The 144,179-nt window shown below is 42.0% G+C and overlaps 1 protein-coding gene across 1 annotated transcript; it reads left to right on the top strand.

Annotated features, from left to right (window-relative positions):
- The first annotated feature begins 48,105 nt into the window (after positions 1-48,105).
- klf7a (Kruppel like factor 7a) lies at positions 48,106-124,322 on the top strand. The gene is made up of 4 exons (XM_015946694.3): positions 48,106-48,431; positions 97,774-98,389; positions 109,423-109,546; positions 124,051-124,322. Exons 1-4 carry the CDS (start codon positions 48,330-48,332, stop codon positions 124,100-124,102), a joined length of 894 nt encoding a protein of 297 aa, XP_015802180.3. The 5' UTR covers positions 48,106-48,329; the 3' UTR covers positions 124,103-124,322.
- Positions 124,323-144,179: the final 19,857 nt, after the last annotated feature.

Below are 144,179 nucleotides of genomic sequence, written 5' to 3'. Positions count from 1 at the left end.
GTGGGTGACTTGCTCTTTAAAGAGCATGTCACCCCCAAATAAACTTTTTTTTTGCTGATAAACTAAATAAACGAGTGTCTAATCGTGCTGCAGACACGTGTAGTCAACAATTTGGCACTTCAGTGCATCTTAGTTAAAATTTAAATATTCTGCCTAAAACTGGCAGTGTTGTGCCGTTGTCAGGTAAAAACTCTGCACTGTATTTTAATTTAAATCTGCCACCGCTATTGGCTAAGAGGTATGCTATGATGTAAACTGGTACATTATGATGTCACAATGCTGTCGTGAGCCTGTGTGTGTGTGTATTTGTTAGCAGCTCCGCCTTCTCGGTCTGCCAGGCAACAGCGTTTGTTGCATTTTTCAGTGGAGATAGACTCTGGTAGGGGTTGACTTGGTCTTTAAAGAGGCTTTATCATGGAAAATCCACTTTTTGGAGCTTTTTACCACGTGGTATTGTTATTTCTCGTGAAAAAGAACCAAACACATTTTTGGCTGCATTCATGCATTTTCTTGTTTCAGCTTCAAATTTTGAGTTTTGCTTTGAAAATCCTGGAAAACCTTAATGGAAACCTAATCTCGTCATCAGGCACTGCTCCTCTCCTGACAGCAAGACTCTGGTCTGAAACCGGTCTCCTCTGGCCAGCTCAGGATATGTAGCTCAGGCAACTGGTGTCATGTGGTAGTCCAGTGGTTAGTGTGAAGTGCTGGCATGTAGTTTTGCACAGGTTTGCATCATGTTCTCAGTAACTTTTTTCTTCTTTTTTATAGCTACACTTGCATTTGATGTTTTTATTCCTTTATTGGTGAACTTTAAAATATAGGAACTGATCTGTTTGTGTGTGTGTGTGTGTGTGTGTGTGTGTGTGTGTGTGTGTGTGTGTGTTTTCTGCTTTCTTTGTTTATTTAGCCAGTGTGAGTCCATGTGTAGTGAGTTGAGTAAATCAACTAAAATGCTGCTTGGAAAATATCTTGGTGAAAAAAATCAATGAAACTGAAATATATAGACACGAAATCTGTTTCAGCTGGCTAAATACATGACGGGATTTGAACCGGCATTAGCACATTAAAAAAAATGGTAGAGTAGTTGTTCTAACAACTGGACTACCACAGCCATTAGAAAAGCTGTTTTGCCTAAAACGCTCTTGTAGGAACGTTTGTCAGAGCAGATGTGGGCAGAGCTTCATTGACAGTTTTATTTCCAGGTATATTTCATGCTGACAAAAGTAGTTCGTGTTTAAGATAAATAACATCTCAATAGTGCCAACGGTAATATTTTATACAGGGAGTGCAGAATTATTAGGCAAATGAGTATTTTGTCCACATCATCCTCTTCATGCATGTTGTCTTACTCCAAGCTGTATAGGCTCGAAAGCCTACTACCAAATAAGCATATTAGGTGATGTCCGTCTCTGTAATGAGAAGGGGTGTGGTCTAATGACATCAACACCCTATATTAGGTGTGCATAATTATTAGGCAACTTCCTTTCCTTTGGCAAAATGGGTCAAAAGAAGGACTTGACAGGCTCAAAAAAGTCAAAAATAGTGAGATATCTTGCAGGGGGATGCAGCAGTCTTAAAATTGCAAAGCTTCTGAAACGTGATCATCAAACAATCAAGCGTTTCATTCAAAATAGTCAGCAGGGTCGCAAGAAGCGTGTGGACAAACCAAGGCGCAAAATAACTGCCCATGAACTGAGAAAAGTCAAGCGTGCAGCTGCCAAGATGCCACTTGCTACCAGTTTGGCCAGATTTCAGAGCTGCAACATCACTGGAGTGCCCAAAAGCACAAGGTGTGCTATACTCAGAGACACGGCCAAGGTGAGAAAAGCTGAAAGACAACCACCACTGAACAAGACACACAAGCTGAAACGTCAAGACTGGGCCAAGAAATATCTCAAGACTGATTTTCTAAGGTTTTATGGACTGATGAAATGAGGGTGAGTCTTGATGGGCCAGATGGATGGGCCCGTGGCTGGATTGGTAAAGGGCAGAGAGCTCCAGTCCGACTCAGACGCCAGCAAGGTGGAGGTGGAGTACTGGTTTGGGCTGGTATCATCAAAGATGAGCTTGTGGGGCCTTTTCGGGTTGAGGATAGAGTCAAGCTCAACTCCCAGTCCTACTGCCAGTTTCTGGAAGACACCTTCTTCAAGCAGTGGTACAGGAAGAAGTCTGCATCCCTCAAGAAAAACATGATTTTCATGCAGGACAATGCTCCATCACACGCGTCCAAGTACTCCACAGCGTGGCTGAAAAGAAAGGGTATAAAAGAAGAAAAACTAACGACATGGCCTTCTTGTTTACCTGATCTGAACCCCATTGAGAACCTGTGATCCATCATCAAATGTGAGATTTACAAGGAGGGAAAACCGTACACCTCTCTGAACAGTGTCTGGGAGGCTGTGGTTGCTGCTGTACGCAATGTTGATGGTGAACAGATCAAAAACACTGACAGAATCCATGGATGGCAGGCTTTTGAGTGTCCTTGCAAAGAAAGGTGGCTATATTGGTCTCTGATTTGTTTTTGTATTGTTTTTGAATGTCAGACAGAAATGTTTGTTTGGGAATGTGGAGATGTAATATTGGTTTCACTGGTAAAAATAAATAATTGAAATGGGTATATATTTGTTTTTTGTTAATTTGCCTAATAATTATGCACAATTATGTACTAGTCACCTGCACACACAGATATCCCCCTAAAATAGCTAAAACTAAAAACTACTTTCAAAAACATTCAGCTTTGATATTAATGAGTTTTTTGGGTTAATTGAGAACATGGTTGTTGTTCAATAATAAAATTATTCCTCAAATACAACTTGCCTAATAATTCCACACTCCCTGTAATATACTATGCCTACCTTTGCTTTTAAAGGTTTAAAATAGCATGATAGGGAACCTTTTGTAACGAAATAGAGTGATGTAACTATCTAGAGTTGTATTTTAATACACTGTAAGTAGATCACTTTTTATAATCAGAATAATAGGTTGTTTTTATCATCAGGGAGTTCATTTAAACACTCTGTATTGACTTTGAGACAAGAAAAGAGAGAGAGTTGGGATCGTTTGAGAATCTTTAATTTCTTAATTATAAATTCTTAACAATCTACCAGGACTAACTCTGCGATGGATGAAAATGGATTTGGATGTTGTGTTGGTGCGTGTGTGTGTGTGTGTGTGTGGTTGGTTCAGACTCCTTAGGCTGACGTCATTGAATCTGGTAGTCTTTGTTATGACTAGATATCACGAGGCTTATAAAGTGATGACATGAGCTGCTATTTTGCCGTGTACGTACCCAGTGGGGGCCTCCCAGGTAGATCAGGAAATGCCAGGTCCAAGAACCTCGGATGTGTACTGGAGCTGTCGAAGCAGCGGTCGCAGCACGTCAAAGCCCGTCTGAAGGGTCGACCCCGGTACCAATCGGCAACGTCAGCAGGTGCTCTTATTTTGAAAGGATGTCGTCTGGTTGTTATACGACGAAAATCTCCAACTTCACAGTTCTTAGTTTAAAGAAGAAAACACATCTGGCCAGTCTGTGCTTCTCTTTGGGATGACGGTGACTAGAACTGAAGTCAAAATGGAACTGAGCTTAAAATGGCGTTGCCTTGTTTTATATCTCTGAATTGTTGATAAGTTTTAGTAAAGCGGATTGGACACTTTAAGTCAACAAGCCAGATTCTCCTGCGACAGCCGAAAGCTCTGATTGGTTGGAACAATGTGTCATACGTTTCTATGGAGATGAGGGTCAGTCTGTCTGTGCAGTAGTCCTGTTTTCATTAAACACATAAATCATGACATCTTTATTCCACAGATCATTCACTTGATTAATTATTGATCAACATCTGTTTTGAATAGCTTTAATCACAAATTAAGTACTTTGATTATTGAAAAGCTTCTTCTTCTCCTTCTGGCTCCTCTCCTGGAATGTGAACAGTCTGAGGAACACCCGACCTTGGCGTTTTGTACACGGGTGTTACTGTGTACAGGGGCAGCTGTGTGGAGCTGAAAATAATGAACTTCATAACCTTACACTTTAAAGAGCTACACATGGACTATTTTACACAAATACTGTCGAGCACTGAGCAGGAATCGTCAAAAGGACCAAGTATATCTATCAGGCTGACATCTTAAACATACGTAAGTTCAGCGTCCATGTACTTTGACCTTCGTTGAAAGTTGTATTATCTGTTTTAACCAAACGTCTTTCTGAGTTTGCACGCTCCAGTTTTGTAAACATAGGCTGACCTTTTTATAACCTCTTCCACTGAACGGTTCAGTTGCCACACCATTGAGTCACAACGTATTGACCATTATGACTACATCACTAGCTTGCTTAGCAGCTGTAAGGCAAAACAGTCAGGTCCGCAATGCTGTCAAGGTCTTTCCATAAATCGCATCGAGTTTGGAAGAAGGCATCTCAGAACTGACTTGGGGTTCTCAATCTTTGACTTGCAAAGGAAAGGAAACAAGTCTTTGCTTTGGTGATTGACGACTCACCGCCACACCGTTGGTTTCCCTGCGTTAATGTGTATTAGATGTAAACGGACCGTCACTGGTGACACTTTAAGCCTGTTTTTCTATATCACCATCAACAAGCTCAATGATTTTTTTAAATAAAATGCTACACTATTGGTAAACATAATCATGTTTTCCTGTTTTTCCTGTAGATCCTGCAGGCAGGAATGCTTGGGAATCATTGGCGTAGCTTGATACGTAATACCAGTTGCTTACATCATAGTCTTCTGAGCTATTTTTGTCTCAGTGTGATAACATCAAATATGTGTTACAGCTGTTAAAAGATCTTTTAAAATAGAGCAGTGTTGTCCCAATCAGTCATTAACAAATACAGGGATCTTGGCATGAATTATTTGGTGTCCCTAGTAGCCCTTCTTGGGATGGGCAGATGGGGGTGGTGGGGCTGAGCTGCTGAATCAATAGCCATAAGGAGTCTGGCTCCCGTTTGCTTTCAAGATCTACAGCCGAAGGACCCAGTCATCAAAAGTTAATGAGCTATTTAGATCATGCTGTTTCTTCGGCTCTCTACTGAGAAAACACTGCTGAACTGGGAAGAAAAGAGCCCTTATGCATGTGTGTGCGTGTGTGTGTTTTATATGCTTTCTGTGTCTCCTATCTACAGAGAAAGATCGGCAGCTGAAAGAGAACAAAGCTGTGGTTATCATGGCTGTGCAGTTGTTCACGCATTGTTCTGCGCAAATGCTTTACATGGGTTGCAACCCCTTTTTCTGGGCAGCATTAAGGCAACAAAGCTTCTTTTTGACTCTGAATGTAGCGTCATGGTCGAACTCGACACATTATTAGGTTCTAGATGTTCATTTGTTATGTCCAGGATATGGGGTGCTGATTGTTAAACAGTAAAACTGAAAAAAAAAGTTTAGTTTTCTATAATTTTTTTAGTAGTTATCAAAGCAAAAAAGTCGAAAATATAAACATTTCAGTCAAATTACATAAAATGTTTATTTAAATAAACCATATTTGTATAACTTAAACAAATACATATTTAAATATAAATATGAACAGCTAGATCCAAACGTTTCGACTCAAATTAAGCAAAAAGTGTTAAACAAATGTGAACAATGAAAAATACATTTTAATAAAAAAATCTAAACAATTTAAATGAAACATATATAATTATAGGATTCATCTGGAAATCAAAAATAAAATCTAAAGCTTTAAAACGTAATATATAAAAAATATCAAATCTTAATATGCTCATCTTTTACCAAATATTTACATGTCATCTGAATAAATTCATTCATATATTCAATTTTAAACTTAATTATTTGTAATCATTAATAAAGTCCAATATCTAAATATTTGCCATCAAAAGTAACTGAAGAAAATTAAATGTTAAAATCAATTCTCAGTGAATGCACAAAATACAAATATGTAGATTTAAATAGAAACATATAAAAACAGATCTTAATGAGGTAAAACCTAAATAATAAGAATCATATATAATTGAAACATGCATTTATAAAAAAAATCTCTGTGTAAAAAGTTGAATTAGCATATTTAGCATCTTATAAATGTTAAAGTTCAACAAAGTTACATCTCAGTAGACTTACATTCAAAGTTTATATAAATATTGAACTGTAAACATAAATGCGGTGGTTTAAATAACACATGAAAATTTATATTTACATTCAAATAGGAAGTAGCCTACCAAAATAAAAGTTTGGAAATGAGATCCCCTATCTGATATCTTCGGTTTTCTTTGATAGTACGATTCAACCATTGATCATTTATCAATTTTTCTGTCTGGTGTCTCCCTACTCATAGATAAATGATTCATGTTGAATAAACTCCCACAATCTTTCCATCCAAGGGATTCTGCAAAATCTACTAGCAGATCTCTTCACTTTGCTTCACCACCACATTCAAAGTTTTGTGGAACCAAATACAGCGATATATAGTAGCTGTCAGAAACCTGCACCTTTTATTCAGAGAAACCCTTGAACATATTTATTTATCAGTTAATACTTTTGAGAGTTGTCCTTTATTTTCCTCTTTTCCCATCTGCTCTGCTTCATTTCCCCTCCCTGCTTCCATGTTTTCCAGTTCCATTCCCTTCTCCTTCTACCTGGAATCAACTAACGAGTCTCGATACTGACGAGATGACGCACCACCCAGGAATCAACCCAGTTTCTCTGGCTTCTGACCACCTTGCCATGGTGTATAAATGCTGCAACGAAGAAGTTATGGCTGTCTAGATTCCCAACAACCCCAGAGGGAGAATTGTATCTTATCTCTAAGACCATGAAATATCCACATGATCAGCAGAAATGCAGAGTGCAGACATTAACCTTATTTTCAAACTTTGAAGTCTTGGGAAATAAAGCCTATCCCAACAGACTTTTAAATATGTTTAACTCAACCCACAACTCCCATCCTGCATGTCCAGTATCTTTTCTTGGGAGAGAGATGGTAGAGAAGACTTTTTGGCATGGCAGTGAACATTTCCAGACCAGCATGTCAGTCAGGCGGTATTGAAAAGGATGAATCAAATGGAGGTAAGCCCAATAGAGCATTGATTTTTGTCCAGCTTGGACCCAGTGGAGGAGGCTTTATCTGTTGTGTTCTGCTGCACATTAACCTCCAACTCACTTTGAAATACTGCTGAACCCCAGAGGAGCTAAATCTATTCAGTGTTGCCTAATTGGTCAACCTTTACGTGGTCCTGCCTCTGGTGCTGTGCTCGGCCGGTTCTCCATTTGCTAGCCATGCCTCCTAGCACTTTTGCCACAATATACTGTTCCTAGCTTAGGGATCGGGAACCAGAAACCTAGAGTGCAACGGATAGGGGTGGGGGGGGGGGGGGGGGGTGGGGGGGGTGATTCATTGATAGTCTATACAACAAAAGACCTCCAATGAAAGTTCAACTATGATCAAAAATTTGTTTTGAGGGGACACCGTAACTTGCGTTACAAGTTAAAATTAAAGCCCCATTAGTTGTCACACACACACTGGTGTTATTTGTTCTCCACATTTGATCCATCCCTGTGGGGAGTGGTGAGCTGCATACACAGATGTGCTCAGGAACTATTTGGTGGATTACCCCTTAATGCTGAGTGTCAAGCAGGGAGGCATTGGCTTCCATTTCTTAAGTCTTTGGTATGACCCGACCGTGAATTTGAACCCAAGATCTCCTTATCTCAGAGGACACTCATACCACTAGGCCACTGAGCTGGTAAACAAGTCTTCCAGCGGCGGTTCGAACCCCAATATCATTGAACTTCTCCCTATCAACCAAACCTCAAAGCCACTGATCCCCTTGCCAGACTTTATATCCTAAAATTCCCAAAATAGAAGCAAAACTTTTTTGTGGCCTATGAGTACTTTCAATTTGGAGACTTTCGCCAGCATCTTGAAAGGCTTAGACACCCCTGGAATGAGGTGCATTGGTGAGTTTCTCATGGGTACATAACAAAAACGTATTTTCCTTACGAATTTAGATCAATTTAAGAGGTGCTAAACAGGTTTCCCCTCCATTTTTTGCTCTTGATCATCATAATGTCAGAAAGTATATTTAAGTAGGACACAAGTTGCGTCAAGCAACAGGTGTTTTTCCTGACTCATTACTTAGAGAAAATTAATGTCAAACATTATAAAAACTTTTATTAACAACTTTCAAACAAACATCCAAATATTCATTTGAAATACATTTTCATTCATTGCTGCTTTGTCTAACACATTCAGAGCATCAACTAATCATCCAAAAATAAACTACTTTCATTTGAAAATACATATTTTTAGAAAAAACACTTGAGTTTTTTTTTCCAAAATAGATTGTGGGTTATACCCTTTACCCAGGTCCGCATTGATGCAGACAAGTGAAGTGCACATCAAGGGTGCCACTTCTGCACTTGAGAATTGGGACACCCTACGCACTCGCACTCCTGGCCAGGATCACGCAATTGAAGCGCAGAAGTGTGGAAGTGTGAGTATTGGGATTAGGCCTTATCCTATGAGTTTCACCTGCATAGAAAGGTGAGCAAGATAATCTGAGTCATGTCACAAGCCAACACATTCTCATACTCGTAGTGGCTGAAACTGACGAAGGGTGACCAAGTGTTTGTTTCTGATGCATTGGGAGCCAGAGCGTCACTTTCTGACGCCCGCGGTAAAACGTACATTCCACCAACATTTAACCTCTAGCGATTTAACCTTCCCCTCGCCCCCATCCTAACCTTAACCCAGTTTCTCCTTCTAAATTTCCCGTTAACCGTGTTTGAGAGGAACAATACAACAAGAAATAAAGTTTTGCATGCGCAAGTGGGTTAAGGTAAGGATGGGGGTGAGGGGAAGGTTAAATTGCAACAGGGTGAAGTTCACAATTTGCTAAATTCTCCATTTTACCACGGGCGTCAGAAAGCGACGGTCTAGCACAGAGCGCCGCTTTCTGTTGCGTAGGGGCTCCCAACGTGTAGGAAACAAACACTTGGTCACCCTTCGTCAGCTTCAGCCACTACGAGTATGCGAACGTGTTGCACAAGCCTATTGGTCAGGAAACTTAACAGGGAGGAGCTAGTCAAGGTAGAAACTCCACAGCCAGTTAGAGCATGTTACAGATCACTCTCACGAAGACAGACAAAATAGATCCACCAGCCTATTAAGGTTTGGCTCACAATAACCCACGTTAACACAATAGAGTACAGTGCATAACCAAAACATGTTCACTATTTATGTTGCCAGTGGCGACAATCTAAAATGTGAAGCTGCAAATGCATCTGGTTGTATTTGTGACCAATTAGATCACAGCTCAGACAGAGCATAATAATAAATCCAACCACACTGGTTCTAAGATTTTTGATTACATGTCTGACAAATTTTAGGCAGATTTTAAGAGAAAAGAATGAAATAAATCGAAAGGGACAGAGATATGTTGTAGACCGGATGGCGCTTAAGCTGCTTTTAGGAAGCAGGGGAATTATGGTGATGGTATCAGTTAGAGATTAGATTTATTCAGTGTTCTGAGGAGTGAGAAGGGAGAAGAATATTTGACAAGCTGCGGCCCACTGTGAATGTTCATCGGCCACTGATGAGCTCTCTCCATAGGACTGTAGCAACAGCCTCTGAATTATTGAACACAGCAGCGTCCCGAAGGTGAGACGCTTCATGGAAGTCCTCCATCTTTCTCCCTGACAAAGAGAGAAGAAGGTTTGATGAAACATGGTGGGATGCTTGCAAGTCATCCGTCACAGTACCTCTTCTCTCACACGGAGACGGGATTGGATTTCCGACCGGGGATGGAGGTCGGGGTGGGATTTGTTGTGTCGGGCAGGGGAGCAGGGATTGAGCTATGTGTCAACAAGATGGTGTGATGACAGTAGCCACAATTTTTCCAGGAGTTTTCTCAGTTTTCATGAATTAAACATTTTTTTCATGAACTCTTAAACATGTCAATGTTTTGTTTGTGCCAGTGACAAGTGTATAGATTTATCTGAGACTGACCCGATGCATTTTGGCTTCACAACATTTTACCACAAAAATCAAGTCTAAAATACATGGGAGTGGGTCTACGTCTCTGGGGACACCATATTAGACACCATCTTTCCTTCTACGGGAGCCGGTGAGGACAAAACGCATTTACTGATTTGTATTCACCATCCATGGACGTTGTTTTACACATTTATCTCTTCACTTGATGCCTGTGGCGAAAGGGAGTCTGATGTGCTTGTCTTTTTGCTGGAGATTTTTGACCCTAATGGCCATCCATTGGTAAGGTCTCACACACAAAAATACAACTTGCTTGCAATGATTTAGCTATATTCCCCCAACTTTAATTTTAACCCTAGTGTAAAGCACAGTTTGGTGACGATAAATTGGCAGTGCAGTCGGTGAGATGGAAAAAAGGTGAATTTAGGCCCCCTTTTCAGACTCGGACACCTTTGCACACGAACAAAACCAACAGTCAGCCAGCCATCTGTGAACTGAGAAAAAATGAGAACCAGATGAAAATACATTGCTTCATATGTCACACTGTATTCATACAATCAAACTACTTATTGGTGCATTGTCTGTCCAGTGTTAATCAAACTTTAAATAAACAGTTTCTAGTAGTCGCGGCTCACAGTGGAGACCAACACTGGTGCACCTGCAGCCGCTGTGCTGTTGGCTTTCCTTCAACTGGCTCATACCAACAGGAACTGGTCGACAGGTATGCTGGTATCTGTTTGGTACAATGAAACATGCATGTGATTTGCTGTCTAAAGCCCCTTTGGGTTAAATTGAATCTTTTCATTTCTGCAATATCTGAGTGATGCTTAAGCACCATAATGCAGATGTTTTGGATTGCATCAATGATTGTTGCCATTTTTGCCTTAATCTGGCCTTTTATTTTTTTATGCCTGCCATGATCGCTCTGCAGCTCTACTGCACAGCTTACTGCGGCAACAACGCTACATCACTAGAAGGTAGACGACTTTTGTCTCTATGCCACTAAAGGTTGGTTTATGCTTGACGTGTCCGCGAGGTCCGCACGGCGAAATTGCGTCATTTTAACAACCACGCCCCTCCACTGCACCTCCGCACGGCCCAAAATTTCCGCACCGCGCACCTAGGAAATTTTCTAACCACGCGGACGGTCGGACGTGGAAAAACATGGCGGACCGGCAAGAACTAGTATGGCAGAGGTTCAATACAGACATTTGTATGATTCAGCTCTCAGAGATCACCGTGATCAACATGTTGTTAATAATTCTTGGAGAGAAATAGCTCGCACTGTCGGAAAAAACGAGGACGCTGTTAAAAAATGCTGGAATGCCATGTTGTATACAGTCATTTTTACTTCTACTATGGTGTAGTGTTGGATGCATGCCGTAGAGCTCCATGCTTCCCCCTACAGTTTGGGAGAATATTGGCTCACCGCAGAGACAAGCCGCGTGAACCATAAACACTGTGAGTTGTGAAGCGCGTTCCATCCGCGAGCCACATCACCAAGCGGAAAGTGAATGCGTCAAGCATAAACCAAGCTTTAGAAGCAGTTCTTTGCTGTTTGTGGGCCCAAATCTGAAAGGTTTGGAAACCTCAACCTGTTTTCAGTGATATTAAGTAAAAAAAATAAAAGTTAGTGATGTTGGGGATGTAAAGTTCTTAACTGAGCAAAATGTCCTTTTGGTTCACTGACAGTATTTACTGCATCCAGTTTCCACAACAATTCAATTCAAAGATACTTCATTAATCCCAGAGGGAAATTAGAGAAACAAAACAATAGCATGTTTTAATCAGAACAATATTTTTTCCTAAATAGTTTTTATCTTTTTAAAATTTCTCCTTTCTTCATATTGTCCCATTTTATGAAGATGCTACTTCCTTGTCACCTTGAGCAGAGACGGCTGTCTTCCCTACATTCACATTTTCTTCTGTCTTTGCACAGTAACAAGGAGAAACTGTCGAACACACACCTCCTTACAAGTGCAAACACCTTTCCCAGCCCCCCACCCTGCCTCCACATCCCATGTGGGGAGTTGCATCAGGAGAAGGGACCTCTGTCTGTTGTCATGGTGTGAAACATCCCCGAAAGCCCCGGTGGATTTATGCAGCCCCCTCCCTCACCTCTTTCTGCCTGTACATGGGGATGTAAAGCACCCCGCCAAGCAGCCAGATGCTTTCCACAGGTGTTGTCAACAGACAGAGAAACAAACACAGACACACCTCCTCCTATACCCGCCTGCAGTGGTGTGTGTGTTCTCGGCAAAGCTCAGCAGCTGCATCAGTCACCTAGCAACCACACCTGGCATCATCATCATTCTCATCATCAGGACCCAAGGGAATTCTGGCTGCAGACAAACATGAGCTGGAAAACAGAAAAAGGAGGTTGTTTTGCAGATCGGGTCTGTGTCTTCATGTGTAAACAGTTTGAAGTAACTTACAAACGCTCTAAAACTTTTGTGTTTTTGCCTGTGTTCCCATTAGTAGTCCTCTTGTTTCGCTAACCCCTTCTCTTCTTTGATATCTGCACATTTTTCTCTCCACCTGTTGACCCGACGAACCACTGAGCCACAATTTCAGTGGAGTTGACTACACAACAGGAGGAGTATCTGCTCCTAAGTAGCATCGGCTTCACTGTTAGATCTGCTTGAAAAATCAGTGTGGGCTAACGGAAGCAGTGGGGCGCGACGAGAGTCAGATTACAATAAAAAAAGGTTACTTCTCAGAGAAAGAAAGAGGCAGGTAAAACAAATGGAGGTAAAGACGGGAATCAGCTAATGGTCAGAATGGTTCATGAGATGTTAACACATCCTCTCAGAGAACCCTGATGAGTTTGATTGATTGGAGCAGGCTTGTAACAATGTGAGCCTCTTCAGTGCACTCATACTCATTTACCTTTACTGGCTTTCAGATCCTTTTTGTCCATCGCTATCAGCACCGATCCTCAACAAGCTCTAATATGAAGCGTTTTGGAATATTACAGTGCAGCGACGCAGTCCTGATGCAACGTTCACCAGTGGTTCTCATGGACAAGAGTCGTTTGGCTTCTAGTGCAGGGGGACTCTAGATTACATCTGTCTGTGTGTGTGTGTGTGCTAAATAGATACGTACGTCCACTTTGTTTTCTTTATCACATGCTGTTGTGCACGATAGCTATCAGTGTGCACTTTTGGCTGAAAGATAATCATCACTTTGTGTGTGTGTGTGTGTTCTATATCACAGCCCAGACAGACAGGTAAACAACACTGCAAGACACTCAACACACACACACACACACACACACACACACACACACACACACACACACACACACACACACACACACACACTCAGATGCTGCCTCTCATCTTGTTGACTTCACCTAAGCCTCCAGATTGTATTTTGACAGCGCCAATCATCTTGTACCGATCCTGGCATCCTGCACCAGACATGCCGCCGCCTCCAAGATCTTATTAAACAGGGCAGCAGACAGACAAGGAAGTGGTGTAGAATAAAAATGGAGGGCTGAACAGCTTTCCTTGTCATCAGTGAGAAGAGAGAGAGAGAGAGAGAGAGAGAGAGAGAGAGAGAGAGAGAGAGAGAGAGAGAGAGAGAGAGAGAGAGAGAGAGAGAGAGAGAGAGAGAGAGAGAGAGAGAGAGAGAGAGAGAGAGAGAGAGAGAGAGATGGCTTACTAGAAAAAAATCCTGGAGAAAATGTCTGCTCCAAAGTCAACAAGCATCTTTTAACAGAATATTATTTTGGACAAATTGCCAACGTCTTTATATAAAAACTGTATAAGAAGTATAAAATTACCAGAGTAATGCTAGAGCTATGCTAGTGGCTCATTAGGATCACCATGGTAACCATACATCTGTGTGTCTCACTCTATAACAGCAAGTATAATGAGGCAGACAAGAATGCAATCTCATAAGAAGCCTCTGTCAAACTGAAGTAAAAACTTGAAGTTGTTTAAAATAATCTTCCTCGAAGCAGACCGACTATGTACGAGATTTTAACAGAGTCCGTGGTAAAAGCTCCTGGTGAGCGTTCAAAAGCAAGACGACATTGCAGAAGGAAACTGTGGCAAACCTCGAACACACCACTGAATGTCAGAGATGGCGGCGATGCAGCTGGACAGAAGTGGGTGACTTCCGTAGGAACCATAACTTCCGGTCCGGGAGCAACTGGGGCTGCTGAGGCGGCCAGCGGAGGTTCTGCTGCGGAAGTCTGTGGCTACGGTTGGGACAACTGGTCGTGGATCTGCTGCACCAGAGCCTCCAGCTGCTGGTAGCGGTTGTTGGCCACATTCAACTGATCCATCAGCAGCGGCAGAGTCTGTTCCTGCTGGAACAACCTGTGGATTAGATCGGTGAGGGTCGTGTCTGCGGGGTTAGCGGTTTGGCCGGATGATTCTGTCACAGTCTGGGGAATTCGTCTAACCCAAGACATGCAGAATCACAACCCGAACACAGAATTATATATATATATATATATATATATATATATATATATATATATATATATATATATATATATATATATATATATATATGGTATGTGCTCTGCTCTCTCCTGGCTATAATAATCAACACAGCTTCCCTGGTCTCGAGCCAAGATGGGTGAGTCCATGATTTCAAAGTGTGAAACAGAACTGTGTGTCTTTTTCTGAACCAAACATTTCCCTGTATTTGTTATCTTGGCAGCTAATGCAGGAATTAGGGGTAGAAGACATTTTAACATTCAGCCTGCATATAAAACTCTGACCCCCAGTTCACTCTGGAAGCATTAGCAGCACAACAACGGCAACAGAACGGTTTACTTGCGAACTTCAAAGCGGTCCATTTCACACCCGCAGAGTCTCGACCGCGGTGCAGCTTCCTTGCCGTGCTCTTCGCTAGACTCGCGAGATCAGAAAATCCCTCAAGACCTTCGCCATCCTAGCTTGACTCGCGAGATCACAAGATCTCTCGAGACTTCAAAGGTCACAGTGTGTTTATGCAATCCATCATTAAACCTAAAAGAAGGAAATGACATTTGCTGTTTGATGTCATGTATGATGTTGTTACTCATGTATGATGTTGTTACTCATGTATGATGTTGTTACTTTCCACTGCCAGGATTAAAGCCATTTGTCATGGTCTGGGGAATTCGTCTAACCCAAGACATTCAGAATCACAACCTGAACACAGAATGATGGAAAATAATATATATTTATTGAAAATGGGGAACTGAAGGCGCACTGGGAACTCCAGTGGGATTGAGACCAGGAGTGCAGCTTCTGGGGAGGAGAGAGCAAATACAGGTGAGTAAGGGAGGTAAGTCTTAACTAGGAAGGTGCGGAGAAAAGACTTACAGGGAGTTGAGGGGATGGACAGAAATGGGGAGCCGGGGTGTATCCAGTATCCAAGTGGGGGGATCCAGGAGAGGGATCGTGAGGTGAGCAGGAGAGTGGGTCGGTCGGGATGGATGGAGAACGTATCAGGGGCTGAGTCCAGAAATCCTATGGAGCACGAGTGAATAATCCTGAGGCGTTGCTGTTTCCTGAGACGTCCAAAAACCTGAAGGCAGGTTATCACAAAATCCAAGAATTACAAAGTTCACAAACACTAGAGAATCCAAAACCAAGTAGCACGAGGAGGGCTGGAAACTACCAAGCTGTAGCAATCATCTAGTGTCGTGGTGTGTTCTCCATCCTCCTTAAGTAGCAGGACCTACTAATTGCAAACCAGGTGCAGCTGGGAAACTCCCTCTCCTGCAACACACAACTCAAAGGAGGAAAGTTAAGAGGAGTACTCACCCCGGCTCATGACACCAACACGCCGCTGCACTTCTGGAACAATGCTGCATGTAAATAAGCCGTTGGGTCACACGTAAGCTTCATATATATGAAATAGCATCACTGCAGTACTTTTTTTTTTTTAGAAAATTACACTGACTGTGTGATTTCTTGTCCAGCCCTATGTTACAGTAACTGCAGAAATTCATGTGTCCCAGAAGCGGCTCACGGCAAAAATAGAACCCAATCCTATCTTCTGCAGCACGGCATGCTGCTTTTGGGACGCTCCTGAAAATTGCTGCGTCGCTGCTGGTTTGAACCACTCCATAGACTCTAATGGATTCTATTTGAAGCAGCGAGATTCCGCTGATGATCCGCGCCGCTGATGCCTTCAGTGCGAACCTCGGGTGAATGATGGATGGTGTTTCAAAAAGAACGAGTGTTATGCATTCCTCAGCGAACCTCCGCTTTAATTACATTCAAAACATAAGACAATGAGAGACACCGTATTTTTGACCTTGTCACTGAACTCACAACCGTACTGTAAAGCCCCGCGGTGCCAAACATAACTTCTGTTGTTGCATATATTCTGGCTAACCGCCACTTGTGCTTCGTGCCATTGTTTATCAGTGAACTTCACCTTTAAATGGTTCAACAGAGTAAACAATGGGGCTTGGTTTACTCTGATGGATCTTTGTTGGAAAGGATCATAAATGTCTAAAGCATGGTGAGGACCCTGGACATTGTCTTGGGGAACCTAACTGAGAATTACCAACTTTATTTATAACAGGCAAAAACAGGCAAAAACATGCCACCAAGGCGCTACACAGACCAAGTAAAATCATAAAACATTAGGTGCAGAAAACAAAAACATTGTATCACAAGATACAGACAAAAAACACAGTGAATGCACGGATCACTTTAAGTAAAACAATAAAACTAGTTAGAAAGATTAAAAAACAGATCATAAAAGTAGGTTTTTAGCCTTGCTTTAAAAACCGCCACATAGGTGGAGGCCCTTATGCTGAGAGGAAGCTCGTTCCAAAGCTGCCACAGCAAAGGCCCTATCACCACGCGTCTTTAGGCGTGATCTTGGGACCGAGAGGAGCGTGAGGTTCTCCGAGCGGAGTCACCATGCAGGGGTGTGCGATTGAAGCAATGACACCAAGTAAGGAGGGGCCAAACCATGTAACGTTTTAAAAACCAGCAAAAGTATCTTAAAACGAATGCTTACATCAGCGGGCAGCCAATGACGCACAGCCAGGACAGGGCTAATGTGATCAAACTTGCGCCTGCCCTCTAGAACTCTGGCAGCAGCATTCTGCACCATTTGCAACCTGGCTATTGCGCCCTTGCTCACACCGAATAAAACAGAGTCACAGTAGTCCAATCGCACCGTAATAAAAGCATAGACTACTGTCTCAAGATCATGTCGTGACAGGAAAGGTTTGATCTTTGACAGAACATAGCGGTGTCATAATCCATATTTGTTGAGATCCAATCCTGATTCAGGTTTGTTTAGGTTACAAAGAACAAAGCAAGGTTCTTACTGTGTGAAGAGGGCCAAAAGTAAGGGAAGAAAAGAAAGGTAATGTGTTGCCGAGGCTGAGGCGACGTGCGCTAGACTGACTGAGAAGATGAGATTGGAAGTTCTGGCAGCTTTGTGAATAAGGTTGCCAAGGAGCTCCTCACAATAATCTATGCATGCTGGAGGTGGGAGCGAAAGAGCTGAAGATTATTCAGACTTAGGTGAGGAAATGAAATTGGTCGGCCAGAAAAGAAGAACAGGATACTTTGTAATATTCTCGAGCAGGAAAGTGAGTTACAGACGACAGCTCCTTATCAAAAGTGACACCGTTTTACTTCTGCATCCACCTCCTTCTCTCCGAGGCCATTCTGTCTCCTCACCATCCATCCACTTCATCCCCATCTTCTCCTCCATCTAGTATTTTCCCCTCTGCTGCCTCCTCTTACCTCGCAATCTCATTCCTCCCTTTCTACCCCTTTGAAACGCCTGTTGCTGATCCATCAGGCTTGCTGCTGGAGTGTGCTCCCACTCCTTTTTCACTGTGAGTGAAGTCTCTCTCAGAGGAGGCGGCAGGAGCGAAGGTAGCCTCCACTCCACTGAGGTACCAGCCAGTTATTAATTACTCCCCGATTCCTCATCTGTCTGCAGAGGGAAGTAATTACGTGCCTGCCCGTTTCTCCCCCTCGCCAGCATCAGAAATGACGCGATAACCAGGAACCCAAATTACTCCCGCTGATGAGACAATCATTGAGTGGGAGAGAGCAGGACGAAGATTTTTCAGCCCTGCTGTGCTTCACCCAGTGGAGTAACGGTGCCTTGATTCAGTCTGGGATGTCTCCCCAACACATTTGCAGGGCATTTCCAATTTCCTCCTTGCAGAACACAAGAAGATGGGTGGAGAGAGATAGGTAGACTGAATTAAACAAGGATTCTCCCGCTGTCTCTCTGTGTTTTTTCTGTGGTCTCTACAAGAGAGTCCAATCATGAGTTGGTTCCAGCTCCAATCAGCATTTTGCAGCTGGAGAGGTGCAATGATGGAAGAGGGACATTAGCACCGGATCTTCATCTATCACAGAGGACAGAAAGAAGAAAATATAATGTGGAAAAACAATTAAGAACACTTTTATCTTCCAGCTTCTTTTCTCTTCATTCTTCTGAAAAACACCCGGGCTTCCAAACACTGGTCATGTGTTTGAGCAACTTTCTTATTTTTCCCATTATCTTAGTCTTACATATTGTTAACAATCCGTATGCCTTGGCAACACATTACCCATCTTATCAAATTTCTGAAGAACACAAGCAGTATTTATGTCCATAAAAATAAAATCCAGTCAGGTATCACATATCTGCTATGTGGGGTGCCCCAAGGCTCTGTTCCGGGCCCTCTCGTGTTTCTGGTCTGTTTCGTACAGTCCATTAAAACTGCAATATTATCTCCTACCATTTCTATCTGGATGAAATTCAGCTGAACTGCTTCATTGAGGATTTGATTTTGACTAGTGGAGTGCCTATCACAATTAATTTAACGGTAAAAAACCCAGCTTTGGGAACCGCCGAGCTTTTCCGAGGAGCTTTGTTTTTTTCTAACTGAATAGTTTTGCAAATCTGAAACTTTTGCATTAATCTTCTCCATCTGTGTGAGTTGAACTCACATGGAAATATATTTTTTGTCCTGATTGGTCATCAAAGTCCTGCGCTATGTTACCTCACATGAGAGATGTCACATTTATGTCTACCAACAAACAATTTGAGGGGCTTGAATGTGAGTTTAGCTTGCGTAAACGGAGAGATGCAATGACGAAGCATTATATTCTCACTTTTAAATCTGAGTTGGGAAAAATGTTCAAAAATAACTAAATAAATATTTGTGTTTAGCTCTTGGGAAGTCTTACCCATGAACATATTTTGGCACAATTCCTGCACCTAAGAACTCTATCGTCAAGCCGAGCTGAGACATCTCCGAATGCCTCATCTGTCTTTCCTCCAAAGACGCAGTGTAAATGGAGCAGAAGAGCCAGCAGGCTGGTAAGGCTCTCTATATTGTATTTCAGTGCTTGTCAAGTGCTTATTGATTGGCTGTGGTGGATTTAGGTGGCTACATTTCTGCAGAGAGTGTGTACATGTCAAGTGTGAAATATTTATATGTATATGTGTGTGTATGAAAAGGAAGCTGCACTGGCGGGCTGGCAAATTTTTATCTACAACTTTCTCTCTCCCATCTCCCCTGGCTAACTTCTCAGAGCCTCGTCTTCAGCCCAGAGTGATTTGGATCCTAATAGTCTTTTTACAGCCACCAGCTAATGTTGCCATGGGTAGCAGGGCCATAATGACACAATCTCATCCCATATGCGAAGGATATGGAGAGGAATTTGTCTGTTTCAACAGTGACAGGAGCAATCTGTACCTTGTGGTAGTTCCAGTGATGAGTCCGCAGGAGAGAAAAAAAAAACTCTGTGTATTCAGGATTATGGCGTAGAAGTCCATTGAAAATCTAATGGACTAGTCACATCAAATAGACTTGGTAGTAGCGTGCGTGAATGCCACAGTGCACACACGGTGAAAGAGAAGCCATTACTGGCAGGGGTTGGGCCATTACTCTCTGTCCAGTATCTCAGTATGTGAGTCCCAGGCCTAATGTCTCCAGTCCCAGAGGAGATTCAGTGCAGTTCAGTTCTTCTGAATAATTATCACTCAGCCTTGTGGTAAATGTAAAGGCAATAAAAACAGATGATTCACCATTGTGTATATTGTATTCTATGAAGGGTGCAAGGATGACCAGCAGGAAACGTAAGGTGGTAATTTCATACCTGTCCAATAAAAATATGATGCAAGTTAATTTGTTCTGCGGTTTCTCTAAAATAAAGACATGGTTCTGTTTGCCAACTGTTGGTTTGATTGTTTCAAAGAAAGATTTTTGAAAACGTCAGCTGTTTTGTGTGATTGAGGTTAATAACTTAGTGCTGTGTTTCATTGTTTATGTTTAGTGTTCTGACTCCTGATTTTCACCTGCTTCTCCTGGACATAGTTTCACTTTAGATGTAGGCCATGGCAGTTCCCCTGTTTGTGTTGTCAACCAAACCAGATTTAAAAACAGTATCACACTGAGCTGAGAAATTGCAAATTACATCTGTGAAGGAATTTCCTAAGCATTTCAAAAGAGAGCTCAGAAAATCTGCACAGTTGTTGCATGTGTCCGGAACTTCTCTCTAACCCTTCTCAGTTTTGTTTACACAATACAAAAAGTGAAAGAAAATTTAAAGCAACTGGAAGAAAGAGTTCAAGACCAATAACTCCAACAGAATCAGGCTGTGACAATGTCAGGCTTTCTAAATCTCTCCAAATCTCGGACGAGCCCCCAAACTGAGAAACAATTAATTCATTCGCTGCCAGTCGTTTCCTGATCGGTAAAGCCATTCGCTGCCAGTGTTTTTCAGCGTTTTTACAGTTATTTTAAGAGTCACAAAACGTTGCGCGATAGGATGATGTTGACGTCAAAACAACCAAAACAAAGAGGAGACTCACCTCTTACATCAGGAAGAATCTGCGCATTTCGAGCGTTATCCGTTCTTTCATAATCCGTTGTTGAATTCTGATCTGCAGAAGCTTTTCCGGTTCATGCCTCGCTTTTTTTACAGAAGTGGCCCAAAACGACCTCCAAACACATGCATGTTCTGCTTCCTGATCACGTGATGTTTGACGTACGTGGATGAAGATCGGCTTTAGAGCTGAGATGTTTATGTTTATGTATTTAGCAGACGCTTTTGTCCAAAGCGACTTACAAGTGATCATCGGCATGTTGCCCTTGAGGCTAACAACAACAATAACAACAACTTGACATCAATAATGGAGAGGAGGGACCAAAGGAGTGGATGGTAGAGGGGGGACAGGTGCAGGGAGGGTGCTAGTTTACAAGATGCTCTCTGAAGAGCAGGGTCTTCAGGAGTTTCTTGAAAATTGAAAAGGAAGCCCCTTTTCTGGTAGTGCTTGGTAGGTCATTCCTCATTTGTGGAACGATGCATGAGAAGAGTCTGGATTGTCCTGAGCGTGGTGTAGGCACTGCTAGCCGATGATCTTGTGATGACCGGAGCGGCCGGGCCGAGACGTAAGCCTTTGCAAGAGGATTCAAGTAGATGGGAGCCGTACCATCTCTGACTTTGTATGCTAGTGTTAGCAATTAGAATTTGATGCGTGCTGCTAGCGGTAGCCAGTGGAGCTCAATGAACAGAGGGGAGATGTTTGTTCTCACGGTGCGGGGGCTCGTTCCGACGCCCACACAGTAAAAAAATGCAAACGACGACTTTAGTCGTCATTGGCAGTGAAGGGTTGGATTTAAAATTACGACTTTTGTCGTAATTGGCAGTGAATGAGTTAAGACACTTGGGGTTATTATGCACAAAGAAAATTTGCACAACTGTTTATGTTTATGTTTATGTTTGTGTATTTAGCAGACCCTTTTGTCCAAAGCGACTTACAAGTGATAATCGGCATGTTGCCCTTGAGGCTAACAACAACAATAACAACAACTTGACATCAATCATGGAGAGGAGGGAACAAGGAGTGGACAGTAGAGAGGGGGGTCGGGTACAGGGAGGGTGCTAGTTTAGAAGATGCTCTCTGAAGAGCAGGGTCTTCAGGAGTTTCTTGAAAATTGAAAAGGAAGCCCCTGTTCTGGTAGTGCTTGGTAGGTCATTCCACATTTGTGGAATGATGCATGAGAAGAGTCTGGATTGTCCTGAGCGTGGTGTAGGCACTGCTAGCTGACAATCCTGTGATGACAGGAGCGGCCGGGCCGAGACGTAAGCCTTTGCAAGAGGATTCAGGTAGATGGGAGCCGTACCATCTCGGATTTTGTATGCTAGTGTTAGCTATTTGAATTTGATGCGTGCTGCTAGCGGTAGAACAGAGGGGTGACATGTGCTCTTTTTGGCTGATTGAAGACTAGGCGCGCCGCTGCATTCAGGACCATTTGAAGAGGTCTCACAGTACAGCCTGGAATACCAGTTAGAAGGGCATTGCAGTAATAGAGGCTGTTGCAGTCAGTTGCATCACATGCCTGCATGGCCTGAGAACTTGTTGCAAAAATGTCTTACAAGTGTCCCACAGACCAATTTAACCCTCTGGAGGCAGGTGTTGCAGATTTGCAACATTAAAACCTACCTACCTGGTTACTCCACATATGTATTTCATGAGCATTTTTTAACTGAGAAGTACCCCTGAAGGATTTATTTGTTTGTCCTTTTATCAAAACTTATTTTGAGCCTGAGAGGGTTAATATTTTTCCAATTAAAAATCTGCTGTTTTTTTTATTACAATTAGCGTGTCTAGCACTTTACAAAACAGTCAGATAGTAACGTTTTCTTTCATCTAATGTTTCTGAGTTAGTTTATAAAAACTTTAAAGCTACTTCAGAAGAATGAAAAAAGCTTTTTATCATATGGCTTGGAGCAGTTTAGCTGGGCGAACTCCTGGGTTCCTACAACAACTTTCAAACAAATTTTAAAACATTTAAATACATTTCTACACTCTAGATTTCCAAAGGAAAGTACCAGCAGGTATCTGAGTTAAACTTAATAGATATAAGTTTCAGCCATCAGTAATAATTATATTTAAAAACAAATTAAAATGTGTGCTTATTTTAGTGCGTGTGTGCTTTTCTTCTTTCCTTGTCCAAAGCAAATAATTGGTTAGTTTGAAGTAAATCTGACTGACTTACAAAAACCAGAAATAAATTTTTTTCATTAATATCAACTTAGTCCAAAATGGTAACTTATTCAAAGTCATTTAAATATGTACAAAAAAATCATATTTTGCCTAAAATTTGACCAAAATTTCTGAATTGCTTCGAGTTTAAGTGACGTATGTAGGAAGCCTACATTTTCAACTTTAATTCAGTTGTTTACACATTTCTAATGATAACAGTCTGAGAAACATGTCCAACTCAATGTGTTCCTCCTCAACTTTTAATTGTATTTTCTGTATATTAGGAGGAAACTGTTCACGTTCTTGTTATCAGTTGGTAACTATTAAGGTGTTGTTAAAATCCTATTAATTTTGTACATCTGGCATTTTTTAGCACAATGTTAAGGATAATGAAGACTCATTGTCCCATTTTCTTTGAAGCAAATAAACCATAACACATCTTTTGGACTAAAATAAGACTGTTTTCACATCAGTTGTAGCAAATGGATGTTTTAAAGAGCAAGTCACCCCCTACCAGATTCTTACTCAACCCCCACTTCCTGTTTGAAAAATGCAACAATGCTGTTGCCTAGCAGACCAAGAGGGCGGAGCCACTAACAAATGCACACACTCACAACATTGTGACATCATAATGTACCATCTAACATTATAGTGTACCTCATAGCCAATAGCAATGGCAGATTTAAATTCAAATGCTGTGCAGAGTTTTTACCTGACAACTAATGACGGGTACCGAATTGGGTACTTTTTAAGGTACCGACCGAATTCCACAGTACCGACTGAGCACCGATTCACTTCCTTTGAAACTGTGCCTCGTTTCGGTACCCGTCCTTCACAACGAGAACTTGCCTAGACAGCTGCGCATGCGCAAGAGCGTTATGTCGTCGGTCGCTGCGAGCCAGTTGTAAACAGAGCAGCATGGTAGAAAGAACACACGCTAAAGCTTGGGTCCACTTCACTAAATGTGATGGGTAACTGGGTGATGATGAAACCAGCGACAACGATCTAAGTGAGACATCCTCATCTTAATCTGCTCCGGTAGGTAAATAAAATGTTTAAGATAACGTTAGCTTGATTTGTTAGCTTCAGTTTCGCTAATGGTGCGTTCGCTTTCTCCTCTGAACTCCAAATTTCCAACTAGAAGAACATGAACGCGCTCTAAAGTTTGGCTTCACTTTACTAAATGCGATGGGTGATTGGGTGAAGATGAAACCAGTGACAACGATCTAAGTGTGAGGCATCATCGTTTTAATCTGCTCCAGCAGCTAAATAAACCGTTTAAGATAATGTTAGCTTGATATGTTAGCTTCTATTGCCACCATCAGCTAATGGTGCGTTCGCTTTCTCCTCGGAAATTCTAACTTCCCAGTAGGAAAAATCAAATGAAAAAGGATGGCAAAAGGAATGAAGATACACAGTAAATTTAGTTCACAGTAAAGATGTTTGCTTCAATTTAATTATCAGCTTATAAAACTACAAGGACGATGTTAAAATGCAAACAGTTGTATGTTATTTATCGTGATATTTATCAAATATGGTTATATATTGAGAAAAATATATATGGTTATACATTGAGAAAAAGATATATTTAATTATAAAAGAGAATTGAATCGTTAAACACTCAAAAGTATCTAAAATTGGTACTGTTAAGTACCGGTATCGATTCCTATGTACCGGGAATTAGTACCGAATCAATTCAAATGTCAAAGGTACCCATCCCTGCTGACAACGGCACAACACTGACAGTTTTAGGCATAAAATTTAAATTTTTACTAAGAAGAACTAAAATGCCGAATTACTGACTACATTTGTCTACAGCATGATCAGACACTCATTTATACAGTTTATCAGCAAAAAAATGTTGATTTGGAGTGACTTGTTCTTTAAAGAAATGCCACGATTTGGTTTAGGTTTGAACGCACAACAGTGCCAAGCCCTCGAGCCGCGTTGGGAGGAGAGTTATGTTCCTGGCACATGGGCTGTCTGTTCCCTCCGATTCCTCCTCCTCACCAGTCATAATCTGTGTAAGTCATCCTTGATTAACCCCTGCTGAATGACTCTAATTACAGCCAATTAGCCCGGGCAGAATGAAACGCTCTCCATGCAGATGAACACGATGGAGAGGTGGTTTGACAAATGGAGGGATAGGAACAGGGTCGAAACGGAGGTGTGAAGAGTTTGGGGACGTGTGGGATGATTGAGGGATGGAGGTGCTTGGGGCATGAGGAGAGCGCTGAGATGCGGTGGGAGGTTGCGAGAGGAATAATGAGGGGATGAAAGAGAAGAAGGGTGGCAGAATCTAAAGAAGCCACAGCAGCTTGATGACTATCCAGCTGTGCAGCGCACCAGTCAGGCAGTCATGTATAAACACTTGTAAGGGCCATGAAATGTTTCTTTATGCCGGCATGCCAACACCGCTGTCATCTGACTCATTTCTCGTCTCTGTGAATGTCAATAAACACTTTTTCAGAGTATCTGTTAAAGAAAACTTCAGTTTTGTGATTAGCTGGGATCAAATCTCAGATGAATAATAGTACCAGATGTTTTCTTAAATGGATTCTGATATGAAAAAGTTCAAAAAATGTTTCATTCAAACGTGCCTAACAGCAGCTCTACCAACTCCAATCGTAAAGCTAACCTAAAATGTCATAAAAAAGAAAAAAGCTACATTTTGTTTTGTTTAACTTACACAATGTGGGTGTTTTGTGTTTTTTATGACCCCTCTAGAGTCTGTTGTGGTGTGTTTCTTGCAAAAACGTAGCATTTGCAGAATTATCTGTTTTGAGATAGTATTTAGCTGTCTATGTAACCCAGCAGACGTGCACCGTTGTGTATTACTTGCACAGAATTAGCGTTTTATTGTTAAAATGTTTTTTTTTTCTTTTGTGATCCTTCAAAAGAGTGATGCTGAAATATTCCAGGAGAAAAAGCTGCACTATAGTTTATTGATATTTGGAGTAAATTTTCCAAATTCTTGTCACCAAGGTTGTTGGAGTTTATTTTTGGCAAAGACTTTTCACTTTATTTTCTAAGTATTTCTTTGTAATTATTGTCTCATTTGTGATTTGTGAAAAGTATAAATTTTTTAGGAATTATCACTTGAATTAATAGTTTTTATTTTGTTGTTGTATTTGTGAGCCTTCAGAAGTGCGAGGTGGTGTATTTTCTACTTTGCACTTTCTTTGTATCTTGATTGATTTTGCTACATTTTTGTCAACTGAAGAATGTGTATTTTTTTTGCAGAGGTTATTAATTTTTTTAGCTTTTTTTCTTATTTTGTAGCTGCTTTCTTTATTTAAGATTCCAGAAATGTTGTTGAAATATTTTTTCAATAAGTGTGAAAGCTGCAAAATGTGAAAAGCCTTTAATATTAAGACTCCCTGTCCGTTTACACATAACAGTTTAGAACAAAGTTTCAAACTTGCACGAGGAAAACAAAACAAAACAAATGTACTCAATGAAAAATAAGCTTTCGAAGCTGCTTTACAGAACAAGTAAACAAAAACTACAAATGGGTCACTGATGGACACATTCAAGGTGTGGTTCACTCATGTAATTAATACATTTGCAGTGGTCTAGTAGGAATGAATGCCCTCACAAGTATGGATCTGGATATTTTAACACATAACCTAGGGCTGCGGTTGGCACTAAATGCACTATAAATTATTACTGTGTGCTGTATTGTAAAATTGTTACTGTTATACATCCTCATGTGATGGGGCAGTGACATTTTGGTAGTGGATTCTTGTTCATTCTTTATTGTTTATTTTTGTGAGCAGTTTTTTCCCCCCACCTTTCACTTTCTTCTCTCCCCTTTCTCTTTCCTTTTTGTCTCTGTGTCCGTTGGGTTTTGAAACAACTGGAAATATATCTAATAAAGTTTCGGTAATGACCGAAAGAACAAGATCGCGGATACAAGCGGCCGAAATGAATTTCCTCCGTAGGGTGGCCGGGCTCAGCCTTAGAGATAGGGTGAGGAGCTCGGACATTGGACTCGGAGTAGAACCGCTGCTCCTCCAGATCAAAAGGAGCCAGTTGAGGTGGTTTGGGCATCTGGTCAGGATGCCTCCTGGACGCCTCCCTGGGGAGGTGTTTCTGGCATGTCCTGCCGGCAGGAGGCCCCCGGGTCGACCCAGGACACGTTGGAGAGGTTACATCTCCAATCTGGTCCGGGAACGCCTTGGGGTCCGGCCAGAGGAGCTGGTGGAGAAGGCCGGGGAGAGGACGGTCTGGAGCTCCCTAGTTGGGATGCTGCCCCCCCCCCCCCCCCCCCCCCCCGACCCAGATAAGCGGAGGAAGACCAGGACGAGGACGACTGTACTACTCCACCTGTGAGAGTGAAACTGTGAGGCTCGTCTTCGGCTTCCCCCTCTCCTCCCTGCTCTTTCTACTAATTCCATCTTTTCCGGGATCCACTGATTTTCCTCTTTCCTATTCATTTTCTCATTGTTGTTTTTCTTCTAATTTTAACCATATTCCAAATCATTTTTGGAAGATTTTTTTTAGTAATTTGAAGTTTTGGTTCTTGTGAAGCGCTTAGTGATTTTTATCTTGAGAAGCGCTGTATAAAAGATCATTTTCCTTTCTTTTTTACACCAATTCTGATTGCTTTACAGCCGGTCAGGCATATACATATATGGACAACGGGTTTCCATAGCCTCCAATAACACATTTTTGAGGCCAAATGGGAAGTGGCCACCACCGCCATTTTGACCGTGTCACAGGTTCCGTCAAGCCGAGACAATTCCACAAAAGGGAAGAGAGGTGGAGCTGAGGGTGGGGCTGTAAGGCTGGGATCAACTGACGACACCCGGTCGAACTAGCTACAAGCTAACCTGAAGCTAACCCAAAGCTAACGTGGAGGTGGGAGCTAAGCTAACGGAGGTAGCAATCTAGCTACAACTGGAGTTAACTGTGCACAACACCAGAGCTTCTGAGTCAGAGATACGCCGGGCTGACTGCTGGGGAGAACCAGGTGGAACACAGAGGTCTCCCGAGAGCTCTACAAGCCGGCAGCCGCAGAGCAGACAAACGCCGCTGCGATCTGAGATGCGCAGAGCTGCCGCTGGGGAGAACCAGGTGGAAAGGTTTCCATCCCAGAGCTCCACAAGCCGTCAGCCCGTGCAGCAGACAGAAGCCGCGATCAGACAGAGATGCGCCGAGCTGCGGGGAGGGGAGAACGGGTGGAAAACATCGGTCTCCCGAGAGCTCCACAAGCCGATAGTCAGAACCCAGCTCCACCAACATGTTATATTTCAACCAATTTCCTAAAGTGCAGCATTATGTTAAATGCACTGGGTTTTACCCTATTACATTTAAATTTCATGGTTAAACAGTACATGTTAAAATCTAAGCTCAGCTCAGCAGTGACCTAAAATACATAAATATAATTTTACTTACCGAAAAAAATGAAGTGGAGACTCCTTGGACGCTCTATTACTGCAATTAATACCACAGCAAGTCATTTTGTCCAACAATTGCACAAATAATATCCAAAAATGAACGCACAAACGGCACAACTAATGGTCTAAGTTGAGAGACTGAAACTGACAGAGCAGTTTCCAAGCCAGACCGAGGCTCAGACTGAGGCCTTTCCGCGGAGCTAGCTCTGTGGTCACGTGTGTCGGATCTCATTAATTATACAGAAGTTTAGGCTTTTAATACACTTAAACAGAAGAGTGAGAAAAAAATTCACCCCCCTCAGAGTTGTCATGAGTGTAAACTAGATAATTTAAACAAAAAACATGTTCTGGTACCAGGCTGTAAACATGTTTATTTCTGCTGTGAAATTGGTATTTTTAACATGGGAGTCAATGAAGATTTGCTCACTTCTGACACCAGCCCCCAGTGGATGAGGGTGGAACTGCAATTTATTTCACTTCCGCGTTTGCTTCAATTTCTGTCCCGCATTGTGGAGGCTTGGTCAGGACATGGGAAAGGAAAAAAAATAAAAGAAATGAATGCCTTGTAAGCTATACTCGGGGCGAAAATACACCCATGCACCATCTTCAGGAATTAGCAGTTACCCACATTATAGCTGAGCTTCTGACGGCAGGTTTTGGAGTCTTATTTTCGGATATCTGGACATCTTGCCTCGGACTGGTTAACAGCAATGAGACTCTGCCACTGATGTGCTACTTTGATGTTTGTGTGACGTAGATCTGTCAGGATTTTCTAATCCTAGAATTTCACCGTCTATTTTCTATCAGAAACTAAAGCAGGAGATAGGTGTATGAGACTATGTTCATGTTCAGCCTGCAAGAAACACTCAGAGTGACTGATCATTAACAGAAATAATCCTTAAAAATGGGTTTTGGTGTTCCACACCTTTAAGTAACATTTTTCTGGACGGATAAATGTAAGAAATCTCAGACTAAGTGAGGAGCTCGACTTTAATGTGAAAGAGAGCAACAACACTTCTTGGCTGGGAAAGGATCTTTGCTTGGCACAACTAGATGATGAGATGGGAGTGACTGGCAATCAAACATAGAGATTATTGTTAAAATATGTTGTGTTTCTTTTCTAGTGTGTGCAATAATTGAAAATTAAACACATGTACCTGGTAAGTTCTGGGTTTAAGGTGAGGAAACCTCCAGTATACACTTATCAGAGCATGGCTGGAGGGGAAAAGAAAAGTTCATCCCAAAATAGCTCACGCTTTAACAACAAACATCCAGAGTGTTGTGTTTGTTGTGTAAATTTTCTTCGTGTCCTTTCCCCTCCATCTATATCCATTGAGTCTAGCAGCCAGGGAGGGTATCCATACCTGTGAAATACCCACGCCAACATCCCCTGGCCCTATCCCTGCTATCAACCAGCAGCAGGGTTGGAGAGGCCAGACTGAAGAGCCCACTCAGCCTGTCCGGTGATTGCCTCAGTCTATCATCAGCCAGAAGATTTCTATTATTGCAGATGGATGATTGGTCTGGCTAGCTGCCGGCCTGGCAAAGCAAGCTCATTTTAGAGCAGTTTGAAGTGCAAGCTCCGCTGCACCGAGGCAAGCAGTGAGGAGGAAAGGAGGCGAGGGTGGCGGGGCTTGGAGGGGGGGCATAGAATTGAAATAAAAAGGGGGGTGGGGGGTGTATTTGGTGATTTGGTGTTGAAATAATGGAGCAGAAATGCTCATAATGACGAGGGACGCAGACGCCCCAGAGCATTATGCGTATTGAGGACGAGGTTGTTAGTGTGGACTGCCTCTATTTCCGACAACAATTTAGACGCTAATGGGGAGTGCTTTTCTGCTAAATAAATAGATGCCTCGTGCTTGGAACGAGGAGTGTGCTTACTGTTTGTGTGGCATTGCTAAATCGGTACGAAGCCCCCGTGATGAGTTCTTTACGCCAGTGTGTGAGTCATTAACAGGTTTGATGAAAGAGGCTTTATTCTACAAAGTTTGTGAGACTGAAGAGTTTGTTTGTTAACATGTTGCATCAAACAAAAGGCTCAGTATCGCTCCAACGGACGCCTGAGGGCAGCAGTCCAAGTTCAACCTTAGCGTCATGTGACTATCACAGGGCTGCGCCCGCCTCGTTGTTCCACCACGGATCGAATGACCACAACACATCTGGGCCGTGACTACTTAAAGCGTTTTGGAGCTTTGCTTCACCGCCTGCCCCCGGGTCAGCTCACCGGTGTTGTCGGAGGCTCCAAACTGCACGGCCCGGAAAGATGAACTTTAAGGAATTGACCGTATGTGACTGCATGGCCTCTGCACCTGGGAGATTGGAGGAGTACTGGGGAAATGCAGCCCTACATGTTTTCTTTATTTTATTGATCTCTGCATCCAGAGTTTAGGATAACAGGGCGTTCTGATGTAGAAAAAAACATTTAGTGAACTATTTTCACTCTTAATTTAGGTTAATTTATCATTTACTGCAAGCCAACTCCAGCCCAGCTCATCTCCGCCCCCCCCCCCCCCCATCTCTCTGATTTTATTTTGTTTCATCTGTTTACGGTGCAAAGAGGCTTTGAACCTCAGCGCGTCCCCGACTCTGCGGCTGCCGCTGTCACCGGCTAATGTCACCGGTAATGATGTGAGGCTGGTTTCCCTTGAAACGGCGTCACAGAGCCCGGGACTCAATCATTTCATTTAAGCAAAACAAAGTGCGATAGCGACAACTGTGAACCAGCCGAGGGAGAGGAGCGACACGCTCGTCTGCAAAGTCACTCCCGCTCGCACCTTTGAAGTCGTGACATACCTCTGGAAAATGCAGCGAGACGCCGCCGATTTGCAGGATGAAAGGAGCGAGACGGCTCCTCGTCAACTTTTGACCTCTATATGTGAGGGATCATTTGGGGGGGGGGTTGGGCCAGCTGCTGCTCCAGACGCGGCTGCCGTGTTTGATAAACGCAGCCGAGTTTCTCTTTACTGAAGTGAACTGCACAGCAAATGGAAAGTCAGTTAAAGTGCTCTCAAATGCACTGAATCGCATTAGAAAGAGAAATATATTTACTGGGAGATGAGTCAATCCCAGGAAAGATTTGGATGCTGTGTCCTGAAGGTTTGCAAGACATTTAAAGGTGGACCTGAACTCGGGAGGTCTGAACTAATTCTGGGTTTGGTGACGGTGCTGCTTTGGGGCGCAGTTGGTAGTACTTGATGCCTCACAATCAGTAGGTTTAATATTAACTCTGATTTATCTTATTTGGTCTTTACGGAAAGTAACAGTCACAAAATGAAGCAACTTTTTTTGTGGTTTGACTTTTTTTTCCATTTATTTAAAGGTGTTGGTCTCTGAGAAAACATTTTAAAAATCATACTTCTAATAATGATTTTAAAAAAATAGACGTGAAATTCTAGGATTTGAAAATCCTGACAGATCGACTACGTCACACTGTCACTTAACATTCATGGACTCACCCATCTTGACTCGCGACGGGGAAGGCTGCTGTTGTTTTAGTGTCCAGCACAGAATGTCTCAGCTAGCAGAAGCTAACCATTAGCATCAGCAACTCCACCACACAGCAGAACTCCTCCAGGCATGTGTTATTTCTGGAGATAAAACATCAACATTGCAGAGCAAACAGAGTAGTCATGTTGCTGTTAACCAATCAGAGGGAAGATGTCCAAATATCAGGAAATAAGACTCCAAATCCAGCCATGTTTTGCCGCTCTCTCCTTCAGCTGACTTGTCTATGTTGATATTTGCTCCTGTGCCCCCCCCCCCCCCCCCCCCCCCCCCAGAGAACAACTTACAATGCATTTATTCCTAACTGAGACCTGCAATCGTATTGATTGAATGAGGTTTCTTTGAATATTTTGGTGCATTTTTTATTTAAATTTTACGCAAATTGTCAAAGAGAAAAAAATTCAAATCTGCCTCTTTGTTCTTTATTTTCCTTGATTTTTCCTTCTCTGTTTTGTGAATGTTTTCCGTTTGGAATTTCCCTGCAGATTTCAGTTCATGGAAGCACCAAATGGCAGGATTTACTGCCGAGGGAAGGTTTTGACATTTAGAAATACTTCAGATTGGAGTCTGTGGAAAATGTCTGTCTTATTTGAGACCTTTAAATAGTTTATTCTGCATCAGTAGAATGGGGTGCACTTCCAGGTAAAGTAACACGGGTTTCAGAGAGAATTCGTCTTTTCACCTGCAGCATCTTTGTAAAACTTTAGGCCATGCAGTACACGTGTGAAAACATGTCAACATTTGCATGCTTTGTCTTGCGTAATACTAACATTTTACATTTCTGATCCCTGCACGGCTTTAAGATGAAGACTAAAAGAGAAATCTTTTGTTTAAAATCCAAACAAGTTTGGATCAGCTGAGGTTAAATCTGGAGGTTTTTGCAGCCAGAGGGAAAAAAATAGCTGTTTCATCTGCATTTATGGTTTATTTGAAAGAAAAACAAGTCTTTTCTGTGTGTTGTTCATGTTTTTTGCGTTTGGCTTTGCTACGTTACAAACGGGCCCAAAACCATAAGTAAAGATCCAAAGCAGCACATTAAGATAATAAGCACCATCACGTGGGCATCAAACCATCCCCTGCTGGTAAATCATCACACCTGCCAGCCTCTGCATAACATTTAGCATTTTCCTAGATTCCCCAGGAGGATTGTTTTTCCAACACAGCACCCCCCCCCCCCCCAACCCCACCCCCGCCCCACAATTCATTGAATTCAGCTCCAAACCTGTGAATCTAGTGTTCGCTAAGCCCTAACACCGATCGCTGATGCGGTGGGCGTGCTGTCAATATTGGCCCATTCACTGTGAGCGAGCAAATCTCCCCCTGACACGGCCAGCCATGCGAGTAATGGCTAGGATTAAGATAGGAAAGTACACACATGAATATCCAAAACGCAGAAAGGCGCGGGTGGATCGGAGGCAGCGGCCCAGGGAAATTACTTAGGCCTCAGATGTGCAGCGTGAATAGAAAACAAGATTGACTGGAAGCTCGGACATGAAAGGACTCACTGACTGTCAGCGACTCTGATGACAAGTGACACTTCTGTATTTGGAGGCATCCTGAATCCATCTAAGTCATTTACCCCGTTGTATGAGCTCACGTGAAAGGGAAAAAAAAAGGATTCAAACGTCTTCTTTTCTGTAAACAAGGCCGGCTGCTTCATCACAACCACAGTTGCCATAGCTCCCAACAAGGTTTAATTCAGTTTGTTTGACTCTACCTGGAAACGTTACACATGGTGTTTGGTTCGTAACCCTGACCCATCGTACCAGTTTTTTAATGCTAGGCCAGGCAAGGCAGCTCTAATTGCAATGTACATTTCAAACTCAGAAGCAATTCGAAGTGCTTTACTGGTGCAAAATCAGCAAGAGCATACAACATCAAAACCAACAAGAAAACAAAACTGCTGATTTTAAAATCCAAATGAAATACACAAATAAAATTAGATGTAAGAATCAGATAAAAAGGCAAAGTAAACGGGTGAGCAGTCACAGTGCAGACGGTGATTTAAAAGTTCGTAGCGTTGGGGCACGTTTGAGGTCACGAGGAAGCTGATTTGATAATGCTGTCCAGCTGCTCCAGATTGCAAAAATGACTAAGAAACATCAGAATGAGCGAGCGGCCATCGTGCATATTGAATCATTACACTTAGCTAGAGGTTGGTGGCACCTCTTTGGGATCAAATTTAAATTAAACTGCTGTAAGCTGGAGCTGCAAGGTACAAGGGCGTAACGCAGCGGCCCCAAAACGCACCTACTTCCTGCGTCGTGTTTTTAGTGCAACTTACTATGCTGTTCCCTCAAGAAACTGCACTGGTGTAAGCCTAGTAGCCACGCGTTCAAATTTATGGAAGCAGGTGTCTTTTTGGGTAACTGAGTCATATCTTTGCCCTTTGCAGTGGATTAGCCGTTTTAAAAATTGGTGTTAAGTTAGAATAATTTTTGTGTTTGTGCTGGCCATCTTGAATTGGGTTGACTCCTCATGTTAATCCGATAAAGATGCTTTCTAAGTGATTATTTTGCTGTCAATAAAACATGCCCAGTGTTTCTTGGGACATCTGTCTGACAGTCAGACAGGATTTAAGTAAGTATGTAAGTAAAAGTTTATTTATATAGCGCCTTTCACAGATATAAATCACAAAGCGCTGTACAACATGATAAAGATCAGGGCAAATACCTCCAACCAATAAAAACATCAGAAAAACAATAGCAGTGATAAAATTGAAAATAAAATAATGAGTATAAACAAAGTGAAGGTCTGAACCCGAACAAAGACATCTTTTTGAACATTTAGGGAGGGAACGCCTGGATGAAAAGGTGAGTTTTTAGATGATTTTTAAAGACCTCTACAGTGTTAAACAAACAATCTCAAAGTTTCATAGCCTAGAAATCTTGACAAATCATAGAAGTGGCAAACGATTTTGCTCAGCAGGTCGGTCTAGCCACGTGCCAGGTTTACCATTTGTTTCTTGCCAATCACAGTGCTTTATGTTTGCTGGGTGACTAATCACCAGAGCTGTTGTGGAGGAAGACTTCGAAGATGGCGTCTCAGGAACGGTGCTCATTTGAAACAGCTTTGGCATCACCATTGGACAAATTGGACTTTAGCCGTTGCCAGTTAGAAGAAGAAAAAGAAGAAGAAACTTTTATTGTCGTACCAGTTCACATTTACATGCTTGTAATACGAAATTTGAACTCAGGCACCGGTATAAAGCCATAGGAAAAGAGCAAAAAGCACTAAGGATAAAAACAAGTACCGAGCTTGGCTTGTACAGCATTCCATAGATAACTAAATATGATAAATGTGAGTGTGCAAGTGAAATTAGTCCACTCTAAAGGTGCTCTCAGTACCGATGTGTGTATGTGTATGTGGGGGGTGCTCTACCGAGCATGGCCAGAGTTTAACAGTCTGACAGCTTCAGGGAAGAAGCTATTTCTGAACCTGGTGGTCCTGCTCCAGATGCTCCTCAACCTCCTGCCTAAGGGGAGGGGTTGGAAGAGTCCATATGCAGGGTGTGTGGAGTCCTTCATGATGTTGAGGGCCCTACCCCTACAACGTGTTGTGTAGAAGTCTGTGATTTCGGGGAGGCCGCTCCCCACAAGCCTCTGGGCAGCCCTAACCACTCTCTGCAGAGCTTTCGTCTCAGTGACAGTGCAGCTACCGTGCCACACAGTGATGCAAGCGCACATGACACTCTCCACTGCACCATGGTAAAAGCGCCTCAGGACTGAGCTCCCAAGTCCAGCTCGCCACAGCTTCCTGAGGAAGTAGAGACGCTGGTGAGCTTTCCTGACGAGCCAGGAAGTGTTGGTGCTCATGTGAGGTCCTCAGTGATATGCACACCCAGGTACCTATAGCAGGAGACTGCTTCCACAGCTACTCCTCCAGTGTACGGGGGGAGGGGGGGGCACCAGTTCCTTTTGAAGTCCACCACCATCTCCTTGGTTTTCTTCACATTGATGCAGAGATTATTTTCTCTGCACCACTGCACCAGATGTTCCACCTCCTCTCTATACTCTGACTCATCGTTAGCGATGCATCCTACTACTGTTGTGTCATCCGCAAACTTCACGATAGGGCAGCTGGGATGTCTCGCCGAGCAGTCATATGTCAGCAGAGTGAACAGGAGGGGGCTCAGCACACAACCTTGGGGTGTGCCTGGTGTGGGCCTGTGCTGAGGGTGATGGAAGAGGAGATGGTGTTGTGGATCCTGACAGTCTGGGGTCTGTCAGTCAAAAAGTCCAGCACCCAGTTCCCCATTATGGGGCTCAGTCCAAGAGTGGAGAGTTTCTGTACCAGAGTCCGTGGGATGATGGTGTTGAAGGCAGAGGAAAAATCCGAGAAAAGCAGACGGACGTATGAGTTCCTGCTCTCTAAGTGAGAGAGAGCTGTGTGGACCACTGATGAGATGGCATCATCAGTCGACCAGTTTTTCTTGTAACCGTACTGGTGAGGGTCCACAGTGACGTCGATGGAGTCTTTGATGTGAGCCATAACCAACCTCTCAAAGCACTTCATGACTACAGGGGTTAGAGCTATGGGTCTGTAGTTATTGAGAAAACGGACGTGTTTGCTGCTTTTATTTCTCTGACGGTGTATGGCTCCCCTGTTGACTGATTCTTTTCACCAACGGACGAATGAGCCATGTTGTTCATTGCTCTCATTGGTCCTAGTGTCCAACCATTAGCAGAGATGGTTTGAAAGACAACCATAGATTCTGCCCCATGACTGTTGCTTCAGTTGGTTGTGGCCAGACTATTTACATTGATAGGACAGCTTAGCAGGCTAAATATTTTAAGCACTCAGACTATGTGTTGGTGAGGACCCATACCAAGCATGACAACAAATCTCAACTCATTATTTGCAAAATCAACTGACTTGGAGCGAAATTAGCTTTTTAAGGACAGCTGGCTTGTGTGGCCATCTTGAATTAAGGGTTGACACCAAAAGTGAATCAGTATCATTTTGTGGAAATTTCAGTAAAATCCTTTCTGTGGTTTGTCAGAAATGTAGCTTTTCTCAAACGAATGCTCACCAAAAAGTGGGTACAGCTAGATTTCAGCAGATCCATTTTCTTGTCCGACTTTATCATTTTCCATGTCACAAGCTATAAAATGTGCATGAATTTTATCTCTAATTGGATGCATGACACAGGCATTGTCCTTTGGCATAAAGTGACGAGCTCCTACAAAACGTTTCTTTCAGCAGCCGTCAAAAAAGGCCAAAGCAAGAGAAGCTAAACTGAGCGGGCCAGCGAATCATCACCCACATATCCAGCAGACGCCGCAGTGACAGTACCTAACGGGGCTGGAGGAAAGCATCTCCAGGGAAACCGGCCGGAACGTTGTCCTGCTCGTTTTTACTTGTCGACTTCTTCCTTGCTGATTTCAGGAGTGAAGATGCATCATCACCTAATTGGCGCTTAGCAGCTGCCCCTCATAACCTTCTCACTGGCTCGCTTTTCTCCTGGCATAGGAAGCAGCAGCAGCACTGCATCAACATCACCCAGAGGGCGCTTTTGCCTTCCCCCTCTCCTCCCCTCCCCCACTTTTCCTCGCAGCTATCTGGTACTGGAAGGAGTTTGCGCCCCAGACTGCCTCCAGCGCTCATTATCGCTCTTGTGTGTTGGCCAGTCGCTCCGAAATCCACCCCTCTTCCTCTCCCCAACAACTCATCACCCTATTCCACCCCCCCCCCCCCCCCACGTTTCAGGAGTAACACAAGGAAGATGTCAGGATATTGAGCTTGTTCCGCAAGCAGGCTCTAAGCCAAGGGAGACAGCGCATACGCCAGACATATGGTCGCGTTTTCTAAATCTTATCTTCATTTAATCAGCCCCATCAATCAAGAGCAAATTTCCTTTTTCTGTGGAGGGATTGCTGGGAAAAAGGGGACAGACGTTCTGTGTGGTTGGATTTCCTTAAAGGACAAAAGGTTATCATAATATTATGCTTGGGCAATTTGAGTGAGGAAAACGCACCAGATTTGTGTAAAATGTTCAAACTCATCAGGGCACGTGGATGTCATATTACACCAAATGAGGGAAAATGAAGGAAGGCGAAGACACTCAAGGTCCCTCGGTTGCAGGAGACTAATGGCTGCTGAGGCCAGCTGGAGAGTGTGATGCTGCAAACATCAGGCGCTGTTCTCCATGCAAATGAAGTTGCCCTCCCCGAAAAAGAAAGGAAAAATTGGTGGAAACAAGCAGAAATGGGAAGATGCTAGAAATGCCAGTCGTTAAAATAAGTGGACGTTTTTGTCCGTGTTTGTAGTCATTCCAGCAGATGCTGAATAATTCCAGGAAAGTCACAGGAAAGTGAACTTTACGACACGATGGCGTTATGAAGTTTGAACCTCAGCAATGTCAGCTAGCCATATTAGCATTCCCACATGGGGGAGAGGGCTGTGAGTGGGAATAGAAATGGGCTGGTTCAGTGAGCAGGGGGAGAAAAGGTCCCATTCGTCTTGTCCTGTTTAAATACACTGGTTAACTCCTGCCAACAGGGAAGCCATTCAGCAAAAGGCCAAGGGCATCTGTCATGTGTTCAGCACGTTGATATCGTCCTCTCTTCCACCGTCGTTTCCCACTCTGTTAATCTGCGCTCCTCGCCGTCGCTCTCCTGCCTTTCCCTGCTGTTTCCTCCTCAGAGTGGCTCTCCTCCTCTTTCTGATGAAAGGACTGAATATGCAGGGAGCTGACATGATTAGCAGCCTCATATCCCCATGATGGATGGCGCCTGCTCCATTATTAATATAGTAAAAGCACCAACTGCCAGGTAAGAGCAATGTCAGCATCCACAATATAACGCAGCGCGCCCACAGATAATGGTGGGCACATTTTTTTCAATCTACGAATCGAGACGAGGAAGGGGAGTTGGTGTTAACACGAGAGTAGGCCACCGCAAAAACAAATGAAAGACCTGGAATCTCTTTGAAGGAGCGCTGTTTTGTTACGTAACCAAGTCTGGAAAGTAATTTCCCCACAGTGTCACTTGAAGTCACAAGAACTCACTCAGATTGAAAGCACAGTCTGTGTTTCTAAACGACACTGTGCTGCAAACACACCAAATGTTACATCAGTCTCTGCTAAAGAGAAGAAGAAGAAGAAGAAGAAGAAGAAGAAGAAGACATCATTTCTACAGCGCCTCTCAAGATAAAAATCACGAGGCGCTTCACAAAAACAAGAAAATGTAAAAATGTAAAAAGGAATTTAGAAAATGGTTAAAAATATATTTAAAATGAGCAAAAAATAGACAATTGTGATTAAAAAATGTTAGGAAAGAGAGAGAGTGAGTAGAAAAGAGGGAAATCAGTGGATCCTTAGGAAGGTGGAATAGGTGGGGAGAGCAGAATAAAGAGTGGTGAAGAAGGTCATACAAAAGCCAGCTTGAACAAGTGAGTCTTCAGCTGCTTTTTAAAGGAGACCACTGAGTCCACTGATCTCAGGCTCAGGGGAGAGAGTTCCAGAGTCTGGGGGCCACAGCAGCAGATGATCTGTCACCTTTGGCCTTTAGCCTGGTGCTGCACAACCAGTAGACGTTGATCACTGGACCTCAGGGACCAAGTGACCAAGTTAAAGTCAGTCATGTTTTTCTAAGGCCCAGTTTTGGACCCGATCGCCCCCTTCCAACAATCTTACAGCAGATATCCAGAGTTGTTTTCCTTTGATGGTACCATCTAAAGCAGGAGTAGCCAACTCCCTTCCCTCAGGGCTAGTATCCAGCATAATTTAGATGTTTCCCTGCTCCAACACAGCCCTGCAGAAGCCCGTTAATCACCTGTTGATTCAATTCAGGTGATGAAGCAGAAAAACAACTAAAACATGCTGGATACCGGTCCTCGGGGAAGGAAGTTGCACACCCCTGGTTGGGAAAACAAGGGCTCTAAAGATAATCTTGGCAGATATTCCTACCATGTGTAGTGTGTTAAGAGAGCTCTCGATCAGATCATAAATGCGGGCTTTCGAATGTGTTGAATTGTCTTGGTTCGATTTTAATATACAAACGAGCATGCTGCCTGTTTAATATTAAATGTAAGCAAGGTGACAAATGCACACCGCACACTCTTCCCTCGCCACATTTGTTTAGTCCAAAAATCTCACGAGATTTCTTGTTTGACCAAGGAATGCTTGTGTATGAAATCTGTTTGTGTTTAGCTTTGGCCATGTTGTTGCACACAGTACAATGTAGGACCTAAACTAATATGTCTGAGTTTTTTCACCACACATGGGGTCTTTCATGTTTGGAAATCAGCCGGCACCTTAAAGGAGACGCGTTATGATTTTTTTTCTTGAATTATAACAGTTCAATGATTTAAAGATAACATAAATCAAGTTCTTTGCACAAAATGCCTCATATGAAGCAAAACCAGAATGAGCCTTTTCAGGGCTCTGTAAAGCCGTTTTCACAAAACAATGCCGTCAATTTGCCACATCAGGGAGCTTTAGGTCATTTATAAGTGGTAATGTTGCGCCATTGTGTCCTACAAAACATTACACGAAGGCGGTATGAAGGGGGTAGGGGGCCGATCTCTGTGCTGCCTCAAACTTCAGTTTATCTTGGACATAACTTGCTTTTTACTGCAATCAAAGCCGTTCTCACTGGGTTATTTTAACTAGCTGCTCCTGAAGGTGTCTGTCCTCCACAGACTCCTTGCAGTCTCTGGTGATTTGACCCCAGCTCTAATGGAGAAAAGCTCCAGGAGCGCTGCATCGCTCCAAATGATCATCTCAGCTGATTGTGTTTACAAAGGCAAAACGTAGTTACGTTACTGCCGTTTCTATTTTCATTTTCAGTATAGTCGCCGGCTGGAGCTCGGCAGTAACTCCACGTGACCATGACATCTCCTTCTGTTGCGCCAAGGCGCAATCTCCGTTCATGGGACAGACAGTTACCGCAATATTACTACAGAGCGAGATAGACAGAATGCCACAACATCACCGTGCCAGCATTAGATGTTTATGACGCACACTGTTGCGTTAACATTACGCTGATTAGCTGGCACAATGTGTCTGGTAAAAAGGGCTTCATAAAAACAAGCTGGATTTAGCCAGGTCCGCTCAATGCCCACTCAGGCTGCTTTGAGCTGAGAAGCTCTGATATCTGGTAGGGGCTTGAAGTAGAGCTGCTGCTCCTCCAGAGAAGCTTTCCCTTACATGTGAGAGGTGGTTTGATTCTTTCTTCATTTGTGACTTCTCAAATGGACACTTTAAAACGACTTATTTTAGCCACATTACTCCTAAAACCAAACACTGAGAGGAAAGTGTAACCCTGAACTCGCGTTAAGTCGTCTAAGTTGTCCAACAGATTAGACCAGTTTCCGGCTTCGACAGGATTACACAGAGGTGTGACCAAGTCACCGCTTTGCAAGTTGCAAGTCTTTGCCGTCAAGTCTCAAGTCAAATCCAGGTGAAAGACAACCAAGTCCAAGTCAAGTCCAAAGCCAATGATGTGGAAGTCCAAGTCAAGTCCAAGTCCTTAACTTTGAATTTTCAAGTCATAATCAAGTCATCTGTACAACTTCAATTAAATGACGATGATAATAAATAAATTCCAGAAATAAAGCTTCTTAAAGCTTCATTTATTTGCTCAAACAAGCAGAAAGTGCTGCTGCATTTAGCCGTACAAGATCAAACCCAGAACCAAGCACGATTCATGATTTTTGTCCATGTCGAGCCACTTTTGTGCTAAACATTCAAATATGCTGTTATGATTCACCCCTTTTTGTGTTTGTTTAACCCTGTTCTCTGTTATTTTGTTCAGGTCAGCTGCAGCTCCTCTCAGGAGCCCTCCCCTTCCCTGTGAACCTCCTGGAGTGCTGCAGCTGAACCACATCACCATGATTGCCCTCACCCTATTTCAGGCCACTGCTGCCAGTCCTCAGCGTGGAGTTGTCTTACCTAGTTGTCTGTTTATGGAACGATTTTGGTTTCGGTCTTTGGTTCCCACAGTCAGTGGAGGAAGTTTTGTTATTAAAACACTTTTTGAACTCGGGTTAATGACTGTTATTCCTGCAACTGGGTTACTGCTGCCCCCCCCCCCCCCCCCCCCCGCGACATATGCTCAAGTCAACAGATGCAAGTCAGTTCAAGTCGCGAGTCATTGGCGTTCAAATCCGAGTCAAGTCGTAAGCCTTTATAGATTTTATCAAGTCAAGTCGGAAGTCATGAAAATAATGACTCGAGTCTGACTCAAGTCCAAGTCATGTGACTCGAGTCCACACCTCTGGGATTACAATAAGTGATTAAGGTGAATGCATAATGAAATGGCTCGACACAGGAGTTGGGCAAAAATAGTAATTATTGAGAAAAAATAGAACAAGACATACAACATAAACGTCATTAACAAGTCGGCAATTAAATAAAAAATCCCAGTCCTATTGAGCTCAATGGATTTGTGTGTGGCGGCCATTAGTCAGTGTCAAAATGTGCTAAATTCTATTCTGTTTCGGTTCTTGAGTGGTTCCAGTGGTTACCACTTGAGGGTTTCTGATGGTGCCAATGAGGTTCTTCCAGCAAAGGCTCACTCCAGTTCTGGACACATGCTCACCATCTCTGTTAGGAGAGAATCCTGTCATCTGATCTGGTTTTAAAATCAGCAAGATAAAAAAAAAAATCTAGCCAAGATGAGATATCACCGTGAGCACACCGACAGAACCAGGCACACTGCCTCTTTAGTTTGTGCTCCAATCAACAAGTTGATCAGTATATGTCAGAATGGTCCATCTACAGCCTATCTCATTGGCTTACAAAGTTAAAAAGATCCCACTTCCTCTTGTCCAAACACAATGCATTTCAAAATAAAAGCATGCAAGGACTTTATGCAGATAAAGCACATAAACTGAATATTTCTCTACTGGGTTACAAAATGGATGGACAGAATTTTTTCCCCCACATTTGGAGTGTTTATGGAGGCAGTAGAGACCCCCATGGAAGCACAAACAAGTGCCAAATGAGAGTTTTTTACAATCTGTCATCTTTACCTAATCATTAAAATTTGTATGTGTCAACTCAAGCCTTTAAAAATAAATTATCTATTTGTAAATGTTATTATTTACTATTATTTGTTCATCATTATCTAAAACCTTGAACATTTATATGTAAATGACTTACTAATGACTTGCTAAACACTCATAAATGTTTAAAAACAAAACAATAATATAGTGGTACTGAGAGGGGTGATATATTTTGGCTGAGCGGTATTGCTGTAGTGTGATGTCGCCGACCCAGATCAGATCCAGAAACTACAGCGGCAGAAAACCAGCATCAGCATTGCATTCTCTCCATAAAACTAACCCAACGACCATCAAAGTCTGAGGAGTCACGTCGTTTGTTGATGTGGTTTTTTAGCGGCAGTGATGGCGGCATGGTGAAAAACTACCCTGAATTGTATGTTGTGCCCCCAGTGCCAGGAAACTACACACTGCCACTCGAATGTGAAGATCAGGCTGAAAATGAATCACCTTTGTGACCACGGTAGGCCTCTTGAATCAGACTGGCATTCAATGATTACAGCTTCCTGAAAATGTCATTAAAATCCACTAAACAACAATGTTTTCCTATGACAAATGATTGGATAGCTAATCTGTCAAGATGATGGAGTTGTATTGTGTGTTTTCCACAATGAGTTGACCAGGGTGGCTATTTTATTATGGTAGATAATGACCATCAGATATTTTGTTAACAGACACGGATAACTAAAACAGCTTATGGGCTCGACACACGGGAGGCGACTTCGCCTCTCCTCCATTCATTTTCAATCAGACATGCGCGACAAAGCGATAATCGCGGGTCTCCCTCCTACCAAGCGAAACGCGAAAAAGTGCGTGTGAAATTTTGCGCTCGTGCACGTGTCGTGCACAGGCGACCCAGCGACACGATCCCAGAAAGTTGAAATATTTTCAACTTTTCATCGCCATCGCTCGGACGAGGACCAATCAACGGAGGTTTCATTCACTGACCAGTGAGCGGACAGGATGCTCCGTACATCTCCGAGCAAACATGAAGGAGGCCGTGGCATTGGTCCCTCATTCTCCGTTTCTTTCTCTGGTTTGTAATGTGGGATGAACCCATTCTCATTTTTTTTATGTAGTAAAATCAGAAGTAAGACTTCTCATAACTCTAGCAGCACCTTGTGAAACATCATATCTACCAATTTTTTTATCTCTGAACCGCTTAAATAACCTTAATTCCCTCCAATCTCACACAGCCAAACAAAACAACAGAAGATTAGATTTCGCCATGGAATAGAACTCGTCGACGGCTTTGCCGCTGCCGCGGGTCGCCTCCCGTGTGTCAGGTAATAAAAGCAACAGTGACGAATTTCGCGCTGATCGCGGTCGTTTGTCGCCTCCCGTGTGTCGAGCCCATAAGAGTTGACCTAAAGACAAATTTTGAGAAGAAACTTGCTTGTTTCTCAGCATTTAGGGATTAAATCTGAAGAATCCTTGTCTACTACCAGGCCAGGTTTCAGCTCAACATCTGTAGAATTATTTGACTTTGAAATATTTTTGTGTCTGTCAATGTTGACAAGAAATGGAAGCCATCTTGAATCAGGTTGACATAATTTTTTTTGGCTTTTTCACATTAGCATTGTGTCCCTAAAATAGTAAAATAGTAATTTCTTATTTATGTTTGACATTTAAAGGTGGAATATGGAAAACATGCACCAAAGCGACATCTAGTGTGTGAAGATTGTAGTTGCATCAATAGAACAAGGTTTCCAGGTTCGCAGACTTTTTTTGTTTGGGTCCATCTATTAAGGCTTCACCTAAACTCACCCTGGTTGTAGATCTTTTGTGGTCGCTCCTCTTCTGAGAAGGATAACGACATCTTCTGGGCTCAGAGCAGCATCTTGACTTGCCAAGTTCGCCATCTCTGTGCCGAGCAGACTGCTTGGCAACGCGCAACTGTGCCCTCTATTGGCTGGTAGAGGTAAACACAAACCCAGTGTTGAATTATAATTTAAAGAAAATAAAGCTATTAACAGAAATGCTGTACCTTCATTCTAAACACCTCCAAACGCCACATGGAGGTACTATTTTTAAATATATAGCTTTTTATTAAAGAGCAAGTCACCCCCTACCAGAGTCTAACTCCACTTCCACTTCATGTTTGAAAAATGCAACAAATGCTGTTGCCTGGCAGACCGAGAGGGCGGAGCCGCTAACAAATACACACACACACAGGCTCACGACAGCATTGTGACACCATAATGTACCAGTTTACATCATAGCATACCTCTTAGCCAATAGCGGTGGCAGATTTAAATTAGAATACAGTGCAGAGTTTTTTCCTGACAACGGCACAACACTGGCAGTTTTAGGCAGAATATTTAAATTTTAACTAAGATGCACTGAAGTGCCAAATTATTGACGACACGTGTCTGCAGCACGATTAGACACTCGTTTATTTAGTTTATCAGCAAAAAAAAGTTTATTTGGGGGTGACTTGCTCTTTAAATTATTGTACCAGGTAAAAAAAAAATTATTCATCCCTCCCCCACCACGGCAACACCAAGGCTGGAAACAATGAGTCACATTCAGAGTCAGAATTCCTCATTTTATTGGAACAAATGGCCAAGTCACTTCACTGAGATTTGATTCCAGGGTTCGGTTGTCATGGGTACATTTTAAAAGCAGTAATGACCACTTAGATTTCCCTGGAAATGTGTTTTTTAGGGTTTAGACCCAGACGTTGTCACAGTGTTTTATTTGTATCACCTTATTGCAACTTGGGATGCGCTACACAGACATTAAAAGGCTTGTAGAGCAGGAGCAGAATTGGAAATGAACCTAGGAAACATCCAAGCAACTAGCCACTAGGGGGTGTTTAGAGCCGTTTACCTTTGAACGTTAGTCACCTGTTTTTGGTGACATGTTGGGTGATAGAAGTCTACCACTCACACTTTGCGTTTTCTCCTGATTACAGCTTGAAAACTTGGTTTAGTTTCAAATTCAAAATACAGAAAGCATTTCTCAAACCCCAGTTATTGACCTCAAATTGTTTTGGTGAATTAAATATAAGCAAACCTCAATTAATGTAGACAAATTTTCTTTTTTTTTGTTGTGTTTTATTTGTTTCAGACATTCAGTGAGCACTTTAATATGCTTTGATGCCTTGTAAACACATTTCATTCCTGATTAAGAGCAGCCCTTTCAGACGGGATCGTTTTGAGCGTATATGATACAGTTTTGCGCGGAACTAAAATGGTTTTTGTCTTCTTCTCTTCCCCCTCCTGTAATTTGAGGAAGCACATGAACAATGCATAAAAAAAAAACAAGAATTATGTGTTAAATATTTTAAACTTCAGTCAACCGTGCAGAGATCGCCGTCACAGGACTAGGCTGCCGTTTTTCCTGCAAAGCACAAACTGCTGCTATTGATGCTTTCATTTAACAAAATTGCCCAATTCAGAACTTGATTCTTGGTTTAAATGAGGAGGATGTGATCAGCCGGAGACGAAGGCTGTCTGAGAGGAGAGAAAGATGGGAGAATGTAAAAGAGAGGGGAATAAAAACTGAAAATGAGGAGCGAGAAGCAGAGCGACAGAGTGAGTTGTGTCAAATGGATACATGTCAGAAGGAGCTTCATCGGCTGTCTGAGCTGAGCGCGTCCCTCCCAAAATGCCATCTGTAAATCGCTGAGGCCTTCAGCCAGCCTCCCTCAGCGCTCAAATGAGATTATAGACCTCTGCAACACTCCCAGTCTGTGTGGAACAGCGTTCTTCTGAGCCGAGTGTGGAAGGGCACTATTTGGTGGCTTAGAAAGAGAACGACGTTACTCACACCGCCGAACGTGGAAGATTGGTGTATTTATGTTTCACTCATCCTTAATCTAGACCTAGATGTTGCAGCATAAAGGCACATTTACAGGATATGTCTTTTAAAGATCCTGAATGAGAGGTGATGAACCTAGGTTGCCACTGAGACTAACAACAACATCAAAGTATTTTTGCTAAACAATTATGTTTAGAAACTTGTTGTATTAGGTTGTATCTAAAACAACTGTAGGTGTAGCGTCACTATATTATTGTAATCAAAACACATATAAGCCCACCCCAGTGCTATCTGGTCCAGTGCCTGTAGAAACACCAGCCTAAAGCAAAAGGTCCATGTTCTTCCTGACTGACTCCCTAAAACAAACAAAATGTCAATTATTGGCCTGCAAATAAACATTGCAAAGACACTAATAATATACAATAACCAATGAATAAATTTGAACAAATTTGGAATAATTTATAAGTAAAGACTAAACACTTCTAACATCAAGCTATGCCATTTTTTGTATATTTATAGCTGTAATATGTGCAAATCTTTCAAAATCAACCCATTAAAGCAGCTGAAATGTGCCTCGCTGCGAGTGAGGGAATGAGACCCTTTACAGCTTAGACGTGTGGAAAAATATCAGCATTTTAAACAAGTCAGACAAATCCCTTTAGTGTCACGTGTTGGGGTTAGCCTGCTCTGCTACGTACCTTTATTATATCATGTCGCCCACATAAAATAAAATTACAGCGAAGTCGCGTTATGACGGGATGACTTTATTGTTGTAGTAAAATAAGTTTCACATTCCTGCAACATGTTGTTATAACGTGTATTTATCACATTTGTAAGATATTATCACTATGATAAAATGATTCAAACATACCATTGTCAAGTTATGTGACATCATGTGACATTGCTCTTATTGTATTATATTTTTTTGTAGGTTTCTATGTAGTGAATAAAGTCCCATGTGTTATTATTAGGCTAATATTGATTAGCTGTAGCAGTTGTAGATGCTTGTCTGATATCTACTCTCTGAAACTTTCATCCAAATCCATCCATCCCATCCGGGCTCCCTCTGATACTTTAAATGAAAAACTTTCTTCCTTGCTGTTGAATCCCCCATGGTGCACTTCTTTATTTGTGGAACAACACATCCGCTTATTACTGTTTTCATCTCCTGGTTGTGAGATGTTTACTCCATGACTTCTCCTCTCAAACTGGCCTCTGAGTCCTTCTCCCAAATCTAATATAGCCATCCATAAATAGCTCACCTATTGAGCCCATTTTTGGGTTGAGCGACGGCCCACCGGAGCCAATCAGGTTCGTGGAATTCTCTAAAGCCCGCTTCTGCACGCGCCGTCGGCGATCTAATAACCCTTCCTCCGCCCATTCGCCATAAATGGACAAGCAAAGGGAGTTGATTGACAAATAAAAACCCGCCCCTTCGTTTTAACAAGCTCCGCCCCTCGCTCAGCTCCCCTATCAGTGGTTATTTTGGCAACGCGGATACGCATGGAGTCTCCATCACCTGCACTCTCCTTTTACGCACCAAGTCCGGTTATGCGCGCAGGTACACGGACCCTAATTGCCTCATTTCCTGCCGCAGCCGCACCATTAATCACCTACTAAGGACTAATATGAAAGAAGTGGATTTAGAGGTCTGACAGAGAAGAGAAGGGAGGCACGTTTCCTGTGGATCACTCTTGTTTTCCAGCACCGAGCGTCAGCATGGATGTCTTGGCAAACCACGGTATCTTTCAGGAACTTCAGCTCGTCCACGACACCGGCTACTTCTCCGCCATGCCGTCGCTGGAGGAAAACTGGCAGCAGGTAACTTTATTGTTATTATGGTTAAGAACAATCGCTCATATTCACACGGGCAACTTCCTGAAATGCGAGCGACCAGCGATGCGTAATAATAAAGCTGTCAAACGGAGGAGATCCAGATCTCATAATGGAGACCGAATTGATCGTGAATAATACATTAGTATCCCTCAGATTACTGTTGAGCACATTAGTCCCCTCTCTTATTCATAATAAATACCCGACATGTAGGCTTTTTATGAAAATTTAGTCACCAGCGTGTTTGCATCTATGTTTTCCCTGCTCACAAGCGCTCTTCAAACATTTCGCTTCGGTCTTTTTGGATTCAGAGAAGTATGAGGCGCAGATTTACGCGAGCACATGGTGATGGATGGATTTGGAGACGCACTGGCTCTTTAAATTCACATAATCACGCTTAAAACGCACCCATTTTATTCTAGTGTCTATTTTAATGAGAATAACAGACACCTCAAGGCACAAAAGGGTGTTTATTTTCAAATTAACGCACTTTTGCGCCGATCAAACTGATTTTGCGGCTTTTCCTCACCTGTCAATCCCTCTTCTCCCCTTCTCACTTTCATTTTTGTACGTTTTAAGAATTTTCTGTTGAATTTGCTGGAATAAAACAACGAGAAAAAAGAAAATAAGGGGGGGGGGGGGGGGGGAGATCAATGCATGGAAATTTGATGCCGTTATTGTTCGTGTAACAGTGGCTTCAGTTTTTTTCCCACTTCAGTGCTCCACATGAGGGGGAAGAGGAGGGTGGAGGAGGGGTGAGACGGAGAGAAACCGGTGCGTGACCGCGGATCTCTCCATCGTGGCCGAGCAGCCTAATTGGCATCCTACTGTTAGCCACCGACGCATCTTTTCATAGCAAGTCTCAAACTCCCTGGCTCGACTGTCAGGGATGGTTTTTAATTTTAAATTGCGCTGGTGTACCATATGCAGTCTGTTTCTCACCCACAGCCTGCATATCAAAATCAATACCTAATGCAAATGTAAAAGGGAGACAGCTGCGTGTGTAGGCCGGGATAGCCTTGAAGACGGGAAATGTCAGGTTTCTCTGCTGGTTTGAGGCACATTTTTCACACAAAGGATTTTAGACAAAACTGGTGATTTTAAAGGGATGGGCAACTCTAACTTAAAGATTTTAACCATCAAAATGTTCAATACAGTTGCCAAAATCAAACAGTAGTCAGTTAGATGGGTATAGACTGATACTGTCGGTGAGTAAAATGTCTTAATAATTCACCCGAAGGACATTCACCTTTTGTGGTCAACTGGATGTAAGATGGCCACCTTAGTTTTGGCTAGAACACAGTTAATGATGTAACCAGGTATAAGACGTGCGCTTTGTAAATCCAGGTTGCTTTTATTTCACTTTTCTGGTTGTAATACTTGTTTGTGTCAAAGAGTGGCGCTATTCCCAGGTTTAGAGGTAGAGATTTCCAGAAGAAGAAGACAAAGCCTTGTTCCAGCCATAGGCCCAATCCCAATACTTGCACTGGGCCCTAAGGTCTTCTGTGAAGTGCACTTGGAGGAAGTGCTCAGTAAGGCTTCGAGTGCGTGGTACAAACGTGTGCCAATAATTGCCAAAGTGGGACAGGGAGCATTGCGTCATCGACTGCAACGCACGCCAGGATGCTGGTTGCCGTGAGACTTTTTACATTATTTGAAATAAATTTACATTCATTGCTGCTTCATCTAAGACATTCAGAGCATCAACTAATCATCCTAAAAACTACTTTCATTTGAACATACATGTTTTGAAAAAAGGCACTAGAGCCTTTTCTCTCCCAGCAATGGATTGTGGGTAATATCCTTCTTCCAAGTCCGCATCGATGTGGTCTTGGCTGAAGTGTGTATCAATGGTGCAATAGGAGGGTGTTCAACATCTGCACTTGAGAATTAGGACATGCTATGCACTCGCGGTTGTGGAAGTGCGAGTTTTGGGATTGGGTCATATCATGCGTTCCAGTTGTCCTCGGAATTTCTGAGCAGGAAATGACGTAACGGGCTCGGTTTGCGTTCCAGCTTACAACTCAGAAAAAAATGGATGCCACAAGTGTTGTTGAGTACTAAACCAAAATAAATATATAACCAAGTAGTCTCCACATCTAAATAATAGGCACACACGCACTTCGACATTTGCCACATTCAGCCAGAAAAACATTACAAATCAAATGTTAAAATATAAATGCCAGGAAAAGTAAAAACCATAAACTACGGTCAATGTTAACATTTTCAACAGTGTAACTATTGATAACAATAATAAACAACTTACCGGTGCTGTTAAATAGCAAAAAGAAAGAAAACAAAACATAAAAATGAGAAAACAATAAAGACAATAACTACTTCCTGGTAGCACTAGGCACAGCCATCTTTACATTTGGGATCTCGGGGTCCTCTGAAACCTACGAGCTCATAACTCAGAATTCCGAGTTCATTGCATAATTTCCGGCTAACTTATGTCGGAAAAACAAGTTCCAAGGACAACTGGAACGCACGATTAGACATGAGTATGCCCCATTGGGTGTTGGAGAGCATAACAGCATCGTTGCCATATTGGTTGGGTCCCTCACTCTCCAAACCCAACTGGCGTCAACGCAGAGTGTGCAACAATGATAAATGACCCGCACTTGTATAGCACTTCTCAGAGTAAGGATTCCAAAGCACTTTACACTACAGTGTATCATTCTTCCATTCACACACACATTCATACACTGGTGGTGATGAGCTACAGTGTAGCTTATCATTGTTTAAAAAAAACAACATTCCCCCATTTGATCCCCAGTGAATCTTGGCATAGGGAATTCCACAAAGGATACACCACAACAGTCTTTCAAATTTGGAGAAAAGAAGGTCACATTTGTGGACAGCAGTGGGGGGAGCCACCAAATTTAGCCTTGCACTTTCTTGTGATGTAATTTTTAGTGTGTACCTTCAAGGTGCATTATGAAGAAATAAAGTAAAAACGACATGACCACTTGTTTTACCATCTATTTTCTATCAGAAACTAATGCAGGAAATTGGAGTAGGAGACTATTTTCACATACATTCACCATGTTAAACTTTGAGCAACTGATCGTTTTCAAAAATAATAATTAAAAAATCGTTTCTTAGTGAACCTGCTCTTAAAAAGAAATTCTACTTTATCCTACCATATTGTATCAACTCACATTGTATTTCCTGCCTGAATCAGTCTGATCTATTAGCGTTTTTACATTTAATTTAATAAATATACTCTTTGTTGTGACTTCAAAGTAACGCATTCGCAATTAGCTCACTAATGTTGGCATTTATACTAAAACAACGCACCGGATTATCCCCACACAGGGTGCAATGACGAGCTAAAGAAAAAGAGTGGTACACCTTTTCATACATCCTCACTCACAGCTTCTATTAAAAGCTTTGTCTTTTCTATCCGCATTGCATGAAGATTTTTCCAGGATTCCTGATCTAAAATAGGACTCGACTTAAAAATAAACAGACCATTGAAATCAGCGTAAATGACTGTTTAAGCATCAGTTTTGACCCATTTTTGTGTGGTAGATTCTAGAAAAACCTATCCTGACCTTCCAAGTAGGTCCTATGGAATAACTGAATTTAAAGAAAATAGACTAAAAGTAAGCAGAAACAGTCAAGTCCTGCAGCTTTGTCTTTGAACACTGTTCTGAAGTCATGAAACCATCAAAATCTTTTTGCTCTTGTCAAATATTGTTGCTCCAGGCTATTTTTCTCACACACACACACACACACACACCAAAATGATACCACCTGTAGTGATGAAACAGCGGTCTTTGGCACCTTAAGATAAAACTCGAATTGTGTTAATAAAGCACTATTTCTAGTTTGGAGCCTTTTTCTTAAAAGGATTCAGTCTTTGTGGCCTGCTGCGAGTCACAGAAGTAAATATCTTGAAGTAGATTTTCTTCCTGAAAACCAACCCTTTGGATAAAAAGATCACACTGCTTCCTTGTGAGCATGAGGATTATGATTTGCCCCACACCATGAAATCCTCTCTCCCCGTGCAGTTCAGCTATGTTCTTGGCAAAGCGGTCATTGTGCTCATTGTGGTGGGATGAAGATGGCACAAGCCCTACTGAATGCAGGAATTATGAGTTGCAGCTCGCCTTAAAAGCTTTGTTTCCTGCGGAGGACCTCGTGTCTTCAGCGGCCCCCTCTGTATTCCGGGCACAATTTAGAAACTGATGCTTTTATGGCTTTGATGGGAAGATAGGAGGCCGTTGTAGTGGGCTCCTAAATGGGTCCCTGAGACGCGAAGGCAAGAATGATGACTGTGTCCCCAGTTGGTGTCTGTGAGGCATGATTCAGCCCGTTATAGGGGGATGGGGAGGGGAGAAGCAGCAAAGTGTTTTGGAGGTCTGCAGATGGTACATTTGAGGCTGCTATTTGTTCCATTATTGAAGCTAATAGTGCCAAACTGAACTGTGCTGTCTGGCTTCCAAATCCCCGTACAGTTGGATGTTCAGATTTGGTTTGGAACAAACAGCAGGACTGAGCTGGATTTGGAACCAGCAGAGCGGGGCGAGATTCACTCTTTATGTGTGGAATCCAGTTTCCCTTGCAACACTGAGTGTGTGCGCGTGTGTGTGTGTTGCTTTGCGTCTTCGGACTAAGAAGTGGCTTGTCATCTTGGCTGCAATTTCCTCTGCTTGTTATTCTCTTTTGTAAACTGACATTTGCTCAGACCAAGGCTCAGTTTTCACTAGGCTGCAACTGTTGATGTCTTCTTGAAGACAAGGCAATCACCTTGAACTGGTACCTGACACATTTATGACTAGGTTTTTTAATTGGCCAGGTGAGGCATGTTCGGGACAGTGTCCTTGTCTGGTCGCCAACCTTTCTCAGTGTGGTTTTGGACTTTGTATGTAGCTAGGATTGGGACAATATTACAAGTAACCTGTACCAAATTTTGTAACTTATAACACCCCATCTTTGGGAAGGAAGCTAGCATTGGGACAAAATGTTAAATGATAAATGACCCGCACTTGTATAGCGCCTCTCAGAGTAAGGACTCCAAAGCGCTTTACACTACAGTGTATCATTCATCCATTCACACACACATTCACACACTGATGGTGATGAGCTATGATGTAGCCACAGCTGCCCTGGGGAGCACTGACAGAGGCGAGACTGCCGAGCACAGGCGCCACCGGTTCCTCCGACCACCACCAGCAGGCAAGGTGGGTTAAGTGTCTTGACCAAGGACATGACAGCAGAATTCTCTGTTCGGAGCCGGGATTGAACCTGCAACCTTCCGATTACTGGACAACCCACTCAACCTGTTGAGCTACTGCTGCCCCCAATGACTTGAGTTTGTAACTGTAGACTGAGAAGTGTGTTTTGAGAGTTGCGACTGAAACTTGTACATAGATATTTTTCTGAAAGTTACAAAATGAATGTTTGATGTTACGTACCAAAAGTTACGTGATACAAAACAAAAGTTACGTGTTGCAAAATGAGAATTATGTGTTACAAAAAACAATAGGTGTTATAAAATGAAAGTTACAGTTACAAAACTTGGTACAAGTTACTTGTAGTTTTGTCCCAATCTTAGCTCCATAACTTTGAGTCACTGAAACCGTAATCGAAAGGGGTTCTGGTCATCCATGTAAACCGTGACTGTTGATTTCAGATAAAAACTGTCCTGAAATTTGTTTAGAACAAGTGGCTCATGTAAAGAAAAAGAACATTTGTGGACTTTTTGTTCTTTGTTGCTGCACATTCAAAACACATTTCAACAAAGGCACAATACCGTGTCATTTTTTTATTGAATTGTATTGAACTGCATCATCTTCTGGGGTGGGAGAGGGTCTTGCCTTGGGCTCCCAAGTGAAATGACTCTGCCTGTGACTCATGTAGAGAAATGGAGAAACCTTGCAAATGTTTCAAGACATTTAGGAGACTTTCTCCTGAAATGCATTCGCAGTTTTGTTGCCAGCTTAGTAAAGTTAGCCTTAAACCTTAAGCTTCATGCTGTTTGTGAAAAATGAATGAGTTCATTCTGAACGGTTGGACTCAGACATGTAAAACAAACACACTTAGCTAGGATATGATGAACTTTTCAGCTGCTGTTAGATTCCACCGATGACGTGCCCTTTTTCGCAGCTCTTGACCCCGATGGGCAGGATGTAACAGAATACCACCAGTAGTGGTCTATCCTTGACCTCAGGACACACTCCATACCCCTTGACACATATATCACCCTGCAGGGGTTCAACACACACACACACAAACACACACACACACACACACACACACACACACACACACACACACACACACACACACACACACACACACACACACACACACACACACACACACGCGCCGGTACACTCTCGATGCTTACCCAAGCGAAATGTCTGTATGTGGCTGCTTGGTGCATTAAGAGCTTCAGTGTTTCTAAATGTGGAAAAGAGCAACGGTGCACTCTGTCCCAACCTTCATATGCAAGCAGCAGATGCGTCCACTTCCCTCCAGTTCATGTCGGCGACTCGATAACACGTATGTCTCTCAGGTGGTGGTGGCAACAGCGTCGGCTCTGTCTGGGGGGTTGGTGGAAGTTGCAGAGCATGCACATTCTCTCCACCGCAGGGTTTTGCATTTCACAGTACGGTGGGCTGCTGGAACACCCCCACACTTCTTCACCCCCCTCCAGGCACGACAAGCAGACATGCAGAGAGCAAGTGTGAGGAAGACGAGCTGCAAGAAAAGGCAGGGATGCAGATAGATGGAGTCATTTAGCATTTTGACTGAGGCCTTTAAGGGAGAAGTAGCTCCACGTTGGAGCTATTAAATCTGTGGTCAGTGCCAAGAAAACGCATCAGCGTTGAGAACCCTTTCCCATCCTCCGGAGACATCATGAAGGGGATTAAGGGAAGGGAACGACAATAGATAATGCAGCAGAACTGTGAATATCCATATGCATGTATACACAGCCTGTACATGTTTGAGTTTGTGCACGCTGGTGCGTGAGTGTCTCAGCTTGTTATGTAATCCTCAGTAGGCCACAGCTGCTTTCCCACACACAGGAGGCATGCTGGGGAGCAAAGCCAACTGGCCCCCTCTTTCCTGTTTTCATCCTTCGTTTGCTTTTCCATCCATTCTTTCTGTCTCCAAGCTTTGTCTTATAGAATTAGCGCCGTATGGATTTTTGATTGCTGCAGGGCAACTGTCTAAACCTTGGGCTTGTTTATTCACCCGACACTGTGCAATAAACTCATCATTGTGGAGATGGATGAGGAATGCTGTCAACAAACTGAAAAAATTGTGAGAGATTTTACAAAAATGTCTCGAAATGGTTGCAAGTTTTCTCAGTTTGCTTTCTGTTGGATCGCAAGAATATTGAATGAGCAAGTTTTGGGAAGTCGTCTGGACCTCATCTCAGATTCAGTTTATGACAGAAAGTGTAGGAAAAGCAAGATAACTTTTAAAACATTGGCAAGGTGTTAGTTGAATCCCTAAACATTGCTGTCAAGTTCACAACATGACAGCTATACATAAAACCCCTCGTAAGTGTACGTACTGATTCATTGCATTCAATTCAATTCAAATTCAAAACTACTTTATTAATCCCAGAGGGAAATTTAATTGTTTCAGTACAGACAATTCCAAGATCAGACATACATAGACACATGACAAGAATTGGTGACTGTGGTCATTTGCAACACGAGTCGCGCTACCGTTATAGATCAAGAGGGTTTATATGAGGATAGAGTCAGGGGGAGGGAAAAAAGGCACTTCAGAGTTACCCCCGAAAGAGAGGACAGCTTTGCTATGCAAAAAAACACCTCAGACAAATATGCACACAGACTTCAGATGATACACAACAAAAGTGTCCACTAGGTGGGGAGGTAGGGTTGGGACTCTCCTCACTTCAGAGTGTGCAACCGCTAGAGCAGCGCTCATCACCTCCGTTTGGGCAGGGGAGGGAGATAATGGGTTAGAGAGCACATTGACTCCTAGAGACGGTTCCACGGCCTTCACCGGTCACAGTCCCACCCAGGCTGGGATAGGGAGAAAGAGTTTCCATAGCAACAGCAGCATTCCACATTTCTTCTGAGGGGAGTTTTCACTTCAGCCTTACAGGCTTCAAGGGCACCAGATTCTGATAACAAGAATTGTTTTGGGTACAGGTATAGATAATTTCCTCTCTGCCTTAGAGTTCTGTCAGTCTTCAACCCCTCCAGGTCCAATAATGGCATTATCAAACTATTCCAATCCATGCTGATCTGTCAACTTTCTCCTTGATCGACTCAACCTTCTGTGCCAGAGCCTGAATCTCAGCCAAAGTTCAAAGCCTGCGAATCATCTCGACAATTATCGGAGTCTGTGAGTTTACAGCACGATGCATTCCATCCCTGAGCTCCGGGATTAAGCCAATATTCCTCAAAAGCTCGTTAATTTTCCGGTATGCCAGGTAACCGCTCAAGCCAAACAGCAGAAATCCCAACACCAAGACGACAGATATCCAGACATCTTCAGAATCCTCTACGGACAGTTGAGACAGGCAGATCAAGTTCCACTGTTTCCAGGAGTCCATGATATACCCAGCTGGCTCTGTCCCAGAGGGGCATCCAGGAGCCCCTTCTCCCGTTATCATCGTTGAAAAAAACAATTTCAATCGCATTGAGAGACCAACTGACCAGATCCATGTTTAATAATTTCCAGTTTCCAGAAAAAATGCAGAGATGCGCAGTGCACAGGCAGACAGGACAAAAAAGCCTTGGGAAGAGCAGGGAGGGAGAGGAGAAAAATGCGTCTGTACTCTCCAAGAGCCGGAAGAAGCAGTTCCAAATGAATTTCTTTTTTTCAAATCTACTCACAATTTTGTGTCTCCAACTGGTTGTTGCCCAGTGAGGGGGCTACCAAAGTGTCTTAAAGCATTAGAGTCCTTCCCTCCCATGTTTCTGACATTTCAACAAATCTAAATAGTGGCATAGTGGTCACAGTTGTCTGGAACCCAATCACTGAGAGGGCAATGTGATACAATTTTTGTGATTGATTGAAGATCAAACAAAAATTGCTGCTATATACAAGTATGTCCTATTCTCCACTTGACCCAGTCTTATATAAAACTTAACGCATAAGTGTTGCACGTAAAAGTTCAACTTTGGGAACTATTGACAACCTAAATTATGAGTAAAATTAATGTAATCTGTGGACCCGTTAAGACACTTTGTGACTAAAAGAAAAGGACATTTGCAGCAATGTGAGGATGATGTCACAATACTTGTTCAGTATTTTTGTACCAAAAGAGTTGAAGTATCCACCTACTAGTTAATTTCAGATAAAATCTGTATGTATTTTGGTGACTAAAACTGTAACTAAAATCAGAATGAAGTGGAAAGTTGATGAAGTGTCACTTTTTATTTTCAGTTTCAACAAAGTGTTATATGTATCCAACTCCTAGTGAAAATTTCTGTGTTTTCTCAGAATTTCTCAAAAGTTACCAGTCGTGGCAGTCCACTGAAATACTAGCTCTGTCAAAACACTTCCAGGTAAAAAAAATCCAGGGTTCATGTGGAAACTTGGAAGTACTTGAAATGTCCTATTATTCTGAAATAAAGTGCTTGTAACTATCCAAACATGTAAAGTGCTGAGGAATCTTGAGACCTCACATGAGCCCTTTTTACAAAAAAATGTGCCGGCAAATCAGCGCAATATTACCACTACACTGTCTTATAAATGCGCCATGCCGGAATGGCGATGTGCAAATTTTGCGCCATTCGTTCCACCTCGCTTGGTAGTCATATTGCGACAATTGTCTGTCTGACCACTTATAGATTACCTGACGCTAGGGTTGTCACGGTATGAAAATTTAACCTCACGGTTATTGTGACCAAAATTATCACGGTTTTCGGTATTATCGCGGTATTTTTTAAACGGTGTTGCATATGTTCAGAAAGCATTGATAGTCCTGTTCTACACAAACTGAAATAGTTTTGAAAAGGTTTAACAGTGTTTATTAAACCTAAAATAACACAAAGCCTTAGCAAAAGTGCAACTTTTCACAAGTAAAGGAACAAATAGCTTCTTTTTCTGGAACATGTTACAGTAGTCAGTGCAGGTTTAAATTATACAAATCCAAACATTCAAAACATAAACAATATGTAAACAAATCAAAGAAACACCACTTGTTTTCTCTTTTACTTGTTTTCTTCATTATCAAAATGAAAATCTAAAACTCCAGTCCACACTTGACTTGAGCACTGTACAAGTCAACCTTAAAAAATATGTATTTAAAATAAATAGCCACTTTAAACAAATTACTAAAATAACTACTACACTATGTAATCAAATCCAAATGTTCAAGTATAAATGGCAATGAATAAGTAAACAAATCAATGACAAGGAACTAATTGTATATTTCTCTTCATCATCAACAAATAAGATGCTTCATCCAGCAACAGGGTGTCCGTGACACGGTTTAAATGCTGGCAGAGGACGCTGCGGCTGCAGTATATAGTGACTCGTTGCATTCTCTCTCAACCAAAAGTCCTCACGTCATGCATTTAAGCTAAAATGCTAATGTTAACTTACCTTGCACTGGCTGTAGAGACGTGGGTGATGGTCACACAGATGTGCCATTAGATTCGAAGTGTTGCTGCCTTTTGCAGACACTTGTTTCCTGCACGTTCTGCAAACGGGATAGCAGTCTTCTATTAACTGTCCCTCAGCATTTTTCAGAAATCCCAAATATGCCCATACTTCCGATTGAGTCTTCTTTGAGGGCTGATGGATGTCCTGGGCGCTGCCGTCTCCTCCTTCGGCCATTATTTCAGCTTCAAAGTTTTGGTGCCGTTGCAAACTAAAAAGTGCGTGTGCGCGCCGCGGGAACTTCAGCTGAAGCGACGGTGGCTGGTAAGGGTCACCGCGCCAAAACCGCGGCCACGGTAAACCCACCGAGATAATATAGTTTTTTAAAAACTGGACGGTTATTTTTATTGTCAACTTTTTTACCGGGGTTTACCGCTATACCGGTTACCGTGACAACCCTACCTGACGCTCCGTTATGCCACTTCAGTGTAGCGACAAATTGACGGCATTGTTTTTGTGAAAACCTGCCATAGAAAGTCCTTGAGTTAGATTTGGGTAAAGGTGTAAAAACCTGGGAGTTGTTGTTTGTGAAGCAAAGCAATAAATTGAGAACCAGTATGTTTCAGATTTTGGGATTACCTGGAAGTGTTTCCATTCTGTAAACCTCTCGAATAGACGTGTATCACCTTTAAAGTCAGATATGATTTGAGTTCATGGGTGTTCTGTTGAGATTAGGGTACTTTTTTCTAATAAGAACAAAACGTCAAGTTTGAGTGTCTGTGTATGTTGTGTAATGAGATGTTCGAGTGACCCCCTGACACAGTAACATCCATTCAGCCATAAGAGCGTTTACTGAGCTCCGCCACCTCTGTCTCATCACTCAGCCAGCTGAGAGGCGATTGCCAGTGATAGGTGCCGGCTACTGCTTTATGGGCGCTGATGAAAAGGTGGAAAGCGCTGATGAAAGGGAGGAAGTATTCATTTGTCTGATGATTTGGTGACAGAAACGGGAGGCAGAGGGAGAACATGCGATGGGGTGGGGGGAACGGGAAACAAGCACATCTTTATGTATGGCTTCCGAAATGCTCTGCCACCTCAGGTTTGATTAACAGTGAGAAGAGGAGCCAGTCATTTTTTCCACCCCACTCCGGCACACATGGCTTGGCAATGACTTTCACATCATTTGAGGCGAAATCGGGAAGCCGTTACAGCACCTTACAGTGAGCCGACATGCTTCGTTGCTGCCATCCGGCTCGGCAACCGCAGGGAGACCAGTAAAGGGAAGAGAACTCCCAGACACTTGTTTAATGCTTTGAAATCATCCCTTTTTATTTAAATTTATTTACTGTGTTTCAGTTTTTTTGCCCTCTGACAAAATCTGATTGGAAAAAGCCACAATTGTTTGATTTGCCCTACGGTAACTTCTACGCAGAATGTGTCTCAAAGAAAACAACAAAAATTTCCAATTTTGCCGTGTGATCAAGTCTACAAACTTCATTCTCTCAGATTTACAAACTACCAAGAAATCGTTCGTGTGTGTATCTGATTTAACTGAACACAATCCAAAACTAAAGTGTGAGAACACTTTTCCAAACTCTCTGGATCTTAATTCTATTACAGGTTGTACATCCGTCATTTCTAACATATGGCTTTGTCTTTAGAGCAAAAGGGATTGATTCTGGTATTCAGTTGAATCAGATGACTCCACCTTAGTCATGGGCATTCATCAGTTGAGGTAGGAAGGGATTGAAATGCAATGCCTGACATAGTGCTGTTGTTAAAATAAGTATTTTAAGACTAATTTACTGAACAAAGGGTTGAATCAGATGTACCAATAGAACAAAAGCCTCCTTTGCATTGGACATTAAAGCGTTGCTGTGAAATGCTCTTCGCGGCAATTAGCCATCGTTATACAGGACAGGAAAGTTTCCTTGGGACAGCAGTAGCTCAGGAGGTAGAACGAGTAGTCCAGTAATTGGAAGGTTGCAGGTTTGAGCCCAGCTGCCACCAGGTAATGCTGCTGTTGTGTCCTTGGGCAAGACACTTAGCTCGCCTTGCCTGGTGGTGGTTGGAAGGACTTGTGGCATCGGCGCTCAGCAGCCCTCACTTCTGTCAGTGCACTATAGCTGTGGTTACATCAGGGCTAATCCCCCGTATAGCTAAGATTGGGACGAAACTACAAGTAACTTGTACCAAGTTTTGTAACTGTAACTTTTATTTTGTAACACATGACGTTTTTGTAACACATAATTCTCATTTTGTAACACATAACTTTTGTTTTGTAACACGTAACTTGTGTTGTAACACGCTACTTTTGGTGCATAACATCAAACATTCATTTTATAACTTGCAGAAAAAAATCTTTCAATCACAACTTTCAAAACACACTTCTCAGTCTACAGTTACAAACTCAAGTCTACTTGTACAAAATGTTTGGTCCCAATTCTAGCTTCCTTCCCAAAGAACCAATGAGAGGCTTCGTCTTATTAGCCAATCATATGTCTTGGATATGAAAACCTGCTCTAATAAAAAATGTAGGTTCTTTATTTACAACAGTTTCATTTCTCTAAAATGTATTATGTAAGCAAGGAATCCAAGACACAAGATAGGCTGATCAGACAAAGTCTGTCATTGGTTCTTTGAGAAGGGAAGCTAGAATTTGGACAAAATATTTTGTAACACATAGATTTAAGTTTTGTAACTGTAGACACAGATGTGTGTTTTGAGAGTTAGGATTCAAAACCTTCTGCAAGATACAAAATGAAAGTTTCATGTCAAGTACTGCAATTTACATCACAAAACGACAGTTACATGTTGCAAAACGAAAGTTACATGTTACAAAATGAGAATTACACGCTACCACATGAAAGTTAGTTACAAAACGTGTTATAAGTTACAAAATTTGGTACAAGTTACTTGTAATATTGTCCCAATCCATACCTCTCACCAGCGTGTGAATGCATGAATGACTGATTGTGGTGTGAAGCGCCAAGAAAGACTATTTATCAATCACATCTGAAGCAAAGTGTAATGTTTTGGACAAATTTTTTATGCGCTACTCTTCCAAAACACATCAAACTCAGTAGTTTAGATTGGACCAAACAGAAAGTTAAACACAACAGCAGTGTAAAATATTGTGAAACTTTCAAAATAATAGTCATGTGTAGATAAACTTACGCCATTTTCTGTTAAAAACTCCGTAGCCGATGTAAACAGAACAGTAAATAAACCACAGCCTTTTTTAGATTCATGCAGCTTGCTTGTTATTGTGTGGACTTGTGAACCTATGTGTGGTGTTGCAGTTCTTCGTGATTTTTTGACTTAGAAATCAAATTAGCAGGAACAGCAGCGTAGAACGTTTCTGCTCCCGTTTCGCGTTGCAATCGCTTCCATTTGGAAGGGAGCTTGCGGGTAACAAACCTCCATTTCATTACATGCCCCTTTCACGTCCAGTAGAAAGGAGGCTTAAGTTTGGTCAAGTGGATGGTTTTTACCAGTTTACTGGTAATTTAGTTGGTGAAAAGGGATCAGTTTGGATTTTCTCATAAGATCCAATCAGAAAACCTGTTCTTAACTATATTTTCACAGAAAGCAACCAAGAAAGATGCTTGCATTCAACTCTTCAAGACATTTGTAATGTGATAAACATAGTTCTTTCAAAATGTCTAGATGTATTGTGAGATAATTCTTGGGATTTATCACCTTCCCCATCAAAGTAAAGGGGCAGGTGTAAAATGTAATATTTGCGTGAAATGCTGTCAAATTGAAAGTAGAGCATTTTAGATAGCAGCAGTACAGTTTAATAGTTGGACGTAAACTATATTTAGCCAAACCAAAGCCCTTCAGGTAAAATTATTTAAGCTTTTACATGTGTCAAATTGCCTTAAGGTAATTTTTCTGTGATGTAATTCCATTGTTTGCAAAGCTTATTTCAAATGATATGCAAAGCATCTGCCATGAGTCATTTGATTGAAAAATCCCTTAACTCTGTAAGTAAAAAAATTCTCTTTGACTTTTCGGTTTATCCTCAGTTTGATTAATTAACCAGATGGTTTGCATCGATTGGTTTTAACACTGACCACAAACACACACACTGCACAGGCATTTTACAGCATTAATTGGCTCTGACATCCAGAGCGTTACATCCCATCTTCCTGCCTACCTGTTGCTAGGCAGCCTTTGCTAGCTGGAAGATTTTACTTTGTTTAGCTGTCAGTCTGGGGGCCTAATCCCAGCCCAAGGGAGCCCTAACTACCCAGAAACCAGAGATCCAGCCATGTGGACCATCTCTATGCGACGACTGAGCTGAAGGAAGAGGTGGACCGAGGAGAGGGACAAGGGCAATTTGCCCTGAGTAAACACTGCTGCTTGTTGTTGTCATTCGAAGCAAGTCATCAATCATGGGCTATAAGCTCTTAGCGGTGACAGCCGCAAGGACACGGTGCTCTCTGAAATAGGTTGGAAACATTAAAAATGCCAAGCCTGCTTTGCTATTGCAGTATTTTTCGCGGACTTTTAAAAAGATCAGGCTGAAGTGGCCATAAAACCTGGCTTTCTGATTTACTACGTAAGCCACTGGGAGTTTGCATGTGGTCACGTGTGTGCACGTTTTGCATGCCTTCCTCAGGACTCAGCTGTTGTGGTCCAACATGCAAAGCCAGTTTGTTTCCACCTGCTGTGGCTCACTGCCCTAAAAGCCGTCCGACTGGTTGGATGTTTACATCCGACATACTTCATCTCCCCATCTCCCCATTGCATGTGTGTTAAATTTTTATGTTGCATTCTTTTCCTGATGAGATGAAGGGCAGAGCTGGTTTACATTATTTATCTCGTTTATGAGCTCCAAACCAGGGGCTGAGGACACAGATGTGTCGCCAGAAATAGACAAATACTGCCTTAAATTGTCAGCATCTGGCCTTAAACTCGCTAGAAGAAGTCCCAAATTACCCTAAAGACACAGATATCTTGAGCGGACAGGGTACATCATGTAATTTCAAGTTCTCGCAGGCTTGGACTTTTTGAAAAAGACTACTTGTGTCTTCCCAACTTGACAGGTTGTGCTTGAACTGAGAATAGCCCAAATGTCAAAGCCTCCAAGTGCAGGTTTTCACAGTGAAATATGTTGCTTTAATGTATGCTTGGAAAAAAAAGGCTGTCAAAGCAGACAGGCAGAAAGGGTGAGAAGATTTTGCACCTTGCTTTACTCTTCAAATGGCCTGGGAAGTGCCCTTGTGTGATTTAATGAGACCTGTGGGAAGAGCTATTCATCAGCATGACAGCGTATCTCTGTTTCCCATTGTTCTGTGCTGGTATGTGAGGAGAGCAGCGAGTGTTTTAGCCTTAATGATGGGCTAGAAAGCCTTTGATTAGATGAATCTCCTGGTGCTAATTAAGATTTAGACAACCAAAATACATCTGTGTTTATTCTCCGTTTGCCTGGAAGCGCTCTCCGGTGTGTGGAAGCAGTTACAAGATGGTCAGTTTGATGTTTTGGCCAAAACTTGTCAGTTGGGCCGTGACCCGTGATCGACATAAACACACTGCCTACAGCAAAGGGGAAGTTGTCTGCTTTAGAAATGTCTGCAACATTGGTTTGATTTGTTCTTGTAAGGGTCATTTTCATCTACAACGGTGTCCTTCTAGCTTCAGATTACGATTCTGTAACGTGTGAAACAAGATTTGTTACCTGTTTTCCCGCTACGTTTCGTTTGCGGCTGCCAACTTCCTCAGGCAGTCTGAGCCTGAGGAAGTTTGCAGCCCCAAACGAAACGTAGCGGGAAAACCGGTAACAAAACTGTTCTGTGTTTTAAAAAGAACTACAGCATGGAATTAGAAATACGACACAGCAAGAACACACCTAAGATGTGTGAAACAAGAGCTTAGTGGAAATTATCCATTGGTAATGACGATTTGCTTTAGGTTGATTCAGGTCAAATCAAGATGTGACATCCATCAGAGCATCTGCAGGAGAAAATACGTCTAAATTTGGAGTTTGAACCAAGGCATGCACGTTTACCAACATTTTTTTAGCCAGCTATTGACGCTCCTTAACAGCTAATGGACGTTTAGTGGTAAACCAACGACCCCCCCCCCCCCCCCCCCGGCACACACAAACATTTGTCCCGCTGTAAAAAAGACGCTTTTCCATGTACTCTTTTTAATATAATTCTGACGCACAACTAATGTCCCACACTCGTTATATTTATGAACAAGAAGTAAAGGGAGAGTGGTATGAGAGCTGGAGTGTCCATCAGACTCAGAACTTGTTGATGTGCGGATCAGTAAGTTTGGTTTGACTCAGCAATCTGCTCCTCGTGGCATCACCCGACCCCGTCGCTGCTACCACTGTAACACTTTTAAAACCGGAGGAAAACACGGATGTGTCACCAGGCAAGTGCTCCTTTTAGACAGAAATTGTTCAACTGGTACCAGCACAGACATCAATATAAGATGTCTGTGGTTACCGGTAGCTTGTCGCCTGTCACGTTTGCTGATTGGTTCCTTTTTCCATTCTCCCATCTTTTCCATTTTCTGATTGGATTTTCGTTACTTTTTTTTTTTCGATTTTTATTTGTCTACCAGTATTCTTTGTAATTGAGTTTTTATAAAATTATATTTTTAGTTTTTGTTTCTTTTTAGTTCTCAAAAAATGATTTGTCATGAAGAAAAATGAAAATATTTTGTCAACGAAAATAAAACAGACAATAATTGACTTTAAGCTGAAATAGGAGGTATTTAAGCCTCCAGATTAATCAAATTTGTAGTGTAAGGGTATTTTTTTAGTCTGGCCATTGGCATAACGTGGGAGAAAAGTCAGTGTGATCAGGAGAATGTGGATGAAACAGGTTATTTGCATTTGCTTGCAATGCAACAACTAATGCAGATTTGTAACCATTTTTTTATTCACTTACTTTTGTAATCAGAGTAAACTTAACTTGAACAGAACTGTTAAAATGCTAAAAGCTATTTTAAAGAATCCAGAGTTTTGACAATGAAATTAAGAGAATTCAATAAGAGCCAAATTCAGGAAATTTACCTAAACAAAGCTTTCATAACATCTCACTGTCATTAAAAAAGGCTTGAAACTAGTTACCTCTATAGGCTAATCACTTGTAGATATTCATCCCACTTGAATGATTTTCTGAATGTTTCAATATTACTTGACTTGACTGGTTTTGGGATATTATGCAAACAAGCACACAGTTTTGACTTTTGCAATCTGGTGAAAAATATGTCAAAGTTGACCGATTTTTTGTAAGAAACAAAATATTTAGCAGTTGTTTGATTACGTGGCAATGCTTATGTATTAATCAAAGTGACAATGTGTCGTTTTTTTTCCATTAATCTCTGGAAATATCCAAATATGCCCAGTTGTTGAAAAATATTGGCAGCTTCATAACATATTACCATAAAAATCAGTTCTAAAATAAATGGGAGCAGGTCTAAGTCTCTGGGCGACGCCATATTGGATGCCTTGTTACCTTCTACGGAAGCCCGTGAGGACAAAATGCATTTATTGATTGGTAACAAATGATTACATAACTTTCACCACTCATAAACGTTGTTTTACACATTTACCTCTTCACTCATTGTCAGTGATGAAAGAGAATCTGACGTTCTTGTTATTGTGCTAGAGGTTGTGCTTCCAGGGATTTTTGACCCTAATGACCATCTGTTGGTAAGGTCTTACTTGAACACCAAAATACTGCTTGATTGCAATCATTTAGGTAAGTACTGCCCCCTGTCGCCAAGGAAAATACACACTGTCACTTTAAAACAAACTTTCCACGTGGGAGTTGGTACGAGAAATGTCAGCAACTACCAGCTTGTACGTTGAAACATTAAAACATCCCTTGCTGCAGATGTTTTTTTTCCCCCATCTGCCTTTAAACAAACCCAGTGTTGTCACATTAATGATTCACTCTCCGATTCCCTCTCGAGTCTTTTCAGGAATAAGAATTTGATAAGTTATGCTAACAAGAATGAAGGGATCCCGGCCCTCCGTTCAGCCTTCCCCTCCTTAACATCACCCCCCTCTAGACTGGCTCAACAACTCCTCCTGCTCTCCAGTTTACTGCCATGTGTTATCCAGTCTATTGCCCCAGATATGATTTCATTGTAAAATGACGCCAATTAGTAAAGCCAGTCGCCACTGGCTCTGGTCTGGCTTCTACGTTCCGGCGGGGAAAGTTATTTGGGTCGGCAGCTATTTTCAGCCTGTGATGTTGCCAGGAATACTTCAGGGAGAAGCTAGTGTTTTATAAGAGAGCACATCAATAATTTTCATTGGTGCATGTATGTGTGTGCGTATGAGGGAGAATGACAGAGTTTATTGGGTTTATGTGTGTGTTTACCACGGTGGAAAAGTGTTTTTTTATGTGTGAAGAAGGGCAAGCTTAGTGCATAAATGCATGGAAGTGATGGCAAGTAGCTCACACTTAACTTTAGAGGAATGTTTTTGACATTTTATAGTATCTTACAGCAAAATTCCTAAATATACTGTTTTGTACGTTGCATCATTTCCTGCATGACCTCTTTTCCATAGTCTTAACGGGATTTTCACTTGGGCTGTGCAATTGTTAAAATTTTTGTTTTGATTCTGGCTCTGAATGATTGCAAAAAATTATGTAATTGAATAAAATTGTAAATGAATTGGTTACTTGCTCTTATTTAGTTGGACCTCATTAATGTGCTTAACTAGCATGTGTCTAATGGTTTGTTCCACTAAAAACACACCTTCACCCTGCTTCCAGGGTGGTGGTCCCCCCTATCTAGCCACACTCCTGAAAAGACACTCCCCATCACGCGCTCTGCGCTCCTCTGACCAAGGCCTGCTCGCTGTCCCTCGGTCTAGGTGTCGTACCCGTGGGGACCGGGCTTTCTCAGTCCTAGCACAGTTACTCTGGAACCTGTTGCCACCCTCAGTTAGGCTGTCCCCTTCTCTGCCAGTCTTTAAGAATCACCTAAAAACACACCTCCTCCGCTTGGCGTTTCCAGAACATGTTTGATTTTGGCCCTCTTTTATGTTGAATCCATTCCACAGTTTTCATTGGTACACTCAATCCATCCACTCAATCCAAATGTGTTTCACACATTTGTCCTTTACCAGAATGTTTCATCTATCTTATAATTTCAATTTTGTATTTTGTAATTTGTATTTTGTAATTTGAATTTCTTTTATTGTTGATTTTTTCAATATATTTACTTACAACTGTACCATGTTCAGCGCTTTGGGCTTCCTGACAGGGTTGCGGAAGGTGCTTTATAAATAAAGCTTTGATTGATTGATTGATTGATTGCTTATATTAACTGATGTCTGTGGTTTTCTTAGGATGTGAACTCTGGATAGCGTTTCCCTACTCAACCATGCTAAACAGTCTACCTAAGTTGGCCTAAATTAACTCTGTGTGTTTTATTTTTACATAACTGAGCAGCTCTAGTTCATGGTTGTTTTGGTAAAAATGTTTGGTAACACTTTACAATAAAGGTCCCTGTCTTAAACTGATGCTGTGTATTTTCCCTGGCGATAGGGGGCAGTGTATACCTAAATCATTGCAATTTTTGCATTCAAGTAAGACCTTACCCACAAATGGCCATTAGGGTCAAAAATCCCTGGGAGCACAACCTCCAGACAAATAACAAGCACATCAGACTCCCTTTCATCAGCGGCAATGAGTGAAGAGGTAAATGTTGTAAAACAACAACTTTTATGAATGGTGAAAGTTTTGTTACCGTTTGTTATCAATCAGTAAATGCGTTTTGTCCTCACGGGCTCCCTTAGAAGGAAACATGGTGTCTAATACGGTGTTGCCCAGAGACTCAGCCCCGCTTCCATGTTTTTTTGACCCGATATTTATGCTTAAATTTTATGAACATGCCAACATTTTTCAACAACTGGTCATCATTTAAATTATTTTCAGCAACATTTCCAGAGATTAAAGGTGGAATATGAAACATTTTAATAAAGAGCTATGTTTTAAATAAATAATACTTCCACGTGGCGTTTAGAGGTGTACAGATTTTATGTACAGTTTCTCCTTTAAAAGCTATATTTAAAACAAATAAATAGTCAAAAAGAATTTGGACGGGCATAGCACTGGGTTTAGGTTTACATCTACCAGCCAACAGGGGGCACTGTTGCAGTAAAATGTCTGCTTGGCAAGGCGAGGCTGGGACTGTGTTAAATGGCAGACTTGACAAGTCCAGCAGCTGATTCTGAGCCTAGAAGATGTTCTAACGGTAAATACTGTTGTTAAATAAATCTATTTGTAGAAATTAATCCTTACCCTGTACGATTTGTCACTGGACATGGTGCTGGCTGCTCACTTCATGTATCAGCAGTGAACCAACCCCCGATGGCTGGAAAATGCGTTCTGTTGTTGCACTATCACCTCTAAACACGAGCTATTGCTGTAGTGTTCGTTATGCAACCCTTAATGATTAAAAACTACACATCTTTTCTTTAACTTTAGTGTGTTAAACAAAAGGTCCCTTTATCAACGATACCATTGTTAACTATTAAGCGTTAGGACAAAGGGCCAGGAGGGGTGTCTGCTTAGTAATGCATTACAAAATATTGTTAAGCAGTTGTAAATACTTCATTTAATAGTTTATTAACGCTTAACAATCTACCAAGTAATGGTAATAAAGGGAGCCTTATTGTAAAGTGTTATCAAGTGTTTAGATCTTCCTGCTGGATTTGACCGCAGGATACATAAAAAAAATATGTAAAGCTGTTGGTAGAAAAAAAAAACTTTATATAATATTGGCCTTAAAATTTAAGTGATCAGAGCTGTTTAAACACTCAAAAATGGTAGAAAAATCCCTTTTAGGATCATGACTTCCTATTCATTCAGCACACATTAATATGCCACCTTCAGCTTCAAATCCTACGGCGGTTTTGATGTGAGGTTGTAACCTTTGCCCTTTCATCACCCACGTTTTTAAACGGAAAGGCTCAACGTTTGGGACACTAGTCAAAGCACACACACACACACACACACACACACACACACACACACACACACACACACACACACACACACACACACACACACACACACACACACACCCAAAGGCCAAAGTCAATGAGTTCCTAACACCTTCCTTAGTGTGTCTAACCACCCTCCTCCTCTCTGCCGAGCTACCGTACGTTGTCAGGATGAAATTGGGGTGAAAAGTCTTCGCACTCGCGCTGAAAAAGCCAGACGCTCTGCACTGAGAGGTGAATGGGTTCAGCCTGCCGTGCCGCCTCCGCCTCTCTTCTTACAACCTAAACTCACACAGCGTCTCTCTCTTTCTCTGCGCTATCTCTTGGGTGGGAGCCCACAGTGGTGTGGTGGCCGTCTGGAAACGTCTTTCAGTATTTTAAGCAGCTTGAGCTAATCTTTGTCACTCAGGTCTGATTTGAAAGCGTTCCTGTGGGATAAAAGGAAAACGACAGCACCCCACCTCCTCTTTGCACGGATTTGGATGCACGTAAAGTTGCGTAACGGAACAGAATCCTTGCAAACGCCAACATCTACATTTAATCAAGTCTTGCAAGACTGTGCACTGACCTGCTTTCATTGTGCATGCCTGTTTCCTCATCATCCACCTTGCTACGTTCTTAGCTTACCCTGAGACTTGCTGGAGTGGAAGCAGCTCTGTGGCAGACACACGGTCACACAATGATGTGGCTCAAAACAAAGCTGACTTGTGTCGCTGAGCCACAAAGAAGCAATGAACTGAATTATTAGCCGGAGTTGCACTTGGCGGTTTGTGGAAGGGATTTGGGTATCGAGCAGCCGCTCCTGATGGGCTCCTTAGGAGGAGGAAGTGGAGAATTTTCCGCTTCGCTGTTTCTTTTATCTGTCCCCGCTACTTTTTGCTGCCCACCACCCTTTTGTTTCCCCGTGCCATTTCCAGCCAAGGCCCCCATTCTCTTGCCCCCTTCATTGTGTGCGGTAATGAAGATTAGCCAGCCTGCCACACACAATGGGGTCCCCACATCCGGAGTGCAGACTCCCCAAATCCTGCCACAAGCTGCTAACCCTGATGTAAAACCACTGATGCTGCCGACCCCCTCTATCCACGAACCTCATTTTCATGGTCTGGTTCATTCAAACGGATGTGCAAGCACACCAACATAACCAATACGAAAGCAAAAAAGCTGAAATGGCCCCTGATAAGATTAGGATGGTTTTGACAGCTGAGAGGGAGCGCTTGGCGACTCCGGTAAACAGCAGCTCACCCAAATCCAGTTAAAGAGAGACAGAGTTCCCCTCCCCAGTTAGTGCAACATGGCTCCAGTCATCTGGATTAACCCCCACTATTCCAAATCCACCCATCCATCCTCCATGACCTGCTCTTCTTCCCTTTCCTATCTCATCCTCCTCTCCATCGTTCTCGAGATGCGCCTCGTCTTCTCTTGATCCAATTTCACCCTCACCTCTCCTAACCTCGACTTAATACCAGAACAAAGACATTTTCCACACTTTGTCACAAGCTATTTAGATAGAGCCGGAGAGGTCTTTATATGCAGTGCACTTGTTGTATCTCGAGACTAAGACCTCGTAATAAGGTCTAGATCTCTCTCAAGGTCAGCAGAGCTTCGCTGGTTCAATCTGTTTACTTGTCCAGCTTCTTTAGGCGTTGAGAAGAAACATGTCCAGGGCTGGATTACACGAATAGGGCAGAAGCTGCTGAGTGTACCACAGAAATAATGTAGGAAATGTGGTAAACAGCAAGGAAATATTTTAAATGTAAAAAATATTCATGTGGTAAGAATAGTGTGCTTTGATGTTTGTTGTTGGAACGTAACATTGTACAGTGTCACCAAAATTTGCAAAAAACTGCAAGAACTTTCTGGATGGTTAACAATAAGCATGCTTCCATTGGTCGGAACTTCAGGTAAAATTCTGGGACACACCCTAAAAAATTATTCAGGGGCTTAGTAAATATCATTATAATTCTGAGTTAGATGACCTTGATTAAATCTTTGAAAATCACAAAAGTGTTATCTTGAGTTGGAAAAGAATGTTTAAATTTCCAACACCAGTTTTTCAGTTGAACTGAGCTTTTTTGTTCAAGTTTATTTAAAATAAATAATTCTGTATTTGAAACACAGGGTGCATTATTTAAATCTACTCAATATATCTCATATAAAGTACTCAAAATAACTGAGACACTGGTATTCATACTTATCATTGTCTTGAACTTTAATTATTAATGGTTCAAAATCAATATAATTTTGTCTCCCAATACTAACATAAAACTTTGAGTAAGACTAATGACCTTTGGCATGTACCGCGCGCGAGGAGCATGGCCTCATGGGAGATTTTCTGCACGTTGAACGAGACAGACACACATCCACTGTAGACTTGGTAACGTTTTCAGGTAAGTGACCAATTCTTACATTAGCTGTCTTTATCCACACCATTCTTTTATAACATGTTCTGAAGAAAGCGTTTGTCATGGTGGCTCACTTTTCGCAGCGTGTCTGTGCACGTTAATTTAAGTTTTTAACCCATCTTCCAGTCAAGGCGGCTGGAAACCGCGCCCTTTTATCCTTTTACGTTCTGAGTCGCTATCTGCGTTCCGGGTAGTTTTACCGGAATGTCCCGGTACCAGCGACCTGACCGTTTAATCGGGGGCATTTTAGGAACCACGTGAAAGCAGGTGTGCTCAGACATTTCTAGAAAATGGCCCTGTTGAGTCGCGGTGCGGGAGCTGCGGAAGTCACGCGGTCTGACTCAGGTTGTTCAGGAGAAGATGAACAGACATCATCAATGGCTTTGGTAACTAAGAAGACCTGCCCGCGGAACAGTTTATAGCAGCAACCATGCTGCTTAGCTTTCTTGTTCTATGTGGGGTCTTTCAAAGCATATAAGACGCTGCTTCCAGCTTTGTCCCGAACAGAGCCAGCTTTTGAGAGAACGCTGAGAGGACCGCGGGTCAGCAGATTACCTCATCCAGGGCCGGTCCTAAGTACTATGGGGCCTTAAGTAAATTTAGACTCGGGGCCCTACTTCCTTTCAGATCCCAGAAAGTAATGAAAAAAAAAGCTTTGGTCCTTTGGGTCAAGCCAAAAGTACCATAATTTCCAGTATAGTTACTCCCAATTTACATCAATACATGTTTATTTCAATCCAAGCTAAAATTTCTTATAAGAGACTGATGTTATGGCAGATTCTCAGTGACATGTTTTGTAATGATCACGTTTTGATTTGTATATTTTCAGCCCCATCTTCACCACCAGGAGAAAAAAATCTGCATCAACTACAAAGTAAAGCAGGTAATTTTACTCAGAGGACTTGATGTGTTAAATTTTGGAATGATATGATATTGTTTTATACAAGCTGAGTAGTGGATGTTGATACCATCTAAATATTTATACTGGTTTTGTGGTGGGTTATTTTAGTCATACAAATGCCAAATCTAAATTTTGAGAATTTTTCAGTTCGGTAAATATATTGATGAGTTCATGGTCTGTCATCTAGTGTCACCATACTATCTTTTTATTTATACAGTGTGGTGATGTGATTCAGATTATTTCAATATGGTTAAGTATTGTACTTTGTTCCATGTTGACTTATTTGTAAGTTGTATCCTCCACCTGAATTGGTAGTGAGTATTGGTTATTCAATCAGTTAATCATACAAAAACTGTAAATATGGTTATACACCATTCTGTCATCTTCATACTGTGAGACATATTTTCTCACAATTTTTTAGGTCACAGGTGATGAGATGGCAGTGTAAACTCTGCAAACATGAGGAGTCATCAAAAGTGTCACTACTCAAACATTATCAAGTGAAACATGGTACATTTGGTCATGGCTATTCCATACCCTGTCTTCATTTGAATTGTCCTTGCTCTTTTAAGACATGGGGTGCCTTACGCTCATGACATGATAGTATCAGCCAACAGCTGAGTGTCAGCAACATCAAGGACAGATGGCCGGCGTTGTTTGACGTCTCCCAAGTAAGTGAACATTTAAAGATATATCCACTTGTAAATAAAATTTGGTCTGTTCCATCCCCCATCATAAGATAAGTGAGGAAAAGCATGTTGCTACCATCCTAGTGATTTTGATGGTCTTGCAGCAGCCAGGTTGCTTTAATTTGTCATAAGACTGTAGAATCGCTAGGAATCTGAATCAAAATGAGGAATCTGAATCAAAACCAGAATGGTTCTAATTGAAACCATTCCCAAGCCTAGGGAACAATAAATGCTAGTAATTTCCGTACACTTAACTTGTTTTAGGCTAAGCTAATGTAACCTGACTGAAGAATGACTGGGCTGATTGCAAAGTGCCTTTGTCTCACTTATCTAACTCTGGAGCACATAAAGATAGACTAGATTTTACTGAAGAGTGAAGAGTAATTTAATATTTTTAAACGTTGGTTACGTATTGTAACCCCAGATTCTATGAGTATAGGCGCAGCCCTTTAAGTGGGTATTCCCCTTGTGCGCGCAGCACTTTAGTAATTTAGTCCACGCCCACCTGCTGTGTGGGCCTCACCCTGGTCTAGTATAAGTTACGGTGAGACCAGGAAATCGGCTCTACTGTTTTTCTTCAGCCAGCCAGAAGATGTCCAGGGAGACCATCCGTCTGTGACCATCCTGCCAGACCGGCTACTTCATGTCGTATGACCGACATGCCTCTGCGTGGGCTGCCTCGGTCCTCACCATGTGGATCTTGCCCTCACACCTTAATCCTATTGCCGCTCCTGTTAGCTCCTCCCGCCAGAGGAAAAGCAGCGGAGGTCAGTCTTTTTCAAGGCTGATGCTGAGGAGGCGTTCCCGCTAAGAGAGAGGTACTCGCTGGAAGAAGCCATCGAATTCTTCAATGGTGGGCCGGAATTGGATGATTCCACCCACCGTGAGGAAAACGGCAGTGGTGGCAGCTCCACTGCCTCCCAGCTGGGCAGCCTGGCGACAGAAGGGAGGCGAATGAGCGGACGCTTATCCACCCCTGGCCTTCACATGTCAGCGAGGACGCCGCTCCCAGTTGTTGGTGCGCTGCTCCTGGATCTGCCTGGCATCATCCAGGAAGAAGCTGGTGAGAAGGGACTTCCCGTCCCTCAGCCTGCTCCACCTCCATCGGATGATCTGGCGGGAAGGTATGGCTCCGCTCACTCTCGTTGCCCAGATCCCATCTGGCCTCAGTTCCCAGCGGTGATGACCTACCTCTCTGAGGCAGAAGCAGAGCCAGCGAAGATTAGAGTGCCGGTCTCTACCTAGGGCTTCACAGACCAGAGTTTTCCGCCTGTTCCCCCTCTACAGCCGAGCCTCTCTTCAGTTTTTGGCACCAAATGGACCAAGGTCGCTGGACAGCGACCGTCCAATCCCGCCAAACTTGACCAGCTGATAGCAAGGTTCACTGATCGCGCACATCAATGCACTGTTCAGTCAGCTGCAGGGACTAACAACACTGCCTTGCTAGCGTTTGTCATCTCCAGGAAGGTGGAGAAAGCAGAGCTGCCAGAGGAACTGAAAGGCTTTCTCTGTAAAGCCGCTGACGCGATTATGAATAGGTGCGCCACTTCAGCGGTGTGTTCCTCTCGCATCGCTACCTGGCAGACGATGGTCCAGAGGGCAACCTGGCTCCGCCTCTTCCCTCCAAGATTATACAATCTCACAGGGAAATAGTGCAAGCAATTCATAACATAAAATTTAGAAGCTTGGTGGAAGATAATACTTTATGTTAAGGCTTTAGTCTGCATACTGAACAACTCCACTTATATGGATTTATGTCTGGATGAGTAAATTAATCTTTTGCATGTTAGAAAATAAGGTCCAGGTTGCAAAAAATGGTAGTTCCACTTAAAGATTTTTTTTTTATTGAATCATAATTTTGGCCTTCAGATTTTGTGTCCTTTGTTTTTTGTCCTCCCATCCAGGTCAGTGCAGAGTTTCATAGGATCACAACCCTGAACCTTGAACCAAAGTTCATGTCATCGTTGGACTTGTATTCATCCAAACTCTTGTCCTTGTTTCAAGCCAAAAAAAGGTGCTGCTGGACAACGCCACAGGGCACAGTTAAACCTTCTGCTTCAGGTAAGGAAGATTGCATTTTCTAACCACGAAAACGTTCCAACACAGCAATGAAGAGGCCCTCCACTAAAAACGGCTTTTCTTAGGTTTCTGTTCAATATTTTAGCTCCACATGTGTTCTGACCTTGATGGTGGGTGTGAAAACAGGCCAACAACAGAAAAAAATAGTTATGTTTAAGCTAGAAATGGTAAGTCATGTTTTAAATGTGCAAATTTTGCCTCAGTTGAGACTTCCTGTTTTACAGAGTGGAAATTCCATCGAGAAAAAACGAGAAGTCATCATCAGATGTCTCGTTGACCATCTGGGAGAGGATCCAAGTGCCTTAATCAAAACCTTTGAGGTTGGTGCAATAAATCTGTTTTAGGAATATTAGTAGTTTTAGCTTGTGAGATCAGAAAAGTTTTAAGATAATGTTCTAATGAAAAAAAAACACTTCAAAGCATACCGAAGAATAGCATTTGCTCAAAGATTTTGGAGCACAGTGCCCACATATTTTGAGTACCAGTGATGTCATACAAATGAAACTTTTTGTTTCAATGTTTGGAGATATGTGAGCTTAAAACAGTTGTTTCTCTTTTTAAAGGACAGTGCTGATGCTGTCTTTGTTGAAGAGGCTTTGGCTGAGGAGGTGATGAAGATTTACCTGCTGCAGAATCAAGACAGGTCAGGCGAACCTACTGATGTGGGTATTGTTATTGAAGGCGTTACTGTTCTGGCCAAACTTGGGAATCTGAGCAAAGCCTGTTGCTATCTTTTGGGACTGTGCTATGCTCTGGATCTGAAATATCCCAAGAATCTCAAATGCACATTTGTAGCATTTCAAAAAGTGTTCATGGAGCTGGATACAGGAAACCTTTCTGTCAAGGTTCAAAGACTGAAAAATGATCTCTGTTCATTGTAGACAAAATTTCACAGGGCTGTTCTTAAAGTGTTAGACTTGTTAAGTGACATGTAATGCCCATCAAAAGGTTCAGTTGTGGCATTACATAGTGTTGATGTTCATAAATAATGTTTGTACCATAAACTGTGTTTTGTATTATCTTTCCAGATTCACATTAAGGTGTAAATGGGAGAGTATCTTCTGTATGTTTTTTTTTTTTGTTTTTTTTAGCGCAATCCTTTTTGAAACCTTTTAATTTAAACTATGGGTGTTTTTTGGTCACTCTTTAGTTATAATCTTCCCAATGTTTTGGAATCAAAATAAGATGTTCAAAAACTGTCACAGTGCAAATGTTTTTTTTTTCAGGATTTATATTTTTTTGGGATCTTAATTTTATTTTTGTCATTTGACCTTTTCTGAAAAGGTAAAGCACTGCATTCACTTGAGTCACTTTTATTCTTTGTATGGCAGGTACATTTTTGTTGTTGTTAGCATCAATATGCCAGTTTTACAGAGTTTTATCAAGCATGCCAATTTGGATGCAATTTTATTATATAAGACTGTTGTGACTGAAATTTTATCCAAGTTTTATCCACTGAATGTAGAACAGATTTCAGCTCACTGTGTTCAGAGAAGGAATCTGCTAAATGTGTGATTCACAAAAAAGCTGGTTAAAATAAATCATTGTGAACAATGTTGAACTGACGTGGTTCTTTTTTCCTGTGTGTGTGTGTGTGTGTGTGTGTGTGTATATATATATATATATATATATATATATATATATAAAACGCTTAATTCTAATTAACGTTGTTGCTTAAGTTAACTTTAAAATATTAAGTAAATTGAACCATTATTTAAAAACAAGTAATTGTAATGGTGTAGGTTATATGTGCCAAGCATTTCAGCATTTCCTAATTAATATTTTATGTAGTTTGAACTTTTGGTTACTGTTGTTTTAACGTACATTTTCAATTGTATTTACTCAATTTTGAATGTTACTGTAACATCTTTAATTGTTCATAACAACTTATTCCATTTTAGTTGGATTTAATCTATTAATAAGGTGTATTTAAGAGATGTGATTGTTTTTGCATTTACTTATTATTTTTGAGTGTAAAAGTGTTGCACCAAAATATTTAAGTAATTATCAGTTTTAGTTCTTAGAGTGCAGGGAAAGTGACCAGGAGATGCGATCTCCCGGTCCTCTCAGCTCCATACACATTCTGCCCTTTCAGGACTTTGCACAGACAGCAGCATATCGCGACTGCTTCGGCAGTGAGCGATGTCACTGATCAGCGCCAAAATGATCCACGTTAAAATTTGTAACATTAAAAGTTTTATTCTGTCGAAGTGTATCATAACTGAATCCATTCAGAGGACGAGAGCAGCAGCGTGATGTGATTCCGCCACATTTCCTGGTGTTGGGAGTTAGGTTTTAAGCGTAATCTGTGCTTATTTTTTGTCTCTATTTCTGCTTCAGAAGCAACTCTATTTTTACTATTTTATTTTAACGCCTGTTGATTTGGATGATGTCTGCTGATGTCATTTCCTACTGAGTTACAACCAATCACCGTTTTAACCAAAGGTTCCACTCAGCTACTCCACCGGACCATTCTGAATACCCAGCCCTGTTCAAGAACTCTGTCAGTTCCTGAAAATGGCCCATTCGGCCGGCCCGGGGAAGTGGAGAGACGCACATTCCGGGAAGTTCCGATGTAGTTGAATTACACCGCTAAAATGAACCACACAGTGGAAACATGCCTACTGGGAACCAGGGGAGAAAGCCCCACCCCTTTTTTGGAACTCCATATCTAAGGTAGAATTTAGAAGAGAATTTAGTAGAATTTCGAATTTATGTCTGTACATGACCGTGCTAATTTTTTGATATCTTGATGGTTACCATGGTGACCCAAATGAGCCACAGGCAGCAGCTTTAACATTCATTTTCTTCTATATGCTCTTAATTCTCTCAGCTTAAATCACTAAATTCACTGCAGCGCACCAGACTAAAGACCAAAGGTGACAGATCATCTGCTGCTGTGGCCCCCAGACTCTGGACCTCTCTCCCTGAGATCAGTGGACTCAGTGATCTCCTTTAAACTCACCAGTTCAGGCTTTGGTGTGACCTTCATCATCACCCTTTCTGTATTCTGCTCTTTCTTCTTAATCCACCTTTCCTTGCAATCCACTGATTTCCCTCTTTCCTATTCATTTTCTCTCTCCCTTTCCTTACATTATTATTTTTATCGCAATTTTTATATTTTTTCTCTTATTTTAAACATATTTGTAATCATTTAAAAAAATATTTTTTATACTTTAATTTTTAAATGTTTTGTGAAGCGCTTCGTGATTTTTATCTTGAGCGGTGCTACATAAAAGATCATTTTGTGTCTTTTCTTTTTTTCTAAAGTAATGTGGTAGGCCTACAATGAAAGCATTGAGATTTGGCAGGTCATTCAAAAACTGCTCCAAAGCCAATTTTTATAGTCTCATAAAATCTTGCCTTATGTTTAGAGCAGGGGTCACCAGCTGAGAGCTACTTCACGACTATTAAGCCACATTAGGGCTCTCGGGCTGACACAATACTGACCTTTGAACTAGAATAGAGCAGAGTTAAGTTAATCATAATGCATAATAAAAATATTTAATGTTTGTAGTAATGCATTAGTGATTATAAACGATGTTGGCATTAGTTTTTTATGTTGTTTTAGGCTTGTTCTAGTTGGAGAAAAGGCCTGTGGGCACCTCGTATGGTTCCTGGGGGCACCATGTTGGTGAACCCTGGTTTAGACAATACAGTTACATTTAATGCCATCTTGTGGTGAGAGTGTTTTAATGTACTGCAATTAGATTCACGACCATAAAATGCTGCTAGTAAAAGCCACTTACCATTTTGCACACAGGAGGAAAGCGAGTCACAAATGGCGGCTGTTCTAGTGTTATATTACTGGTGTTGACACCTTGTTGGTCTTCTTCATTATGCTGTTGACCAAAGGAACTCACAGGTCAGCAGACACAAGTGAGAAGATGTTCTTTCAGCCCACTCTTCCTTAGTGTTTATCTCATAGAGGCATTTTTCCTGCTAATTCACTCAGAATAAATAACTCTGTTGTTTTCTCACATGCACCCTCAACCGGAATATTTCTGTTAAGTTTCTGCGCCGTATTGCTGTGTGAAAAAGCTGCTTGAATTATTAAGTTTTTTAATGGTCAATTAGCTGAGTGCTTGTTGGTCTTTGATCATCACGGCTCTCCTAAAACATACACACTCAGTAGAAAAAAACAAAGCTCAAAGTGGGGAAAAAGCTACATCCAAAAATGGTTACTACAGCAAACAATGCCATTAAGTTAATGCTGGATGAAACCAGATTTCTGTTGGATTTATAAAATAGGTTTTAGTTAAACCCCCTAATGTATTTATTAGACGTAGAACTGGTCAGACTTCATGGCCAACCCGATTCATGATGGCCTCCACATCTAAATTAATTCAGCAACCAGTTTTTTCTAATAGTCTTTTAAAGTAAAGTGCAGGGGTTAGCTCAGACTAATCCAAAACACTTATGCTTAGTGCTGATCATAAGACATGTTTGTTTCTAACTTTGAGACTATAAATCAACCATTTGGCATTGACATCAACTTGATTCAAGATGGCAGCCACAGCCAACTTAAACCAATGCAACCATTAGCATAACCACAGACATAGACTGGCGCTACCTGTTGGAGCTAGCCTAGCAGATCACCGCCATCTTGGATGGGTCTCGATTCCCTCCCTAGTGCATTTATTTTTTACCAAAAAAGTAGCTCTAACTAAACTAACTAAAAAACACATTTTATTATGCTTTGTCACAAAATCTGACATATTGAAATCTAAATATATTTAAATAAATAAAAATAAATGATAAAATCCTAACATGGAGGCTAGAAAAGTCAACAGTAATCCCAAGTGAATAGTCTGCAATTATGCGCTGGTTATTGCTACTGTGGGCCGCACAAAAAATAGACGTAGATGCTCACCCTGCATTGACTCCAGTTGGGTTTGGAGAGTGAACAACCCACCCAATATGGCGAAAATGCTGTTCCGCTCTCCATCGCCCACTGGGGCGTCTACGTATTCATGTCTATGGCTATAACTCAATCAGTTTTACAAATATTGAGCTGAGACATGGTGTGTTGGTTGCTGAATCACTCATAAAACAAACTTTGAGTTCAGATTGCATGATATTTTTGTAACACTACATGGTATCCCTCAGAAGGATATTATGAAGGTTTTAACAAAACAACAATCGCTTGTTGAGATATAAATATTACAATGAATTTTGTGGAAATTTATTTTCAGCACAAAACAGTTAAATTATTTGTATATTGATTTTACAATGACCACTAAAAACGCCATTAAAGAGCTTTATTATTCAATAACATTGGCAAACTGTTCCTAATGTAAAATCAATTTTGAACCAAACAGAGCCGAGAGAATATTGTTCCTATGTTTTACATTATGGATAGCCTTTATACACAATAAGTGTTCCAACCATATCCTGGTTCACTGCCCTGTTTTCTTTGTCACATTCACATTGTGTCAGTGTTGTTATGCTAAGGGAAGACAGACTGGAGGTCCCCGTAGTGTCAGGTTGACGTGTGCCTTTCTGTGGTGTCTGCTCAGAGAAAGCTACGGGAAATCTCTCCCTGCTCCATTAAGCAGAGGTCACAAGGTTTTCTGCACACTGTGCTCCATCATTGTGGTTTTCCTGGCAGAAGAGAAGGTGCTTTAAAGATCACACACACACACACACACACACACACACACACACACACACACACACACACACACACACACACACACACACACACACACACACACACACACACACACACACACAAACACGTGTGTAAACCTCCTGTAACAGGGATGACTGCAGGAAGCTAACAGAATACACTTAAAATTAAAAACAAATAAGTCAGGCAGGTTCAAGCTCCTATTAGGACGTTCCTCCTAACTCAGATTGACTGTGTATAAAGGAGGTGACAGGTTTACAACCAAATGTGCATTATTCTCCTAAACTCCGTCAGCAAATTGTGATTTAACAACTGGCAGTGTCTGTTATCAGCCTGAAGCCCGCTCTGTGTAAAAGTGCCTCAAGGTGCTGTGTTCCAGGCTTTGACGGAGGAGCTGATTATTACTGCGAGGCTAATGTCGCCTGATAAGGCTGTGTGTGTAATTAAGCTGTTTCCGTAGTCCGTTATCTGGAGCTAGGTGGCTGCCTGGAGAGATGGGGCTGTTAGTGAAAGAGCAGGAGAGCTCCTGTCTGTGGCATTTCCACTCTCACATCATTTTTCCCACTGTAGTTTTCCTTCTCTAATCTTGTCTTGAAAGTTTTCTCTAAAACCTGAAATGTAACTCCTAACACATCTTTGTTTAAAGCAATGCAGCCTCTAGGTTTGAGCCAGAGAAGGGCAATACTGCATCTATAACCATGTTTCCTCACCAGTGGTACCTTATTTGGCCTAGCAGCCCTCAGCAGCCTGCTGTAGCTAGCGCTAAAAACGAGCTAACACTAACATGAGCCAACTAATACCTAAATAAACAACAAAGTAAAATGATCCACACTGCTGGACAAAAAATATTACTTATAAATCCAGTAGCAACAAAGCCAGGTCACTATCAGTGATTTTGTAGCCGCCTTTAGCTCCCTCAAACTAACGTAGCCAATGTTTGCTCAGGTTTTAGCTCTTGGTGTTTTCTCCACACTACTCTCTTACTTTTACTTCCTGGTCCCACCATGATGCCTACAGAAAAAGCAAACTTATTATTTTCCTTCTTCTTATGCTTTTTATTGATGATCAGTGAACTGAGAGCACCCCCTAGAACACCTACCTGCTCCACAAAACTATCAACTGCAGTTTTTGGTCAGCAGACAACTGCAGAGTGGTGTCAAATATGAAACTGGTCGAGTTTCGAAATCAACAATCACTGAGATCAATGCTAAAGCTCTAGCTTAAAGTTTAAAAATCTATTCAATGCTACTTTAAGATGGATGGTAAGTCTCAATTGAGTTTTAGACCAAAGAACTTCAGTAAAAAAGAAAGTAAAGTAAATTTAAATCCTCAGGTGATTCTCCAACTTCTATATTGCAGTTTCTGTTAAATATTTTGAATGAGAGTTAGAAAGACAGGAAGATTCAATTTTCCTATAAAATGAGACATTGTGCAAGCACAAATGTTTCAAAGGAGAATGCGTTGATGCATATCAGTACTCACTAGAATATTGCTGTTGTCAGAAATGGTACAGGAAGTACAGTTTGTCAGAAGTGGAATGGTCTATTAGAGGAAAGTGTAATTTTACCTAGGGCCTTTAAAGAATCGTGCATAACCTATGCAATTAAAAATCTGTTCTAGCAAGCGGACACATCCCTAAATCTTATATTTCTGCAACATATATGACATAGTTGCAGAAGAACCAGATGTATTAATGTACCGTGGCAACTGAAACCACAAGAAATGTATGCATCCTCGTGTAATGTTCTAGCCACGCCCCCTTCTGTATAACATAATGGAACATTTTGCCGTCTAAAATATAAAAATACACATTCTATTTTCTGACTGTAGTTTGTTGCTCTGGGATGATCAGTGGTCCCCATCTGGCCACCCCTTTGAAAACTTTCTGGAGGCACCCGTGTTTCAAAGCCTGTTTTCACCCATCTGTCTTGTCCTGGCACATGAATTGTTTCTCCCCATTAGCTTCTGTCTCTTTGTGACCCTTCTCCCCCTTTTCTTTTCCTTTGCATTGCATCTTGGAAGCCCCATTAGGAGCTTCAAAATCCCTCCTGGTCAAACTCTGCATCCCCTGCTGCTTGCTGGGTTGAGAATAACTGAGTGAGGCGAGGGCGCTCTGGTTTTCAGATCAAGAAAATGATGCATCTTCTCTGAGGTTTCCCCTCCTCGTAGCCCTGCAGGGCAGGTTCCCCCTCTTCAGCGAGGATACACCGTTGATGCCATGCTGCTCTCCAAGGAGTTGGAAATCTGGGGTTCTGGGAAGGAGCAAAGACCCTAAAGGGGAGATTAGACACAAGCCCTTTTTTTCGTGAGTGTGGAGATTTAGTGTGTAGATGTAGCAGCGGGGGTGCTGTCTAAGTATTGCACGGTGAAGCTATAGATTACCGTCTCTGTCAGCTGCGACGACCACTGCTGATGAGCTCCTGCTTGGTATCATTTTGTATCGATTAGGGCGCCGTGATGCAAACACACACACACAAACACACAAAAGCGGTTGCCTGAGATGGCCTGTGCCTCGGGCTACTGGTCATTTAGCTGTCACCTCAAAGTGATGGCTCGGCCCGGCACAGCAGATCAATGGGAGACACAGACCCAATAGCGTGTAGCGGCGGGATAAAACTCACAAACACACACATGCTGTGTAGAAAAAGGAATCAAAGCTAAACTTTTACTTCAATAAAAGTGTCAACCGAGTGTGCTGAATTACAAGCAGCGATAACACAGACGACTATAAACAAAGTCGGTAAAGCAAAATAACTTGTCGTAAAAAAAATGAAACCAGAGAGAAACAAGACGCTTTGGTTCATCGCAGGAGAGAATATTGATGTCAGGGCTGATATGATTGTTAGCTACCTGTAGGGTGAAACTGTGATTAATTTCTCAAAGGGAATTTAATCAGTAGCTGATATAACGCATTAACACCCTGTGAACAGAAGTCATCTCGTTTTGTGTGACCAGCGGCTTAAAAAAACACAAAGCAAGCAGGAAATGGACAGGCACCAGAATGTGTCACGACAAAATAACAAATGAGCTGAAAAGCATCCATGGTATAAGCTGTTTTTGTTTATTAGGATGCAAACTGTGGAAATAGAAACATCAAGTAATAAAGGTGCCTTACTGCTGACAAACGAGATGGGTTTCGTCTAATTTATGGAAAATAATGAAAATCAGAAAGCATAAAATTGAAGACAATTTAATTCAACTAATGACAAATGTACATACACACGGAACAGTGTTCAGGTACAACAACGTTTGGTGCTTTTGGCGTAGACCAGGGACACCCGAAGTGTGGTGCAAGCTGCCTCTGGGGGTGTGCGAGGTGAAAAATGTAATGGTAATAATTACACAAATGCAAAATGCTTTAGAGCCATATTTGTCCGTTTATTTTATTTTATTTTTTTCAGCCTCAGGGTTGACCCTAACTTGAATGTAATGATTATATGATCCAAGGAAAGTTCCTTATGTGGAGCAGATGGCTGGAATACATGGAATAGTCTTATCGATTAGGATGCACCTTTTCTGCCAGCATCACATCTACTACTCCGATTTTATGACTTTTATTTTTTACGTTCCCACTATGTCTGTCACCATCAGTAATGTTTTTTTACCATCCTTTCCACACCCACATTGTCCCAAACACAGTGAAACAACCTTCAGATCCAGAGGTGTGGACTCGAGACACATGACTTGGACTCGAGTTATTATTTTAATAACTTCTGACTTGACTTGATAAAATCTATTAAGACTTACAACTTGACTCAGACTTGAACGCCAATGACTTGCAGCTTGACTCGACTTCCATCTGTTGACTTGATGATGACTTGAGCATATTTGATATTTTAGCACAAAAGTGGCACGACATGGACACAAATCATAAATCATTCTTGGTTCTGGGTGGGATCTTTTACGGCTAAATGCAGCAGCAGTTTGTTTATAATCCATTTCAGCTGCACTTCCTGTTTGTTTGAGCAAATAAACGAAGCTTTAAGAAGCTTTAATTCTGGAATTTGTTTATTATCATCATAATTAAATAGAAGTTGGACAGATGACTCAATTATGACTTGAAAATTCAAAGTTAAGGACTTGGACTTGACTTGGACTTGGTTGTCTTTGACTTGGACTTGACTCGAGACTTGACTGGAAAGACTTGTGACTTACTTAAGCGCCTCGTGATTTTTATCTTGAGAGGCGCTATAGAAATGATATTTTCTTCTTCTACTTGTGACTTGCAAAGCAGTGACTTGTTCACACCTCGGTTCAGATCATGTGCGCAGCTGCAGAGTCACTTTCTTTCTCACTGCATGAGTGAATATTTTCATCAGAGGGTGAAAAGTGCTCTTCAGAATCAGAGTCAGCCATAACCAGTCAAAGAGCTTCGTCAACAACGACCAGATCTGTCAGCATTGTACGTATGTTCTCTAAATTTTGTCTTCTGTGTGCTCCGCTCGTCTCCTCCTCTCCTGTACAAGGAGCCTCCTGGTGGGAGGCGGTTTTCAAACTGTATAAACTCCGAAAATTTCAATAGAAACACATCAATAAGTGTTGCTCAGATACATGGTACTCATCTCCACTATCATCTGGTGTAAAGTAATAACTTCATGATGGATTATATTTACAGCTGTTGCTCGTTAAAGTGACGCTTGGTGCAGTTCTGCAACTTTTAAATGTTTTTTTTTTACTTCTTCTTCATCTACTACACATCATATGTGCGTGCCTAGCTTGTGGCCTCTACTTCATTCATTTTTGCAAATATGCTCAGTTGTCTAAAATCAGGGAAACTGTCAGGTGGGACATCGAAAGTCAAAGTTAGTAACAAAGGAGGAGAGGAACCAAGAGAGAGTAATGATTCAGAGGCAACAGAGGATGTGATCGTGATTATTTTATCAGATGTGCTTTTTGTTCATTTGAGCGTGATCAAACATGTCGCCTTGAATATTAATACATTTCAACTGCCTTTCAATGCTAACAAAAATGCTTCTGGCATTTATTTAAGGTGTGGGGGATGGGGGGGTCAACACGGTCGGGACATTAAAGGGGGTTCTTTAGTTCACTCTGTGTTTGTCTCTGTTATCAAAAAATTTATTTTTTTACACAGTTTTAGTGTGTAAAAGTAAAAGTGTTTTTACTGAAACGGTGTTAAAAAAGAACAAAAAAATTGATCTAGAAGGGGGTGCATGACTACATAGGTTCAGGAACAGCTGGGCTAGACAGTTCTGTTATGAGTCAAACAACCAGTTTACTTACGTTCTTGGTGTAATTAAAGCAAAGGTTCACTGGGAAAAAAATCATACTTGTTCCTTTTTAAATACAGTAGGCCACTCTGAGCTTCTAATGCAGAAAAAGCCAGATCCTTCAACGCAACATGTAAATATTAGCAATCATAAACTCAGCCTTGGCAAGCAACTATGTTGATTTTTGTTGCCAGGAGAGAGCAATGCACGTCTCAGCTAGTAGAAGCTAACCGCTAGCATTAGCAACTCCACAACACGATGGATCTTCTTCTGGCTTGTGTTATTTGTGGATGTAAAATGTTGCAGAGCGTACATAGGCAGTGGAAGAGTCGTGCAGTTGTTAGCCAATCAGACGTGATATCCTAATATCATGCATATTACTGAGTAATAGTTAAAATCCAGACGTTTCTGCCTTATCTCCTCAGGCTAACTACTACTTCCTGAAACAGGAGCCGCAGAGCTTTTATTCCCCCGAAAATGAATCGCTATTCATTTGTTAATACAAGATACTGCAGCAGATTTATATATACATTTATAAAAAAAACATGAGAGCTTAAATTTTTAAGACATAAAAATTTATTCACAAACTTTTTTTAAACAGTTTGTTGGCTAATATTGTTACTACAATATCTCACTGTCTATTAAATGATAGTTTGTGTAACTTTATGAGAAGAAAACAATAAAAGGATTTGTCATCAATAACTTTCTTGATGTACAACAATGGGATTTTGCCACCAAGACAATAATAAGAACAATTAAGCCTCATGAAGACATGTTGAAAGATAAAAAATATATATGTGTCGTGCAAATATTTAGCTCAGTTTAGCTCGGCTTTGACATAAAATTGAGGTGCTTTTTGTCCAAACCTCTACTGTTAAATGTCTCATAAGAAACACGGTAAATAGTGATCATTTTCATCAATTGGACCTCTCTAATTCATCATAGGGCCTCCTACGTTGCTTTTCTTAATCTACAGACTCGTCCACTATATGAAATAAAGTGAAGATAGTTTTGCTTGAGAAAACAACCTCATAAATCTAATGATATTTCAGTGCTGATGCAAAATAATCTTCCCAAAGACAGAAGTGAACTATGGTGTACTGTAAAAACAAACAAATAATACATCTATTTAATGCAAAACGATGCAATCCCCATAAAGAAGGAGCTGCTGGAAATCATAGGTCATTTCCTTAAAGAGGTGACAGCCTCCCACCCTCCCTGCCTCCTTGCTTTAAACAATAGTGATGCATCACCTCCTCCAGCTCTGGGGCCCCATATAGTCCTGCCCTTTTCAACCACACTAGCATGAGTGCTGAATATTATTCATAGCACCTTGTCTCCATCACAGCATCTGTAAAAACCAAACACGATCATCCTAAAATTAATGAGCCGTATCCACCCCATTACATTTATCTGTTTAGTGGTGTTTTGGGCCTTCCTTTAGGGCATATGCATGCTCCTCTGCTCATATTTATAACCCAGGCTTTTTATTAGCCACGTATTGGGGCGCTAACAGTTGGGAGGCAGCATGCGCTTTCATGGTGTTGGCAGGCGGTCCGGCGCGGGCCAAATGTGAAGGGAGGAGATGGGGAAAAGGAGATCAGCTGCCAGGGTGAGAGCCTTTTACAAGAAGGGAGGAGAGGATGGGATGCCTGAAGTAAGAAAACTGAAGGAGTGGATGTGAGTGATTTTCTGATGAATGGAAAATTGTTGCACCTAATTATTTTTAAGTCTCACTATCTGCGTTCTGAATGTTTGGTTTTAGTGTAAAATGTGTTTGCATATGTTCAGAAGTTGTAACATTTTCTGTTTACAATTTAAAGACTTTGGATCAAACAGTCCTTTAATGATGTAATAATGAGATCATCTATTTCCTTTCTAGAAACTGAACTTGTTTATTTACGGGTGGAATAAGACTGCACAATTCATCAAATATTTATCGGTAGGGCGATATCAGTCAGTGCAAAATCAATAATGAAAAAAATTAAATTAAATCCTAGGCCAAATAGAAGGTCATCCTTCATATCCGGTCAGTCCTGATAGCTGGTAACTTGGTGTCTTGTGTGGGTGACAGGTTGGAAGAGCAAAAGATGTATAGAAGAAGCCGAGCCAAAAGGTGAAACTCTAAATTTGCTGGTCCGTCTACGTTCCAACCCTCCCATGTTGTCATGAGATTCGGATTGTAATCAACGTGACAAGCAGCTAGATGAGCTTCCTCTGTGGGGTGTCCAAGTTTAACCTTAGAAATACGACAAGCAGTGGAACCACTGCTCCTTCTCATTGGTAGAAGTCAGTTGAGATGGTTTGCTTTTTGCTTCTTCTGGAGGTCTTCCAGCCAAATCCCAGTGGGCGGAGACCCTGAGACAGATTGTATATCCTTTCTGGTCTAGGAAGGACTTGGGATATAGAGAGTCATTAGGGAGAGGGATGTATGGGACACTTTGGATTAGAGGTGGGGAAATTGATATTTTGGCTAAACATCTGTAAAACTGAATGACTTTTAATTAGGGATGAGCGAGTACACCACTATCTGTATCTGTACTCGGAGTGGGCGTGGCCTAACCCGAAAATGGGTGTAGTTTAACCGGAAGTGGGTGTGATTTAACTGGAAGTGGGTGTGGTTTACATCAATGCATAATTTTAAGTCTGAAATTGATATGGATTGATCAGAAGTTGCTATGTGTATTGTTTATTTGAAAACTATTTCAAAGATACTTTATTAATCCTAGAGGGAAATTAGAGTTTCAGTACACACAATTCAGAGATCAGACATACATGGGCAAGTCACATGACAAGAATTGGTGACTGTGGTCATTCGCAAACCTGAGTCGCGCTACCTTAATAGAGATCAGAGGGTAACATGAGGAATTGATTTGGGAGGAGGAAAAAAAGGCACTTCACAGCCACACACACACACATGCATACATGTAACTACATGCACGCACACATACAAGTAATACACACTCCCCCTATCTGCACTGAGAATTAAGAAGAAGCACAGAGAGAGGCATACGATCTTCCACTCCTTCCAGGAATCCAGCATATACCCCGCCGGGTGTGTCCACTGCGGGAATGTGGGAGCCCCCTGCTCAGTTCTCATTGTTGAAAAAATCTTATCAATCGCGTTGAATGACCAGTTTATAAAATCCATATTTAAAAATGGGGTTTTTCAGAAGAAATGCAGAGAAGCGCTCTGTGGGCAGACAGGACAAAGAGCCTTGGGAAAAAATATAAGGGAGCAAAAAGAGAAGCGTCTGTACCCTGCGAGTGCCAGGAAGAAAGAACAGAGCAGCCTCAGAACTGAGATTAAATATTTTTGATCACAATAGTAAAGGAACTATTACAGAACAAGTTTTTCAATAAAATCAGAATAGACAGACAGACAGACAGACAGACAGACAGACAGAGAGAGAGAGAGAGAGAGAGAGAGAGAGAGAGAGAGAGAGAGAGAGAGAGAGAGAGAGAGAGAGAGAGAGAGAGAGAGAGAGAGAGAGAGAGAGAGAGAGAGAGAGAGAGAGAGAGAGAGAGAGAGAGAGAGAGAGAGAGAGAGAGAGAGAGAACCGGAGCGGAGGCAGTGACCGATGCAGCACGAGCCGTTTTCAGCTCTGTCTTTTCAAATGCACCACGTGACGTACGTTACAAAAAAGTATCTTTAAATATTCAACCGAATAAGAGACGAGCTGAAGAAAACTTAGGGAGTACTGAAGAAACGTGAGCAACAGTGAAGCAAGCACAGAGAGATCTGTTACTGTGTGTGTGTGTGTGTGTGTGTGTGTGTGTGTGTGTGTGTGTGTGTGTGTGTTGGTGTGTGTGTGTGTGCGCGTGTGTGCGTGGATAGGCCAGACGGAGCTCCCGGCTGCAGTTTTGTGTGTAGGGAGGGGCGGGCGCTCTATGTGACTGGCCAATCACAGAGCGTGAAGACAGTCAGCTACCCAATGAGGATTTTCCTTCAGCACGATTACAGATATTTACGTATTTTACTCGTTTCATGCTCGTATTCTACAACAATGCTTTATCCGTACCGGATACTCATCTGAAACGAGTATCTGGCTCATCCCTAGTTTTAACCATTTACACATTGGCTAATGTTGCTAGTCCATGGCAGCCATCTTAAAGTAGGCAAAGAGTTGGATCCAGTGTTCATAAGCTATTGTGCTAGAAAAGTGGGAGTGCAACTCTCACCCCATTTTCCACCGGGAGTGAAAGCATTGAAAAAAGCTGCGAAGCGTACTATACAGTTAGCCGCCATTATAGTGGATGGTTTTCTTTCCATCTGCAGCAAATTTTAACATTTTGGACATGTCCCAGAAGCGAACAGGTGCTATAAAATATGTTTCAAGTATATTTTTTACGCACTACACTTCAAAGTCTGCAGTTTAGATCGAGCCAGACAGGAAGTCAAACACAAAAGCAGTGCGTGTTTCTCAATGCCAAGGAACCTTGCCTTGATGTCTTGGTCCCGCCCCTGTTGCCTAGCAGATATGTCATCAGGAACCGCCAAGGCGTGTTCCTATGTTCATGTTCTACCGAGGCATCGGTTCTCTGTTTGTTAGCTGTTTAGCTAGCTGAGCAAGGATACACGGGAGGTGTCTTGTAGCCTAGCCTTGATCCAAAATTCCCCAGAATACACAGCAGTGTTTTCAAAAGGATGGCGGATCAAAAGCTGGCAGCTACTTCGGGGACAATTTTCTGTTTAAAAGTAAGTCGACTAATTTAAAATATTTTTTTTTAGATCCAAAGCAGTTATCTATGTTTGGTTAGTTGCTTAGTAGGTGTGGCTTTGGTGGCTAGCAGGTAGTAACTCGCCTACATATTTAATTTAACCAGTATAAACACAATTTAAAAAGTTAAATGCTCATTATAAATTTATATTGAAAACTATATGCATAAAATATAACGTTCCTTCCTGTGTCACGTGATGTAAGTCTGTTCCATCCAGCTAAATACTAAGTACATAATTTCCTGTTAAAACCCGTATAGCCAAGGTAAACAGAGCAGAAAGTAAGCCACGGACATTCTTAGATACATGCAGCTGTCTTTCTCCTTGCTTGTTTGAAGTCACGCGTGGTGTTACAAATCTCCTGTTATTTGTTGACTTCACGGGATCAGCGTTGTTGAATGCTTTTGCTCCTGTTTTGCGTCAGAATGGCTCCTGGCTGGAAGGGAGCTGGCGGGTAAAACACCTCTGTTACACGCCACTTTCAGTAGGTTTCACAAGACCATCAATCCATTTCAGCTTTCTTCTAATGAACCTTTTACTTTACTTTTTCTTTTATTGACCAGAGAAATGGCTGATGATGGACAAATGGGATTCGTGCAGCCAAGCGTTCCTTAATTTATCTTGATTGGCACTAATCTGAGATATTTTTACAATCATAAAGGACAAACAGTAAAATTAATGAGGACTACATTTCATTTAGCTGCTTTAGGTTCCTGGAAAGGCGAGAGTCGTAGTCTACAGCTGCACTAACGTGGAAATTACAAAAGTTATTCATAACACAAGTGTGCTACTTTTCTGATATGTCAAGCCACAACAGTTTATCAAGCTAATAGGGTTTCTTCTTGATCTTAACCCAATTTTCTGTAAGTGGAATTCATGTGATTGGTCACAATGACAGAAGTCTCATTCAGCAATTTGATTGGGCTGTAAAAAGGAAGCAGAGGACGATGAGTCATTCGAAACAACTTAAACCAGAGTGCTCAATCACACCGTTACACACTTGTTCATAGTCACAGATCCTTGTGATCTTTGGCTCTATTTTTATTTCTAGTAAATGAAACCTATATGAACTTTAATATAATAAGCTGAGTTTAGATCACTTTAAGTTCTTCATTCTTTGCTGTTTATTTTTACATCAAACCAACAGAATGTAAAAACTGCATAAATATAGCCCAACACATCACACATTAGAGAAATAGACGGTGAATGCAAATTTAATAACTTTATTCCTTCATTTTTTTTGTTGCAGAAAGTACTCCCCCTTAAAGGTTTTAATTATTAGATATTTTTAATGATATATTAATTTATTACATAAAAAATGACTTGTTTTTTTAGTGCATTTAACCTTTCGCACAAACAGGTTGCCAACAAGATGCTTCAGAGGCATCATTAATGGGGCGTAGGAATTAATTAATGTAAAACAGCTAATTAAGAGAGCTGCTTTAGCAACAGAACGTCATGTTTTGTGTCGAGGTGTCGTAACTTACCCAAGCCCATGTAAACAGCACAAGGAAATAAATGTCATTTTGCATAATTTGGAAATTACAGCAACCCTTAAAAACAGCGTTTTTAAAGAATTTTGTCGTGCATGACTCTTACCTCAAATCACTGGAAAAACTGACAGCATCAGTGGAACAGAACGGCAGCGGGACGGTTTACTAACCCCAACCCTAACCCTAACCCTTTGCAGCGCGTCAATCCACACCGGGGAAGTCTGAACCATGGAGCGGCTTCTCCGTCGTCCTCCTCACTAGACTTGCACAAACACCCTCTAGACTGAAAAGGTTGAGGTTTGTTAATGCCATTCGCCATTAGACCAAAAAGAAGGAATCACGTTTGAAATCTCTGTTTCATGTCATATATGATGTTGTTCCTCTTCACTGCCAGGGTTAAAGCCATGAAAAACACACTGTAGCGCTCGAAAGATGCTGAAAGTAAACAAGCCATTACGTCACTTGTATTGACGTAATCCGCATAGATAATAAATCACATCTCTGTAATAGTCTTTTATTTTGAAAATTACCAGACTGAAACCGTGTGTAATTTCCTGTCTAGCCCTATGTTGATTGTGGAAATCGACGTTTCCAAAAAGCAAAAACATCGAATCCCATATTTTGTGGCACGGTGCAATGAGCCGCTTGTGGGATGCGCTTTAACCCTCTCAGGCTCAAAATAAGTTTTGATAAAAGGACGAACAGCTAAGTCCTTCAGGGGTACTTCTTCCAGCTTCGTCGCCTTACCCGACTAAGGCCCATTCTCAAGAGGCCACAGAATCTGTTATCCATGCATTTATCACTTCCAGACTTGACTTTTCCAACTCAGTTCTAATTGATGTAAATGTATCCGTCCTAAATCGTCTGCAGAAAGTCCAGAATGCTGCAGCCAGATTTCTTTCCAATGCAAATAGACGCTGTCACATCACTCCCATTCTGGCTGATCTACACTGGATTGCTGTGCAATTTTGAATGCAACACAAAGCTCTAACTTTTACCTACAAAGCCCTGAATGGTCTAGCCCCCTTATACTTGTCAGAACTGCTCCCCCCCCACCCCCCCCCCCCCCCACCCCCCCCCCCGGTCACTAAGGTCTGCTGACCATCTACTACTCAAAGTCCCTACAATGAAACATAAAGCTCTGGAACGCGCTCCCTCTGGTGGTACGCCAGGCTTCTTCACTGGCACAGTTTAAATCCAGCCTGAAGACGCTTTTTTTTTTTTATTTAGCTTTTGGTCAATGATCGGTCTTTTATGCTGTGACTCTTCTGTTTTTAGTGACTTCTCTTTTTATTAACTTCTCTTTTTATTGGCTGTTTTAACTTTTGTTTTGATTTTAGGTGTTTCTATTTTATGACAGTTTTAATCTGTGTTTAATGTGTGTGTATGTGAATTTGAATGGCTTTATAGGTTTAACTCTGTGCAGTGCTTTGGTCAGCTGACATGCTGTTTTTAAATGCTCTATATAAATAAAATTGAATTGGATTGGATACTTCTGAGTAAAAAAAAATGCTTATAAAATACATATGTGGAGTAATCAGGTAGGTAGGTTTTAACGTTGCCAATCTTTAACGCCTGCCTTCAGAGGGTTAAAATGTTTCGTGCCTTTATTTATGGACTTATTTAATTCATATTGCACACAGTGAGTTTACAGTTGTCTTTCACAATCAATGTGGTGCCAAACACACACACACACACATATATATAGACCTTAATAATCAGCTTTAGATATCAGCCATCGGAAATAAAATTCTTTAAAAATCAATATCGGCATCGGCCTAAAAAAAAAGAACATATCAGTCGGCCTCTACTCTGTTCAAAGGTCTTTCCAGTGATTGATTCAGTATAAATGAATCTTAGACGCTCATTGGTTGGTGGTCTCCTATTATTTTTATCAATCTGACTTCACTGTGATTGTAGAAACAAGCCATAGTCATCACAATCATGAATAAATTGTCGTGCTGGTAAAGGAGACTTTAATTTGTATTCTTAGATACAAACTCACGAGAGTGCCAACACAGTTACATACATTTAACTACTTTTTTTTTCATTTTAAATATGTCCAATCTTCATAAAACAGCCTTTATTGTCCTTTGTTGTTTACCGTCTGGGTTAACTCGAAACATTTAAGAGAACAAAGACCTTTTTAGGAAAGTTGTATCACCCTGTCTGCCAATATTTTGCCATAAATCATCAGGTGATTATTTTTTGTCACAATGGAAGGTACATTCTTTCTGCCAGAGGAGGTGGGGCTGCTGGAACAGCCACAGGATCGTCTCAGCTTATCTTGGCTGGCGTGAAGGACTCATCCCAAAAGCCCTTTAGGAAATGGACCTTGGCTTTGTGCGGAGCCAGGCGGCGGTGGCTTTCCAGATCGGCATCTGTCCAAATGGACTTAAGCCGTGCACATTCCTTTATCGTGGCTCGATGTGCTGTGTGTTTTGCCCGTAATTTCTTGTCCACACACAAGTTGCCCACTTGGTGCCATGAGAGCGGCGAGAAGACGTGCTTATGCATGTGCGTAGGTGTTTGCACAAACCATATACAAGAGCTGCATAACTGCACATGCAATGGCATAATTACTTGAAAAATGATGTGCATATGCAGTCAAACTTGCATAATTAGGACCACTACACACCAAGCTCACAGGAAGTGCTGATAAGCTGCATGACCTTCTCTTCAATAATGTTAATGTCACCACCTAGGGGAGGAGGGGGAAGCAAGGAAGAAAAGGGGAAGAGGCATGATGAAGTAATGGGGGCATAGACAGAGGAATACAAACAAAAGAAAAGATAATCTTGTCATTCCTGCCACCTCACCTGGATCCTCTTTTATTTTCATTGTCTCTAATTCTGTATGCACGCTAACCTGTAGGTATGGTACATACGTAGTCCATCGCACTCTGTGTCACACCGCACCACGGGTTGCAACCTAACATTTGGCGTGCATAAACTCTTTTCCTGTGTGCGGGGCCCGTGGCGTGCCCGCTGACAGGATCCTGTTATGCCAAATGTCACACTTCCAAAAAGATTCCCCCCCCTACGGTGAAAATGAAGTCAAGACCTTCCCTCACTCTCTGCTCTCCTGCTTAGCCTTGTCCTTCCTTCCATCATTCATCTTCCACCGCCTCCCGTCTCCTCCATCGCCACTTTCTTTCACTTATCCATTTCTATCCTCTTTTCTGCTCCCTTGAAGTACCTCACACACACTCACACACACACACCTTGGTTTGCAGTCCTCAGCATTTTGCTGAATAAAGTCTCCTTCGACAGGCTGGTTTTAGAAGATAGTTAGTCCTCACCTGGGAGGAAAGGAACAGAAGAAAAGGCTGAATATAGGAAATTGATCTGCGTTGAAGCAGAATGGCAAAACAAAGACTGAGGAGAGGCCAGCTGAGAGGTTCAAAGATGTCGCAGATAATGCTGCAAAGAAATGTGTGTTTTCCAACGCTGTAACAGTCTTATCACATCGCCACACTTTCAATACCTATTTGTGCTTTGAAAGTAGGAAAAAGGAAAGAAAAGTTTCTTTCATTTTATTGTCTAAAGCCAACAAAGAGGTAGTAAAGACTTTAAAGGTACCGCTGTGCATGAAAGAAGTATATGACAGAAAAAGAAACGGACGTGCGGTGGAAGGAAAAGATGTGGTACATTATCTCCGCTTCTCAATGCAGAGACAGTCCCGGGCAGCTTTTTAATTTGATTTCATCACAAACAACCCACTCCACATCCCTTTTTGTTCCTCGAAAGAAATTGCTTAGAGGAGAAAATGTGCTCCCTTAGCAACAGACGCCTTCCTATTTTTAGAAGGTGCAAACAAGGAAAGAGGGGTGTTGCGAGATTGTAAACGTCTCTGATGTGTTCAGTCTGTGAAACCTTATTCCTGATAATGGAACCAGCTACTCGTCTGTCAGTGCCTATTTACACACAAATGAAGCGGTGAGTTGCACGCACCCGGTGGAGCTGCTAGCCTCCATCTGAGCTGTCAAAATGGGTTAGTGGCTACAAGCGAAACACAACGATCCTTGGGATCAAACCGGCACTGTCCATTCAGACATAATAGCTTCATCCTTGGACACGGAGCGTCTCTTACCCGCGCCAGCTCCTTCGCTGCTCAGAATCTCGCCAGCTTGTTGTAAAGTAATAGACTTCTCAGGATGCCAGTTCACACAAATCGGGGATGCAGCCTTTTATTTGCTCTCGGCAGGGAGAGGTGTTTGGAGTAATAGGGATGAAGCAGACCATAACTACAGCTGAATAAATCTTCCTATCTCAGCTCACTGGATGCAGGCGCACACATGGTTTGCCGAGGCTCCGTAAAACGTTGCTTGATAGGAGTTCTGCTCAGTTTTCTTCTCGTGCCTTACTTTGGTTCCGCGCTGCAGTGGTCGCAATCAATCAGGGTTTAATCGGCCGTCTTGGTGACTATCTATGCGTGTTTGAAAGTGACAGTCGTGCAGGGTGCCAACCAAGTGAGAGGATGGCACTGAGGAGGTTTTTCTCCCTGCAGCTTGTAAAGAAATATCAGACAATCTGAAGGCTGCTGAAATTGTTAAGTGGGATGTGAGAGCGCGGCATTTTAAGTGCAGGAGTCTAAACGTGTGAACTTGCCTGAAGTGAGTCTAAATTAAGTGTTTTTTCTCCCGCAGACCTGCCTGGAATTGGAACGTTACCTGCAGACGGAGCCCAAGCGTCTTTCAGAACTCTTTGATCAAGATCTTGATGGTCTCCTTACTCCAGCCTACCTTAAAGAGGATGGCGAGGAAGAGCTAACTGATACCCTTATCCTCAGCCTACCCAACCTCCCCGAACCCCCAAGCCCACCTCCAGTGGTCCTCTGCCCCATGCGGCAGAACTCAGCTCTCTCAAGGGACCTAAAGCCTAAAGGACAGAAGCTAGAAATGGTAGAGGGAATAGAAGGGGTCCACCAGGCTCAGCTGAGCGCTGTCACCTCCCTGACTCCCCCATCTTCGCCAGAGCTGGGCCGACACCTCGTCAAACCCAACCAGACACTGACAGCTTCTCCTGACGGGACGCTCATGTTGAAGCTGGTGGCCAGAAAAGTGGGACTCAGTGCGGCTCGGTTGGTGGCAGGGAACACACTTCCCGTCCAAGTGAAGGACGAAGATGAGGGGGCAGCATGTGTGATTGGGGTTGGAGATCTACCAGAAAACAAGAAGAGGATCCATCGTTGTCAGTTCAATGGCTGCAGAAAGGTGTACACCAAGAGTTCCCATCTAAAGGCCCACCAGAGGACGCATACAGGTAAGAACACGAGTTTTTATCCAAGGAGGTGAAGTTAACTTAGTTGATGAATCAGTTCTTCAGTCATCAGAGCAACCCTTTTCATCCACAACTGTTTTCTCGGCACATTCTCATCCTACCGTACATTTTATATGAAGAAGAATTTCTTGGTTTTATATTCTTGGGTATTTCGGCCCCTCCACACACCTGGTCCCAGTTCTTAATTGCTGTAGTTGTTTCAATGTTCTTTTCCTTATATTCTCTACTTCTCTTTCAGACTCTTGTTATGGTCCTCACCTTTATTTACACTCTTCCGGTACACCATCTTTCCATTTTCTATTACACATTCTTGTCTTTGAAGAATGTTTAAAGTTACCACTGAAGTATTGTATCAAACCTCCTCAAGCTAGACGGTAGTGCCTGTTAACGAGAGAGCTTTTAAAAGATCCAAAATTAAAATCTGACAGGTTTTTTCTTCTCCTACCATTGCCAGGACATGTATTACGTATTTATGTTCTACTTCATACAATTTCAACCCATCATTAGCTTCTGTGTTTGCCTATTCTGCTTTCTCCGATCTGTACCAGTGTCAGTAATTATTTCTGCTTTTTGGATAGTTTTCTCAGTAAGGTGGTACTGAAGTGTATCTATTTAATTTCCAAGGCCTGAAAAAATATAAAAATGTATCTTTTTGTATTTATTTGGAGCAGTAAGGGTTAGAATATAATTCAAAGTAATGATGTTTAACTTTTTTTCAAACATCCCCATATTTTAGTCCTATATATGCAGGTTCTTTTTTGCCATCATTTAAATTATCTTTCCAGAGTTTTCCCCTTTCAAAAATTATGTATGATTAGTCAGAAATCCTTAAAAGTGATAATCTTATCATATTCTGTGATACTTTGAGATTTATCAGCTTGTAAAAGTTTGTTATTAGCATGACTACACACTAGACATCAGCACGTTGCACGTCACCACATAATCTCCTCTCCTCTAGCGTAGCCGCCACCCACCACATGGCCACATTTACGGTGGGTTTTTCCTCCTGAAGGAAGGATTTTAAGTTCTCTGAACTTACTGCCATTTTCCTTCAGTTTTCTCCTTGTCTGGTTCGATGATGTCACTTTCGTGATGAGCATTTGTAGTCCTGGACTTATTTTCACACAAAACCTAAAATAACGTTTCCCCCTGTTTGAAAATAAGCACGTTCTTGGTAGCAAAGTGCGTATTTAAAATTCACGGATATCATATGTGAAATCCATGGCACACAACAATCGAAGTTAGAAAATAATGTTTTTTTCACCATTGACTTGCATTCATTTATTCCGGGGACCCATGATGCGGAAGTAGATGGGCGTGACTTAGGCTCCCTGTAAGATGTAAAATGAGAAAAACTCCGGGATGCGATACTAATCTACACCAAATCCACACAAGGAGTTAGTTAAGCCTCAACATATATTTATTATTTCCCCAACAGATTGACTTTAATTGAAAATTCTCACTCATTTTCTGGGCAGCTTGATGCTCAGTAGGGTCACAGTGAGCTAACTCCAGCAGTTTTTGAGCAGGAGCCGGTAGACACCCTAGTCAGGTCTCCAGTCCGTCATAGGGACACACAGAGAAAACAGAACACTGACACACTTACTCCTAGCATGATTTAATCTCCAGTCAACCTGACATGCATGTTTTTGATCTGTAGGAAACCAGAGCAATTAAAGAAAAGCTGCATATGCATTGGGAGAACATGCTAATTCTGCACAGAAAGGCTGCAGCTAGGATTTGAACCAGAGACCTTCTTGCTGCAAAGCAACAGTGCTACCAACTGCCCTTTAACAGGAATATATAGAAACAGTTCTTCAAGTAATATTTTGACTTTTCGCTTTCATAATGGGTGTAAGACTTACTTTTGGCAGGGTTAGGGTTAATTTTTGTTTTAAAGTCAGCATAACAGCCCAATTAAAATGAATTTCAGATTTAAAAATAGAAATGACAATTAAAGGGTGAGCCGCTACAGTGCAGAAGGTGCAGAAACATTCATTCAAAGGCTGATGAATATGTACAAGTTTTTAATTTTGATTTAAAAGTTACTAGAGTTGGGGCCATTTGAAGTCACGAGGATGCTGATTCCATCTGTGAGCAGCATAGCAGCTAAAAGCAGCTTGAACCTGTTTGGTTCTAACCCGGGTTCTACCAGCTGACTGTTTCCCGAAGGATCTCAGAGCCCTGTTAGGCATATATACAGGGAAGAGATCAAACATGTATTCTGGCCTCATGCCATTGAGTGATTTCTAAACTAGTAGTAGCACTTTGGAAAATAGTTTGTTGTGTATTTTAAAATATATTTATTCTGCATGTGTTGTGCATCAAAATGTATCAGTTTTAACATTATAGCTATATGTGTGTGTAAGTTCACTTTATCCAAACACTGTTTTATCACCACCCTCTGCTCAAATTCCCAGGTTGCCAAAGCCTACTGTAACCTGCTAATTGTAATATTGTAATCAGATAATTGAGATATCAACTTCTTGGAATATGTGCATAGTGGAAAAAATCAGTTTTATCAGTTGATAGTGACAAGCCAGGGCAGGTCTTCCTTGTCAAGGTTCCCTCAAAGCAGTAGGGGAGGGAGGGGATTCGGGAGCTATAACTCTCCCGCTCCTCCATCTCAATCCCAAACCACTCAGACCTCTATCAGGAAGCTGTCCTCCATCTGAGTAACTGCACAGTGATGGATGGATTGACCTGGATAGGCCGCCATTTCCCCGCTTTATTCCAGGCACCTGTCCTCTATCCGTTCTTTAAGTCCGGGCCACCGTTTCTCATTCTGAAGTTGTCTGGTTCGGAAGGAGTTGGCAATGGGATTGCATTTAAGCGCGAGAGCAGAGTATAACAGTTTGAGGGACAACTATCAGTGAACTCCGCTCTATAACAACAGAAAAAAAACTGTGGTTGCTGTTGATAATTAGCAAGTTTGTGGCCAGACACCTTCGGTTTCCACTTTTAGCTGCAAAGGTGAGAAACAATGTTTTTCAAACTGTTAGAAATAATTGTGCTTGACTGTTCTGCACTGTAGCCACATCTAAGAACAGCTGCTAGGGGTATAATGAGATGATTATTGACATGCGATAGGTGGTTCTCTTAACCAGAAAGATGCAGCTACACACGTCCATCACGCTAAATAAAGTTACTGCAACACAAATTAGATTTCTTTGCTCCCTGCCGTCTAAACATATCAGCCGTTCTCAGTTTAGAGATCACCAAGGCAGAACCACGGAGACACTACATCTGTGCACTTCTATTCTTAAGGGTGTGAACTAAAAAAAAAAATTCAACTTGTCAACCTCTGCATGTTGAGGATAATAGAAACATGCTGTATGTGTGATCACACCCTCAGCAGCAGCTTGACTGCAACAAAGGGCTCAGACATGCCATCATCGATTCCCCCCGGCATGGCACGTCTACAGCTTCTGTGATTAAACTCCGTGCCAACTGGGCCAGGCTCTGGGAAACTGGTGCCACTGGTGCTATCCAATCATGAATCCATGCAAGCAAAACGTTGGACAGGAAGTCTAAATTAAACCAAGCTGATCTCAAGACAAATAATATCTTCACAGAGCAGGTTTTTGATGCTATAAATGACATTGTGGAGATGCTGAGTTGAACCAAACTCAAATGATTTGATTGAATTCAAATAGCTAAGCCAAACCAGATCACAAATAAAACAGCTTCCTGCTGGAATCTTTTGCTAGTAAAACTGGCAATGAAAACGTCTGCTCACAGTGCACATAGCTTTTAGGTTGCAAATAAATAGACTTCTAACATTTGGTCAAACGTTGAAATTATTACTTTATGTAGTTGCATACAATATTGCCAGACTTTCTGCAATATCTTCAGAGTTGTTCTCTCAGCTGAGTTAAATTGTTTCTTGGAATCTGTAAAGACAGTTGTGGTGGCCATCTTGAATTTGGTTGACTCCAAAAGTTCACCAGTTGCAGACATACATCTGATAGTTCCTTTCTGCAAGTTTAATTTAAAAAACAGTTTCAAGAAATATTTTACAAACACAGAGGCACAGGCAAAAACATTATGGTAAGCGTATTCTATGTGGTGGGGCAATAAAAAAGCCTAACCCACATGTAAACCAATGATTTGTGCTCTAGAGCCTTTTTTTCTTTAATTATAAAGACAAGGGTAAGAAAGGATGCCTTAAGTGTGGCTTGTGGGCCATTTGCGGACCTTGTAGTGATTTATTTATTTTTTTGTTATTCTACAAATCCAGATTGATGGTAGCAGTAGCAAAAGACTTTGTTCTGCAGGTCGGTCTGGCCACTCTCGAAGCCTCAGCAGGTCCACCATTGGCCTTAGGAGTTTTGTGTCGTGTCAGTCACAGCGCTCTATCAGTTTGGTGGGCCAATCACAGTGCTTTATCGGTTTGATGGGCCAATCAAAATGCTCTATTGGTATGACTTTGATTTTTAGTCAAGCACAAACAGACGTACATAACCTTCAGTCTTCATTGGGGATTTTTTTGTCCATTTGACGCCATTTTAGCATTGTTTGTTTAAATGATATGAAATTTTGTTGTAAAACCTCTCTCTTGACAAATTTTGAAATTCAATTTGGGGATTTTGAAAAAAGATCAAGGGAACACTATGAAAAAATTAATAAAATCACTGCCCTTTTGTGACCTTTGAGGACCAAAACATCTGCCTGTTAAAGTGGCTATAAAATGTATACATTCATACTTTTTGGGGCTTTGTTTTTCACAGATCTGGTAAACAACTTCAGCCTGCTGAATCCTTTAAATATTCAACTAATTTTGAGGATTTTAACCCTTCAAATTGCAGTTTGATTACCCAATGTCATTGCTGCAATTTTACCAAAAATAAAAAATAAAAAAAATCAACAAAGAGTTATTTTCTAAAAAAGAACCTTTACTGCCTTGGGTGTTTATTACAATTCAGTCTTGGTGATGTCATTAAATATATAAAAATAAAAATAAAAAATTATGTCAGTTTTATTTATTTATTATTTTTTTGTACCAACAGATTTAAAATGTACCATCCTCTTAAGACAATTCAGGACAAAAAAAGGTACCATTGACTTCTATTTAAACCAACGTTTTTGATCCTGTAACATTTGAAAAAAAAATTCATACATTGATTCATACAATATTAGGGTTTCATTTTGGAGAACAGTAGTGAAATTTGTGATTTTTACAGTTCACCACCAAAATCAGTCATTTCTAATTAGTGGCCCAGGCGAGAAACTCTACACATTTCTTCAGATCTTCTGCTGTTTGTATTGAAGTCAAAAGGTCAACTTGGCCTCTGATAAGCAAATAAAACACAGTTTCACTATTTTACTGAACTTCAAAATGTAGAAAAAAAACTATTTTATGTTTATGCACCTGGCTTGAGGCAAAATAATTTTTTTGAAAACACCTCTGTTTTTTATATATTTATTTTATTTATAAACTACAGTAATGACACTGAGTAATCAAACTGGATTTTAAGGGTTAAAATTTTCAAAAAGACAGACATTTGTATAGGTTTTGAGCAGGGCTGAATTTGTTTAACAGATCTATGGAAAAAAAGCAAAAACAATATGAATGTATACATTTTTAAAGCCACTTTACGAGCAGATGTTGTCCCCTTCAAGGTCACAAGAGGGCAGTAAATTAAAGTGCTGAGGGCTAAGTCCTTTATTTAGCAAAAGGATGTATTTGCGACTTTTTCGACGATGTAAGGTGGACTTACCTGTTGACTGGCGTCTTGCAGAGACGACCATTGATTCCGCCCGACGACTGAACTCTGTTCATGGGTCAAGACCAGACTACCGTATTGGATGGCTTACCAGGCAAACTTTTTTGGCCCTTAGCTGCATTTTACAAATGGTAAAAATGTTGCCTGCCATGCTGTTGAGACTTTTAAAAAAGTGTTCATGTCTAATTTTGCAAACATATTGCAATATGCACACTCTCCGGATCTTCTCCTTCTCCGTCTGACGTGTTGTCCTATCTCCCATTGTTAAGTGTTAATTGGACTCACCAGCCCCATTTTATCCTACCCACCTGATTCCTGATCACTCTCGTGTATTTAAACCCTCCGTATGTGCTTGTCTTTGTCGGATCCTCATCTTGTCTTCCTGCTGTATCATCATATCTGTCATTATACATATTAAACAGTTCTTTTGCCTGCCAGTCTGCCCCCTGTTCCTGCTCACCAGTGTTTGGGTCCTATTGCAACCATCACCATTCATGACGCATATTGTGATTTTGCACATACTGCAATGGCGACAAATATCTAATATAACATGTAAACCTTCCTTTCCTCGTATTTGCATTAATGGTAATTAATTTTCTTTTCACACAACTTCATAACCTTTAACTCGGTTTATTTGGGATTAGTTTGTCTGAGCCTGGTTCTGGTAGGACATATATAAGTGTATTTCCACATGTGGAAAATAATTCAGTATTAGCTTTATTAACAACTTGGGGGTGATAAAATAAAGTAGTTTGTTTTGCTGGTCAACATACGGAATATTTTCTCTACATCTTAATATTGTTATTGATAGTCTTTATGTAAAATTAAATCTGTTCCCATTTAACTCATTCACTGCCAGCCATTTCCTGATCAGAAAAGCCCTTTGATGCCAGCGTTTTTCAGCATTTTTACAGTTTTTTTAAAAGTCACAGAACATTGCACGCTAGGATGATGTCGACGCCAAAACTACCAAAACAAAGAGCAGACTCACCTCTTACAACAGGAAGAATCCGTTCTTTCATAATCCGTTGTTGAATTGTGATCGGCAGAAGCTTTTCCGGTTCGCGCCTCACCTTTTTTTTACAGCAGCGGCCCAAAACGATCTCCTAACACGTGGATTTTCTGCTTCCTGATCATGTGACGTGTGACGTACGCGAATGAAGATCAGCTTTAGAGCTGAGATGTTTGTTTTCACGGTGCGGGGGCTCGTTCCGACGCCCACACAGTCTTTAGTCGTCAATGGCAGTGAATGAGTTAAATGTATATGTTCATTTTTATGCCAAACATAAGCAGGCCAATATGTTTTTGATTGACAGGTATCTTACCAGTGGGTTTTATCTAGTTTACTCGGCATCTGACTAATTGCACACTCCCAGTCAATCAAGATGTTTTAATGGTTGTCCTATAAAAGTGCACAAAGCACCTCCCGTCTTGATCTTTTTGGAACTTTAACATAAAATCATCAAAAAGATAAAAATAAAAAAAAGTAAAGGTCTATTTTTACAAACTAACAAGATGGAATGTTAAAGGGAGGAAAATGATGACTCAAGATGACAAATAAAGATGAGAGAGCCAAAGAAAGTGCAGACAAAGTGGAGAGTAAAACAAGGATGAAGACAGGAATGGTGGTGGGGTTACAGTGGAGCGATCCTCTTCAGAAAGACACAACAGTGCCATGGGCTTCCTCATTCACAGAGCCATTATCCTGACAAGTTTAAAGATGTCATTACTCAAATCCTCTTTTTCTTAGTTGTTATTTCCATAAATTACTAAACGGAGAAAAGGCTACGATTTAATCTGGAATTAGACGAGGGCTGAGTTGAAATGACAGTGCCCTGTAGAGCTTTGGGTGAATAGGCTTATGGTAGATAAGGAATGGTACAATTAGATTTTGGGAATGGTGGAATAACAAAAAGGACTTGGGTGTTTCTGCCGGCTGTCTCTCTGCCATTATTTTATTCGTCTTTCCCTCCTCCTTTTCCTTCAATCACTCCTTTCTGTGAAATGCTGCCAGTCTGCATTTAACTCCTTTTAGTTGCTGTTTTACTGGTTTGCAAACATTTTCTCAGACTCTGATCAGTTTGCAGAGTGGCAGACAGGGTATACACTTGCCTGTTTTACATCAGTTTCTAACAGATCCCTCCATCTCTTCCAACACACGAACCAGTTTTTTCCTGTCCTTTTGCTCATCTCCGAGTCTGGAGCGCCAGCCCTGTACTGCCCATAAAGAGGCTCTCCGAAAGCCTCCGTAATGACCTCAGAGACCCGGAAGCCCTGCCTCAGCTCCGGCTAATGGAGGGAATGTAATTAACTTCCAGCACTGGCACCTGAGAGGCTGGAAAACTAGCATGCATGAGTCTGTGCACGAGAACATTCGGAAGTAACAGATTACACATAATGGGATTACGGTGACTCTGGAAACACCCGTTTATCAGATTACACATGAGAAATATGCTTTGGAAGGGTAGGAGTTTAGTTTTTCCTGCATTCAGTGAAAGCAGATGTTTGAATTTCAATTGTTTGACAAATCTGATCACACTAAAAGTGAATAATCTAATAAGGTTTCTAAACTACACTTTTTATGTTACTTGTCCAGGTGCAGTAATAGCGGCCTAATCGGATTGTGTTCCGGGTTAATCCGGCTGCTTTTGGGTCGTCATTCCAAGTGTATGCAGCTGTGATTTTAAAGTAGCCTTTCCGGCCCAGAGAGCGTGAAAAGTGTGTGTTTGTGAAGCAAGTGTGTACCTGCTCTGCTCGCCTGTTTGCACGAGGGCATCTTGAGGGAGTGCAGAGCGGAGGAGGATGGGGGGTTGCTAGGCAACGTGAGCAGTGTATCGTTGGAGGAGTCGGTAGCTGAGTGCTTATGTACTGCTGCAGGCTCTGGTCTCTCAGTACCCACCCTCCACCTCTCCACCACTATCACCACCATCGGAACCAGATCTCTCCTCACTCCCTCTCACCCTGTACAGCTCCCTGGTTGCTAGGCAACAACCTCCGCTCTCTGCCAACGTGCTCAGTAATTGGCTGGTGGCATGGCGGCGTACCATTGCCAGATCCAGCCAGCTGCACTGACGACTGCCTTCTCATGTTGCCCCCCCCCCCCCCCCCCCCCACACACACACACACACACACAGCTCCATCCACACACATACATGGAGATACAACCCTCCCCCTTGCCGCCATTGCTAGGCATCCCTGCCTTCTGGGAATTTGATTGGCCAGAGCCGGATGCCCCAAACCAGCTGCTTGTGATGTTTCAAGGATGTATGATGCAGTACCAGACTAATTTCTGGATCCAAACCAAGAAAAAAGAAAGTACAGTTTTTTTCTCTCTCTCTTAGTTGCCTTTACACGAGTTCACCTTACACTTTCATCACTTTCTATTCATCCCTTCATCAGTGGTGGAATCTTGTGTGCCCCCATATTTCACACCTCACTAACATCTCTGAGTCCTGATAATGAAGTTCTCCACAACATGGCTCCTTGCTGTTGGAAAGGCCCCTAACTGAACATATGTCGTGAGATGTGTGTTACCTTCCCGAGTGGTCATAGATAAATGTAGCTTTAAATCTGCATGTTTTTAAAATCATTCAGAGGTGTTTTGGTGTAAAAACTCATTGTGTTCATTGACATCAAATTCATATGCAAACATATATATCACCATCATCAGCAAATTGCCGCCCTCCTATTGCACTTGAGGATCAGATACTACAGGAATTTAATAATTCTGCAAACTATTTGTCCAGATGTTGTTCTTCGTCTTTAAGGGTAGCAGGAGCAGTGGCCCTTGTGGAGGCTTAGTCACCGCTACGAATATCAACCAACAAGGCAGTCCGCCATACTCGACGATGAAAGTACCACTATTTGCTCGAGTCAAATAAAAGCCCAAGTCTAAATAGCACAATTTTGATGCCAAAGCATCTCCAACAGAGTGCTGTGATTCGCCCCTCAAACCAATAGAGCGCTGTGATTGGACCGCTACGAATGTCAGTCAAAGAGGCAGTCTGCCATTACACAATGGAAGAACTGCATAAAACATAAAAAAATATAAAATATACAGTTTTTCTGAATAAATGCGCATTGATCGGTCATTACAAGACTGGCTGGAGCTGTGACGTTCCAATGAAGCGTTGCTAGACCATCAATTTTGGTTTAGCAAATGACTGTCTAGATTCTAGGCTAGCAAAATGTAGCAGACTGGGGCAGTTTTAAGGTAGTATTGTTATTTTTAAGTTAATAACTTTGTATCCAACCATAGATTTGTTAAATGCCAAGGATGGATTTTAACATATTAAATGAACTATTACGTTATTACTCCTTTTAATTAAAAGACGTTTGAAATTACAGTGGTTTAAGATGCCACTAATATTTTTATGGGTTCACTAGGAGTTCTGTAATCTGCTGCTGCTGCAAATATCAGCACGCTGGTGGTGAATGTTGCACACACTGGTGAAATGTTTTAGATTTGATCTGTTTGAAGACAGCAGCAATACCGTTAGCTGTCCCGCTAGACCATTTCGCAAATTTTTATCTAGAAACACACTTGAGAAAAGTCAAACTATCCCTTTAATCCTCCCTGTCCTCACAAAGGGGTCGATCCATCGATTGTGTCTGGCTTATAATCAGATTCAATGAATTACGCCAGCGTTAGTGTTGAAAGCGCTCCAGCAAAGCTGGTCAGTGTGTGTTCAGCCGTGAGCACCAATCCAGATGGGATGTGACTGATGCAGGTGACTTCTTTGGGGCTGGACTCAGCTGGCACATTGTGGCTTCCTTGCCATTATGTGACTGGCCTAATTATCACCACCCTCCTCTTCCTCCGTTTCTACTAGCCTATCTGCAGCCCCCCTCCACCCTAATCCACTCCTGCAACACTTCTCTCTCCACTTTCCTTCATCTCACCACCTCTTGTCAGACTCTTATCCACCGTGGCTCTAATCCCCCTCCTTCTCCTTCACCTCCTCCACCCATCCACCCCACCTCGCTCCACTTTTCTCAACCCTTCAGTTCTCTTCTGCATGTTCAGCACTACTGAAGACCAGTGGGAGTGTCTCCATTCCAGTTAAACATTTCATTGCTCTCTTTTTCAGTCCCCAAAAGAAGAGACGTAAAAGGCACCCCAAAATTAATCGTAAAAAACCTGGATTTTCTCCCAGATTTTTATTTAACGCCAAAGCTCTGGATGTTTGAAGTTGAAGGTTTGCAAAGCAGACAGAAAAGGTGATTAAAGTGGTGTTCATGGGAGTTTTATTTATTTATTATTATTTTTTTTTTGTTTTTGTGATCCAGGTGAGAAGCCATACAAATGCTCATGGGAGGGCTGCGAGTGGCGATTTGCCAGGAGCGACGAGCTGACGAGGCACTACCGCAAACACACTGGTGCCAAGCCTTTTAAGTGCAACCACTGTGACAGGTCTGTCAAAACACAACTCTCCTCCTTTCCCCGCTGTCTCATATGTTTTCTTCTTCCATTTTCACATTGTTATTTGAGGTAGTGCGTTGTAGTTTTTTGTGTTCTGTACACTGTTTCGGTGTTGTGAAAAAACTCCAAAGATGCTAGAAACTCGCTCCAACATGTTTTGGTGCTGACCCAGTTTTAAGTGTGCTGGCAGGATTACTAATGCTGGTTACTTTGGAAGTTGGTCCTAAAAGTGAGAATCCAAGCGGGTGCTCATTCCACCCACACTAGGCCTGGTGCAGCATTTTAATAGTGACACTCCTAACACTGATGATCCATGGGCCTTGAATCATAGGTTGTTTTCTGGGCAAGGGAGAAAAAATTAGGACTGTTAGGTCAGAAAATGCCAGAGGTATGACTAAGTCACTGCTTTCCAAGTTACAAGTAAGTCCCAAGTCTTTCCAGTCAAGTCTCAAGTCAAGGCCAAGTCGAGTCCAAAGTCAATGATGTGGAAGTCCAAGTTAAGTCCAAGTCCTTAACGTTGAATTTTCAAGTCATAATCAAGTCATCTGTCCAACTTAAATTTAATGACTGTGATAATAAATAAATTCCAGAATAAAAGCTTCTTAAAGCTTAATTTATTTGCTCAAACAAGCAAAAAGTGCAACTGATTTTAAACAAAGTGCTGCTGCATTTAGCAGAACAAGATCAAACCCAGAACCAAGAATGATTTATGATTTTTGTCCATGTCGTGCCACTTTTGTGCTAAAATATCAAATGTGCTCAAGTCATCATCAAGTCAACAGATGCAAGTCAATTCAAATCCCAAGTCATTGGCGTTCAAGTCAGAGTCAAGTCGTAAGTCTTTATAGATTTTATCAAGTCGAGTCCAAGTCATGTGACTCGAGTCCACACCTGTGGATCATTTTTGTGTATCTAAACAGACTAGACAGATGAAAATAAACAAGCACACACACACACACACACACACACACACACACACACACACACACACACACACACACACACACACACACACACACACACACACACACACACACACACACACAACAAGAGTGTGTGTGGGGGGGGGGCATTTGGAAAACAGTAGGCTTGTGCAGAAGCGCTCATTGAAAATTCTCGCCTGATGTGAACAGAGGAGGAGTGGAGAGCACAGGAATTTTGTGAGCAATCCGCTTCGATCCACTTCGCGGCACTTTGCATCTGGTGTGTTCCGGTGTAACTTCTACTTCCTGAAACAGTGCTGCCAGAGGTGTTTTTTTACAGCATTCATTCCTACTAGAGACCATAGTAAATGTATTGAAAGAATAAGTGTATGCCGACTTTAAAGCATTAGCATAATTTCTACTTTAGCATTAGTTCTGACTGAACACACCTTACGTTTTATTATTACTTTTGGTTTTGTTGGTGTTATGGCTTTTAAACCTTCTGGGCCACCGTAGGGAAATTAGGGATGCACCAATACCAATTTTTTCCAAACCGATACGATTCCGACACTTGGATCTGAATACTCGCAAATACCGATATCGATACTTCTAACTAGTGATGCACTGACAGGAAAATTTTGGACCGATACAGATATCCAATATTAAGATCACTGTTATGGCCAATAACCGATATATGCTGATACCGATATACTGACATTAATGCTTCTAAAATCAGCAGATTTTGTATAGAATAAAAATTATTGAAACTGAATTTAGGGTATTATGTAAACACAACACACACATTTGCGGTTCTGAGATGATTACATTCACTGTTCTCATGACTAAAATTACACATCACCCCCCTCACCCTCTGAAACAGGCAAACAAATGGAGACGAGATGGAAAAATTATCGGTTGTTATCATCGGTCTGGTTTAATTTATCGAACCGATACCGATATGTGAAAAAAATGACTAACATTGGCCGATACTGTTATTGATGCTGATATATCGTCCATCCCTACTTCTAACACACAAAAAAATGCAATTAATTGGAAACTGTTCTTATTTTCTTCTCTGCTTTCAACATGAAAAGACTGTGAGGTAGATAAAAAATAAAATATATTAATAGAAATGATCACAAAACTAAAATATTAACTGAAGGTCCTGGAGAGACTCCTGTTGGTCCACCTGAATAAGCAAACTAGGCCATATCAGGACCCGCTGCAGTTTGCTTATCGCCATGGAGTTGGAGTTGAAGATGCCATCATACATGACGGGTGTATGATCGTAAAACCTTGCTTGGGATTCGCCAAGCAGCTGAAGGCTTATCGTTCTCTGGAGGTTTTGGGCAGAATAGATCGCCACTACTGGCTGGTTCTTTGGGCTACGTGGGCTGCGTGACAAACTTACCTAGATGGAGGAGGCGCCGGAGATGGGGGAAGCGTGCCGGACGCTGGATGAAGCTGGGATTGGCACGACGTGGCACGTCGGATGCTGTGTGTGGAGTTGTTGGCTCCGAGGGGGACAGTGGGACGCCGGAGCACCAGTTGGATCCGGTGCCATTGAATCTGGCGGCTTCCGGATTGGTGTCGGTGGTGTGCGGTGGCGGGATGATCCGATTGCGGCGCCCTGCACTACAGCGGCGAGCTTGTGGGACAGGAGTTCACCGACAAAATCTACGTGAGGTGATATGTGAATCAGCAGAGCCCTCGCCAGTGGATCCTGAAGGCTTGAGTATAACAGCATCTTCTTCCGTCATCAGGTTTTCTCTGTCGAATGCCAGATCTATTATGAATAAGACTTTTATTCTGAACGATTTTATTGAAAGAAATGGTCTGGACGTTCTGTGTGTTACTGAATCCTGGGTCCATAAGGATGAAACTGCTGCTTTTGTGGAACTTCTCCCGGAGGATTTTACATATTTTAGTGTTCCGAGGTTCCGGGCTTGGTGGAGGATTGGCAATGACATTTAAGTCATCAATTATGTGTAGGCAGGTATATCCATCCTCTGTGCCTACAAGCTTTGAACTCTGCCTCTGTTAGCTGGGATGCTCTCAGAAGCTACTGGTTGCTCTCCTACAGTATATCGCCCACCGAGACAAAACTATGATTTTATAGATGATTTTACTGAATTGCTTGGCGAGCTGATTCCTAAGTGTTATCAAGTGTTACTTCTTGGGGACTTTAACATACATGTGTGCTGTCAGGATAAACCTTTGGTGAAAGATTTTTTAAATCTTGCTGACTCTTTTAATTTGGTTCAGTTAGTGGACCAATCCACACACATTCGTGGCCATATTCTAGAATTGGTGCTGTCACTGGGTGTAGGAGTCTCAAACCTGCAGGTCCAAGAGGCCTATTTTTCAGATCACAGACCAGTATTGTTTGATGTGGCCTGGAATCACAAACGTGTGCAACAATATGCTCCGATGAAGCGCTGTCGGCTGTTAAAAGACTCTACAGCTGCTGAGTTTGCCGCAGTGTTCTCTATGGGGGGTGCGGAGCAAGACTACAGAGCTTGGACCACAGAAGAGCTTGTTATACACTTTGACTCAGCATGAACCATGGCGCTTGATGTGGTAGCCCCAGTACGGGTAAAGAAACCTAAAGCTAAAAAAGAACCATGGTTAACTGAGAGTACTCGAGCACTGAAAAGGATCTGCAGGAAGGCTGAGCGGAGGTTGAAAAAGGATGGGCTCCAGAGCTCGCTTGACCTAATAAGAGGACTTTGGATTGGCTATCAGAAGGCTGTGAAAGATGCAAGGAGAAAGTACTTTACCAACATAATCTCCTTAAACTCTCAGAATGCTGGGATACTTTTTAAGACAGTGGACTCTATTTTAAATGTCAATGAGCCCCTTGAGATTAAGTACACCACTGAGTCATGTAACAATTTTTTGGACTTCTTTGTGGACAAGGTAAGGGTGACAAGGGCCTCTATTCCACCACTTAAGCATGCCCCCTCTGCAGATCTATGTGTTCCAAAGGCACTGGAGGGTTTTCAACCATTAACTCTCACAGAGCTTGAGGATCTGGTCATGAGACTTAAGCCAACAGAGGCGGTAACTGATGTTCTCCCAGCAAGGCTACTGACAGAAGTTTTTTCTGTAGTGGGTGATCACGTACTGCAAATTGTAAATAGCAGCTTGATATCTGGGGAAGTCCCAACTCCCCTAAAGCAGGTGGTGGTATGACCTCTGCTTAAGAAATCAGGATTGGACCCAACAATCTTGTCCAATTACAGACCTGTATCTACACTCCCTTTCATCTCAAAGCTCATAGAGAGGGCTGTGTTTATCCAACTGTTGTCTTTTCTACAGGAGTGGAAAACTGGAGAAGTATTTCAATCTGGGTTTAAATCCTTTCATAGCACTGAATCTGCACTGCTGAAGGTCCTTGATGACATTTTATTGGCTAATGATTCCGGTGATGCTGTGGTTCTTGTGCTCTTGGACTTGACATCAGCCTTTGATACCGTTGATCATAGCATCCTAATAAACCGGCTGGAGCGATCTGTGGGCATTACGGGCCACACACTAAAGTGGATACGATTTTATTTGACTGGAAGGATTTTTTGTGTGAGGTTGGGGGACTGTTCCTCTGATCTGGCTGGGCTGCCTTGGGGAGTCCCCCAGGGATCGATTTTGGCCCCACTACTTTTCTCCTTATATCTCCTACCCCTGGGTGAACTATTCCGTAAACATGACGTGTCATTCCATCTATATGCTGACGATTGCCAAGTCATTTTTCCAATTAGGCGTGGTGGTTTATGCACCATTCAACCTCTGTTGGACTGCCTGGAGGACATCAAGCTATGGTTGGCTCAGAACTTCTTGTGTTTTAACGAACACAAGACTGAAGTAATTCTGTTTATGCCACCAAAGACCCTAGGAGGTGCCCAAGGACTTGATTTTTCCACTCTGGCACCGCATCAGAAAGTGGTGGCCACTAACCTAGGGATAAAACTGGACGCAGAGCTCAGATTTGATGCTCAAGTGAACGGAATCATGGGATCTTGCATTTTTCATCTACGCCGCATAGCGAAAATTAAGCCTTTTCTTTCACATAGTCATTTGGAAACTGTGATCTATGCCTTTGTTACCTTGAGGCTGGATTATTGCAACTTGCTATATGCGGGGCTTAGGCAAGCTCCAATAGCACGCCTCCAGGCGGTTCAGAACTCGGCTGCTCGGTTGTTGACATCTACCAGGAGGTCTGAACATATTACGCCAGTCCTACGTGCCTTGCATTGGCTCCCTTTCTTTTATCGCATCAGGTTTAAGGGCATCCTGTTTGTGTTTAAGACGTTAAACTCTGGGGCACCTACATATCTGTCTGATATCATCCACCAACATGTCCCGGTGCGTTCCCTTAGGTCAGCTGACCAGAGACTACTAACTGTGCCCAGGTACAGCCTGAAGTCTCGTGGGAGTCGTGCCTTTTCAGTACTTGGACCAAGTCTCTGGAATGAGTTGCCAGCTGATGTAAAGCAGGCCAAATAATTGGAAACCTTTAAAACCAGACTAAAAACACATCTGTTCTAGCTGGCGTTTGGACATTGAAGTTGGGGAAAGTAGGCCGGATGGATTGCGAACTTGCACTCAGTATTTCCTATTGTATTTTAAATGGATTTCTTATTATATTTGACTTGGATTTCTTAGTGTATTTCTAATGGATTTCTTATTGTATTTTAAATGGTTATATGTCTGTCCTATTGTGGGGCTTTTTATTGTTGTACAGCGCTTTGTTTGTCCATTTGGACCATGTGAAAGTGCTTTATAAATTGATTTGATTTGATTTGATACAGCTGCTTCAACCAATCTACTGTCATCTGGGCAAAGCAGGCAGCACTGTCAGTGTCATGTTCTTTGATTTCTCCAGTGCATTTAACACAATTCAGCCTGATGTACTTTGCCAGAAACTCCAGAAGACACAGGAGGGGGCCTCAACTATCGCCTGGATTAAAGACTACCTGACAAACAGACCGCAGTTTGTGAGGCTGAAGAACTGCACATCAAACCAGGTGATCAGTAACATTGGAGCACCACAGGGGGCTGTACTCTCACCATTCCTTTTCACCCTGTACACCTCAGACTTCCAGTAAGAATCAGAGACCTGTCATCTACAGAAATACTCAGATGACTCTGCAGTTGTCGGGTGTATCAGAGATGGACAGGAAGCTGAGTACAGAGAGCTGGTGGAGCACTTTGTGGCATGGTGAGGAAACAATCATCTGACCTTGAACGTGAACAAAACAAAGGAGATGATTTTAGACTTCAGAAGAAACAGGGTGGAGTCAAACTGCACTCATGGGAAAAGAAGTGGAGGTGGTTGAGGAATACAAATACCTTGGAGTTCTTCTGGACAACAGACTGGACTGGAGAAAGAACAGCGAAGCCGTTTACAAGAAGGGACACAACAGACTGCACTTCTTGAGGACGTTTAGGTCCTTCAATGTCTGTAGCAAGATGCTGCAGATCTTCTACAAGTCTGTTGTTGAGAGTGTAATCTCTTCAGCCATCGTCTGTTGGGGTAGCAGCATCAGAAGCAGGGACCTGAAAAGGCTCAACAGCCTAATAAAAAAGGCTGGTTCTGTTCTCGGGACGACTGTGGAACCACTGGAGGAGATAATCCAAAGAAGGATTCTCCAGAGAATCAAGAAAATGATGGACTACCCTGAGCATTCTCTTCATAAGACTGTCCGACAACGGAAGAGTGTCTTCAGTCAGAGGCTTCTTCAATTTCTCTGCAACACTGACCGCTACTGGAGATCCTTCCTGCCAACAGCCATTGTAATATACAACAACTCTTTGATGACCTCATTATTATTATTATTCTGAGCTACTACAGCAATCAATTTCCCTCTGGGATTAATAAAAATTTTTTGAATTGAATTGAATTGAACAGAAATGACAAGTTACAGTGAAGCCACTTTCAGGCAACTGTACTGGTATCGGTGAATTTTTACTGAGTAGTATCAGTGCATCCACAGCTGAAATGTCACGTTTCCACTAGCTGGTCTCATTCTGAATTTTCAAGTGTTTTCCTGGATGCTTTGGGATTAGTTTCTTGCCAATTAATGAATTTACAATTCCCAATATTTAATTTTTTTCTTTTACAATTTATATTTTTAATGAGAGAAATTAGACATTTTAGGTCAATTTAGTGCTTTCCAGCATCCTAGAATGATGACCACATTGTTTTCATGAATTCCACTCATCCCAAGCTGTGTTTACTTCATAAGACAGTGTAATGGTTTTGAATATGTAATTGTATTTACATTGGTATCAAAGAGACCCAATTATTGATACTAAGCTCTGTTGAGCGTTAATTTTCTGATCTTCAGGGATGGAATCATCAAGTATTTGGGAACCATTACTCACTATAAAATTATTGGCTCAACTCCTGACACAAAAATCTCTACTCCTGTTTTAATTTACACTCTTCTGTCTGTGATGTGGCACCTCTGAGATCTCTGAGCAATATCGAGCTAAACGCTGTGCAGCACGACAGCATGCGACAGAAGGTCATTTTAAAGGTGATGCGCAACTAAATCGATATGGTTTCGTAAAATATCAGATTTTATGTTTGTATTTCTGAGGCAGACACTAAAACAATACAAAATGAAGACTGCAGTAGAAAGAGACTCAGGTTTAGAAATTATAACACAAACAAATTCCTCCTAAAAGCTTTATTTAATGTTTTCTACATGTAAAGTTATTTCAGTAATTGTTTGTATTGGTTCAATGGAATTGGTAATTCTTCAAAATGAATTCATCCCACTTTAAAAAAATGAAATATTTAATATTACTTTTCACCATTTGAAAAGATTTTACTTGTTGGATTATTCAGTTTTTTTTAATTATCTGTTAAATGTTTTTATAACATAACATTTTTATTTACTTTTCAGTTAGACTTCCAAACAGACTCAATTCTTACTTACTGGCAAGTTAAACTAAATCACCTTCAGGTATTCCCTTCAGCGTGTCCTGGGTCGTCCTCCTGGTTGGACGTGCCTGGAAAACCTCACCAGGGAGGCGTCCAGGAGGCATCCTGACCAGATGCCCGAGCCACCTCACCCTATCTCTAAGGGGGAGTCCAGACAACCTGCGGTGCAAACTCATTTTGGCCACTGTATCCGTGATCTCGTTCTTTCGGTCACTACCCAAAGCTCATGACCACAGGTGAAGGTAGGAACGTAGATCGACCAGTAAATCAAGAGCTTCACCTTCCGACTCAGCTCTCTCTTCACCACGACAGACCGGTACAACACCTGCATCACTGCAGATGCAGCACCAATCCGTCTATCAATCTCACACTCCAGTTTTCCCTCACTCGTGAACAAGACCCCGAGATACTTTAACTCCTCCACTTGGGGCAGGACCTCATCCCTGACCCGGAGAAGGCATTCTACCCTTTTCCGAATCAAGACCATGGTCTCAGATTTAGAGGAGCTGATTCTCTTCAGCATAAGTTAATCTCAAAGGCAGTTTAAAGACATGCCTTTATCTGTAATGTGTCCAACAAGTAGCAAGACTCAGTATGTGTACATATCTTACTATAATTTTTAAAGCAGTAAAATCTAAGGCAGAGTCTTTGGAAACTGATGGATTACAGATGATGATGATGATGATTATGATGTGTTTGCTTTCATGAGGAAGGCCCAGAAAGTATTTTAAATGGTCTACCTCGATTTAGCACGGCCATTTTAATGTCTGATTGGACATTTATGTTAGTGTTCATTCCATCCATAAAAGCATTTTTACTACCTACAATGAATCCTATCAGATCGACTGGTGGAACTCAGCGGGACATGACAGGAGAAGATTTACAGGAAGTCAGCAGGTTGATTAGGCAGACTGGCTGGTCTCAGCAAGAGACTGGATGGTCAGATAAGCTCCGGACAAGTCCTGGTAAAACCTGGAACGTTGACTGAGTAGAGAGTCGGAAGCCCGGTGTGGGGCATGCTGGGTAGTGCGGTTCTGGTTAGGGTTAGGTGTGATGTGGGGCCCATGGAGTCAGGGTCGTTTTGTTAATTTAAAAATTTTAGTTTCATTAAAATTCCTGACAAGAAATAACTCGTAATTCTAAATGTATTTTATTTGTTTTTATTTTCACTTTAAATTGCACAAATTTTTAATTAAAATATTTTTGAAGCCTACTTCTTTTAGTCAGATTTGATCTTTCATTTTTGTCTAATGCACAATTCATATGCAACGGTTTTAAGTTATTCATGTAACTGCAAATTAACAAAGATGTCCTCAATTTGTCAAAATGGCAAAAACGATTTACTGTAAATGTGCTTTAAAGTGCAATGACAGTGTGGAAATGGAATACAATGGAACGAGTTATTGAATGCGTGACCTCTTGAATCATGCATGGCTCCATTATAAAAAGGACAAAAAGAAACCTCTTTTCACCGGTGGTATCAGGCCTTAATGTCGACGTGTGTTAATGAACAACCGGTTTCATCAGGTCTCAGCTGGGCGGACTGTAAATACAGTATCCCTCCCCCCTCTGGGTTCCCATCTCCCTCTGCTGCCAGACCCCCCCCCCCCCCCCCCCCCCCCTGGGCAGATCCCCTAACCCTAATTCAGACTCACCTCTGTCATGTGTCAGAGCCCCTCCAGCCCTGACACAAGCACCCCCGCTGAGATGAAGGAAGAGGGGGAGTCAGAAAAGTCGGGGTGAAAGATTGAGGATAGGGAGGAGGAGACGGTGTGCCAGCTGGTGTAGTGCCCCCGAGTCGTGACTCATACATTGCCATCTGTCTCACTTAGCACACACACACACGCACACACACACACACACTGTGTGTCGGTGAAAGTCTCAGCAGTTCATTCATCTTGCATGTATGTTTTTGTGTGTTTGACACTCACACATATAGGTGTGACAGTAAGACAGACGACTGGCGGCTCGTCTGGTCTCAGACGCTATCAACTGTTAGAGGATACAAAAGATACTTGAAACTCATCAAATTTAATTAAGTGAAGATTTTATTCAGTCATGTCACTTTTTTTTTCACTTCAAGTCGGTATCATTTCATAGCTGCTGACTTCCTTTTGCTTTGGCTACTTTGCCTTTCCAGTTCTCTGAACTATGTAAATACAGACAATTACAAATGTATACAAAACCAATCCTGGGCAGTTGGTCATATATCACACTACCTACACAGATGCTGATGATTAATTACAGACACTTATTTAGCCCCAGTAATAAAACTGTTACATAAAAGTCTTTTTCAGTTTGCTTTTCCAGATTATTGCTGCATCCTTTCATTGAGCATGCTGTATGTATCTTAAAGCCGCTATAGCAAATCTGGAAAACAAATGAGGGTAAAACATGTTTTTCATGCCTCTTAACAACGTTCTAAGATAGTATAGATATAAATATGTTGTGGAGATTTGCATTTGTCTAACCCTAACCCAAAAACAACCATCTGGTTGTCGGTCTCACCAATTGGCCACACCTCTGCACTTCCCTGGGTCCTCCATTTATTACGTCCTCGTGTATTTTGCAACAGAACACATCAATATTACCAGAGAAGGAGAACCAGCCAGCTGCTACCACTTCAACTTTAGGACAAACTACCAGAGGAGCTAAAGGACGACCCACTCATTACCAGTGACTATATCTGGCCACGGTCCTTTGATGGCTCAGTCATGGGAGGTTGGGGGTGGAGTTTCTATGGCTGTCTTTCAAACTGTCTCCACGTGCTATTGGATAAAAGGCTAGGCTATCCAGAGTTATCTCTAAAGTTATGCTGCTATAGGCTTAGACTGCTGGAGGATACACTGACCACTTTTCACACTCTACTACTTTCTTCTACAATCTGCTCTTTAACTATTATTTCTTGCTATTTCAGCTGTTAACTTTATTTTTTCTTTAAGTGTTTTTCTCCCAAGAAGAAGCTAAAATGGTGTTCTGCTGAAGTGTGGTGGTCTCATGGAGGGGGCCATCGTCTAGCACACTGCTGCTAACCACTTAAACATTCTCCCTCTCCTGATAATAACTTTTTGTTTTCCTTGACGTTGGATGTGCTACTGCTAGTTTACCCGTTTAATTATAGATCCACTAGAATAAATACATTAAAGTTTATCTCTCGCCAAATAGAATATTTACTAAGAAATCACAATGTAACCATAGACACATTGCTTGGTGTGTGTGTGTGTGTGTGTGTGTGTGTGTGTGTGTGTGTGTGTGTGTGTGTGTGTGTGTGTGTGTGTGTGTGTGTGTGTGTGTGTGTGTGTGTGTGTGTGTGTGTGTGTGTGTGTGTGTGTGTGTGTGTGTGTGTGTGTGTGTGTGTGTGTGTGTGTGTGTGTGTCTGCTCTGTCTTCTCGATCCCCAGTGAGTCATGGTGGATGGCTGCTTATACTGAGCCAGGATTCTCTGGAGGTTTCTTCCTGTTAAAAGGGAGTTTTCCTGTCCACTGTCGCTATATGCTTGCTTAGTATGAGGATTGCTGTAAAGACTCTTGACACTAGTCAGTGAGTTGATGCAACCTGCTGGGTTCCTTATATAGGAAACATTATTTCTGATTGGCTTAATGAACTGACCAGAATTGGAATGTTTATTATGTGAAGTGCCTTGAGACGACTCTTGTCATTAATTGGTGCTATATAAATAAAATTGAATTGAACTGAACTGAATTGAATTGAATTGAATAACAAACATCGTGACGTACTCACTGCTACAAATGTCCGTCAACGAGGCAGTCCACCATCCTCAGTCCGATAAGACGCAAGTACATCCTGTTTCTTAATTAACTAAAGTACCTCTATCTGCTCTTGACTCAAAGAAAAGCTCAAGACTAAATAGTCCAAAACCATCACCATCTTTGTTTTTTCAGTAACATCCTTCCCAACAACGAGAGCTGTGATTGGCCTACCAAACCAATAGAGCGCTGTGATTGTACCGCTACTAATGTCAGTCAACAGGGCAGTCCGCTATTGCACCGTGGAAAAAGCAGGAAAGGAGACGAAAATGTCTTTAAAAAGCACCGTGCTTGGCCAGCCGCAATAGTGGCCATGCTATGGAGGTTCCAACGGCGCATTGCTAGACCGACATGCAAAGAAAAATAATTTTGATTCAGCAAATGACGGTCTAGATTTTAGACTGGTCTCTGGCAATGTAGGTTTTTGGTTCCGGCAGAAGCGTATCAGGGAAGATACCCAAGGGAGGGGTGTGTGTCCGGTGAGCGTGTTTGGTTCAAAACATAGCTTGTTTGGTGATTTGCTATAGCAGCTTTAATTCATGTTTCAGGGCTATGTATTGGGCCAACTTTTAGAACAAAAAGCCAACATACCTATAATAGGATTAACAATGCATAGGCAGAAGGCTTCCAAAATTGCACGTTTTGCCCTGGTTTGTAGGGAGAGTAATTCAAGAGTGATACATGCTGAGTGCATGAGTGTGAATTGGTGATCATTTTGTACATTTTGTATCAGACTAACAAAAAATATCAATCAAGTGTGGATACAATTTTGCAACATGATGAAAGACAGTATTTCATTGTACGGAGACGGCGATAAATTGCACCTGCATTTACAAAAGAGTTTCCAAAATGTCTCAAAATATTCTTGCAGGAGTCACAAATTTGTCTCCAAATGGAGTTGTGACTTGTCTGGAACCTGTCTCAATTTTGTTTCTTATTGCCAGAAAATGCAAGAATCGCAGGCTCAGGCATTTCACTGGAAACACAAGCTTTTGAGAAAATATGTAGCTTTTTTCTCAGAATGACACTGAATTCATTGGTAGACTAACTTTTACATTTGTTGAAACTGCAAATAAATGAATACATTCCCAAGAAAGTCACAAAATGACCTAATTTTGCCTAACGTTGTTCACACTTTATCCTAACTTTATTCATAATTTTGTTACACCTGGCTCGTGGCCAGAATGGAAAATAGCAGAGGTGTGACCAAGTCACTGCTTTGCAAGTCACAAGTAAATCACAAGTATTTCCAGTCAAGTCTCAAGTCAAGTCCAAGTCAAAGACTACCAAATCCAAGTCGAGTCTAAAGTCAATGATGTGGAAGTCCAGGTCAAGTCCATGTTCTTAACTTAGAATTTTCAAGTCATAATCAATTCATCTGTCCAGCTTCAATTTGATGACAATGATAATAAATAAATTCCAGAATAAAAGCTTCTTAAAGCTTTGTTTATTTGCTCAAACAAACAGGAAGTGCAATTGAAACTGATTCTAAACAAAGTGCTGCTGCATGTAGCCGTACAAGATCAAACCCAGAACCAAGAATGATTTATGATTTTTGTCCATGTCGTGCCACTTTTGTGCTAAAATATCAAATGTGCTCAACTCATCATCAAGTCAACAGATGCAAGTCGAGTCAAGTCACATGTCATTGGCGTTCAAGTCCGAGTCAAGTCGTAAATCTTAATAGATTTTATCAAGTCAAGTCAGAAGTCATTAAAATAATGATTTGAGTCTGACTCGAGTCCAAGCCATGTGACTCGAGTCCACACCTCTGGAAAATAGTCACACACAACAGAAGCTCTGACAGCGGGCAAGTGACATTTGCGTCTGAGTTTCCAGAACATCTTAAAGTATTTGTGACCATTCTCGATATTCTTGGATGAGTCTCAGGGTCTCGTTCTCAAAGCGAAAGAAATGTCAGATAGCTTTAATTGAGTTTGGCAACCAAATTTCAAATAAAATGTAAGTAAATTGAAAACACTCTGTTCCGATTTCTTTTACGTTGACTTCATACATGACCGTAGCAAAAGTGTCAGACTTTTCCAGTGCAATTATAATCTAAAGGATTTATATGGTAAATGTAATTTGTAGGTATTTGTAGGGCAAACATTATTCTGTATTTTGGCTGATTTTATTTAATGAACTGCAGTCTTGCTTCAGAAAATAGCAGTCAAAAGCAAAAAATTACTCATTATCCATCTTATTATGCTCCCATTCTCAAAGATTTTGTGCACACTAATTACCAGAATGTGCACGCCCTGATTATCTCTTAGAAAGCAACATGTTATATTTTGGAAAAAGCATCTCCCAGGAGTGTTAGCTTTTTATTCTGCAAGCTCGCAGCAGCCCTGTTGGGAAAAAAAAGGTTCGATAATGGCTGCACCTGTATGTGCAGAAAGTCTTTATGAACTTTTAACAAACGCTTTTGCAAACCACTCACACTGTAAAATTCACGAAAGCCCTTTTGTTGTGATTTTTTTCCCATTACAGCAACGCCCCAGAATTTCAACAAGGCTGATTTTACATGAGTGGCTTTGATTTCCCTAATTTAGCCGCCGTTTAACGGCACATCTTCACCACCACCCCCCCCCCCACACACACACACACACACACACACACACTGTTTCAACAGATCCGTCTGCAGGCTCTCTAGTTATTCACGGCACAGCTGAAGTCATTAGGAGTTCTGCTGAAAATGCTGATTATGAATTAGTTACACATATACTAATTACATGTGCATTAGTGGCTCAGCACTCACTAGCTAACAGCAACATTTGGCTCAATCGACAAAACAAACTCCTTCCTCTTGCATGGAGCTAACAAGCTGTTCTCTGTTTCTCTCTGTGCTTGGCTGCAGGTGTTTCTCGCGGTCGGATCACTTGGCGCTGCACATGAAGAGGCACATCTGAGGAATCCGAGAGGGGTCAGCGGGAGAGGAAGAGAGGGGAAGTAGACGGTGGTGGAGTGGAAAAAGGAGATGAAGCTTCGACTTGAGAAAACTTGGAGAGAGACAGTTTGATGGAATTGGGGAAACACAGCCAGTTTGGGTTGGGGACAGGGAATGCACACAGACAGAAACAAACAGGTTCATACCTCCACAGTGACAGTCGTGGATGACGTATGCTCCGTCACGCCCAGTTCGTATGGGCAGGGGTGTAATACCTGCTCATCATCGGCAGCTCTTTTCTTTTATCATATCTCTTCGATGTTGTTCCCAACGCCAAACTGGACCAGTTGTACAGTCAGTTTGTGTACAAAAAACAAATGTTTCCTCTTCTTGAGACGATCGCCAACAGTAGACCACTTTTTATTTTTTGCTCCTCCAACCCTGCCTTTCCAAATCACCCAAGGGTTTATTATCCAACACGCTGGACGAACGATAATTTGACAGCTTGTCATTCGACCTGTGTCACATCTGCCAATTGGATCCACTTATAAATCCTTCTGTTTTGATGGCATTGGCGCATTAGCTTGAATCGAGTGTTAGATTGGATTTCTCAAAGACTTGTAGATGCGTTGCACTGATGTTCTATGAAGATTGAGGTCATCCAGAGGGCTGGCTTACTTTGTGATCATCACTGACTGAGACAAACTAATCTACTCTGGGAGCTGAGAGTCCGCAGAGACGCAAGCCAGCTTTTAAAGAGTGTTTTTATTCCTCTCTGGGATCTTAGCTGCTCTGGGTTGTCGGGAAAAGGTTGCACAATTGACTCTTTCCAACTTTGGTTTATTTGTTTTGTAAAAAAAGTATGTCTGACTGTCTCAAGGCGCTTTGGGACTCGTGAAATGGACAACCACACGCACAAGCTGAAGCAGCGAGTTGACGGTAATAGCACATTGAACAAGAACTCTATGTATTTAAAGGTTCTATTGTTTCTAAGAAGATTCTCCTATTTGTTAGAAGGAAAAAAATAAGACGACTTTGAAGAACTCCCCAGAAATGGATGCAGCCAAAAAAAATAGTCATAATGTCTGCTTGTCTGAAATGATCTCTTTGGTCTTTTAAAGAGTGATTGGCACCAAACTAGCAGCCGGACTGAGGAATTTCCTCCCGCAGCACACATTCCTGCAGAATTCTTCCGATTAAGAAGCTCTCCAGTGCGAGTTCAGAAAAAGGAAAGCATTCTAAAGCTCAACGAATCTGGCTCTATGCACAACCACAAACCCTTCTGGAGACTCCCTGACCAGCATGTATGTCGGACTTCTGGAAGGTCTCACATGAAGACACGTTCAATCAGTTGTCAGAGTAATCAATGTGAATGTATCTGTTGAAAGCCTGAACATTTCTGCTACACCCGTTAAACCGCTTGAAAATGGTTGGCAAGATCATCCTAGTCCCCGTTTGTGTTCCTCGTTCTCACATCAAAAGAAAACAAAGACCCGACTTGGAACAATTGGCTGGTCACAGCTGGTAGCTTTTGACATTTTACTGACACTCTTGCAACCAGCTTGGGTGCAGCTTTCCAGTGGGTGGCTAAAATGGGTTAGGGGAGGATGGTTCTGCTCAGTCAGCAACGATAACTGCCCCATCAGCTTATGTAACTGCAGCAGAGTGAAACCCACACACACACACACACTCACACACACACACACAAAGGGAGGCATATATTCACTCCACTAAAACTGGAATTAACTTTTATCTTGTGTGACCCGATTTCTGTCAGTTGGAAGAAAGAAAAAAGAGTTCTTAGACATCTTAAATTTAGGTGAAAGAAGCAGCTTGGACACGGGTCAGCTGCGATCATTTGGAGAAACTAAGATTGACATTTCGGCATTTTTGAAGTACTTTGAGCTAAAGTCTTCTAAGGGGATCACTGAAATAAAGCCAGGTTTTCACTGGGTTGCAACAGCCGGAGAACAACATTCACAAGGGAGATTCAAAACAATCACGAGAAACCATTTTGAATGGACTCCAAGTGAAAATTTCCATATTTTCACTCAATTTTATGTTTCCTCTCTAGTCACCAGTCAGAACAGTAATGAATATAACAGTGTACAAGCTGAAGTTACCAGACCGTGGCCAGGGAAACTAGGTTCCATAAAATCCCAAATCAAATACCATAAAATAAATCAGAACGAGTAAATATTTTTAAAGGATGTTGGGACAGGATCCAGTATGCAATATGAACATAAGCAGCAAACTAAAAGTTGTTTAAAGACCTACTTAAGTGTGGCTTATAGGCCTGTTTACTTTATCTTGCCTTTTCATTCATTCCAAATAAAGCAAGACTCATTTAAAGCTTGGTTCCATTGAGGGGGTTGGGGGCGGGTCATCGTTGGCCGGTGTGGATTGGCATGGGTCTGCAATTCTAGGAGAGCGTTTAACCCTCTCAGGCTCAAAATTAGTTTTGATAAAAGGACGAACAACTACGTCCTAGTTGAAAAATGCTCATGAAATACGAATGTGGAGTAACCAGGTAGGTAGGTTTTAACTGTTGCAAATCTGCAACGCCTGCCTCCGGAGGGTTAAATCACAGTTTGGACTCTCAATTGGCAGGCAAAGTAACATTTAAATGTGTATCGTCGTGTCCAACCGGTGCTTTTAATCTTAATCTTTTAAATACTTCGGTTTCTTTAAAAACATTAAAATTCCTTATTGATCCATCTGAATGTTATCGCCAACATTGGTGAGGATTGTTTGGAGCTATGAAGCTGACCAAACCTTGCTGGCATTTTCTTACATCCGTGTACAACTAATGATAATACAAACAAGTGAACTCCGGGGTTTGTTTTGCCTGTCGCAAGTAGTGACGTACTTCTGTCCAGCAGCATCGCCCTAGCCGTACCGCCCCCATTGTCCTATGAAGGAGCCCTTGAATGTCCCATAAATGGCGCGGTCCAGGTCAGTTGTTTGGACCGGTTTTACAATCAGGACAAAACAGCGATCCGCCCCATCCCGCAGTGGAACTAGTGCAAGCAATTGACCTCAAGGAAAAATACCAATAAATAATGAAGACTTTTAGGAAAAGTCATTCTGACTCCTTGAATTTGTTTATGTTTATGCATTTAGCAGACACTTTTGTCCAAAGCGACTTACAAGTGATAATCGGCATGTTGCCCTTGAGGCTAACAACAACAATAACAACAACAAAGAATTTCCAGTCAGTCGTAGGTGGCAGTGAGGTAGCATGATGAATCATGGAGAGGAGGGAACAAGGAGTGGACAGTAGAGAGGGGGACGGGTGCAGGGAGGGTGCTAGTTTAGAAGATGCTCTCTGAAGAGCAGGGTCTTCAGGAGTTTCTTGAAAATTGAAAAGGAAGCCCCTGTTCTGGTAGTGCTTGGTAGGTCCTTCCACATTTGTGGAACGATGCATGAGAAGAGTCTGGATTGTCCTGAGCGTGGTGTTTGCACTGCTAGCCGACGATCCTGTGATGACCGGAGCAGCCGAGACGTAAGCCTTTGCAAGAGGATTCAGGTAGATGGGAGCCGTACCATCTCGGACTTTGTATGCTAGTGTTAGCAATTTGAATTTGATGCGTGCTGCTAGCGGTAGTCTCAAAAATCTGTCGGAAAAGAAGATGACCAGTTATAGGAAAAACCCTACCCTTGACCCAACTTTTCCGAAATCTAAAATGTTTAAGATTTGGAAAAATACTTTTCACTCAACGTTGATTTTCCTGAATTAGGCTCACAAATCTCCATGAGATGCAATTGGCTAGTTTTAGGGAAAAGCATCTGTAAGTACGTTTCCCTCAACCAATAGCTTAAGAATTAGGAAAACCTTCGTTACATTTAGGGTTGATGCAAGCCAATTACATTGAAATGCAAACAGTTTTTTATTCTTATTTCTTGTTTTCAAAACCATAAAATTGACAACATCTTTCTCAGGAAACTTGGCTTATTGAACATGTAAGCAAACAAAGATCAATTTAGAAAGACGGATACATCAAAGTACTGTTCTATTTCAGTGAGTCTAACAGTTCTCATGAGAAATTCAGACTGAAGTTGCTCGTGTTATATTGGCTACGCTGAAATATGGTTGATATAAAGGTTTACTGTTCTGACTCTACAGAGAAGATTAATAATAAAAAAAAACACTGCAATTTCACCATTTGGGGTTTAAACCTACCCATCACTGATGGCAGCTCTTTGTGTGTGTGTGTGTTTCAGTATTTCCACTGAACACTCCTTTTGTTGAATGAATCTGCTGCACATATGTGTGTATATGTGAGTTGGGAACTTTTTTTTAAACTCATGTTCCCTATCAATCAAGAACAGGTGGGGATTTTGGAACAAACCCCTAAATGTGTTGTTGTTCATGTTCGTTTACTCAACTTGAAAGAGCTTAGCCGTGGAAATTTCCTCCCAATTACAAGGCGATTTGAAATTCATTCTGGCTCCTCTTGTGAGCTGACATAAACGAGTTGCTCTCTTTCTGCCAGGAGCTGGAAAACTGGAAATTTCAAATGTGAATGTGTCTTCTTGGAAAGGTTTCTGAGGGCGTGGTTTAAGTTCTGTGTCAACCTAATGAACGATTGTCCATTCTGCTGTGCCTGTGTGTGTTTTCTTCGTCTGTTTGTATTTGCACTCTAAATTTTTGGGGAGAAAAAAGAAAATCACTTGCATTTCTGATGTTTCCTGTTTGCTTGTACATTACACTCCATGATCCTCAGTGATAGTGCACTGATCACAAAGTCTGTAAAGTAGCCTTTTTTATAGCACATGCACACATTCAGACACTCAAAGGATGTTTCAACCATGTTGAAGTGTCTTTCTGTATAAAACCTTTAATATTTACCACCTTCTAGATAGCTTCCTAGATCGCCTTCTTAAAAAACTTCACAGCGATTCATGCAATGTTTTATAATACTTTACACAAGGGTCAGTTTTTTGTTGCACCAGTATTTATATGGAACTGTGTCGCATAAATATCACCATCATCTGCAAATCGGAGCATTTCTGAAGATTCTTGGGTTTAAATCTGCAACGATTTTTTTAAAATAAATCAGCCAGAATAATTATGTAATGTAAATAATTTTCAAAGATATTTATTTTATTATTTATTTATTTCTATTTTTATTATTGTTTATGAGTATTTATACATTTCCTTTGAAATAGCTAAAAGAATTAATGCATAAAGTCAAACCAATTATGATATTTAGGTAGAACAGACATTTGACAGGAAGCAGCGTCTCAGAAAGCTAACCACAAACCACAGAATGAGGTTAAAAATGAATGAGCATTTGAAGCCTGTTGTTACCATCTGTTAAAGGTGTGGAATGTCAAAAACTATTTTTAATACACAGATCTACATCACATTGTCACTTAACATTCATGGACTCACCCATCTTGACTCACGACGGGGAAGGCTGCTTTTTTTTTACCGTCCAGGAATCAGTGGAGAACGTCCCAACTAGTAGAAGCTAATAGTTGGCATTAGCAATACCACCACATGACAAAAACTCCTCTAGGCATTCGTGGTTTGTGGAGATAAAACATTCATGTCGCAAGTCAATGGTCGAGTTGTGTTGCTGTTATGCAATCCGAGGCAAGATATCCAAATATCTGGGAATAAGACTCCGAATTCTGTGGTCTGCTGCCACTTTCTGCTGCAGCAGTCTTGTCTGTTCTGATCCTTATGCTTCTGGGTTTTTTTTTTTGTCCTGAGTACGGCATGCGAGGCATCAATTCCTACCAGAGACCTCCGCAAATGTGTTGATTATACACGTTTTGCACACATTTAATCTTAGTTATAAACCATAGACTGGTTTAAATTCCTGGGGCTTATAGTAGGACATCATGAACTAAATCATTGTTTTTAAACCATATTCAAAAATACTTTTTAAATACTCTCCAGATTAACCCAGCTGCCATCTTAAATTATAATTACAGAATATTGGAATACATAATGTGAAATTCCTTCTGGATTATCTGGATTTACCATGGGACTTCACATATACAGTGTAAACGTGTTTTAAAAAGGCCCCAAAACACTTCAATTTTGAGCATTTTTCCAAACAGAGGAAGTTCAGGAAGCTATCTGCATTGGGTCGGATGGTAATTATTTACAACTTTTATGCATTAACACAGTTCAAAATGGCCACAAAAACATGTCCAAATAAACACTAAAACCATTAAAGTACATGCAGGCAGATTCATGCAATTCACACACTCACAAACTGCTCTCTTCTTGTGTGTGTTCACCATCCCCCCCACCCCCACCCCCCCCGCCACCATGTGAGCATTAAAGACTGCAGCTTTTGCTTTTTGAGAGGGTGGGTGGGGGGCTATATGCATTACTATGTGTCACACCACCTCTGTTTCCACCAGGTCTGAATTTTAAATCAAGCGCACCTCCCCTTTTCTACCAGCTTTCTCTCATTGCTTCTTCCCTACCCCCTTCTTCCTTTTATTTTCTCATATATAATCCCTTTCAACTTTTCTCCTCTGTCTGTCTGGCTCCCCCTCTTCTCCCCCTCCGCCCCCCACCACCATCTCTCCTCTGTCTTCTTTTTCCCGCTGTTCTGATTTTCTCTCACTGTACAAAGTGTTTGAGATATATCATTTGTATATTATGATGTATGGGTACGATAATGTTCTTTATTATGGAATAATGAGAGATTTATTTTTGTTACTGGTTTGTTTCATAATTCCTTTTTTAAATTGGTATTGTAATATCTCTATGCAAGGAACTGTTCAGTGAATCGTTTTTATTTAAGAATGTAATTATGTGTAATAAATGGTAGAAGCAGTTTTGGCATGGAGTATTCCTGCTTCTTGGCTGGTCTGTCGGTAACAATATGCATCTAATCTCGCCATCTGCAGGATGGAAACATTTTTATGATTTCTTCTCTACCCCCCGACCACGGCGCCATTCAAATTGTTAACAATGCTTATTTCCCTCACTGACCAGAACGTTTATGCGGACAGACTTAGAGTTAAATATGCAAACTGGCGCGTCAAAAGCAGACAGGGAAATTTAATTTATACCTGCTGGAAGAATAAATGGAGCACCAGCTTTATCTTTAATTCTGATCAAACAGGAAGTAAAGCCAGATACTCTCACTTTGCCTCGATACACATGTCTGACGACTCCCTCGGAGGGAGATACAGCGTGTTAATTACATCTGTTACCAAGCAAGGTGATGACTTATCCACTATTCCTGCCATTTGACCATGACTAACTGATAAAAGGGTAATCGAATAACTAATGGCTAATTAGGGAGTAATTACTCCCTGGTAAATGGCCCTATGCAGTGTATTAATTCTCCTCGGGTCTGGCAGTGAGAAACTCCCATAAGGTTTTTTTTTTTTTTCATTTAATGCTCTCTAATTGAAATGGGCACCCTCATCAAGAAGCTTACATATCTGTCGAACTTAATGTTCTTTTATCTGTAATTACAAGCAGAGTGAGTATTATCCACCTAACTACACCTCCTATGTTCAACGCAGAGGCACATTATAATATTAGAAGTGACAAGGTCATTTTTTAGCAAAGGTCGGAAACCCAGCAAATATTTTTCAGGCAACATTCCCATCAAATCTGACGGAAATGAGCTGAAATCACAGCCAAATGGTTGTTAATGTGTCCTGGCAGGAAAAGGGATCACAGTCGTATCCGTGTGTATGAAAGATTGACTCACAAAGTCTGTATAGTAGATTTTAAATGAACACTAAGTAGTTTTACCTCGCCCTGGGCTGCCACCTTACCGTGGTGGAGGGGTTTGAGTGTCTCAGTGATCCTAGGAGCTAAGTTGTCTGAGGCTTTCTGCCTCTGGTAGGGTCACCCATGGCAAACAGGTCCTAGTTGAGGCATCAGACAAAGAGCAGCCCGAAGACCTCTTATGATGAATTATATAAAAGGAAACCGTTTTCCCTCGTCCGGACATGGGTCACCAGTAGAGATGGGTACCGAATTCGGTACTTTTTAAGGTACCGACCGAATTCCATAGTACCGACTGAGCACCGATTCACGTCATTCGAAACTGTGCCTCGTTTTGGTACCCGTTCTTCATGACGAGAACTTGCCTAGACAGCTGCTCATGCGCAAGAGCGTAATGTCATCGGTCCCTGCGAGCAAGTTGTAAACAGAGCAGCATGGTAGAAAGAAAGCACGCTAAAGCTTGGGTCCACTTCACTAAATGTGATGGGTAACTGGGTGATGATGAAACCAGCGACAACGATCTAAGTGAGACATCCTCATCTTAATCTGCTCCGGTAGGTAAATAAAATGTTTAAGATAACGTTAGCTTGATTTGTTAGCTTCCGTTCCGCTAATGGTGAGTTCGCTTTCTCCTCGGAACTCCGAATTTCCGACTAGAAGAACATGAACGCGCTCTAAAGTTTGGCTTCACTTTACTGAATGCGACGGGTGATTGGGTGAAGATGAAACCAGCGACATCGATCTAAGTGTGAGGCATCATCGTTTTAATCTGCTCCAGCAGCAAAATAAACTGTTTAAGATAACGTTAGCTTGATAAATTAGCTTCCATTGCCACCATTGTTATCAGCTAATGGTGCGTTCGCCTTCTTTTCGGAAATTCTAACTTCCCAGTAGGAAAAATCAAAGAAAAGGGACGGCAAAAGGAATGAAGATGTCATTTTCTGCGTCAGCCCCTTCCTTTTTTGTGCCTCCTGGTGTCCTCCATCCCTCTCTAGATTCCCTCTTGTGTCCCTTTGTTCCCCAGCTCCTCTTGTGCTCCACTCCAGGTTCCCCCCTTGTGCTCTCTTAGCGCCCTCATGTGTCCTTGTCTGCATCACTGTTATGTGTCTTATGTTGTAGCCCTTTGGCGCCCTCATGTGTCCTTTTTCTGCGTGTCAGTTTAGTGTCTTATGTTATCTTTTCTACTCTTTCCTCACAGGTCAGCTCCAGCCTCGTTGTCCCCAGCTCAGTGTGTGTGGGTGTATGTGCTATGTCCTCCTCCAGCTAGTTTGTGTGAGTCCTTCCCTCTGTCTTAAGGTAATTGTTTTTTAGTTTTGTGTTTAGGCATTTGCCCTCCTCTGTTTCTGTTTTCCCCATTGAGCTGATTAGTGTCACCTGCCTTCCCTCCAGCCCTCACTCCACACACCTGCTTCCTGTTTCCTTAATTTGTCTCCCAGTCTATTTAAGCCCGGTATTGTCTCTGTCTTGTGTCGGTCCATTAACGTTTGTTTGTTGTTCTTGTCAGTCTTGTTCCTGTTCCTAGCATCTAGTGTTTCCAGTGTCTCTAGTCCTCTAGTGTTTTTATTTACTCAGTTTAGATTATTGGATTTTTGGTTTTTGGCTCCCTGCCTTTGGATTACTCCTAAATAAAGGATTTATTTTCATCATCTACCTCCTGCCTGGTTCATCTGGTTCTCTGCATTTTGGGTCCTAAACATCCTCCTACACCAAATCATGACAGAAGATACACAGTAAATTTAGTTCACAGTAAAGATGTTTGCTTCAGTTTATTTATCAGCTTATAAAACTACAAGGACGATGTTAAAATAAAACAGTTGTATGTTATTTATCGTAATATTTATCAAATATGGTTATATATTGAGGAAAAAATATATTTTGTTATAAAAGAGAATTAACATATTAAACACTCAAAAGTATCTTAAATTGGGACCGTTAAGTAACGGTATTGATTCCTAGGTACCGGGAATTAGTACCGAATCCATTCAAATGTCAAAGGTACCCATCCCTGGACACCAGGGGCCCCCTCTGGAGACAGGCCTGGGGGTGGGCACGTTGGCGACAAGCCCCAACAATGCGAGTGAAAAATTGAAGCAAACCCAGAAATGAAATAAATTGCAGTTCCACCCTCATCCGCTGGGGCTGGTGTCAGAAGCGAGCAAATCCTCATTGACTCCCATGTTAAAAATACCAATTTCACAGCAGAAATAAACATGTTTACAGCCTGGTACCAGAACATGTTTTTTGTTTAAATTATCTAGTTTACACTCATGACAACTCTGAGGGGGGTGAATTTTTTTTCTCACTCTTCTGTTTAAGTGTATTAAAAGCCTAAAATTCTGTATAATTAATGAGCATCAGACCCACGTGACCACAGAGCTAGCTCCGTGGAAAGGCCTCAGCAGAGCCTCTGTCTGGCCTGGAAACTGTTCCGGGATTTTGAGTCTCTGTGTTTGTGTATTCTTGTTTGGATATTATTTGTGCAATTGTTGGACAAAATGACTTGCTGTGGCATTAATTGCACTAATAGAGCGTCCAAGGAGTCTCCACTTCATTTTTTTTCAGTAAGTAAAATTATATTTATGTATTTTAGGTCACTGCCGAGCTGAGCTTAGATTTTAACATGTACTGTTTAACCATGACATTTAAATTTAATAGGGTAAAACCCAGTGCATTTAACATAATGCTGCACTTTAGAAAATGGGTTGAAAAATAACATGTTGTTGGACCTCTGTTTTCCACCCGCTTCTCCCCTCCCCGCAGCTTGGCGCATCTCTGTCTGATTGCGGCTTCTGTCTGCTGCGCGGGCTGCCGGCTTGTGGAGCTCTGGATGGAAATCGATGTTTTCCACCCGGTTCACCCCTCCCCACAGTTCTGCGCATCTCAGATTGCAGCGGCGCTTGCCTGCTGTGTAGCTGCCAGCTTGCGGAGCTCTCGGGAGACCTCTGTGTTCCACCCGGTTTTACCCAGCGGTCAGCCCGGCGTATCTCTGACTCAGAAGCTCTGGTGTTGTGCACAGTTAACTCCGGTTGTAGCTAGGTTGCTACCTCCGTTAGCTTAGCTCCCACCTCCACGTTAGCTTTGGGTTAGCTTCAGGTTAGCTTGTAGCTAGTTCGACCGGGTATCGTCAGTTGATCCTAGCCTTACAGCCCCACCCTCAGCTCCACCTCTCTTCCCATTTGTGGAATTGTCTGGGCTTGACAGAACCTGTGACACGGTCAAAATGGCGGTGGTGGCCACCTCCCATTTATCTTCAAATATGTGTTGTTGGAGTCTATGGAAACCCATTGTCCAATATTTATATGTCGATGGTTGGCGAGCGCCTGGTGGCCGGGCTTTCACCCATGGAGCCTGGCCGTGCACAGCCCGACGAAGAAACTTGGGTCCCCCTTCCCATGGGCTCACCACTCATGGGAGGGGCCAAAGGGGTCGGGTGCAGTGTGTGACGGGTGGTAGTCGAGGGTGGGGACCTTGGCGGTCTGATCCTCGGCTACAGAAGCTGGCTCTTGGCACATGGAATGTCACCTCTGGCGGGGAAGGAGCCTGAGTTGGTGTGTGAGGTTGAGAGGTTCTGACTAGATGGCTCTGGCTCCTCTCGCCTCTGGCTCTGGAACCAGTTTCCTTGAGAGGGGTTGGACTTTCTACCACTCTGGAGTTGCTCCCACTGAGAGGCGCCGAGCAGGGCTGGGCATACTAGTTGCGCCCCATCTTGGTGCCTGTACGTTGGGGTTTACCCCAGTGAATGAGAGGGTAGTCTCCCTCCGCCTACATCTCAGCTGGGATGAGAATCAGCTCCTCTAAATCTGAGACCATGGTCTTGATTCGCAAAAGAGTAGAATGCCTTCTTCAGGTCAGGGATGATGTCCTGCCCCAAGTGGTGGAGTTTAAGTGTCTCGGGGTCTTGTTCACCAGTGAGGGAAAACTGGAGCGTTAGATCGATAGGCGGATTGGTGTTGCATCTGCAGTGATGCGGGCGTTGTACTGGTCTGTTGTGGTGACGAGAGAGATGAATCAGAAGTTGAAGCTCTCAATTTACCGGTCGATCTACGTTCCTACCCTCACCTGTGGTCATGAGCTTTGCGTAGTGACCGAAAGAACGAGATCTTCTCCTGGTTGGACGTGCACGGAAAACCTCCCTAGGGAGGCGTCCAGGAGGCATCCTAATCAGATGCCTGAGTCACCTCAACTGGCTCCTCTTGATGTGGAGGAGCAGCGAATCTACTCCTAGCCCCTCCCAGATGACAGAGCTTCTCACCCTATCTCTAAGGGAGGGCCCAGCCACCCTGTGGAGAAAACTCATTTCGGCCGCTTGTATCAGTGATCTCGTTCTTTCCGTCACAACCCAAAGCTCATGACCATAGGTGAGGGTAGGAACGTAGATCGACCGGTAAATCGAGAGCTTCGCCTTCTGGCTCAGCTTTCTCTTCACCACGACAGACCGGTACACACCCGCATCACTGCAGGTGCAGCACCAATCCACCTGTCGATCTCACGCTCCAGTTTTCCCCCACGGGGGGACCATGCGTTCTCGGTGTTGGCACCTGCACTTTGGAACCAGTTGCCTTTGGTGGTGCATCAGTCACCCTCATTGGGGGTTTTTAAGACTCGCTTTAACACACATTTTTTTGTCAAGGCATTCCAGGATTAGCAATTTTTACCTGGTTTCATTGCCCTGGCCTCAATCTTTTTCAGGATTACATTTTTTGTTTTTACTCTCCTCTCGTAATTTTTTTTTATGTTGGTTTTACGATGGCCATATTTTATTTGGATGGTTTTATGTTTTTATTGTGTTGTGTTCAGCACCTTGGGCATCTGCATTGGTCGCAGAAGGGGCTTTATAAATAAATAAATGAAATGAAAATGAAATGAAATGAACTTGTGAACAAGACCCCGACATACTTAAACTCCTCCACTTGGGGCATCATAGCGGAGCCTGGAAGTAAAAGTGCAGTGTAGTGTAAGAGTAATCTCTGGACCAGTAGGGCGGAAGAGCAGGAAACTGCTCTATTACTTTGAGATATAGTTTTCTATCAAGCTAGTGTTTCATATTTAACTCATTCACTGCCAGCCGTTTCCTGATCGCTAAAGGCCTTCGCTGCCAGTGTTTCTCGCCATTTTTACAGTTTTTTTAAGAGTCACAGAATGTTGCGTGCTAGGATTATGTCGACGCCAAAACAACCAAAACAAAGCGGAAACTCACCTCTTACATCAGGAAGAATCCACGCGTTTAGAGCTTTCATAATCCGTTGTCGAATTGTGATTGGCAGACGCTTTTCCGGTTCGTGCCTCACCTTTTTTTACAGGAACGGCCCAAAATGATCTAACACATGGATTTTCTGCTTCCTGATCATGTGACGTACGCGAATGAAGATCGGCTTCAGAGCTGAGATGTTTGTTTACTTGGTGCGGGGGCTTGTTCCGATGCCCACACAGTAAAAAAATGCAAATGATGACTTAAGTCATCCTTGGCAGTGAATGAGTTAATGATAAGAAACAAACTATAAACAAAAGCTCACCATCTTTCATGTCTGAGATAAACTATAATAATCTAGAGAAATTGGTTTTAACAAAAACATGTGAGCACTCAGAGAATGTTTTGTGAAACATTGTCTGCCACTATTGCCAATTTATATTTAATATATATTTAATGTTAAATAGATATAGTGGGCATTTTGTATTGGTTTAACTCCAACATAGTTAGTCCATCAGGTTGCACAAAATGTACAAGTAAAGATCTCATGTGTAGTGCTTTGAATCTGGGTTGACGCCATCGACATATACATATTGGACAATGGGTTTCCATAGGCTCCAATAATAAGTTTTTGAGCTAAAATGGGAGGTGGCCACCACCGCCATTTTGACCGTGTCACAGGTTCCGTCAAGCCCAGACAATTCCACAAAAGGGAAGAGAGGTGGAGCTGAGGGTGGGGCTGTAAGGCTGGGATCAACTGACGACACCCGGTCGAACTATACTACAAGCTAACCTCAAGCTAACCCAAAGCTAACGCGGAGGTGGGAGCTAAGCTAACGGAGGTAGCAATCTAGCTACAACTGGAGTTAACTGTGCACAACACCAGAGCTTCTGAGTCACAGATACGCCGGGCTGACCGCTGGGTAAAACCGGGTGGAACACAGAGGTCTCCGAGAGCTCCACAAGCTGGCAGCCGCACAGCAGACAAGCGCCGCTGCAATCTGAGATGTGCAGAGCTGCCGCTGGGGAGAAACGGGTGGAAAGGTTTCCATCCCAGAGCTCCACAAGCCGTCAGCCCGCGCAGCACACAGAAGCCGCGATCAGACAGAGATGCGCCGAGCTGCTGGCTCGTGATGACTGGCTGATCAAATGATTTACATTTTCTACAGTAGTCCTACTAGATCTATGGGATGAGCTGGACCCACCAAATGTGTGCAATCCTGGCACACCTGCAGCTTTTGACCACTCTTAGGTACCTATAGGTAGGTTGTTATGGTTAAATAATATGACATTTCCTGCTTAACCCTCCCACTGTCCTCATGGGTGACCCTGCGAGGAAGGTTGACCATTGAGCAGGACTGATGTTTTATCCCTTGAGGTCCATGTGGCAGAGGTGAGGTGGTGCTCACTCTAACCCTAACCCACCCATTAGGACAGTGGGAGGGTTCAAGCCCCTTTGGGTTAATTTAATATTTTTTTAAAAAATGTTGCCCCTAGATCTAGAATTCTCAGTCATCCCTGAGCATTATAATGCCATTTTGGACGATAGCAATGATAATTGCTATCTTCCTCTTTGCCTCCACCTTCAGATCTAACCACTTGTGTGTGTGTGTGTGTGTGTGTGTGTGTGTGTGTGTGTGTGTGTGTGTGTGTGTGTGTGTGTGTGTGTGTGTGTGTGTGTGTGTGTGCCAAAAATGTCTTTCACTCTCCCAGCAGTCAGAACTACAATAGTTTTGTGCTACTCAAAGACGTTATTCCATGCCTCTACCTCACCCACACGTGACCAAAATCACCTGCTAAAATGTCTAGGAAGGGTGTGATTTATTAAGTGGGAATTGCAAGCAGCTGTTGTAAGTCCAGACATTTTCCTGAGCTTAAGTAGACAGTGGGACTACCAACAATTCCTGGTTCACTGAACAGAGAGACAGAAAGGGGGCATACTTGTACAGCATTACTATGAGACACAGTGGAGCACTGCCCTGTAGGACCCTATAGACAAAGAGCAGGGAAGAGTCGAAAGTTCTGGACTAGTTGGAGTCGTGTCACTGTGCCCGGGTTCGAACCAGCATATGTAGCATTATAATAGTCAACACAGGAAAAGGTGAAAGCATACAAAACAGGTTCCAGATGACCTCTTGACAACAGGTGCTTGTGGGGTGAAAAGACAGATCCACTTACCCCAGACAGAGAGGGAGCTTGATCTGGTAACCGTCAGCATAAAAGTGAAAATTCTCATTATGCCAATGAACGACAGGCCTCAGTAGCAGTAAATAGATGGCAAACAAGAGGGGTCTGATGACAGAGCCCTGAGGGACTCCCCATTGGTGTCTCTCCCAGGCGGAAGGAGTCTCCTCCATCCAAACACAAAAACTCCTGCCATCAAGGTAGGACTTCAGACATTGGAGGCCTGGGCTTGTAATCCCAACCCAATGCTCCTTCGGGGGTGTGCACTCAGTCGACGAAATGTAGTGACTTGTCCAGAATTGCTTTATGCACAAGGTAATACAAGTGCTAAGTGTAGGGATGTTCCGATCCAATCACGTGATCGGAAATCAGGCCCAATCACGTGATTTTCAAAAAATCGGAATCTGTGAAAAAGATCGGATTTAACCTTATGAAACAATAAATATTACTTTTAAAATTCATCCTGAAATAGAGAATTTCAAATGGAACAACATTGGCTTTGTTTTAATGAACAAGTTCCCCTACATCAGTATTCTTTATTTCTTGGCAAAAAACAACACCATTACCTCACACAATTCACGGCAGAAGAGGATTGAGCTAGTAGAAAAATGCAGCGCTAGTGTGTCCCCACAGAAGAGCTAAAATGTTTGTGTTTTGGTGGTTTTTTTAAACCAGACAGCGAAGGCAGTGTATCAGCCACCTGTAATGTGTGCATGGGCATTTAACATGCGGGAAAAGACGGGTGCATGATAGGCTTCCTTCAAAATGAACTACTTTGTCTTTTGGGTCTCCTTCAACTTATTTCTCTTCTGGCATTGTAAAAATAATGTGCATTCCAAACTCGTGTCACAGGTGGACTACCACTACTGCAAAAGCTCAAACGTCGTATTTTGGCTAACTGACAGGCCCCCCTCTGAGCGACTTTTTGGTATTATATATTTCACATGAGGACCAAGCATCACCTTCTGTTACTCACATGCATAACTCATTTTTATAAAGTTATGTGCACCCTTGCCTGTGAACTTAATAAGCTGGTAAAAGGGACAATGTAGTCCATGGATATCATAATAGGCTACAGGGAGCATTGAGAGGAATAAAACAAATGTTCAATGAAACTTAAAGTGTTGCAACCTGATGAAAAAAGTTTCCAAGCTGAATCAACTCCTAATTTTATAGCTCTAATAAATAAATACACATATTTTATGTTGGTTTAAAAGTGGAAACTGAAAAAGTTAGCCAACCAAGGGATCTTAATATTCCTCAAACCTCTTTGGTGTCTGAACAAATAAAATATAATAGAACATAATCTAATGAAATCCCCTCCCAAATCATTTGGGTCAATATATCCACGTGGGTTCACACGGTTTAATTAAAAAACTAAATTAAACAAGCACCCACATGATCTCCATCCCTAATAGCACTTGGCAGCAAATGCAGACACAGTGTGGAAAGAGGTGGATGTGTTATCCGGATAATTACACCAGAAAAGCCAAGCAGAAACATTGGATTAATAGGAAAGATATGTTGATAAATGGAGCTTTATTCCCTCTGCTGTTTTTGTACATTGACATCAAGTGATAACATCTTGGTGAATCTAGCAGGGCAACAAGATTTAAATATGCAATTTAATTTTGTTTATTTAATTAATCTGAGTTACGGAGCAAATGCACTCTATGTGCACACAAATGAAATCTGAAATCTGCATTTGGAATTTACTGTAAAGAGCTTAGTAAAGGAAATTAATCCTTAAAAAAACAAAACGAGAAACATTTTTATGCAAATTTGGTGACCTGTGCCTGTCCAAACACCCACATGCCAAGACTTAACTTGTAGGCCCCCACCAAATCACTCAGAGAACACAAATTATGATAAAAGAAAGGAGTACTTGAGGCAAGATGATGATTTACCTAATGAACAGAGCATAAAGCTCTTTTCTGCGTGCGGTTGCAACAGGAGGTTTCACTGAGCGAGCTGCCAGCGCCTGTGGGTGTCATATAGGCGTTTGGCAGCCATATAGGGATGTTACTGTCTCATCTGCCAACGCTGAGAGCCTCGACAAATTTTAAGTCTCCCATCTTATTCATTCTTTCTGTGCACTCTTGTCACACACTTGACTGGTAACAAAGACAACCTTTCAGAGGGTATAGCTTAAAACTAAGCCCGTTTTCAGTTCTGTGAGGTGCTCATCAAAAATCAAAAACCAAGATATGCAAATCAGGGATTCTTGAGCATCTGAGTGCTTAGGTATTCTCAATTATCGTGAATATGTTGTCTTCGCCCTTTGCAATTTAAGTCTAATCATGCTGGGTGATTCTGCGAAGCAACCTCATCAAAATTTCATTAATCCTCTTCCGTGTGGTGCCGAGCACCAAAGCAACACGTCTTTGGAAATGGTCAGACGCCCAAATCAAAGGAAGGCATTTTATTTGGTTTTCCATTATTAAATATGTTAAAATCAAAGTAGAATTGGTGTGAGAGAAGAAAACAGTCTTATCCTGGCTGCACATTGAAAGCATCAGCGGTGAGGAGCAGTTTACTCGTGACAATCGCTGCACTCAAGTACACACTGAGAGAGTCTCAGCAGCGAAGCGGCTTCTCTGCCGTGATCCTCACTCAACTCGCAAGATCACAAAATCCCTCGAGACTTCTGAAAACTTCCTCGCAAGATCACACCATCCCTCGAAACATCAAAGGCTACAGTTTGTTTATGCAATCTGCCATTAAACCAAAAAGAAGGAAATCATGTTATCGCTGTTTGATGTGATGCTCTTCTCCACAGCCAGGATTAAAGCCATGAAAAACACACCGTTGCACTTCTGGAACGATACTGGGAGTAAATAAGCCGTTAGGTCACACGTAAGCTTCATATATATGAAACTGTATGGAACTAGGATTGGAACAACATTACAAGTAACTTGTACCAAATGTTGTAATTTATAACACATTTTGTAACTGTAACTTTTGTGTGATAGCATGTCATTTTCATTTTGTAACCTGTAACTTTTGTTTAGTGCCATGTAAATTTCAGAACTTGACATGGAACTTTCATTTTATAATTTGCAGAAAGTTTTGAATCACAACTCTCAAAACACACACCTGAGTCTACAGTTACAAAACTTAAATCTACATGTTACAAAACATTTTGTCCAAATTCTAGCTTCCCTTCCCAAAGAACCAATGACAGACTATGTCTGATCAGCCTGTCTTGGATTACCTGCTTACATAATACATTTTAGAGAAATTAAACTGATGTAAATAAAGAACCTACATTTTGAATTAGAGCAGGTTTTCATATCCAAAACACATGATTGACTGATAAGACGAAGCCTCTCATTGGATCTTTAGGAAGGAAGCTAGAATTGGGAAGAAATGCTTTGTACACGTAGACTTGAGTTTGTAACTGTAGACTGAGAAGTGTGTTTTGAGAGTTGTGACTGAAACTTGTACATAGATTTTTTTCTGAAAGTTACAAAATGAAGGTTTGATGTTATCCACCAAAAGTTACGTGTTACAAAACAAAAGTAACGTGTTACAAAATGAGAATTATGTGTTAGAAAAACGTTATGTGTTACAAAATGAAAGTTACCGTTACAAAACTTGGTACAAGTTATTTGTAATTTTGTCCCAATCTTAGCTTCATAAAACTGCATCACCGCAATAATTTTATTTAGAAAATTACCTAGGATTTTACACTGAAACAGTGTGTGATTTCCTGTTTAGCACTATGTTAACGATAATTGATGCATCCCAGCATTGGCTCGCAGAAAAAATGAAACCCGATCCTATCTTTAGCGGCGCTGCGTGCCACTTCTGGGACGCATCTGAAAACTGCCACGTCACGGCTGCTTTGTTACACTCCATAGACTATAATTAGTGATGTTTCGCTGCTGTTCTGCACCACTTCTATGTCGCTATAATCTAAAGAAATGTATCTATACTCTGACTTGGAAGACTGGTGTGGTGGTCCCCCTCTTTAAAAAGGGGGGTCTTATGAGTGTGTTCCAACTGCAGAGGGATCCCACTCTTACGCCTCCCTGGGAAGGTCTAATCAGGGGTTCTGAAAAGGAGGGTCCTCTGGATAGCTGAACTTTGGAATCAGGAGGAACAATATGATTTTTGTCCAGGCCGTGGAACGGGACCAGCTTTAGACTCTGTGCAGCATCCTGGAGGGTAGGTGGAGGTTCACCTAACTTGTGAACAGCACTTCATAAACACATTTTGATTTGATTTGTTTGGCCATGTCCCTCGGGGAACCCTGTGGGGGAAGGGGGCGGGGGGTGGGGGTGGGGGTGGGGGGGGTGGGGGTAGTCTAGGACTATGGGGTACCAGGCCCTTTTATAGAGGCTGTTAGGCCCCTGTGCAATCAGCGTCAGAGCTTGGTACATACGTATTACCAGTCGGGCTCATTTCCAGTGAGAGTTGGACCACCAAGGCTGCCCTTTGTCACCGATTCTGTTCAATAGCCTTGTATAGACAGGATTTCTAGGTGCTGCCAAGGTGATCAGGGAACCTGTTTTCGTGGCCTAAGGATCAGGACTCTGCTTTTTACAGATGATGGGGTCATCAGACTGTGATCAGTGACTTTTGCTGGAGCAGTTTGTAGCCAAGTGTGAATCGGCTGGGACAAAAATCAGCACCTCCATGTGCAAGACCATAGACTTGAGCAGGATTAGGGCAGAATGCCTTCTCTGGATCAGAGACAAGGTCCTACCCCAGGTGGAGGAGTTAGTTAGTTGACCTCTTGTTCAAGAATGAGGTACAGATGGAGCAGAAGATTACTTGGCGGGTTGGTGCTATGTCTACTATGATGCAGGCGCTTTACTGGTCTGTCGTGGTGAAGAAAGAGCTGAGCAAAAAGATGACGTTTTTGATTTAGTGGTTTATCCATGTTCCAACCCTCATCCATGGTCATGACAACCTTGGCTAGTGACCAAAGGAACGAGATTGTGGATAGAAGCGGACAAAATGAGTTTTCTCCGCAAGATGGCTGGGCTCTCTTTTAGTGAGAAG

This window comes from Nothobranchius furzeri, chromosome 2, assembly GCF_043380555.1.
Source record: "Nothobranchius furzeri strain GRZ-AD chromosome 2, NfurGRZ-RIMD1, whole genome shotgun sequence".
Lineage (NCBI taxonomy): Eukaryota > Metazoa > Chordata > Actinopteri > Cyprinodontiformes > Nothobranchiidae > Nothobranchius > Nothobranchius furzeri.
This window is presented reverse-complemented; position numbering and strand designations above follow the sequence as displayed.

Coding starts and splice junctions, on each gene's coding strand:
- klf7a (XM_015946694.3), top strand. CDS start 48,330: ATGGATGTCTTGGCAAACCACGGTATCTTTCAGGAACTTCAGCTCGTC. Junction 98,390..109,422: donor CCACCAGAGGACGCATACAG/GTAAGAACACGA, acceptor TTTGTGATCCAG/GTGAGAAGCCATACAAATGC. Junction 109,547..124,050: donor AAGTGCAACCACTGTGACAG/GTCTGTCAAAAC, acceptor GCTTGGCTGCAG/GTGTTTCTCGCGGTCGGATC.